The sequence below is a fragment of the Homo sapiens genome, chromosome X, assembly GCF_000001405.40.
Source record: "Homo sapiens chromosome X, GRCh38.p14 Primary Assembly".
Taxonomy (NCBI): domain Eukaryota; kingdom Metazoa; phylum Chordata; class Mammalia; order Primates; family Hominidae; genus Homo; species Homo sapiens.
In genome coordinates this window covers 147,451,175-147,595,353 of record NC_000023.11, presented here as the reverse complement: position 1 = coordinate 147,595,353, position 144,179 = coordinate 147,451,175, and the positions used below count along the sequence as shown (strand labels likewise).

Genomic DNA, 144,179 nt, shown 5'->3' with positions numbered 1-144,179 from the left:
ATTGGTGCAGCCAATATGGAAAACTGGAGCTTCCTCAAAAATTAAAAGTAGAACTACTATATAATCCAGCATTTCTAATTCTGGGTATATATCTAAACAATTGAAATCAGTATCCTAAAGAGATATCTGCACTCTCATGTTTATCGCAGCATCATTCACAATAGCCAAGACACGGAAGCAACCTAAAGTTCATAGACAAATGGATAAAGAAAATGTGGTATATACATACAGTGGAATATTGTAAATTCTTTAAAAAGGAGGAAATCCTGTCATTGTTGACAATTTGTATGAACCTGGAGGACATTATCCTATGTGAAATAAGCCAGATGCACAATAAATACTACACAATCTCACTTATATAGAAATCTAAAGTAGTCATAGAAACAGAGTAAAATTATGGTTTTTCAGGGGCTCGGAGGGAGGGGGGAAAATGGAGGTATCAGTCAAAGGGTACAAAATTTCAGTTCTGCAAAATGAAGCGGTCCTGGAGATCTATAGCACAGTGCCTATGGTTAACAATACTATACTGTATACCTGAAAGAAGGTGGATCTTATATTAAGTGTTCTTATCTCACACACACACACACACACGTGCACACCTACAAAATAATGGTAACAAATAGAGTCAGAAAACTTTTTGAGGCAATGAATATGTTTATAGCATAGTTTGTGATAATTTCATAGATGTACATTTATCTCCAAACTCATCAAACTGTATACATAAAATATAGCTTTTAAAAATGTCAATCATATATAATAATGTGTTTTAAAACACTTTTATGTGGTCAAGAAATGTCTTGAAAGAGTAGGGTAACTTCTCAGATACCACATCTTTATCTGCATTTACTCATCTCACTAGGACCTGACTTTTGTGAAAATACATATGCTTGTCAAGGTCAATATTCATTTGTGTCACCAAATTCAATACATACTGCATACAGTGAAATGTTCCATACCCCCTCTTAGATGTTTAAAAGATATCTCAATCTTAGTATATCCAAAATGGAACTCCAACCCCTAATTCCATACCTGTTATTTCCAATCTTTACTCCTCAAGTTTTATTCTGTCAGCATATTCATCACAAAACTATATATATTGAAAATATCTCATCTTTCTACTTTCTAACCCAATCATCTTTAGTTCAGTCTCCTACCTGCTCTCCCAGCTGCAACTGTTACCCATTCACCACTTAGCAGCCAGTGATTTGAAAATCATTTAAACATTTTCTCCATTTTCCTTTGGCTTAGAGTAGGGACTGAAAACTCATTTGCCTACCAAGGCCAAGAAGATAAACAGCAGAAGTAAACCAGGAATTTAAAAAAAAACAAAACTACCAGAGAATGAAATCAAACTTACTTTTATTTTCTCTGAATTATAGTGTAAACATGTAATATAATAACATATGTAATACTGTAGATTATATTTTGAAATTGTTAGACAAACCTGCAAGATTTAATTATCCAGCTTTTGTCGTCTTTTCTAGATTTGTGTACAGATTATCATCTCTACTATCTGAAAAACAGGTCAGCAGTGATGATAAATGGCAACACACCCTCAGGCTCAGAGTGGAGAATACAATAAGCAAGGCGCAAGGCACAATAGCTTAAGGAGCTTGCGTGCACATAGTAGCCATCTATGTATGTAGCCTTTTCATACTGTTGTTCTTCACTTAGCAATATGCATTTAGGGTTTATGTATTTTCATGACTTGATGGTTTTTAAAATTTTCATTGAGTAATATCCTGTTGTATGGATGTACCACAGTTCGTTTATCTATTCTCCTGTTGAAGGACATCTTGATTGTTTTCAGAATTTTTTGTGATAAAGCTGCTGTAAACTTTCTTGTGCAGGTTTTTGTGTGGAAACAAGTTTTGAACCCATTTGGGTAAATATCAAAGAGTGTGATTGCTGGATCATATGGTAAAACTGTGTTTGACTTTGTAAGAAACTGCAAAACAGTCTTCCAAAATGTCTGTACCCTTCATTTCCACCAGCAATGAATTGAGAATTTCTGTTGTTCCACATCCTTGTCAGCATTTGGTGTTGTCAGTGTTTTGGATTTTAGCCATTTTAATAGGTTCGTAATAGTACCACTTGTTGTTTTAATTTGCAGTTCCCTAATGACACATCATGAGCATTTTTTCGTATGCTTATTTGCCATCTGAATAACTTCTTTGCTGAGGTGTCTGTTTAGATCTTTTGCCGACTTTTTGTTTGCTTTCTTATTTTTGAGCTTTAGGAGTTTTAGTATATTTTGGATACAAGTCCTGTATCAAATATGTGTTGTGAATTTTTTTTCCTTTAGTCTATGGCTTGTCATTTACTTCTCGTTATGGTGTCATTTGTAGAATGGAAAATTTTTATTTTAATGAAGTCTCACCTATCCATCATTTCTCTAATGGATTATACTTTTAGTGCCATATCTGAATACTCAATGCCAAACCCCAGGTCATTTGGACTTTTTATGTGTTATTTTCTATGAATAGTATAGATTTGTGTTTTGAATTTAGGTTTAAGATTCATTTTTAGTTAATTTTGTGAAAGATATAAGATCTGTGTCTATATTAAACTATTTTTGCTTGTGGGCGTCTAGCTGGTCCAGCACCATTTGCTGAAAAGACTATCCTTTCTTCCATTGAATTACTTTTGCTTCTTAAAGATCATTGGACTATATTTGCATGTGTTTACTTTTGTGTTATCTATTCTGTTTTATCAATCTGATCTGTTCTATTGATCTATGTGTCAATTCTTTTGCCTCTATGACACTTTCTTGATTATTATAGCTTTGTGGTAAGTTTTGAAGTCAGGTAATGTCTTCTGGCTCTGTTTTTTTTTTTTCTAAAAAATTCTGTTGACTTCTCTGAGTCTTTTGCCTTTTCAGATAAACTTTAGAATCAGTTTCCTGGTATCCACAAAAACATTCTAGGATTTTGATTAAGATTGCATAAATTTATAGATCGATTGGGAAAACTGCTATTTTAAAAATATTGAGTCTTATCCATGAACATAGATTATCTTTCTATATATTTAGATCTTTTTTATTTATTTCATCAGAGTTTTGTAGTTTTCCTTATACAGATCTTGTTAGGGATATATGTAAGTAGTTCATAGTTTGGTGTCGATATTGATTCATTATTTGTAAAATAATATACCACATTAATGCAAGATGTTAATAATAAGGAAAACTGTGCAGGAGGAAATTATGTTTAGAGGGAAAGATGGTGAGAATAATTAATGAAGTTTCAGCTTACATTTTATAGAATTTTTAAAGGTTTAAGACCATAATATTTTACAATTTGCAGTGTGTCAAATAGATGATTTTATGTAATTGTCACGATTGCATTACAAGGTCAGTATGATGACCTTACAGTGCAGTTGTGTGTTCAATAAATAAGGGTAGACTTGCTACCTCATTTTTGAGGAGTACCTGCGGAGACTGTCACTTATAGCTGTTAAAACAACCCAAATAAAGAATAAACACTCTGAAAGAAAATTCATCTCAAGATGGCAGGGCGAGATGGTTATATGCTAAAGTTTAATGTTAAATTTTAAGCAACATTTATTAAAGGTAATAGTCACTATGAATGGAAGTGCTTTCTACTGAGTCAGATCATATTCCTGTTTGATGGACAGCCAATAAATGAAGCAGATAAGTCTTCCTCACTGAAAATGGAAGATGAAAATGATGTTTTCATTCAGAACAAGTGGGCAATATCTACTAAAAACATAAATGGCTACTCATTATTTCACAATATTCTCCTCTGTTCTATACTCTGTTTCTACAAACAAGGACATAAACCTGAATAAAACTTGATTAATATTTATTAAAACACTTGCTTTTACTATATATCGACTACCGAATTAATGTTTTTCCCTATTCTTTTATTCCACTATTCCTTTATTATCTGAGGTATGTATCTAAAATATGTTCACAGATATGTATAATTTATTCTTTTAAGGAAACAATGCCATTAGTATTGTACAATTTGGCCGATGGAATAAGTTACTTTGTTTCCATTCTTCAGCAAAAATTTCTTTGTACATTTTGCTTGTATAATATCAACATATTTTATTTACCGTAATAGAACCGAGGAAAATTTTGTAACTTTGCAAATATTTGGCTGTTAAACATAGGGCAATCTGTCTTTAAGTAGAGATAACTTACTCTAAAATGAATTCTAGGTAGTTTTCTCTTAATAACATATATCTTGCAATTTAAATGAGCATCTTAATTGAAATAAAGAAATGCATGTGTGGTAAATAGCAATACCTGGACTCGACATGTCTTGGGACATCAAATCTCAAGCTTATAGAATCTTAGATCTGAGAGCAGCATAAGGGATGGCCTAGTCCAATTTTCTTATTTTATACTGACAGGAAAAGAGAACTAGATAGAATACGGGGGTAGGGACCCCACACATCCAGTTAGTGCCAGCGTCAGAGTAAAAAGTCAGGCTCTCCTGGCTGAAATGGAGTTTGGAGTCATGGGAAGATCTTAACCTTTGAATTTAGATTGGCATGTATTACCAATTTTATGATCTTGAGTAAATCCCTCAACCTATTTGAGCATCATTTGAGCTCTGAATAAGAGATTAAAATACTAGAATTAATTAATCTCCCAGGCATAACAAAAACAAAGAGTGGCTTTAAGATCTAAAACTGGGGGGGTTTCGGTATTCTTTATTGATATAGTCGTACACATTTTGGGGATACATGTGATATTTTTATACATGTATATAATACATAATGATCAAATAATGATAATTTGATATCCATCAACTAAAATATATATCTTTGTGTTGGGTACATTGTAATTTTTTTCTTCTAGATATACAATAAATTATTAACTGCAATTTCCTTGCTGTATTATTGAATACTAGAACTTATTCCTTCTAGCGTATTTTATTTTTGTACCCATTAAATAAGTTCCCTTCATACTCCCTCCTTTTGCCCTTCCCAGTCTCTGGTAACCGCCATTCTATTCACTACCTCCACAAGACCCACATTTGTAGCCCCCACATTTGTCTCTCCGTTCTTGCTTTATTTCACTTAACATAATGACCTCCAGTCCATCCATGTTGTTGCAAATGGCAGGATTTAACTCTTTTTATGGCTGCATAGTATTCCATTGTGTGTGTGTGTGTGTGTGTGTGTGTGTGTGTGTGTGTGTGTGTATGTAATGTTTTCTTTATCCATTCATCCATTGATGGACACTTAGCTTGCTTCCACTTCTTGGTTATTGTGAGTAGTGCTGCAACAGACATGAGAGTGCCAATATCTCTTTAATATACTGATTACATTTCTTTTTGGCTATATATATCCAGTAGTGAGATTGCTGGATTGTATGGTAGTTCTATTTTTAGTTTTTTGAGGCATGTTCATACTGCTTTCCATAGTGGCTGTACTAATTTACATTCCCAGCAACAGTGTATGAGCATTTCCTTTTCTCTGCATCCTCACCAGCATTTTCTATTTTATATCTTTTTGATAATAGCCATTCTATCTGGAGTGAGATGATTTCTCATTGTGATTTTAATTTGCATTTCCCTGATAATTAGTTATGTTAAGCATGTTTTCATACATCTGTTGGCCATTTGTATGTTTTCTCTTGAGAATTGTCTATTCAGATCTTTTGCCCATTTTAAAATAAGATTATTACTTTTTATTTTCATTTAGTTTTTGCTATTGAGATGTTTGAGTTCCTTTTTTTTTTTTTGAGTCAGGATCTCACTCTGTCACCAATGCTGGAGTGTAGTAGTGTGATCATGGCTCATTGCAGCCTCGACCTGGGTTCAAGTAATTCTCCCACTTCAGCCTCCCGAGTAGCTGGGACTACAGGCACAAGCTTCAATGCCATGGTTTTCAGGTTGTTTTTTTTTTTAATAGAGATGAGGTCTCACTATGTTGTCCAGGCTGGTCTCAAACTCCTGGCATCAAGCAATCCTCCTGACTTGGATTCCCAAAGTGCTGGGATTACAGGTGTGAGCCACCACGCCTGGTCTGAGTTCCATATATACTATTGTTATTAATCCCTCGTTGGATGGATAGTTTGCAAGTATCTTCTTCCATTCTGAATTGTCTCTTCACTTTGTTTCCTTTGCTGTGCAACAGCTTTTTAGCTTGATTTAATCCCTTTAGTCTGTTTTTGCTTTGGTTGCCTATGCTTTTGAGGTCTTACCCAAAAAAGCTTTGCCCAGACCAATGTCCTATCGCATTTTCCTAATATTTATCTTCTAGTAGTTTTATAGTTTTGGGTATTAGATTTAAGTCTTTATTTCATTTTGATTCTTACATATAGTGAAAGATGAGGATCTAATTACATTCTTTTGCATATGGATATCCAGTTTTCCCAGCATCATATTTTAAATGCCATGTATTCTTGGCATCTCTGTTGAAAATGACTTAGCTGTAAGTGCATGAATTTATTTCTGAGTTCCCCATTCTGTTTGATAGTTCTATGTGTCTGTTTTTATGGAAGTACCACACTATTTTGGTTACTACAGCTTTGTAGTAGAATTTGAAGTCAGGTAACGTGATGCCTTCAGCATTGTTCTTTTTGCTCAGGATTGCTTTAGCTATTTGGAGTCTTCTGGTTCTATATGGTTCTGTATGGTTTTGTTTTTTCTATTTCTATGAAAACTGTCATTGGTATTTTGATAGGGAATGCATTGAATCTGTAGGTTGCTTTGGGTAGTATTGTCATTTTAATAATAATTTTTTCAAAGCATGAGCATGGAATAACTTTCTATTATTTAATGTCCTCTTCAGTAACTTTCATTGTTGTTTTATAGTTTTCCTTGTAGAGACAGTTTACTTCTTTGGTTAAATTTCTTCCTAGCTAATTGTAGCTATTGTGAATGGGATTGCTTCGTTTTTTTTTTTTTTTTCTTCAGATTGATCATTGTTAATGACATTGTTAGTATAGAGACAATACTGACATTTTAGGTTGATTTTTGTATCCTTTAACTTTACTAAATATGTTTGACAGTTCTAAGAGTTTTTTTTGTTGGAGCCTTTAGTTATTTTCTAAATGTAAGATCACATTGTCTGCAAGCAAGGGTAATTTGACTTTTTCTTTGTCACTTTGGATGCCCTTTCTTTCTCTCACTTGATTGCTGTGGCTAAACAAGTATGTCTCAGTGAGCTGTAAATTCTCTTACTACTAATGTCCTTTTCTTCCACACAAGATAGTTAAGGCAGTTTCATATAATCACAATCTACTTGAGAAAAATAGGATGAGGTACGTATTATTATATTAGAGTCAGAAAATTCATCCGAGATCAGAAAACTCATCTAAAATCAAGGCAAATGAGTAATAGAAACCAATGAAATAGATGGCCTTTTTCCATGGTTCTTATCCATGACTAGGGAATTTTTTCCATCTTTCTTTTCTCTTTTTCTTATTTTTAAAATACTGATGCCTGAACCTCACCACTGAATGTTCTGAATTAATGTTTGGGATATGGGGAAAGGACATCATTTTTCCAAAAAAGCTTGCTGTTGATTCTCTTATGTAGATGTTACGGAGATCCTGTGGACCAGATGGAACAGTGCGAGTATTCCATAGGCTGCATCAGTTGACTAGTTTTCCACGAGGTACATGGGTGGTTAGCATGAAGAGGCTGAAGATCTCAGCAAGGAAGGGTCCCTGAAGCCACTGCAGTTCCATTAATGTCTTCCTAAACTCAGCTGTGATCTTAACGAGCCCTGGTTGAGCCTCTTCATTTTTACTGCTTTTATATTTCATGCCTAAAAGCAGTTACAGTTGAGGAGAGGTAGCATGAAACTTGGAAAACAAAGTGTTTGTCAGGGTGAACATGGTGCCTGGCTGTTTTCCAGGTGTTTTCAGTTCGATTTTGAGAATAACCCCCTCAAGGGGATGTCCAAAAACATTATGAAAGTTGGAATCTCAGTGAGCCATAACTTTGTATCTTCTTTTTTAAATGTTTTCTTAGAAACAGTTTATCCTAGGATTAGCTTTGTTTTCTGTTTTAACTAATCCATGAAGAAAGTAGAGCTGGGGCAGGGTCATTGGAGCCCTGGTCTGGCTCCTTTTGCTTAGGGTTTACCATGTTATGCCCAGGAAATGTCTAATAGCAATATCGATGAAACTCTATTGATTGGAATGTTCTGAGTACTGAAGGAAAGGAAATAGAAGACAAGACCCATGCCTTGAACTATGAAGAACAGAATGAGGAAGACAAAGAGTGTTTTCGTTGTTGTTGTTGTTGTTTTTGAGATGGAGTCTTGCTCTGTTGCCAGGCTGGAATGCAGTGGCGCAATCTTGGCTCACAGCAACCTCCACCTCCCGGATTCAAGCGATTCTCCTGTCTCAGCCTCCCGAGTAGCTGGGACTACAGCCGCATGCCACCAAGCCCAGCTGATTTTTGGATTTTTAGTAGAGATGCAGTTACACCATGTTGGTCAGGATGGTCTCACTCTCTTGACCTCGTGATCCGCCTGCCTCAGACTCCCAAAATGTTGGGATTACAGGCATGAGCCCCCGCCCCGGACAAACAGAGTGTTTTATCAGGACACTTTATTATATTTGTAAAGTGTCAACCTTCCAGTGTCTCCTTTGTATTCACCAGTTCCCACACCACCATCACTGCAACACACACACCCAGATAAATGCACACACATACACACACGCACATGCATTCTGACTTCCTCGGTACCATTAAACCCATCAGAGTTCCTAATAAACCCTGACAAGAAAGGAGGTTATACATCTCAGAAGGCTCCATCTCCTCATCTTGTCCATCTATAAAGTCTCAGAATAAAGGTGGCTTCCCAAAACTAGGGGTAGGGATTCTGTCAGCAGTATGTTCTAGCTCTCCCTCTCTCAATTTCCTATATTTGCCTTTGCAGTCAAACATATCTGGGTCAGGGAACATGCTGAATCAAGCAACCCACCTTTTGTGAGTTGGTCTTACTTAGAGCTAATCTGATTCTTGACAGTTTCTTTCCTAAGGAATGGAATCTATCTTCCTCATACTTGCCTTCTAGCTGGAATACTGCTGTGTGTAGATAGGTCTCTAGATAATACTGCCTCTGCACTGTAGGATGTCTGAGGATAGAGTATTTCATGGATCCTTCACTTTTGTCCACACTCTCTGCTGCAGAATTGGGTAGTGCCTGCATTATGACTGAGCTTGCTGCAATCCATCATATACAGGAAGCAGCCCCTGGCTGCTTTGTGTCTTACTAATCTCTGTCTCTGCTTATTGTTTGTCTTTCCTCACTCTGCAAGCTGTATTGGTGCCATTGAGCCTGAGTCTTCCTGAGGTACCTGTATGATGCTGGGGAAAGATGAGATGATCTAGCTGACTTGGGATAACCAGTTATCCTGCACTCATAAGCTTACCACATCTTGAACTTGCTACACTCATTTGGCTCACTGGAAACCTCGTGTTATCATGTTTGAACATTTTAGGCCTTTGGTTTTCTATTGGATTTGGATCCCCTGAATTAACTTATAGTCCTAGGAAAGGCTCTGTTGTCCTAATCTCCCTACTACCCACAGGCCTGGACACTGAAGTGTTAGTATATCACCTTACAGAACAAAATGGAACCTATTTTATTTCTAGCAGCTACAAATAATTGCCAAATCAGTCTGTTTTTTCCTGGGTCTGGAATTTGGATGACATTATACATGAACATATATAAATCTCTCCTTGGTTATTTTCCCCCTTGATTCATGTGGTATTTATTCTTAAACTGTTTTCCTCAAAAAACCTATAGGTTATAATACATGTTTTTTATGTGCATTCATATTTTAGCGAAATACTAAAAGTGTCTTCGGCCTGTAGATACCATATAAGGAAAACATGCAATGTTATGACTACTTCATTTTCCTCCCCCTCTTTCTAAAGCTATTTTTCCTTTAGAAACTCACAGCAACAGTGGGCAGGTTGGAAAAGGAGGTTATCTGCTGCTAATAAAGAATATTCCCAAGATCTTTCTGATACTATTTGTTTCATTTAAAATAAATCTGCAAATCTGTTGCACTTATACCTAAGTGGCTACAGGACCACAATTTCATGTTTGATTGAGCTGTCTGCTAAACGCTGAGCCTGTTCTTTTCTTCTGTCCATGTAAACAGTTGGAAGTGATCCTTAGATGACTGCTGAAGAAGGGGGGGCACTTTAGAGGTTGGTATGTAGGAATGTTATTGCAAATGCATTCAGTTTATTTTTGAACCATGATAATTTTCTGTCCCCCATCCCCCAATAAAAAGGAAAAAAAAGGAAAGCAAGATGAACTAGTATTTGTTTTCTTCAGAAGAAAGGGTTAGGATGGTGATATCCAATGTAATTTTCTGTTATAATAGAAACAAACAGTATATCTGTGCTGTGCAATATGATAGCTATTAGCCATGCATGGGTACTAAGCACTTGAAATGTAGCTAGTGTAATTGAGGGACTACATTTTTAAATTTTTTTAAAAATTAATTTTAGTTTAAATAGCCACTTGTCGCTAGTGACTGTGGTACTGGACAGAAGAATTTCAGGACTGGATTCCAGAGTGAGTGGCTTTTTCATTGCGGTGTTGAGCATTTCACAGTCTTTTTGTATGCACACACTTCGTGAGGCTGGGGGGATTCACCATAATAAGCCTCCCTCATTGCTAGTGCTTCTGGGTTTATTAATCCATTTCCTTTGTTTGTCAATGCCTACTTACCGTATTTGTTCAACAAATCTGTCCTAATGCATAGGGTGTTTTGACATGTACTATTTTTGAAGATACGCAACTTTTATTCGGAATTATGTTTACATAGATTTGATTAAACATATTTAATTTCCTTCTACTAGGTAACTCATTTGGTATGAACAAGTAATTCCCATGTCACCGAGAATGCAAACTTGGGGAAGAGGTGTAAACAGAGGGGAAGAGGTAGAGAGGTATTTTTAATTTATCAAGTTCTAACTACCAGTATCGAAATTATTACATTTAAAAAATCACTCAGCCTGTAATCCCAGCACCTTGGGAGGCCCAGGCGGGTGAATCACCTGAGGTCAGGAGTTCGAGACCAGCCTGGCCAACATGGTGAAACCCCATCTCTACTAAAAATACAAAAGTTAGCCAGTCATGGTGGCAGGTGCCTATAATCCCAGCTGCTTGGGAGGCTGAGATGAGAATTGCTTGAACCCAGGAGGTGGAGGTTGCAGTGAGCTGAGGTCACAGCAACCATTGCACTCCAGCCTGGGCAACAGAGTGACACTCTGTCTCCAAAAAAAAAAAAAAAAAAAAAAAAACCAAAGCAAAAAAAAAAACCCTCAACAGATGAGATGGATCATAGAGGCCTGCAGTGGGTCATGGGAGCATCTAGTACAGCCTCCAATCAAATGCTGCTTTTCTTCTTGCCACCCTCTCTCCTCACTTCTTTCTCCACAGTTGACCCCTTACAGGAGTTTCAGTGACAGGAACATCTCTTTACTTTCTGGGGCTGCCCATGCCACTGTTGGGAGACTTACATCCTTAGAAAGTGCCTCCTTATGATGTGACAAAATGTGTTCAGCCATGGTTTCTACCTCTGGGATAAAATGGCACATGTAATTTTATTTTTGTATAGCAGTCCTCCAAATGTTTGAAGATACAACTCTCTTTTACGTTGGGGTTTCTGGGCTCATTTCCAGTTAATTTATTAATGGCAGACTTTAAAGTCTCCTCAACATCTTGTTCTGGTCATCTTGATCTGGGCATATGGTAGTTTGTTAGTGGTCCCCTTAACGTGGTGCTCAACACTAAATCATGTACTCCAGGTGATATTGATCAGTAACAGATTTGAACAGGATGTTCATTTCCTGAGTTCTTAATGCTACAGCTTTACTGATGGTAAGATTATTTTAGCTTTATTTTCCTTTTTTAAAAAAGCAGAGCCACACCATATTGATCTTACAGTCTGCTATAGACCCATAGCCTTTTAAGCAGGTGCTGTGTCTCTCCTGTGTTGGTACAGTTGTATTTGGGTGACTAGGTGCAGTACTTCATATGAACCCATGTTAAACTTTATCTTGATAACTTTGGTGCATGTGGTGGACACTGTATTGCATTGCCAGATCTCTCTTCAGCAATGAAGAATTTATTTCTTCTGCTGCTGAGAATGCTGTTGACAAAACCTTCAGCTCTCAGTAGGCTTTGGAAATTCCCTTCCCTGCAGAAAACTACGTTACGAAGGTCACACATTTAGGTGCAGCCTCCATCCACAGACTGATCAGCTAAAGAGATACCAAGCTCCCCGACCCTTGCCCAACCCTACTTTGGGACCACATTTCAGGGTCATCTCAGGTCCAGCACTCCCTGTGAGGAGTGACTTGAGCCTTTGTTAGGACTGCATCACATATCAATCTCTCCCTCTGCTTAGTCCTGGTTCCTTCCCCTCCCTTTCACAGGTGTTAATCCCAAAAGCCCTCCCTAACAAACCTCCTGCATGCTAATTTCCAACTCAGAGTTTGCTTCACAAAGAACCCGATTTGAAAATTACAAATTACTCCACTCTGAGTAGCACATTCATTTTGGACCCTGTATCTGTTGTCGAATGTATCAGCTATTCTAATTTTTGGATATAATTTCTTGAAGTCCAGAGCCTACTTAAGCTTTTTATGAGATACTTCTACCTCAGCGTGTCATGAGCATCTCTAATTCAACACATCCACAAATGAAATGCACTCATTATTCCTACCATCTTCCTCTCTATATCTACTCTTCTTAACTATATCAACTCAGTCACCCTTGCTAGAAATCTGGTAGTCATATCCCTCGACCTAAACACTCAGATCTTCCTTCTTTCCTTTCTCACTGTCATTTCCCTAATTCAAGCCCGTATCATCCACCATTTATACTACTCCAGTAGCCTCCTCCCAGGATTCTACATAACTAGTCTTTCCCTTTCTACCTTTCATCACATGATGACCAAAGAATATTTCCAAAACAGGTCTAGTCATATTATCCGCTGATTTAAAAACTTTAATGTTCTTTCCCCCACCCTCTTGCTTAAAGGATCAACTTAATACTTCATAGGCTGGCCTTAAGGCCTTTTACCCAATCTTTCTCTTTTTCCTGTTTTATCTACTGTGGCTATCTTCATATGTAGTCTATTCTCTACCCACGCTAGTCTCTGCATATAAACAATCTCTTCAATTCTTTAAATACTTTAAAGATGCTTTTCCCTTTTCCACTTCATGCCTGTTGAATAGCTTTTTGGAGGAATGGAGTATGTGTTTTCAGGCTTGCCCTCTAACACACAGTGCAGTGCCTGACACATTGTGGTTCCATGAGTCCCCAACATGACATACAGATATGGGCTATATGTCTCTTCCATAAGATTGAACATGGGATTGAAAACTAGAAGCTAAAAAGGGAAAGAAGGCTACAAAATTTATCATGAACAGGTAACCCACAAGTATGAATTTAAAGGCCTATTTTAAGTATATCTATTATAGTTTGATGTTACACTACATTACTACTAGGGAATCTGAGAAGTTTGAATATTTTATGTCTTCTTAAGGATTAAACTTGTATGCCCAGACTAAGAAGTCATGGTGGATTAGAAGTGCATTTCTGTAGAGAATATTGTTTTAGGATTCTTAGCATTGCTGAGAGGAGAAAGGAAAAACACTAAATTGAAAAGGTGGTTTTATGATATGTTAAACATATTTTTCTCTTATAAGAGACATGTATATCCATATTTTCCTCTGAGAAGGCAAATGCCAAATTTAACAATATTTCTGAGTGTTGGTGTTATCATGAGGTAAGAGCTCAAAGGTAGCACTAGTCTAGTAGTTATGGAACTACTGGAATGTATTGAGTAGAAGTTTAGAGTCTTCAACCTGGTCAACACATGAAAAAATCAAAATACTTCAATATGACCCAAATGGGAATGCTGGGCTGAAATCAGCAAGAGGAAACTTATAAAAGTAATTGTTTAACCCTGAATTTAATTTTAAAGATATCACAAGATAGAGGAGACATGACTTAGAAGTGGCTTATGTAAAAAAAAAAAAAAATTGTACTTTTTGTAAGTCAAGAAGTTTCATGTGGCTGGTAAAAACAGGATACAATCTTTCTACTACCAGAATTACAATGTCTAGATCAAAGAATAAATAATTGAATCAATGTTATATTTATTCAAACATGTCAGGAATATTGTATTCAAATTGAAAGGAAGCAATGCCAAATTAGGATACCTCCAAAAGAGAGTAAACTAGATGGGAACAACTCTGCTTTCAGCTAGGAAACGTTGAAACAGCATGACTAATACACTGGAGAACAGATGACTACCAGTTGAGGGGAACCTATCAATTGGCAAAATTAATGAGTCCAATTTATTTATTTTTTAATGATTTTAACTTTTATTTTAGATTCGGTGGGACATATGCAGGTTTACTGCCTGGGTATATTGCATTACGCTAAGGTTTGAGGTATGATTGACCCCACCACCTAGATACTGAGCGTACTACCCAACAGTTACATTTTCAGGCCTTGCCTCGCTCCCTCCCCCCATATAGTGGTCCCAGTGTCTATTGTTCCCATCTTTATGTCCATGAGTACCATTGTTCAGCTCCCACTTATAAGTGACAATATGTACATTAATTCATATAGGATAATGGTCTCTACCTGCATCCATGTTGCTACAAAGGTCATGATTTGATTCTTTTTTATGATTTCATAATATTCCATGGTGCATATGAACCACATTTTCTTGATCTAATCCACCACTGATGTGCACCTAGGTTGTTTCCATGTCTTCACTATTGTGAATAATGCTGCAGTGAACACTTGAGTGCATGTGGCTTTTTGGCAGAATGATTTATTTTCTTTTGAATACATAACCAGTAATGGGATTGCTGGGTCAATTGGTAGTTCTGTTTTAAGTCTCTTTAGAAATCCCCAAACTGCTTTCTACAGTGGCTGAACTAATTTGCATTCCCACCAACAGTGTATAAGTGTTCCTTCTATCTGACGCCTCACCAGCATCTGTTGTTTTTTGACAGTTTAATAATAGCTATTCTGACATGTGTGAGATGTTATCTCATTGTGGTTTTGATGTCCATTTCTCTGATGATTATTGATATTGAGCATTTTTTCATATCTTTGTTGGAAGCATGTATGTCTTCATTTGAGAAGTGTCTGTTCATGTCTTTTGCCCATTTTGAATTGTTTTTGTTTTTGCAATTATATAAGTTCCTTATAGATTCTTCATATTAGACCTTTGTCAGATGTGATATTTGTGAATATATTCTCCCATTCTGTAGGTTGTGTGTTTACTCTGTCAGTAGTTTCTTTCGCTGTGCAGAAGCTCTTTGGTTTAATTAGGTCCCACTGGTCAAGGTGTGTGTGTGTGTGTGTGTGTGTGTGTGTGTGTGTGTGTGTGTGTGTGAATTGCTTTTGAGGATTTAGTCCTAAATTATTTTCCAAGGCTAATGTCCAGAATGGTGTCTCCTAGGGTTTTTTCTGGGATTCTTACAGTTTGAGTTCTTAAATTTAAGTCTTTAATCCATCCTGAGTTAATTTTTTATATGGTAAAATGTAGGGATCCAATTTCATTCTTCTGCATACGGCTAGCCAGTTATTCTGGCACCATTTATTGAATAGGGAGTTGTTTCCCCATTGCTCATTTTTGTTGACTTCGTTGAAGATCAGATGGCTGTAGGTATATGGCTTTATTTCTGGGTTCTCTGTAGATGTGTTCCACTGGTCTACACATCTGTTTTTGCACCAGTACCATGCTATTTTGGTTGCTGTAGCCTTATAGTATAGTTTGAAATCAGATAACATTATGCCTATGGCTTCGTTCTTTTTACTTAGGATAGCTTTGGCTGTTCAGGCACTTTTTTGGTTCCATATGAATTTTAAAACAGATTTTTATAGTTGTGTAATAAATGATGTTGGTAGCTCTATAGGCTTGGTGATGAATCTGCAGATAGCTTTGGGCAGCATGGCCACTATAACACTATTGATTTTTCTAACCTATAAACATGGAATGTGTTTCCATTTGCTTGTGTCACCTATGCTTTCTTTTAGCAGCGCTTTGTAGTTCTTTCACCTCTTTGGTTAGATGAATTCCTAGTTTTTTTGTGGCTATTGTAAATGTGATTGCATTTTTAGTTTGTCTCTCAGCTTGCACAATATTGGTATACAGAAATGCTACTGATTTTTCTACATTAAATTTGTATCCTGAAACTTTACTGAAGTTATTTATAAGTTTCAGGAACTATTGGAAGAGTCTTTAGGGTTTTCTAGGTATAGAATCATATCATCAGCAAAGAGTTTAACTTTTCCTTTTCCTATTTGGATGCCTTTTATTTCTATTTCCTGATTGCTCTGGATAGAACTTCAAGTACTACCTTGAATAGGAGTGTTGAAAATGGTTATCCTTGTCTTGTTCCGGTTCCCAAGGGGAATGGTTCCAGCTTTTGCCTATTCCGTATTATGATGGATGTGGGTTTGTCATAGATGGTTATTATTATTTTGAGGTAGGTTCCCTTGATTTCTTGTTTCCTGAGGGATTTTATCATAAAGAGATAATGGATTTTATCAAAAGCTTTACTTGTATCTATTGGGATGATCATATGATTTTTGTTTTCAATTGTTTGTGGTGAATCACATTTATTAATCTGCATATTGTGAACCAACATTGCATCCCAGGAATAAAACCTATTTAATCATGGTGAATTAGCTTTTTGATGTGGTGCTGAATTTGATTCGTTAGTATTTCATTGAGGATTTTTGGAACAATATTCATCAGGGATATTGGCCTGTTGTTTTATTTTTTCATTGTGTCTTTGACAGATTTTGGGTGATGTTGGCTTTATAGAATGAGTTAGAGAGGAGTCCCTCCTCCTCAATTTTTGGATATAGTTTTAGTAGGATAGGTACCAGTTCTTCTTTTTACATTTGGTATAATTCAGCTGTGAATTCATGTGGTCTGGGGCATTTTTTGGTAGGTACATTTTTTTGTTAGTGGTTAAATTTTGGAACTCAATATTGGTTGGTTTAGGGTTTCTATTTCTTCTTTATTCAATCTTGGATAATTGTGTGTTTCAGGAATTTATCCATTTTCTCTAGATTTTTCTAGTTTTTGAGCACACAGATATAATAGTTTCTGAGGATCTTTTGTATGTCTGTTGAATTGGTTGCAATGTCACCTTTGTTTTTGATTGTGCTTATTTGAATCCACTTTCTTTGTTTTTAAAATTTTTTCTATTTTTAATTTTTGTTGGTATGTAATAGCTGTATATATTTATAAGAGATGTTTTGATACAGGCATGCAGTGAGTAATAGCCACATCATGGAAGATGGGGTATCTATCCCATCAGGCATTTTTCCTTTGTGTTACACAAAATCCAACTATTCTTCTTAGTGATTTTTTAATGTACAATTATTATTGACTATATTTACTCTGTTTTGCTACCAAATATTACGGCTTATTCATTCATTCTATTTTTCTATGCATTAACCACCCTGATTCCCTCCCCAACCCCCTAGTACTCGGTCAAGACTCTAGGCACCATCCATCTATATGCTTTCTCTCCATGGGTTCAATTGTTTTGGTTTTTTATCACAGAAATAAGTGAAAACATGAGATATTTGTCTTTCTGTGCCTGGCTTATTTCACTTAACATAATGACCTCCGGTTCCATCCATGTTGTTGCTCCCATTCACAATTGCTTCAAAGAGAATAAAATACCTAGGAATCCAACTTACAAGGGACATGAAGGACCTCTTCAAGGAGAACTACAAACCACTGCTCAATGAAATAAAAGAGGATACAAACAAATGGAAGAACATTCCATGCTCATGGGTAGGAAGAATCAATATCGTGAAAATGGCCATACTGCCCAAGGTAATTTATAGATTCAATGCCATGTTGTTGCAAATGACAGGGTCTCATTCTTGTTATGGTTGAATAATACTCCATTGTGTGTATGTACCATAGTTTCTTTGTCCATTCTTCTGTTAATGGAAACTTAGATTGCTTCCAAATCTTGGCTAATGTGAACAGAGCTGCCACAAACATGGGAGTGCAGATCTCTCTTCAATAAGTTGATTTCTTTTCTTTTAGGTATATACCCAGCAGTGAGATTTCTGAGTCATATGGTAGTGCTATTTTTAGTTCTTTGAGGAACTTCCAGACTGTTCTCCATATTGATTGCACTAATTTAGATTCCCACCAAGAGTGTACAAGAGTTCCCTTTCTCCACATCCTCACCAGCATTTGTTATTGCCTATCTTTTAGATCTAAGCCATTTTAACTGGGCTGAGATGACATATCGTTATAATTTTGATTTGCCTTTCTCTGATGATCAATGATATTGAGCAACTTTTCATATGCTTTTTTGTTTCCCATTCGTATGTCTTCTTTTGAGAAATGTCTGTGCAAATATTTGACCCATTTTAAAATCTGATTATTAGGGTTTTTTTCCTATAGAGTTGATCGAGCTCCTTTTATAATATGGTTATTAATCCCTTGTCAGATGGGTAGTTTGCAAATATTTTCTCCCATTCTGTGGGTTGTCTCTTCACATTGTTAATTGTTTCATTTGCTGTGCGGCAGCTTTTTAAACTTGATATGATCCCATTTGTCCATTTTTGCTTTGGTTGCCTGTGCTCCTAGATTTTCCAATTTATTGCCATACAGTGGCTCATTGTAGACACTAATGATCCTTCGAAATTCCACAGTATCAGTTGTAATCTCTCCTTTTTCGTCTTTGATTTTATTTATTTGGATCTTCTTTTTTTAGTCTGGGTGAAAGTTTGTCAATTATATTTAATTTTTCAAAAACCTAACTTTTTGTTTCACTGATCTTTTGTATTGTTTCTTTAATTTCAATTTCATTTATCTCTCTTTTGATCATTATTATTTATTTTCTTATACTAATTTTGGGTTTGGTTTGCTCTCACTTTTCTAGTTTTTAAAGACACATTGTTAGGTTTGGTGCTTTACTTATTTTTTATGTAGGCACTTATAGCTATAAACTTCTCTCTTAGTACTACTTTTGTTGTATCCCATAGATTTTGGTATGTTTCCATTTAATATTTCTTTCAATTTTTGAAATTTTATTTTTAATTCCTTCATTGACCCACTGGTCATTTAGTAGCATATTATTTAATTGTATGTGTTTGTATGATTTCCAAAATTCCTTTTTTTATGGATTTCTAGTTTTATTCCATTGTGGTCAGAAAAGATAATTGATATTATTTTAAATTTTTTGAATGCTTTAAGACTTGTTTTGTTACCTAACATATGGTCTATATTTGACAATGATCCATGTGCTGAGGATAAGAATGTGTATCTTGCAGCCATTGGATAAAATGTGCTGTAAGTATCTATTAGGTCCATTTAGTCTATAATGCAGATTAAGTCTGATGTTTCCTTGCTGATTTTCCGTGAGGAAGATATGTCCAATGTTGAAAGTGGGATGTTGAAGTCTCCAGCTATTTTATATCAGAGTCTATATCACTCTTTAGCCCTAGTAATACTTGTTTTATATATCTGCATGCTCCAACGTGGGATGCATATATATTTAAAATTATTATATCTTCTTACTGAGTTGACCCCTTATTATATAGTGGCATACTTTGTCTCTTCTCATAGATTTCATCTTAAAATATACTTTGTCTAATAGAAGTATAGTTACTCCTGCTCTTTTTTGGTTTCCATTGGCATGGAGTATCTTTTTTCACCCCTTTGTCTTCAGTCTGTGTGTCTTTATAGGTGAAGTGTATTTCTTATAGGCAACATATTAATGGGTCTTGCTTTATCAATTCAGCCAGTATATATCTTTTGATTGGAGAGTTTAATCCATTTACATTTGATATTATGATTGGTAGGTAAGGACATATTCCTGCTATTTTGTCCTTTGTTTTCTGTTTCTTGTGGGGGGTCTTTTCTTTCTTTTTTCTTTCCTTCTTGTCTTCCTCTAGTGAAGGTGATTTTCTCTGGTGATATGATTTAGTTTCTCGCTGTTTATTTTTTGTGTATTCATTGTATGTTTCTTGGATTCAGGTTACCATGAGGTTTGAAAATACTATCTTAGGACCCATTATTTTAAGTTGATAACAACTTAACTCTGCTTGCATAAACCAACAAACAAGCTAAAACTGATAGATTCTATACCTTAACATCATCCCCCCCCCCACTTTTTAACTTTTTATTGTTACTATTTATATCTTACTGTACTGTCTGTTTTGAAAAGTTGTCGTAGTTATTACTTTTGTTTCATCATTTAATGTTCCTAATTAGAATAACAGAAGTTTACATAACAGAGTTACAATGTTGTAATATTCTGTGTTTTTCTGTGTACTTACTATTATCAGTGAGTTTTGTAACTTCAGGTGATTACTTATTGCTCATTAATGTCCTTTTTCTGATTGAAGTACTCCCTTTAACATTTCTTGTAGCACGGGTCTGGTGTTGATGAAATCCCTCAGCTTTTGTTTGCCTGGGAAAGTATTTCTCATTCATGTTTGAAGGATAATTTCATCAGATATACTATTCTAGGCTAAAAGATTTTTTCCTTCAGCACTTAAAAAATATCATGCCACTCTCTCCTAGTATGTAGTTTTTCCACTAAAAAGTTTGCTACCAGGTTTATTGGAGCTCCATGGTATGTTATTTGTTTCTTTGCTCTTGCTGCTTTTTAGATTCTTTATTTATTCTTGACCTTTGGGAGGATGATTATTCAATGCTTTGAGGTTGCCTTTTTTGGGTTAAATCTGCTTGGTGTTCTATAGCCTTCTTTTACTTGGACATTGATATCTTTTTCTAGGTTTGGAAAGTTTGCAGTTACCCCTTCGAATAAACTTTCTACCCCTATCTTTTTCTCTCCCTCCCCTTTAAGGCCAGTAATTCTTAGATTTGCCCTTTTGAGGTTATTTTCTAGAGCCTGTACATACCCTTCACTGTTTCTTATTCTTTTTTCTTTTGTCTCCTCTGACCGTGTGTTTTCAAATAGCCCGTCTTCACGCTCACTAGTTCATTCTTCTGCTTGATCAATTCTGCTATTAAGATGCTCCAATGCATTCTTCAGTATGTGAATTGCATTTTTCATCTTAAGAATTTCTGCTTGATCCTAAGGTGCAATAAAAATTTCTGTTTACTTTTTCCTCTGCTTTTTTGAAGTGGAAGGAGTCTCACCGGCATGGTGAATTGGGGTCCCCTCCCAAAACAGGAGGCTTGCCTCTCACCCTGTAGCCACCACTGGTGGGAATGTGTCTTACCTGAGGCTGGCAATTCTCAGTGTCTCACACAAAGCCCTTGATGTATGACCTAAGCATTGCTGCTGCTTATTCAGGGCTCACTCAAGGGCTGGTCAGTTTGCAGGTGATAAATTCTTCCAGGACTGGGTCATTCCCTTCAATGAAACAGGTTCTCTACTGGGTCAGCGTGTCTATATATGTCCAGAGAATAGGACTTGAAAAGGGGGCCTCATGACTCTGACTAGTGTCCTATCCTACTGCGACTGAGCTGGTATCCACGATGCAAAACAAAGTCCTTTCCACTCTCTTGTCTCCTCTCCTCAAGTTTAAGAAAGGGGTCTCTTTTGGAGCTGTGAGCCGTGCAGCCTGCTATTAGGGGAGGTTTGATGCCAGCACTCCCTTAGCCACCCTGACTGGTGTCTTACGTACCCACCCAGTCCACTGTCACTGGGCCCAGTTCTGTCCTAGGACTCACCTAGGTGTTACAGTCTTTGTAGCCTGGACTGCCTTTTAAATTTATGTGGAGCCCCAAAGCACTCGAGCCTGTAGTGGCAAGGCTTGTAGGAACTCAAGTTCCAACTGCTAGGATCAGCGATTCCCCTGTGGCTAGAGCTGGTTTAAATGCACCCTCTGTGGGCAGACATCAGCTGAGTTTGGTTTTGCCTTCTGCTATAACAAGGGCAACATTGATTTCAAGGCCTCACAACTGATGGCTGTCCCTCTCCCCAGGGCACGGAAATGCTCTCTGCCTCACTCTACTGCTGCCAGGGGATTGGGGAAGGGTGGCATCAGTGATTTAAGACTGATTTTTTCTGTTTTTTTTTCTGTTCTTCTCTTAAAGATATGGAATTCAAACCAGGTACGGTGAGTGCTCATCTGATATTTGGTTCTTACAAAGGTGCTTTTTTTGTGTGTGTAGATAGCTATTAAATTGTTGTTCTTGTGGGGTTTGGGGGATAATCAGTGGAGACTTCTGCCCTGCCATCTTCTTCCGCCCTTCCTCTCTATTTTCTGTGTTAATCTCACTATCAGACTATGAAGCTTGTTTACCCTCGCAAAGTACCCATTTTTGGCTTTGTTGATTCTGCGTATGGATTTCTGGGTCTCAATTTCTTTCAGTCTGTCTCTAATTGTGGTTACTTTTTTTTCATTCTGCTATCATTGGGTTTAATTTGTTCTTGTTTTTCTAGTTCCTCTAGGTGTGATATTTGATCATTAATTTGATATCTTTCTAACTTTTTAAGGTAGGCATTTAGTGGTATACACTTTTTGCTTAACACTACTTTTGCTGCATTCCAAATATTTTGTTATGTTGTGTTTCCATTTTTGATTATTTCAATTTTTTTATTTCTTAATTTTGTTCTTTCCCCAAAAGTCATTCGGGAGCAAACTGTTTAACTTCCATGTGACTGCATGGCTTTGAGAGACCTTCCTGCTATTGATTTGCGTTGTTATTCCACTGTGGTCCAAAAGTATGGTTGGTACTATTTTTTTTTCAAATTTATTTAGATTTGCTTTATGGCTGAGCATGTGCTTGATCTTTCAGTGTGTTCCATATGCAGATGAGAAGAATGCATATTTTTTGGTTGATGAGTGGAGTATTCTATAGGTTTCTATTAGGTCCAATTGGTCAAGTGTTGAATTTAAGTTGAGTTTCTTTGAGAGTTTTCTGCCTTGATGATGTAACTGTATCAATTGGGTATTGAAGTCCCCCACTATTATTGTGTGGCTAATTCTTTTTGTAGGTCTAGAAGTACTTGTTTTATGTATTTCAGTGCTCTAATATTTGGTGTGTATATATTTAGGATAGTTAAGTTTTCCTGTTGAATTTAACCCTTTATCATTATGTAATACCCTTCTTTGTCCTTTTGTACTATTGTTGGTTTCAAGTCTATTTTTTATGATATAACAACAGTGATGCCTACTATTTTTTTGTGTTACATTTGCATGATAGATGTTTCTCCAACCCTTCACTTTGAGCCTGTGGGTATCATTACATGTAGATGGGTCTTTTTTTTTTTTTTTTTTTTTTTTTTTTTTGACAGCACTTGGGCGCGTCCTGCTTTTATATCCAACTTTCCCTCTGTGCCTTTTAAGTGGGGTGTTTAGAGCAGTTACATTCATAGTTAATATGGATGTGTGAGGTTTTGATCCTAGTGTGTAGTTGTTAGCTGATTGCTTTGTAATTTCTTTTATGTGGTTGCTTTATAGGGTCTGTGTGCTATGTACTTAAGTGTGTTTTGGTGGTAGCAGATACAGTTCTTTCATTTCCATATTTAGAACTTCATTAAAGATCTCTTGTAAGGTTGTTCTAGTGGAAATAAATTTCCTTAGGGTTTGTTTGTCTAGAAAAGATTTATTTTTCTTTCTCTTATGAAGCCTAGTTTGGTAGGATATGAAATTCTTGGTTGGAATTTCTTGTCTTTTAGAATGCTGATAATAGGCCCTCAATATATCCTGGCTCGTAAGATTTCTGCTGTGAATTCAGCTGTTAGTCTGATAGTTCTGGTAGATGATAGAACATCTGATAGCTGTTCCTTCTGTATGTGATCTCGCCTATTTCTCTAGCTGTCTTTGAGATTTTTTTCTTTAGAATTGACCTTAGATAGTCTGGTGACTATATGCTTTGGTGACATTTGTTTTGTATTGTATTGCACAGGTGTTCACTGGATTTCTTGTATCTGGATGTCTACTTCTTTAGTGAGATTAGGGAAATTTTCTTGAATTATTTTTATTAAATATGTTCTCAAGGTTTCTCAGGAATGCCAACAATTCATAGGTTTGGTTGCTTCAGATAGTCTCATATTTCTCCCAGACTTTGTTCATTTTTAAAAAGTTCTTTATTTTTGTGTGACTGGGTTAGTTTGAAAGACTTTCAGCTCTGAAATTATTTCTTCTACTTGATCTAGTCTTTTGATAAAGCTTTTGATTGCATTTTGAAATTCCTTAAGCGAGCTTTTTCAATTATAGAAGCTCTAATTGATTTGTTTTTAAGACGTTTATCTCTTCCTTCATTTTTCTGGATTGCTTTAGAAGTTTTTTTGTGTTGATATTCAACCTTGCCTTGGATCTCATTGAGCTTCCTTGCAATCCCTGCTTTGAATTTTTATCTGTCATTTCCTGAGTTTCCATTTTTGTTAGGGACCATTGGTGGAGAGCTAGTGTGATTCTTTGGTTGTGCCACTCTATTAAGATTTTTCATAGTGCCAAATTCTTGCACTGGTCCCTTCTTATCTGGAGATGCTGGCACTTCTAAGTTTTGTAATTATTTTTTGTAGGTAGGATTTTTTTCTTTGTCTCTCTTTTCTTCCAATGTTGCTTTTTTTCTTCTCTTTTTTCTTCCTCTACTCCCTAAGGGGTACAACTATAGGAACTGCTGAGTGGGGTCTTTTGGCTTTTCTTCTATAGCCTTCTGTACTTCTGTCAGCATGTTTTATATTGGGCTGTGCAATTTGACCTACAAACCAATAGATGGCACTTATAGGTAAGAGCTATATGTGGCCAACGCTGCTGAGTAGTTTAGTTGGTGAAGCTTTCTGTCTCCTCCATGGGCTAATTTGTGGGGTGCACAGTCCTCTTACCCCTCTACTCAGCCCCAGAGTGGCAGGGAGCAAGTTAGTAAGGGCCAGAAGAGGCAGATCCTGAGTACAATTTAAAAGCAGAACAATTTGGCCTCAAATAATGATTTACAGTGTAATACATCTCAAGATGTTCAAAAGTAAAATGTTCTGTCTTGTGAGCAAATTAATTTCATGTCAGGAAGGGGCAGGCAAGTTAAGGCTATATGGCATTAAGAAGGCTATTGGAAAAAAAAAAAAGAAGGCTATTGAAAATATCTGATGGGAGATAAGACTAGGTGACTACCAAGGATCCTTTGAGGTTTCAGTTTAAGATGGTATGAATTAACCTAATATCAGAATGCATCACTGTGTACTGAGGTGTTGTTCATGCAAACGCAAAGTCACAGGCCATTTTGGATTTTCAGCTAGTTTTTTCACTAAGGTGCTATTAAATTGCCTCATGTTATATCTCTTTTCTTTTTTATACATTAGATTTATGTTTTAAATAAGGTACACATAGAAAAGCAGATTATGAATAGCATATATTGTAGAAATTAAGAGAAGAATGTTTGGTCCTGTTCTGACTACACCACTTGCTTGCTGTGTGACACTTTGTTACTCTGAACATTAGCTGTTTTTTTTTTCATTGTTACGTAAGACTACTAATAGTGCCTAAACTGTAGGTGGTTGTGAGGATAAAATGAAATATGTAAAGCACTCAGGTCAGTGCCTAAGAAAATCATAAATATTCAGTAAATGGTTACTCTTGTATTGGTGGTGTTATCATTACTTGTTTTTCTTTAATAATTGGATGTTAAACCAAAAATGTTTCCTCTCTATTAAAATACTGCATACATTTTCTTTGCTCATAGCCTAGTAAGGTTCCCTTTGTGCTTGCATTTTGTAATTATTTGATAAGTTATCCGTATTAGGCCTATGGGCAGTTTCAAACTTTAATTCTTGTACCTTTATTTGCAACAAAAAAATAACAGAATTCATGAAGCAACAGATGAAAAATGTTATCACTTTTTGAATAATACATTTAGTTGAAAATTACATGATTTAAAATATAATTGCTTCTGGAAGTGACTGAGCAGTGGAAGGATTTATTGGAAGAATGAAAAATAAAGCATTTGCTCAAAGTGCAATTTGATCTCTTACTTTGGCTTCATGTGAAGGAGTCATTTACTGCCCTGTTTTGCAGAGTGTGGTCATTTTGATATTAGTAAACAGCAACGTTCTATTCTCCAGTTACATATTTTGAAGCGTGGTTACTGTATGTTTACGCTGGTAGAATTAGAACTCAAATGTAAATTATACATTTTTCTAAAATGAAAACACAATCTGACTCTGATCTTCTTAATGTGATCTTAGGTTACTATTAAGTAAAAATTTTCTCATCTGTAAAGTCACAGTTCTTTCTTCATAGGGTTATAGTGATATTAAAGAAAGGTTATATGACATAAAATGCTTTATAAACTGAGAATCTTTAGATTAAATACTTTTAAACATACTTCTTTACTTCAGGAGTACTTGAATCCTTAATACAATAATGTTCATTGGGAAACCCCAAAAGAGGAATACAGTATTCAGGATTTTCAAAATCTCTTGATTGTAGTGCCGTTTTCTTTTCCTAGATCATCTTGAGCCATTCTTTACAGGGGGAACTAGACTTTGTCAAGACCACATAGCAATTTAGTGGTAGGACTAGAACTAGCACTCAGGTATCTCCCATTCATAGTCTAGTGCTTTTTCCTCTCTAAAATGCTGAATCCCAAATCTACAAGGAACTTAAATTAACAAGCAAAAACCAAATAATCCAATTTAAAAATGGGCAAAGGACATGAATGGACACTTATCAAAAGAAGACATACAAGTGGCCGACAAGCATGAAAAAATGCTTAACATCAGTAATCATCAGAGAAATGCCAATCAAAAACAAAGTGATGTGTCATATCACACTAGTCAGAATGATGATTATTAGAAAGGCCAAAAAATAACAGATGCTGGCCGGGCATGGTGGCTCACGCCTGTAATCCTAGCACTTTGGGAGGCCAAGTTGGGCAGATCACCTGAGGTCAGGAGTTTGAGACCAGCCTGGCCAACATGGTAGAACCCTGTCTCTACTAAAAATACAAAAATTAGCTGGGCATGGTGGTGGGCACCTGTAATCCCAGCTACTCGGGAGGCTGAGGCAGGAAGAACTGCTTGAACCCAGGAGGCAGAGGTTGCAGTAAGCCAAGATTGCGCCACTGCACTCCAGTCTGGGTGACAGGGTGAGACTCTGTCTCAAAAATAAATAAATAAATAAATAAATAAATAAATAAATAAATAAATAAATAACAGGTGCTGCAGAGAAGAGAGAACATGTATACACTGTTCGTTGGAATGCAAATTACTTCAGCCACTGTGGAAAGCAGTTTGGAGATTTCTCAAAGAACTTAAAACAGAACTACCATTTGACCCAGCAATCTCATTACTGGCTATATATCCAAAGGAAAATAAATTATTCCATCATAAAGACACATGCACTTGTATGCTCACTGCAGCAATATTCATAATAGCAAAGACATAGAATCAACCCAAGTGCCCATCAATGGTAGACTGGATCAAGAAAATGTGGTACATGGGATAATATGCAACCTTTAAAAAGAATGACATCATGTTCTTTGTGGCAACATGGATATAGCTGGAGACCATTAACCTAGGCAAATTAATGCAGAAACATAAAACCAAATACCTCATATTCTCAATTACAATGGGGAGATAAATACTGAATACACATAGACATGAAGATAGGAACAGTAGATACTGGGGACTACTAGAGGGGGGAGGGAGGGAGGAGAACATGGGCTGAAAACTACCTATTGGGTACTATGATCACTACCTGGGTGATGGGACCATCTGCACCCCAAACCTCAGCATTATGTAATATACCCATGTAACAAAGCTATACATGTATCCACTGAATCCAAAATTTTAAAAAAGAATCTAAATATAAAATCCTCGATCCTTGATTTGATGGTTTTATTGGAAGCACCAATTAATTCCTCTTTATTTTAGCCAATGAAGGAAATGAGTTTTACTTTATATCATGATCTTAATCTGTAAAATAAGGGCAGTGGCTAAGGGGTCTGTTCTGAAGCATTAGTGACTAAAAATTTGGGGGTCGAAATGTCTCTTTAGTGAAGATTTTCCTTTCTTGTGCATTTTCTGCGGGTGTCCTTGGCCTTTCATTACTGACAAAAACAATTATCTAGTTCATTTTGACATTAATAACTATAATGACATATATTGATCTTAGGCATTTATATAGCTAGATAGAGAGATAATTTTACAAATTGCTATCATACCCTAATGGCTATTTTTCATAATAGGCATTAAATTCAGTTCTACTTAATTTAATAGAAGCAAAAAAGAAACAGTATAAATGAAGTAATCTTTAAACTTCAAACATTGCTTCTCCAAATTAAATATTAGGTCCTGCAACATCTATTGTAGGATAAGAAAAATGTTATTAAAAAAACAACAAGGCAACAAATAATTGGAATTCTTATTATTTAAATTCTGTTTCTGGTAGGCAGCCTCTAAAATAGCCCCAATGACATTATGTTTACATTGTCAAAGTTTGCATCATTTTAATTTTGTTCTGTAACCATATTTCTCTCAGATGTCTCATGTCAGAAGAGTGTTTCTACTGTCTCTTAATTGTGAGTCCCTTTTGTGATGGTTCTTGTGAACTCTGATGCTTTTTGTCATTCCAGAGGGTACAGTAAAAGTATACCTCTCAAAAACAAAAGATATGTGGATTTACTTTCAGGGATAAAAAGCAGCTATGTAACAGGGAAGAGCCTGCTCTGTTCTCTGTCTTGTCTTAGAGAACAGAAACCCACAGAACCACCTATGTGATAGCAATTCTGAATTGGAAGGCAGAGCAGGTAGTCTCTGGCACACCACAGCAAGTAGATGGGCACAGAGGGAAGTGGCATACTGATGGGTTTCAGAATGAGTATATGGTAGACTTGGGATTAGAATCAAGGTAGATTACTCTTCAGTGTAAGTCTGTGTGTTTAACCACCATTCTATTCTGCCTTGAGAGAGAATGAGAATGCAATAAATGGTGGTCAGCATTATTGCCATTACTGAGGCCCTCCAATGCAAGATGGGATTTGCTTTGGCTGAGCGTGAAGGCTTGATAGTAAAGGAAATGTATGGCCATTCCTTTCCATTCCAGGAAGTGTTGAAAGTATAGCTTGAGAACTAAGAATTGACTTGTTACGAGTGACAATTGCTGGAAAATAAATAAACCACTTGCTAAGAGTAAATCTACCAAGAGTTATCATTGTGAAGAAACCACCCTTTCATTGGTTCCTTTTCCACTCACACTTTCAACTACTACTTATCTTACTGTGGGTGATAAAGATTATATGATGCTAGACACTTCACAGGCTCACAGGGTGGCTGATACCCATTTCTTTCTTTGTTTTCCTTTCTGGGCTTTGGTGTCCTTGATTTCTCACTCTCATCCAGTACAAATGTTGCCTTGCATATTTAGACGAGTAACCACCTACTTATCTATGCTGCATTTAGCTCCTGGGGTCCAGTTTGACTCTTGAGTGCTGAGGGTAGATTTACCCACCTACTGCATCTTTCACAGGGTTTTAGGCTGCCAATGCTGGGCAAAGCCCTCCCAGTTTGAACTGTCTTGTGGACTTACTGATTACAAGTAGATGTCTAGCTTTAAATCACATTTAATTAATATCAATAAGGAATCTGGTCGGGATTTTTGTAATTTAGGAAAATGAAGCCATCTTGAACTCAATTGAAATTTGACCCATTTAAGATGAAAACAAAGAAACAGGCAACATACTGAGGTATTTAGTTCATGTAAGAGTTAGAGACTTTGGTCATTATGTGCCATGTGTAAAGCGGCAACATACAATAAACAAGATGTTTCTGATCAAAGTGGAAGTATATCACAATTTAAAGGACTGTGACACAGGACCTTTTTCTCAGCAAATTTCTACATTTTAAAGATTTATTCAATTTTTAAACTCTAGAGAAGATTTTTGTATATATTTGAATGTTGCTTTCTGCTTGCTTTTTTTCTGAGTCATTAATGACTCATTGAACATGAATCATAATAATCTGTTTCTTTTCTATTTATGGTAGCATTTAGTGTTTGTTTCTTACTCTCAGTGTTGCTTTTGAAATTGCTGGAATGCACTCATTAAAAATGAGCTGGATGTTTTTGATAGTTTCCTTTTTTATAATAATGGATACTAATCACTTACATTTGTATACTGCTGTAAAGAACATTCACGTGTGCTGTCTCCTTTGATAACTGCAAAATTTTGAGGCAAGTATGTCAAATATTCCCACTTTATAGATGACAAAATTGAGACTCTAAGAGATCACACGGTTCAGAAAACTTTTAGTTGCATATCTAACATACACTTACATCTGCTGTAATTAAATGTATTGGCCTAGGTATCTGGGAAGGATGGGCAGAGCTGTATGCCTCAGGATCTAGTGGATCCAGGGCCTTCCATGGCAATTGGACTATTTTACTCCTTGATGCTTTGCTTGTTCTGTCCCCAGGTCCTATTGCAAGACCTATCTGCATGTTGACTTATGTCTTTCAGATTTCTTCACTCAGCTGGGGACATGGTCGCTGGAAGTCACAGTGGTCACGTTCTTGCTTTTTTGAAATTCAGGGGAGAAGAGAAAGCCTCTCCCTGTCCCGTTTAATACCAACTCAGGATAGCAGATTCTGAGTGGCCTGGTTTGGATTATGCGCCATATCTTGGATCAAAACCTGCATCTAAAGGAGACGTAGCATTGTGATTGGCCTGGCCAAGGTCAGATAGACACCTATCTCTGCTCCCAGATAGGTCAGGGGAGCAGAGTTTCTAATTGGAAGAAGGAAAGAAGCTGAACTACAAAGACAAAACTGTGGAAATCACAGAGGTTAAATAGTGGTTCAAGGTATTCTAATTCTTGGTCTAGTCATTTTTTTCTACCACGCCATGCTGTGGTATACTGTTTTTGTTCTCTAGAATGTTTTCTTGTGAAAATAATTCTGTTCAGTACTATGCAAAGATCTCATTAACTTATTTTTTAAAGTTTAATTTTGAAATGGTTTTAGATTTTCAGGAAATTGCAAAAATAGTACATCGAAGCCCCATTACCTTTCATGCAGCCTCTGTCAATGTTAACATCTTATATAACTATAGTACAATATCAAAACCAAGACAATGACATTGGTATAGTCCAAATAGCTTATTTGGGTTTCACCAGTTATGGGGGTATAGCTCAGGGGCAGAACATTTGTCTGCACATTTCGTCAGTTTTATATGAATTCGTGTGTATGTGTGTGTGTGTGTGTGTGTGTGTAGTTTTATGCAGTTTTATGTATAGATTCATATAATCGCTGCAATCAAGATACAGAACTGTTCCATTAACACAAAGATTTCCCTTGTTTAGTTTACTATTTATTTTCACGTCCACACTACTCTCCCACATCACTAACTCTTGGAAACCACTGATATCTTTCCATCTCTATACTTTTGTCATTTAAAGAATAGTGTGTAAATAGAATTATGTATTATTTACCCCTTTGAAATTGGCTATTTGCACTCAGCATATATATGAGGCCCATCCACATTGGTAAGTGTGTCAATAATTTGTTCTACTTTTATGGCTCAGCAGTATTCCGTGGTATGGATGTACCACATTTTGTTTTAACCATTCACTTGCTAAGGGACATCTGGGCTTCGTTTCCAGTTTCTGTCCGTTACAAATAAATCTGCTAAACACTTTTTTGTACTTATTTTTATGTAAGCAGGAGATTTCATTTCTCAGGGTAAGTGACCAAGACTGTAATTACTAGGTCATACCGTAAGCACATCTTTAGTTGTGTAAGAGGACTGCTAAACTCATTTCCAGAGTGGCTGTACTGTTTTATATCCACCAGCCATGTATAAGTGATCTAGTTTCCTCACAATACGGCCAGCATTTGGTGTTGTCACTTTTTAAAAAAATTTAGGCATTCTAAAGGTGTACAGTAATATCTCATTTTGGTTTTGATTTAATTTCCCTAACAATTTTGAATATCTCTTCATGTGCATATTTGCCATCTGTATATCCCCTTCAGTGAAATGTCTGTTCCAGCCTTTAGCCATTTTCTACATGGAATTCATTTTCTGTTGAGTTTTCAGAGTTCTTTATATATACTAAGATACTTATACATTTATACCAGGATACTTATATCCTTATATACTTATATATATGTAAGGATCCTTATATATACTTACTTACATATATACTTATATATATATGTAAGTATATACATAATGTATTTCTATACTTATAAGGATCCTTACATATATACTTATATATATATATACACACACACATATATAAGGATCCTTATATATAAGTATACATTATATACATTACATACTTATATATACATTATATACTTATATATTTAATTAATATAATGAATCCTTATATATTTATATATATGTAAGGATCCTTACATATATACTTATATATTTAATGTATATAATGAATCCTTATATACTTATATATATGTAAGGATCCTTACATGTATACTTATATATATACTTACATATATATAAGTATACATGTAAGGATCCTTATATATGTATACTTATATATATACTTACATATATATAAGTATATATGTAAGGATCCTTACATATATATAAGTATATATGTAAGGATCCTTACATATATATAAGTATATAAGGATTCATTATATACATTAAATATATAAGTATATATATAAGGATCCTTACATACATATAAGTATATAAGGATTCATTATATACATTAAATTTATAAGTATATATGTATAAGTACATATATATAAGGATATATAAGGATATAAGGATATATAAGTATATATATAAGTATATAAGGATATAAGGATATATAAGTATATATATAAGTATATAAGGATATATATATAAGTATGTAAGGATTCATTATATACATCAAATATGTAAGTATATAGGTAAGGATCCTTACCTATATACTTACATATATGTAGGGATCCTTACCTATATACTTATAGATATGTAAGTATCTATATAAGTATACATGTAAGGATCCTTACATAATATAAGTATATAGGTAAGGATCCTTACATATATATAAGTATATAAGGATTCATTATATACATTAAATATATAAGTATATATGGATAAGTACATATATAAGTATATAAGGATATGTAAGTATACATATAAGTATATAAGGATATATATATAAGTATATAAGGATTCATTATATACATTAAATATATAAGTATACATGTAAGGATCCTTACATGTATACTTATATATATATGTGTGTGTGTGTATATATATGTAAGTATATATATAAGTATACATGTAAGGATCCTTACATATATATAAGTATATAAGGATTCATTATATTAATTAAATATATAAGTATATAATGTATATATAAGTATGTAATGTATATAATGTATACTTATATATAAGGATCCTTATATATGTGTGTGTGTGTATATATATATATATAAGTATATATGTAAGGATCCTTATAAGTATATGAGAATACATGTGTATATGCAAAGATCCTTATATATATAAGAATATAAGGATCCTTACATATATATAAGTATATATATACCCTAGTATATGTAATGTATATATATAAAATGTACTTTATTATATATAATTTAATATGTATAAGTATATATGATATATGTATATACAATATATTATATCACTTATATATACATATATAAGTATATACACTTATGTATAATACATATATATACACATATATATACACTTATACATATATTAAGATACGCGGTTGGTAAACTTTTTCCCCCGTCTATAGCTTGTATTTTCATCCACTTAATAGGGTTCTTTTCAGATAAAATGTTTTTAATTTTGATGAAGTCTGATTTATCTGTTTTTTCCTTTTATGGATCATACTTTGGTGGCATATTTAAGAACTTTTCATGTAGCTCAAGGTTCTGAAGATTTTTTCTTATGTCTTCTATTAATAGAAGTTTTATAGTTTTGCATTTTATGTTAGGTCTATGATCCATTTTGAGTTAATTTTGCATAGGGTGTGAGATTTGAATGGAGTCTTTTTTTCTCTGTGGGTTTCTGTTAACTTTAAATTCAAAGGGACTATATTAAAAAATGTTTATTTATACTCAATTTCTTAGAAATCATTTATGCAAACATAGTTCTTGATGATTTAAGTATCTTGGTGTTCATAAAATTCTGGGCTTATGGCTTAAGATAGGAGCTTAGCAAACAGTTGGTTATGGAGGCAGAAAGTCCTGGGTTCTAATCCTCCACTCACTGGGAGGACTTCAGGCAAGTCACTTAGACTGAACTTCCTCGTATAACAAATTGGATAACAATGCCTGCTTTGTCTGTCTGGAAGAAGATCAAACAAAATAATGTATATGAAAGTAGCTTTAAACAGTTAAATACTTTGTAAACTGTAAAGAACTTAAACACCTCTTGGAAAAGAATACATTTTATTAGTAAACGTAACAGAATGCTGTGGTAACCCAAATGTTTGTGGTTGCCGCCCTTATTTCCTTGATCTTCAGAGAGGCAGTTTTCTCTGGCCTACAGGAACAATCAGAAGGTTTGGTTTACTCTTTTCCTTTTCTTCCAAATGTTCCTTCTATCTTTTTCGTCTTTCTGAGGTGGCTGCTTGATAGTCACCACCTGTGATGGTTAATATTGAGTGTCAACTTGATTGGATTGAAGAATGCAAAGTATTGTTCCTGGGTGTGTCTGTAAGGGTGTTGTCAAAAGAGATTAACATTTGAGATAGTGAACTGGGAAAGGCAGATCCACCCTAAGTCTGGGTGGGCACAATCTAATCAGCTGCCAGTGCAGCCAGAATAAAAGCAGGGAGAAGAACATGAAAAAGATTAGACTGGCTGAGCCTCCCAGCCTACATCTTTCTCCTGTGCTGGATGCTTCCTTCCCTCGGACATCGGACTCCAAGTTCTTCAGCTTTGGGACTCAGACTGACGTCCTTGCTCCTCAGCTTGCAGACAACCTCTTGTGGGACTTTACCTTGTGCTCATGTGAGTCAATACTCCTTAATAAACACCTCTTTATAGATACATCTATCCTATTAGTTCTGTCCCTCTAGAGAACCCTGACTAGTACACCATCTGAAACTGCTCATCCACTCAACAAGTGGAGGCCTGTCCCACTGGAACCTGGAAGAAGTCATTTTCTTCCAGGACAATGGAACAGTCATTGAAATAGAAAATGGGACAGTCATTTTCTATTTTCCACAGTGCTTTTCTTCAATCTAACTCTAAGTTTAACATACCTGACTCTACAGATCTGGAAGTTTGAAATGCTAACAGAAATTTCACTAGCTCAACTAGTTCACCTGTTAGTTGAGGTACTCTTTCGTGATGTCCAGCAAAGTACAAATATCCTCCTCCATCTTCCATGCAGAGTCAATCTTGCCTGAGCATTTGGGAATTTCCTCCCTTTTCCCTTTCCCCATGATCCCCTGGTCTGTTTATAGCCCTTTGCCTTTCCCCAAGGGTCTTGGGGATTTGGGAGGCACCAAATCTTTGAAGTTGTGTAAGAGCTTCTGACTGTCAAATAGAACCTCCTTAGAAAGCTGTGACCAAATTTTTCAAGCAGTGTCCTGATACTTTCTATCCACTTATCCTGTTTTATTTGTCTAAAAACAGATCAGTATCTGATGAAATATCCATATTTGTTTTCTGTCCCCTACGAGTATATCAGTTTCATGAAAGGGAAGGATTTGGTATGTTTGGTTCACAGCCAAATACCCAGAAACTTGAACAGAGAATGTGCTAAATATTTCCAAATAAATAAACTCATTTTTCAGAGTGGATCCTCCACAAGGCAAATCAACATTTGACCATATTTTATACCATAACCACATCTCATAGTTTAACTAGTTTAACTTATATGATAAAGTTTCTGTGTTCTTTATCTATTCAAGGTCTCTCTTTCACTACAGGGTTTGTGGAGAAAAGAAAAGAAGGGATGAGGGGGAAGGAAAATCCTACCTTGTCAAAAGAGCCTCTTGGAGGAAATTAGTTTGGAAGGCAAGGGAATTGTAATCAGGAGACTCAGGTACGATAATGAGATAAAAGATTTCTATTCTTGCTGGGCAAGACAGCTGTGAACATAATAAGCACATATAAAACTGTGCAGCAGAAAATGATTGTAAGTAATTAGTGGTGAATGGTCTATTAGGGGAAAAGACAAATGAAAGAGAGGCTTGAGGGTATTGTCTGGGAAGTACAGACACCAAATCTGTAGCCTTTGTGGTCAGGCCTTAGAACCTGCCATAAAAGGAGGGTTGGGTTTATGAAAGGGAAATCTAGCTCCCCTCACAAGGATGCATTGCAATTTCTCATAAATGCCTTGTAATGCCACCAGTAACAATAATGATGACAAAAGATGATGCTGACTGAGGATTTTCTGTGTGCCAAGCACTATGCTAAGTGTAATAAGTGTACTATTTGGTTCGATCTTCACTACCACTCTATGAGAGAGGAACTATTACGATTTCTCTTAAAAGTTAGGAAACACAGGCAAAGTAACTTTCCAGAGATAATAAGCCTCCTTCCAGACAGTTAGATTCATTCTACTTTGTTTTGTTGGAAAGATGGAATGAATTTTATCTTTAAAAGGATGTGGTTATGACTTTAATGCATCAAAGAAAGTCATTCAAATCATCACAAATTCTGGAAGATGAAGACAATAGGGCAAATTTCCTCAGGATATAAAGGTCCCCCCTAGTGAGATAGGTAGACCTAGATAAGTATCAGCATTTTAAAGTCGTTACAAAACTTACTAGACTATAAGAAGTTTTCATACTTGCTTTGTTTTTTGGATACCTTGCCATTTCCAACACAGTATCCTCTATTCATTTCAAGGTGGGGTCACAAACAAAGCAGGCACAGTGATTGTGAGTCCAAGCTTTGCAATCAGACTTTGAGTTCTTCATTCGTGCAACAAATATTTATTGAGCCCTTACTTTGTGTTAGGGACTCTTCTAGGTGCTGGGGATACAACGGTGATCCAGAATGATGAGGCCTCACCTCTCATGGATCTTAGGTTTTAGAAAAAGGGTAAGTAGGCCAGGTGCGGTGATGGCTCACACCTGTAATCCCAGCAATTAGTGAGGCCAAGGCAGGCGGATCATGAGGTCAGGAGTTCAAGACCAGCCTGACCAACATGGCGAAACCCCGTCTCTACTAAAAATACAAAAATTAGTAGGCGTGTTGACGGGCGCCTGTAATCTCAGCTACTCGGGAGGCTGAGGCAGGAGAATTGCTTGAACCCAGGAGGCGGAGGTTGCAGTGAGCCGAGATCATGCCGTTGCACTCCAGCCTGGCGACAAGAGCAATACTCCATCTCAAAAAGGGAAAAAGAAGGGTAAGTAATGACTTTTCAGAGTCAATGATATTTCAGCTGATCCCTCAAGAAAGAGAAAGGAAAAAAGTTGGAGTGCTCCTGGAAGAGGAATGATCTCATACTACTGTTTTAAACATTGCAGTGGTGTCAACCCCAAAGAAAAAAGTCTAAATTCCTTATTATGGGATGCTGATGGATGTCTTCACAATCAGACTCTTGTTTGTCTATGTGTGCAGTCTTGTCTCCAACTAATTTCCCCTGCTGCATGATGTTCCACACCTCCTTGACATTGCAGAAGTTGTGCTCAGGGCCCCTAATTCCTTTCCCAGGTTTGTTTTAATTGCTGTTGACTTTTTGAAAGTCAGATAAAGGTGATGCTTCTCTTACTTCCTCAAGTGGAACTTACCCCATCCTTTCTTGTGACCATACTATATTTGGTAGCTAGAGCTACTTTAGCACATATCACACTCTAGTGTATTATGAAAAACATATCAGGCTTATGTTTAAAACCTGACTTTGCCACTTGACTTTTGTGATCATCAGTCTCCTTAGCAGTAAAGTCAAGTGGAATGGTATCTCGATAAATGGTAGTCACTATGATTATAACTAATATTTTTAATCTTTTATAGTCTCCAAGCTCTGCTTCATACATCCATAGAATGTTGGAACTGATCATGGCTTAGGTTCCTTCTATCATAAGCCAGAATTGAAGGGGCCTTGTTAATGGTTTTAAAATGTGCTTATAGAAGTTTTAGAAGTTTTAGAAGTCTCTCAGGGGAGCTTCTGGAGCTAAATTGGCAGGTATGTGGGCTACCACATTATTTCACCCAGAGCACCTGTTTATATGCTTTTAATCTCATCTATTAAGTGAGTTGTCATAAGATTCCATTTGCATTTTTGAAATTTTAACTGTTTTTCTTTTAAAGTTTGGTAGTCATTCGTATCATCCAATATGTCATTGTCATTGTATAGACAATGACAATGGAATTCTGTCATTGTACAGAATTCCAACTTTCTCAAGGGAAAAGAACTAGCTAGTGGCAGTACTAAAATCTAGGCCCACTGGCTCTTCATAAAGTCCTCAAGATGAGAGTAAAATCCCTGTTTATCAGATCCCAGGTCTTACTTTGTATTGAATAAGCAGGTCAAGTGTGGGTCCAGAATCCACTGGAACACTGAGACTCCAGGATTTTGTTTTGTCCTCAGAACTTGTAATTTCAGGTGTCTACTAACAAATTTCCTAACTTGCTTGGTATGTTTATTTCCATGAGTAAAGATATTTACACCACAGAAAAGGCCATTGTACCAGGAGGTAGATAATGCTAACTCATGGATACTCTCTGATGAGAATATAAAGAAAGTTGCCCCGAGCACACAAATCTGGTAGATGCTCTTACAGAAGGAGAGGGATTCTTCTTCCTGTACTGCTCACTGTATTGGGTGACATTTTGTGTGAGTTGGGTTTGAATGTGAAAGCATCACTTAATGTTGCTCACATTTGTAACCTTTCACCTTCCTCTTACCTTTTCTCGAGCTAGAGGTTATTTTTATTTCCAAGGGTGTTGGAAACCATGATTTTCTCAGTGTCAAGTTATACAGAGTCTATGTTTCAATTTCAGACTTCAATGATTAACCTCTAGTACCTTTTACATTAAAGTTCATACGTTTGCTCCAAATTGCATGCAGTGATTTATTGAGTCATTAAGACAACGGTTGCCTTATTATGGATTCAAGAAAGCTAAATGGAATGCTAGAATTTGAAAACTAACCACATTTATTTAGCTTTCACTGCACATGTGCATATATGTTTTTCAAGCAAATGATTCTGTAGTGCAAATTTGCAAATGGTATGAGACTGGAAGAGACTGCTAATGTTTTAGAGATAGCTAATGCATTGGGATACAAAAAGATTTTGACAGCTTGAAAGAATGGCCAATTCAAACAAAATCATAAAGGGGAAATGTCTGCCATGCCTCTGGCTTCACAAACAAACTTGACAAGAGGGATAGACTTTGAGAATTTTAATTGATCATAAATTTAATAAAAGTTAATCTTAGCGGCAATAACAGAAGTATGCAATCTAAAACAGAAGAAGTGGTAATACTAATATCTTCTGTGCAGATTGGATCTCTGCCTTCAGTCCTGTCTGCAACCAGGTCCAGTGGTGGCCATGTGTTACCATTTATTTTTTCCTCCTAAAATATTCATCACTGTCCGCATCCCCCTTTACCCATATTTTCCCTGTAATTTGTGTTTTGGTGACATGATATTTTCTCAGTCTTCCATAAAGTGTTATGCAAATACGGTATCTCTGATTGGAGCCTTTCATTTCAACTAGATCTCCCCCCAATAGCCCCATGTGTACAAATTCTGGAGCAACATATTGGGGGAATATAGCCAAATCTGAGCACATTCAAAGGAGGCTGTTCAATCCCTTGTCCAGTGAGGAGAAGTTTTGAGGATCTAGTAATGGTTAATTGGAGGAGAAATCATGTGTAGTGGGGGCCTTAGAGAGGAATAAATGTGGAGAGCCTCACTTAGGCAGGGCTGGCCCTGTTTGGGCACTGAGTTTATGTGCCTTTGTTACCTGACTAACCCCGAGAGGGCCCAGGACAGAGACTGATGAAGCCGCAGGTGCATCCAATTCTAGCATAAGAGCAGAGGATAATGATTTTACTTCAGGATAGTATATATCCTGCAATGTAAGGTAAAAGGTTTAGAAGTAACTAAAAGAATATACCTCTAATGGGAATTAATCTAACTCTGAGGAGGGTAGTACATCTTTCACAAACAGAACAATGTGGATTCCAGGCACTCCCACCTCCATCTTAAGGAGTTTACTTCAAATAAAATGATTCTACTGAAAAGGACACATAGTGGGGAAAAGTATATACTGGGGCCTTTAGGAGAATGGAGGGTGAGAGGAGAGGAGAAAATCAGGAAAAATAAGTAATGGGTACTAAGGTTATTACCTGGGTGATGAAATAATCTGTACAACAAACCCCCATGACACAAGTTTACCTATGTAACAAATCTGCACTTGTACTCCAAACTTAAAATAACAGTTAAAGAAAAGGACTGATAAGTATAAGAAACACCTAGCATAATTCTTGCCATGTCATATATGCTAAGCAAGTTGTAGTCATTGTTACTATTGTTATTAAGAGCCAACTTGTGTTTAAGGCATTATGAGCAACTTGAGTTGTGATCTTTATGTCTGGAAGTGCCCCCGTCAGCATCCTGACCTGGATTCTATTCCTTTATGGCCTTGTCTCTGACCCATAGCATCTATGTCTGCATCCTACCCAGGTCCAGCCAGACAGGTTAGTATCAATGTTGATACATTCTCAGTCTCTCTGTTTGAAGTTCTGTCCTTAAAGTATACAAGTCTCCTGCCTTCATTTCGCAGAGTTTGGTGATTGCATTTCTAGTACTCTCTTCTTGCCGCGTTTTATTCTTAATTGCAAGCACACACATCCATGCAATGCTTGCCTGCTGTGTTAACTCCCTTATGCTCTGGAATGCCTTCTGTGAATGTGGTAGGATGTCTACTGGTCTTGTTCTAGGTAAAGTTTTCTGGTCAGAACTTCCTGGTTCTAGGCAAGGAGGCTTTCTGGAACATGTTTACTCATTACTCTTTTTCTCTGGGTGCTTCCTGGCTATTGGGGCAAATATCCCCGAAGCAAATATAACATCCACATAACTGTTGGGCCCAGTATTTAACTGTTTCATGTCTCCCATGTGTACCTTACACCACAGTTATTTGTAAGTAATCTAAATTTTGTGGATTTATTATCTTTTTAGATAAATTGGATGCTTGCTTTTTGCCCTGACATAAAAATATCCAAGACAAGTACTATCTATCTATAAGCCAACAGCAGATTTTGTTAAAATGAACCAGGTCATAAAAACAAATGACCCTGTTACGTATGTTTCAGTAGGAACTACTTAACATTCACTTGGACCAATGAAATAATTTACGTCCTCAATTTTTTAAAAGTTTCGTGTCTACTTGTTCAGTTCCACTGCTGCATTTTGTTGCTATTTTATCCTACAGATGGAGTCAGAAGTCATTTTGTTTGCAACTAGGTTACCCTACAAGAACGTCATTGATTTTTTTTCTCTTAATAACATTGTTTTCTTTTAAAATCTTATCTTTATAGAAAATGTTAAAGTGCAGAAAAATGCCATAACTTTTTTATGGTTTATCAATTTAATATTCTATCGTGAACATTTCCCCCATGTCATTAATATAATTCTATAATGACATAATTTTAAATGATTGGATAATATTCCATATACATTTTTGTATAACAGTTTAACTCCCTTATAATAGTAAGACATGGAGATTGTTTCTAATTCATTACTCATATAAGTAATGTTATGAAGGAAAACCTAGGAAATTATACAGATAGACCTTCTATTTACTTAGCATAGATTCCTAGAAATACAGTTACTAGGTGAAATGGTATGACCATCTTCACATGTATTCCTTCAGTCAGCACACATTTATTGAGAATCTACTATATGCCAGGCTCCCTTGTAGGGGTTAGATATGTAGTAGTGAACAAAACAAATAATCCCTGTCCTGTACCCATGAAGCTGACAGTTTTGTGAGGAAAAATGGACAATTAAAAAATATATATATGACACGTCAGATGGTGATGTGTATTATGGAGGAAAATAATGCAGAGTAATGAGATTAGGAGCAACTATTTATGTAAGGTGGTCAGAGAAGCTCTCCCTACTAAGGTGATATTTGAAGGAAAACATAAAGGAGGGGATGAAGGGAGCCATTTATACATCCAGAGAGGAGCATCCCAGGCATAAGTAATTGCAAATATATATGAGCCAGGCACATGTATGGGATATTTGGGGAATCAAAAGGAAGTCAGTGTGGCTGGAGTGGAGTGAGTTGGGGAGAACAATAGGCTGTATGGCCAGAACAGTGGTGATTGAGCAGGGTTAGAGGATGACAGACCGTGTAGAATCCGTAGGCCTTTCTGAACGTTAGCTTTGACTCTGTGGGTAGGTCTTTGGAAAGTTTTGAGCAGAGGAGAGATAAGATCTGACTTATATATTAAAATATGGAAAAATTGACTTCCAATATACCTGCACTGTTTTTTATCCCCCGCTAGCAGTATATGATAGGACTTTAGACAGTCTTGGCTAACACCAGGTATTTTCATAAAAATGAAACCAAAACAAAATAGAATAGAAGAAAACTACATTCATTTATTCATTCATTTGACAAAAATTGAGTGCCTGCCTTGTGCCAGACACCATGCTACGAACTGGATGTATATGGTATTGGTAAATGAATCATATTCTTTACTTTTGTGGAAGTTGTAGACTAGTGGAGCAGAGAGACAACAAACAAATGTAGGTATTCTTAAGGTATGTGCTATGAAGGACACTGCATTGCAATCATGAAGAACAAGTGTGCCTGTTAGAGGTGTGTGTGGCTACTTCAATAAGACAGCCAGGGAAGTCCTCTCTGAAGAGGTGACATTCAAGCAGGGAGCTAAAAAATAAGAGAGATTCCTCTTGCAAATAACAATAGGAAAATACTTTTTTTAAAAAAAAGTAGCATTAGGAGATATACCTAATGCTAAATGACGAGTTAATGGGTGCAGCACACCAGCATGGCACATGTATACATATGTAACTAACCTGCACATTGTGCACATGTACCCTAAAACTTAAAGTATAATAATAATAAAATAAAAGAAAATAAGAAATCCTGATTTATAACCAAATCCATTTGTACAAAAAGAAAAAAAAAGTATAGACAAAGGTGTTTTGTTGATAATTTGTAAGGTTGAACACAGTGTTTTTCTCATATATATATGTGTGTGTGTATATGTGTGTGTGTGTGTGTGTGTGTGTGTGTGTGTGTGTATATATATATATATATATATATATATATATTTTTTTTTTTTTTTTTGAGACAGAGTCTCAGTCTGTTGCCCAGGCTGGAGTGCAGTGGCACTATCTCAGCTCACTGCAAGCTCCGCCTCCCGGGTTCACGCCATTCTTCTGCCTCAGCCTCCCGAGTAGCTGGGACTACAGGCGCCTGCCACCATGCCCGGCTAATTTTTTGTATTTTTCTTTTTAGTAGAGATAGAGTTTCATCATGTTAGCCAGGATGACCTTGTGATCCGCCCGCTTCGGCCTCCCAAAGTGCTGGGATTACAGGTGTGAGCCACTGCGCCCGCCACACAGTGTTATATATTTATTGGCCGTTGACATTTCATTTTTGGTGAAATTTTGATTTGTATCCTTTATTATTTCTCTTTGGGTAGTGTTTGCCCTTAATGGTTTGAAAAACAATAGTAAGGTCATTAACAGTGACTTGATGTGATGTATTTGTGGCAAATATTTGCCCACGTTTGTTTATTTAAGTTGGTCTTGGGGTTGGTGAAGTTTCTGCTATTTTCTCCACCATGTATGGTTAAATTTGGTTGCCAAATCTGGAAATCCTAAACTCATAGAGTTCATTTTAGGGTTCTACCTTCTGTTGTACTGGTCTGCTAGTACTTTAACAAATACCTGTCAAAATATACTCTCTTTTGGGAGGGCAGTTCTGGACTCAGCATTCCTCTTTCCAAAATTTTCTTAAATTACTCTCCAATATTCTTCTGAATTTTAACCTTTTGTAAAAACTTTAGTTCAATTTTATTGAGGGTTTAGCCTATGATTCTGTTCAACTTATGAATAATTAAGGGAAGAATGGACATTTTTGCTCTATTAATTCTTCCCTCCTAAGAATATGGCATATCTTTCCATTTATTCAAATCCTGTATGCTGCCAGCAAAATTTAATATTCTCTTTATATAGACGCCATGTTTTAATTTAGGCTACTGTGAGTGGAATCTTTCATTTTTATCAAATGTAAATCTGATCATATTACTTCCTGCATTATCATTGATAATATTCTGATATATTTTGCTTATCATTTTCCAGTGTTTTATTTAGAACTATGTATTTATGTAGCTTTGGTTATTTTCAGTTTACCATTATGAATAATACTATGAATAATGCTGTGATATAATGCTAAGAAATGTGTTTTCCTTGTATTTCTAACAGTTTAATATTAGTTTTTGTGATTTTTTCTTTTAATCAATGAAATATGACTCTCCTTTCCCAGTTTAATGCCTTTTGCTTTGAATTCTCTTTGTATGAATTTCGTATTGTCAAGACTACTTTAAATCTACTTGAATTTACTTGATGAATCTTTGCCCTTTCTTTTAACCTCTATCAATGTTTCTATACATAAATGGTAGCTTTTGGAATATAATTAAAAAAATAGACTGAAAAAGGTACACTATTAAAAACAATTATAATTTGTAAATACTTATTTGTATGAATTAGGACTTGTCTTCATACTATGAAATCACAACAATATAGAGAAATGAATTGGTTATTGAGGAAACATGAGAGGTTATTTAAAACCTTGATTTTGAATTACGTAAACCACAACACCTTCATGTGTAATGTGATCAATAAATACTTAAAACTTTGCTTCTACAAAATAAACAAGTTATAATAACTACTGCTTTTATCTGGTTTATATAGCAAAGTTCCATGTAATGATAGATTTGAAACAGGCTCCACTGCTTAAGTTTGAAAACCACTGTGTTTAGGGCTTGTTGCTTGTTTTTAATCCAGGCAAATGCTTAGTTTCAAACTAGCCCTGCAGATGGCGCCCCATCCTTCACTCAGAGCGAAATACCATTTCCCCCTGCCAAAGCCCCATAGGAGTAAGATGGTTTTTACCTTTATAAACTTATGTGATTGAAATAGGCTGAACTGTCCTGAAGTAAATCTCAGTAAGAGACCCAAGAAACACTCTAAAATTTTTGATCCCGTTTCCTTCTAAAACCATACCATAATCTTCTAGAGGATAAAAGAGAAGAATGTCTTTTTTTTAGCAGAGAAAGAGAGCAAGCTAAAGAAGCAACGGCATTATTTAAAATTTTAAAAAATCAAATTATTGCTAGAAAAGTGAACGAAAGGCCACAGGACTATCTAATAAGCAAAAATGTCTGCATCCAGACTCTTGTTTCATGGTCTTCTAGGCCTTCACTGTTCCTTTCAGCCTTGGATTATGAGTCTTCCTCCTTAGGGGCTATAACTTAGAGAATCTAGCTCTTCTGCCTTATACCCCTTTTCTCAGAAACTTCTGCTCCTTGGGAACTTATGCTCTTCCCCACATGATCTCTACCTACTTTTCAAATCTCATCTCATCCTCTATGATTTCCCTTCAAATTTCCTCTACTTCTGATTATAAGCTGCTTGTCATTTCCCCAAACAGTGGGCACCCCGCAGGCGTATCATGACCTATACTCATGAAGTTCTCTCAGCCACCACTTTTCCCTCCTTGTCTACAAATAAAAATGCTCTTATTCTTTTCATGCCCAACCAAAGTAACAACAGCTCCACTACAAAGTAGCCCTAGGAATAATTAATCACCTCCTTCAAACTTTTAGCCAATATTTAGAAAGCACTCGTTTTGCAAGAGACAGTACAGCATAGTGATTAATTACGAACAGAGTCGAAAACCAGACTGCCTGGGTTCAAATCCTGATTGTGTCTCTTGCTAGCCCTGTGATCTTGGGCATATTGTTTGGTCTATTTGTTTCTGTTACCTCTTTTTCTTTAAAAATGGAAAACATAAAAGTAGTTAATTTGTATTTGTCTCTGGAAAGTATATTACCTATCTTGGTTACAGTTTATCTGTCAAATGTGAACAATATCTAAAATAGAGATGTTATCAGGTTTGTTAAATTATGTATAGCTACCAGTACATTGTACAAGACTGAGTACATAGTTGTCCTTCACTAAATAGTTATTTTCAGAGCCTCTTGTATGCCAAATATGAGTCAGCAAAGTGGTACTGGTTTGGAAAAGATAGCACATTTCTGAGGAGTATTTAAATGTGCATATCATATAAAACTTGTAAATAAATTTTTTTGGTAGTTCTCTAGAAAAAAAGAGCAATATATTGGAAATTTGCTATTTTTTTGTGGCAGAAACTCATAAAATGTTGTTACTAAAACTCCCAAAGCACCAAGTTCAGAGGCAGACTAAAGGAAACAAATGAGCAGCCTGTTCAAGGTATGGAGAGGATGGACTATCTGTGGGATGGTCAGGAAGGCCTTCCTGGGGAGGGGACGCTGAAGGTGAGGTCAGAAGACAGGTGGCCAGCCTCACAGAAAGCTATAATAGCTATAATATTAATATAATGTTAAAGAACTTGGAATCAGATCTTGGTTCTAGTCCCAGATTCTCCTCTCAATAGTTGTGTGACCTTGAGCTAGTTACTACCCTTCTCTGGTTTTTGTTTACCTATCTCTAAAATTCAGAGTTGGACTTGGTGATCTAATGGTACTTACAGACAAAATCCCTGATTCTAGGAAAGATGAAATACAATTACTACTTTCTGCTATAGACAGCAATATACCAGCCATATTGATATGTAGCAGTACTCAGAAATGATCAATAAGCTTGAAATCATTTATCTTTCTGCCTCTATTCACTCAAAACAAAATTAATTACCTCACCTCAAATATTCCTCCTTCTATAAATTTTTTTTTATACTTTAAGTTCTAGGGTACATGTGCACAATGTGCAGGTTTGTTACATATGTATACATGTGCCATGCTGGTGTGCTGCACCCATTAACTCATCATTTGCATTAGGTATATCTCCTAATGCTATCCCTCCCCCTCCCCCCACCGGGGGGGGACAGGCCCCGGTGTGTGATGTTCCCTTTCCTGTGTCCAGGTGTTCTCATTGTTCAATTCCCACCTATGAGTGAGAACATGTGGTGTTTGGTTTTTTTGTCCTTGCGATAGTTTGCTGAGAATGATGGTTTCCAGTTTCATCCATGTCCCTACAAAGGACATGAATTCATCCTTTTTTATGGCTGCATAGTATTCCATGGTGTATATGTGCCACATTTTCTTAATCCAGTCTATGATTAATGGACATTTGGGTTGGTTCCAATTCTTTGCTGTTGTGAATAGTGCCGCAATAAACATACGTGTGCATGTGTCTATAGCAGCATGATTTATAATCCTTTGGGTATATACCCAGTAATGGAATGACTGGGTCAGATGGTATTTCTTTATCTCAGTAAATGATACCACCTGTTCACCCAAGTCTGAAAACTGGGAGTTACTACTGACTCTGACGTGACCCATATCCTCTATATTCATTTAACCACCTGACCCATATCCTCTATGTTCATTTAATCACCATACCTTGTTAATTCTTTCTTTTTCTTTTGCATTTTAGAGATGAGGTCTTGCTCTATTGCCCAGGGCTCTATCATTGCTCACTGCAGCCTCCTGGGCTCAAGTGGTCCTCCTGCCTCAGCCTCCCAATTAGCTAGGACTACAGGAGAACATCACCGTGTCTAGATAATTCTATCATTTTAACATATCATTTGGATTAATTTCTTCTTATTCAGTCTCATCAGCAACACCACAGTTTAGGCACTCATTTGAGAATGATGTAGCCAATACCTGTGTGGCCACCCATTGTACCTTTATCAAATCTTTAGTATTTTGCCTCTTTTTGCTTCAGATTTACTATTGTTTTTTTAGAAAGAAAACATTACTAGACATCTAGTTCCACTCTACTCCAGAAACAAACATTTTTCAGGGTTTGATGTTTTTCTTTCTTATGCATGTCTTTGTTTTAAAATAATATGCACAAATTAGAAATAATGTATCTTATTATGGTTTTAAACATTTTTATATATCTATTCAGGTAATATACTCTACATATTTTTCAGCTTGTTACATTCACTTAACCTTATGTTCTTGAGATTTTCCTGGGTTGATATGTATCGCTCTTATTTATTAATTTTCATTATATGTAATTCTATGCTACAATTTATTCTCCTGTTGAAATACATTAGTGTTCTTTCCCAATTTTTTGTGATACTGTGTTGACAAAAATTGTCTATGACTCAAGAAAATATTCATGTATATATCTTTTTGTGCCCACATATTAGATTTTCTTCTAGACAGTGTACTTAGAAGTTAACCTATTGACTTGATGCGTACAAATCTTTACTGCATATTTGCTAATTTGGTTTTTAAAGTGGTTACATCAGTTTATACTTCTATCAGAAAACATGAGAATTTCAATTGCTCTGCTTTTTTGCCAAAACTAGAAATTGACATAACAAATATTTTTCTCAAATGGTATCACGTTGTAGTTTTAATTTTCATTTTCTCATTACTCGTGGTATTAAGCACCTTTTCATGTGTTTATTGGTCATTTTCCCTATTATGCTCAGTGTTTGCTAATGTTCTTTGCTTATTTTTTTAAACATTTTGGTTGCTTGCCATATTTCTTATTTAGAGCAGACAGTATCTATTCTGAATGCCAAGCCCTTGTTGGTATTCAATTCAATGTATTGTAGACAGTCTCGCCTATTCTGTGCCTTTTTATACTCTTATAAATTATATCTTTTGTCACAGACTTTTTATTGTTGCATTAATAATCTTTTTAAAATTATGTGTACATTCTGTATCTTGTTCAGAAAATCTTTTCATACACTAAGGTTTAGTAATTTCTTATAGACGTTTTAAAACTTTGCTTTCTTGTTTAGATTTCTAATCCACTTGGGATTGAATTTTGCCTGTGGTATGAGGGAGGGAACCCAATTTCTTTATTTCTGAATGGATAACCAATTTTCCAGGACCATTTTTCCATTGGTCCATCCTTTCCCCATTCACTTGTAATGTTCCATTTAGTGCAACAAACATTTATTGCACATTACTATAAGTTAAACACCATGTTAAGTATGGTGGAATAAAGTTCATTCCTGCTCTAGTAAGCTTGCATTCTAATGAAGGTATTATACCTCTAAAATGAGGAAATAAAAATTCTCTGATGGTTCTTCATGACCTAAGAGATAACATCTTTAACTTTACAAATGAAATTACAAATGAGTTGCTAGTGAACACTAGCCTCATCCCATGGCACTTAATGCTTCAGCCACAGGGTCCTACTGTACATTCCCTCTTTCTTTGGTTCACAGTGTAGTTTAAGGCAGTGGTTCTCAAGTCTTATTTTTCCTAACAATCACTTAAGACACTTTTAGAAATTCAGATTCTTGAACTCCGTCTTCAGAGATTCTGGTACAGAAGGCAGTTCTGATGAAAGTGGCCTGGGGATCACACTTAGAAAATTATATTTTAAGCCTTCTGGCAGAGTATACCTCTGTCTTATCAAAATAGTTGAGTGAATTATTTGTCGCTAGTCTGCATATTAAAAACTTAACTCTTTCTCTGGACCTTAATGTTTACTTTATAAATTGAAAACCAAAAAATCCAGAGGCAATAAAGATTTAAGAACTCTAGCAATGAAATCATTGAAAATAACTTTTTAAATCTACATCAGCCCTGAGAAGAGCAATCCAAAAAGTCTATCAGGGTTTCTGGAATTGATGTGTTTGCATAATTGGAAACTTCTCTGAGTGTGTGACACAATTTCTATTTATAGAAAAGAACATTAAACATGTTAGCCAAAACTTTAGGACAGATTGTCCTCAAATAGAAGATGCATTTGATGAAAAGGGGCATTAGATTAATCTGATTGAGGTGGCAAAGTGTAGATTTATGATATTGCAGAGAGGAAAGTATGGTTGATAGTTTAAAAATCCAAATGATATTATGTAAGATGCACAGACTTGACTTCTTTGGAATTGGTAGGCCATTGTAAGGGAAGCCAATGGAGGATTCAAAGCAGGATTCAAACCTTGATGTGAACTACAATGAGATTTGGGGACTATAGTAGCCCAGGTCACTTCCTTCTCATTTCCCTTCTTCCCAAGTCAGATGAGAGCAGACTACTAGGCAACTTTTATCTTTCTGCTTTTTCCTCAGGATCCCCTGCAGCTTACTGACATTGTAGAGACTTTACACAGTTAGGATGTCTGTTATCTTTTATTTCCATGCAGTCTAAGGAATACTTCCCCTTTTTGCTTCCTTGTACAGTTTTTCTTCTACCCTTCAAGTTGTTCATTCTCCAGGTCCCTTTTCATCTTTCTGATCTCTAAACTTTGAAATACTCAGAGGTATCCTTCTCTATCTACTCTCTTAAGATAATCTCAGCTATATTCATGACATCTTATACACTTATATGTAGGTGATTCACATGAGAGGAAAATAGGAGAGAGGGAAGGGAAGAGAGTAGTTAAACAACATTTGAATAATACCTAATAATAATGATTATTGAACAGCCACATTGTGGCAGGTACAGTGTAAGAGCTTTCACCATGTTATCTAATTAAATCGTCACGGTTGTCCTATACTATGCCATACTATACTATACTATTTTGTATTATACTTGGCCTTCTTTTTTGTTGCCCTTCCATTGAGATTAGATCCTAATCCCTCTACAAAGACATTGTATAAGCAATTCATAACCATTATTTAACCAATTTTGATGCAATGGATCATGTCTAATACAAACTTCCTGTGATTTCTTCAACGGTAAGAATCAACTCTCTCTCTACACATCTTTTTCACTACCACCTCACTTCTTTGCTCTCTTTCATCAAACCTCTAAAAAAGAGTAAAACTGTTTTTGCTATTTCTAATTGCTCATCTCTCTTTCTCTCTTGAACCCATTCCAATCAAGCTTTCATCCCACTATTTTGCTAAAATTGTTCTTTTCAGATCAGCAAGGAAATCTACATTGCTAAATGCAATGAACAGTTATAAGCCCTCATATGACTTGACTATAAGTAGTAATTGATAAAGCTGATCACTCGTTCTTTGTTGTAACAGTTCCTTGACTTGGATTTCAGTATTTCTCTGGTTTTTCTTCCATCTCCCTGACTGGTCCATCTCAATCTCCTTTGCTGATACTCTTATTCTTCATGAACTCTAAAGGTTGTAGTGATCCAGGGTTCAGTTTAGTTCTTGCACATCTTTTTGCATCCACACTTACTCATTAGGTTGATACATTAGTTTGTTATTGTAACAAAGTACTTCAGTTCTGGAGGCTGAAAATCTGTGATCAAGGTTTTAACATGACAGGGTTGGTTCCTTCTCAGGGCTGTGAGGGAAGGTCTACTCCAAGCCTCTCTCTTTGGCTTATAGATGGGTGTCTTCATGTTGATGTCTTCATGTTGACAGGGTATTCTGTGTGTCTGTGTGTGTGCGTCCAAATTTCTCCTATCCATAAGGTCACAGTTTGTATTGGAATAGGGCCAACCTAATACCTAATTTTAATTCAATCTGTGTAAAGACACTTTCTTTAAATTAGGTCACATTTTGAGGTACTAGAGATTAAGACTTCAACATATAAATGTTGAAGAGAGCACAATTCAACTGATAACATTTGATTTTATTAAATATCTTGGCTTTAAATGCCATCCATCTGCTGATGAGTACCCTAATGGTGTCTCCAGCCTTGGCCCCTGCCGTCAATCCAGCCACCCATTCTACGACTTCTCGCAGATGTCTACTAGACATCTTAGGTTTAATATGTCCATACCGAACTCCTAATCTCTGCACCTCACCCACCAAACACATTCTTGCTCCTCCAAAGCCTTCCTCATTTTAGTAAATGGAAACTTCATGCTTCCAGTTTCTTAAGCCAAAAATCTTTGGATCATCCTTAATGCTTCTCTTTTTCTCATATTCAACATCTAATCTGTTAGAAAACACTGTCTATTCCATATTCAAAGTTTATCCAGAATTTTCCCACTCCCCACTATATCCTCTGTTACCAACCTAATCTGAGTTACCATTCTCTTTCACCTAAATTATTAAAGATGGTCTCTTCATAGGTCACCCTGCTTCATCCCTCGCCCCCATGGCATATTCTAATCACAGAAACCAGAGTGATTTTTTTTAAACATAAGTCACATCATGTCAGTTTCCTGCTTTGAATCTTCCATTGGCTTCCCTTACAATGGCCTACCAATTCCTTCATTATATTGGACCTAAGTTAGTTTTCTAACCCTATGTCCTACTACACTGCCGCCTCCCCACCCTCTTCTCTCCTCTAGTTACATAGGCCTTTTTGTTGTTTTTCAAACAGGCAGGCTCTGACATTAAGGCATTTGAGTGAGTCCTTGCCTCTGCCTGGAATGCTCTTCTCCTGAGTGACAGTATAGCTTATTAGCTTAGTCTGTTACCATCTTCAAATCTTTGCTCAAATAGCACTTTCACAATGCCTTGCCTGATCTCTCTGCTTGAAATTCCAAACCCCCTTCAGCCTCCCAAGCACTCTCTGTACCCTTGCACTGCTTTTGTTCCCACAGCATTTATCACCGTCTGCTAAACTATGTATTCACTTTTTTGTTAGTTTCTATACACAGATCATCACATGTCTCTTAGTTTACAGATTTATATGTGAAAAACTCAAACTTGATTTGAAGAAACATTAGTCGACTCCTTCACTTTTTCTTCAACCACCAGTCATTGCATACCTTCTTTTCCGTGCCAGACCTTGTGCTGAACAGTAGAGACACAAAGATGAGTACATCAAGATCTTTGTCCTTGCCCTTGAGGAAATCACAGTCAAATCAGGGAGAAAGACAGGAGTCCCAGTTTTCTCAGACGGGGAGTGACACATGGCCCTGTGAGTGAAAAACACCATTGATCTAGAGGGACTGTGCATAACAAACCGAGAATTAACCACTTACCAAGTCAAACTCGAATGTGCCCTTCCCCAAGGCTACTCTGGCTTTGCAGTTTTTCTGTATTTATAAAAATAAGGAATGCTCATCTTCATAGCCTCTCTAATTTATATGCTTATGAAGTCATGACTATGATTATGTATGCAAATGAAATTAATTTCAAACTTAATCAGAGTCTTTCTTTAGTGTTTGGGGGACTAGGACTCTGCACTACTACTGGGGCACCTCATGTTCCATAGGAGTAAGGTCTAATTTCAAATGCAGGAGGAGAGCTGCTATTTAAGGAACCCTGCTGTGAGTTCCTTTTTAAAGCAGCCTTTTTATTTCAAAGTGAATAATCTCCCCCAATTTATCTTCTTTGTATGATTTGAAAAAAGTCTGATGCATGCACTTCTAATACATGGGAATTTGAGTTTGTGCATGATACAGTTGAAAGAACCTTGGATTGAGTCTTTGAGCATTGCAGCTGATTGATTCTTTGACTTCAGACAAAGCTTTTTTTTTTTCCTTTTAACTTTTCTGGTATCTCAAATTCCCCCTTTATTAAGCAAAGGACTGCACTTCCTGTTCCCTAAATTTACTTGCCATTGATAGGACTCATGATTCTATTAGTCTATAGTGTCCTTGCTTCTTCCACCTACTTGATTGGCCTCTTCATACAGCCTTGGTTAACAGTGAACTCTGATGGAACCCTATGAATACTGAATCTAATTTCTGCCCTATGAAAGCTATACACCGAATATTCAAGTAGAGCCAGATTTTACTTTCATTCCATTTAGTTGCCTATCCTATCCGGATTTTAGGACCTGTTCATTTGAATGGGGCTTTGTTATTCTTAAAGAATATTGGGAATATTCTTTTAAAAGAGTAGTAGGAATTTTTTTAAATAATATTTTTAAGGACGATTAGGAATATAATGAATGGTAATACACAATTAGACACACTTAATGCATTTATATCTACCCTCATAAAACCCATGGGAAGTAGATAGCTTCCAGTTTTACAAAATACAATCTACTTCCCATGAGTTTTATATATATTTACTCAACAGACGCTTATAAAGCACTTCTTATGCTCCTAGCACAACTCTAAGGGTTTACAAATATTAACTTATTTAATCCTCATTTTACCCCATGAGGACATGATGGCAGGAGGATTGAAGCAGCTTGCTCAAGGTTATAGATCTCTTAATTGGCAAAGCTGGGACTTAGACCTAGGGAAGGTAGCTGAAGATCTCTCACTCTACATACTAAAGTAAGCAGAGTACCTCCTGAATTCACACAGCAGCTCCTTTGGGAGCCTGAATTTCTACACTTTCTTCATGTAAGGCTCTGTCAACGTGCATATCTAAGTGAATCCATGTCCATATCATGTTCCCAGACTATGAGGACACTGTACGTAAGATTTTCTGTGTCACCAAATGGCATGATCTCTCTGCCTTTGTCAGTTCCTAATGAGAAGGTAAATTCTGCCTCTTGGCGATAGCCTTGTGAATTTATATTGTCTTGGTTAGTGTTTTGTTAGATGCTGCTAGTTCTGATGGACTGTCTTGGATAGTTCTCTTTGATTTTCTCATCTATAAAATAGTAGGGATGAGCAAAATCAATTGGTGAAGTTCATATAAACTGTGAACATATTTAGAAACCTTTTGAGTTTCTAGATAATTCTGCTTTATAGATAATAGCTAGCCATCACTGGGAAAATGCACCAATATATATATGTTAGATGTATACCATAGAATACTATCCAATTGCCACAAGAAATGAACTAGATGTATATATGGCAACATGGATGGATTCTGAAAAAAGTCGAGTATTAAATGGAAAATAGTAACAATGTGTGATCTATAGAGTAATATTTATGTAGATAGCACACAAAATGTCAGAATGTACTTTCACAAATATACATATATATCCAAGAACATATATAAAATACTGAAGTGGACGCCTATGATGAGAGTAAGTCTAGGAAGTGAAGGGCAAAACTAGAAATAAAGTAGCACAAAGGAGATTACTTTGCAGGAACTCTTGACAGTGAGCCAGGCGGTATGCTGTTAAGGTGGGAAGAACACTGGCTTTGAATCTAAGTCTTGCACCCGTTGGTTTTATGTCTTGGGCAGGATTATTAATGTCACCAAGTCTTAGTCTCCCGAAAATGTAAAGTGCTTCTTACAAGGATTAAATAAGGAGATAGATATATACACAGGTAGAGATATAGATGTACTGAAGGAAAGCACCTGTCCAGCCCCAGTTCGTCATCTTGGAAATTAATTCTTGGCTTCTTTTCAATAACCCGTGGCTGCTTGCTCCTATGGGAGCCGTAGCTCTGATGCTCTCTGTATGTTATTGATTCCACTCGCTGACCTTCCAAACCACATGCACGTCTGACAAGCTGCTTGCTTAAATCATTCCCAACAATTCTGTGTATTTCTAAACTATTCCTTTAAAGTTTTAATTTCATTATCAATGGAATGTTTTTTTTTTTCAGGGAGGTATTTTAAAACAAACATTTATGTAGCAATTTGTGCTTTACAAGGCATTTTCACATCTATCGTTTCATTGAATCCATGTATTAATCTTCAAAGTAGGTGCCTGTGTTCTCATTTTAGTGATAAAAAGACTGACACTCGTAGAGACTAAGTAGCATAAATAACAATACGTGATTTGTAAGTGGCAGGCCCAGAATGGGAATCTTTGTCCCCCTACTTTGAATCCCAGGCTTTTCCCATAATAGTATGCTACATCTCTTTCAAATGACCTTCACTGTTTATTAACCCAGAATATAGTCCCTTTGATTTCACCAATCACAATAAGATCATGCTAAGATGATAAGCTAATATGATCAATTTTGCTCATGACTCCGGACGCATGATTATGAAATTCAAGTTATCTTTTCAGGGTCCTGTACAGACCTCATCACTTTAATTAAACGTTAGCAGAGCTGCTTCTGCTTAAAGATATGTTAGTACTGACAACCCATGTGGCATCTCTGAATCCTCTGGTTTCTGACCTGCAGAATGAGGAAGATGGACTAGATGATCTGTAAGGAACTTTTTAACTTGGTTCTTCTTTGGTTACTCAGATCCAGAAATGTTACAAAAGGGAATGTAAAATAAATTAAGGAGTTGGGAGCTGAGGCTGTTATTTTGCTATATTCTAAGGAAGTGATTATATGCAAGTGGGTACTTGTGGAATAATTTATATTGGAAGCACACTTAGAGTTAATGCAATCCTATTAAAAGCTATTAATGGAATTATTGTTCTGACAATAAGCTGTTATTAGATTCTTAGTATAATGATAGTTATTGCAGCATAAGATTAATGTGGTACTAAAATTTAAGCTCTGACTTTAAGGGCAATAAGGGCAATTTCAGTACGATAAGAATGCTATGATTAAGAAGAACAAGGCAAGAATTTTCTTTTTCTTTTTTTTTTTTTTTTTTAGAATTAGAGGAAAGCATGCTTCTGTGTGGTTTTTAAAACATTGACAAAAAATTGTCCTCTGTTTTGACCGAAAACTTTTAATCAGCAATCTAAACTCACTCAGTGAAATCTAGACTCATTCAAACTAGGATCTGGGCTTTTGTAATAGGTTACTTGGTTAAACCAATTGAATTATAATTAGTTATTTCTACAACTTGTTTGTTTCTTGTCGTCTTCTTTCTTTACCACTGTTTTACCATTTTCAGCCTAAGTACCAATTTTTAGGTGTGATATTCTTTTATTAAAACTCTCATATCCTATTTTTATTAATGCCTCAAATGTTCGCTGGCACATCCCAAACATCCTTTCACTGTTGGCCATTGCTACCTTGGCTATTCTTGGCAACCCCACTCAGTCACACATGACTTTTATCAAAGCACTGTGTCATTGAATGTGGCATTCGTTGAAAGCCTAGTATTTGGGGTGATTTGGCGAGGGCAGGGGGAGGTGAATATTTGTGTTTTAGAGATCACACCATTGCTTCATCACCTGTTTGATTAGGATGGGAACATTTCATTTATTTCTGTACCTCAACAATTATTTATTTAGTTATAAATACCATTGTACTTAAATGTTTTTGCAATACCATTTAACTATGAGATGTTTCATATTTTATAGAGGGGTTTAATATACTTTATCTCATTGGATTTTCATGAGAGCTCCACAAAATACAAAGGGGAAATATTACTTGCCCCATTCTACAGATGTAGAAACTAAGCCTCAGAACAAAGAACACACTGCTAGAAAATGACAGAGTCCCAGTTTGCCTGCTGCAAGACCCATGCTCTTTCCACTGTACTACACTGCCTCACCATAAGCAGAGGGCAATTGTGAATTTGAGGAATGATCATTCATTAATGTGTTTCTTAACAATATTGAAATTACTGACTCAAAGTTTTTCCAAATAGGTTTACTTTGCATTTAGCTCACTCTTTAACAATGCTCACAAGGTTATTTTTATTTTATTTTATTTTGAGATGGAGTCTCACCCTTGTCACCCAGGCTGGAGTTCAATGGCATGATCTCAGCTCACTGTAACTTCCACCTCCCGGGTTCAAGCAATTCTCCTGCCGCAACCTCCCGAGTAGCTGGGATTACAGGTACCCACCACCAGACCTGGCTAATTTTTGTATTTTTAGTAGAGACGAAGTTTCACCATGTTCCAACTCATGACCTCAGGTGATCCACCCACCTCGGCCTCTCAAAGTGCCGGGATTATAGGCGTAAGCCATTGCACCTGGCCTCACTTTTTAATTTTGCATGGCCTTTTAGATTTATAAGAATGGCTTCAATCTCATTTAAAGACTCCTAAGCCAGTTCATAGACAAATTACTAGCCATGGATGTTCTCTCTGAGCTGAAAGTCTTCCCAGTATGATGAATGTTCATCTCTACTAGGTTGAATGGATTCTAAATGAAGTGATTAATTAAAAAAATCAATTAGTGAGGAGGGCAAATATTTTACTCACAACAACCTCCTGTTTAGAATACCCTCCTTCATACAGAGGTGGTTATGTGGCAGTCCAAGTGAACAGGGAAGTACCTACGTTGGGAAAACAATCCTTGAAGCGTACTGACTGTTCTTTGCCCAGGAGTGGGAGGGAATTTTCTCTGAGCCAACATCTTTTCTTTCCCTGGCCCGCTGAGTAATGAATGCCCTTGACTTGTTCCTTCAGTGTGCTCATGATCTGATTCTCAGATGAAGCATGTATTACATTAAGCACTTCCCGTCTTGTTCTCCCTTTCTAAGTTAGAGGATCAGAAAGTAATATATCATCAACAGAAACACACTTATCTCTAAGCTAAGACTTGTTCAAATTTCTGAACTTAAGCTCTGTTAGCCTCAGGACATTTTAGAAATGAACACAATGTCAAAGTTAATGACATGGAGGTAATTAACTTGGCCTTATTTTCTTCCGACCTTAACTCATATTTTTACAAGCTAATTGATAGCTATGGTTAAATTAACCAAACAGCTCTAGTGGAACTAGTGAATCTTGCGTTAACTGACTTGGTTGATGGCAATGGGGTATACCTTTGCTCTCCATTTCTAGGGGGACCACAGGTCCTGATTTACACTGTACAGTCCTATTTTGATGTTTGCTGCCAATCCAGTCTATTTACTAATAATGTCCCTTTTTATCCTCAAAATTGCCCTGGTTTATGTAGTAAATTATATGGTTACCCTATTTGTTACTTCTGTTTTATGTGACTATAACTTGAAATAGACAGGGGTATTCTTATTTCCTAAATGGGCTGTAATTATTTTTATATTTCCTATCTTCTGATATGCTGACCAAAAAGAGATGTATATATGCATTCAGCTTTATTATAAGTAAACATTGTATTCGTTTGCTAGAACTGCCTAACAAAATACCACAAAATAATACAGACTGGATAGCTTAAATAACAGAAATATATTGTGTCATAGTTTTGGAGGGTACGCATTTCAAACAATGTGTGGAAGCTGGCTTGGTCTATTTCTAAGAGCTGTAAGGAAAGGATCTGCTTCAAGCCTCTCTCCTTGGCTTCTAGATGGCTGTCTTCTACCTGTGTGTTTACATGGCATTCTCCCTGTTTCCAAATTCCCTCTTTTTATAAGGATGCCAATCAAGTTGTGTTAAGGACACCCCGATGACTTTATTTTCAATTGATTGTCTCTATAAAGACCAAAATGTACCCCATAAATGTATACTCTCACAAGGTATCCACACAATTTTTTGAAAGACCAAACTAGATCTCTACATCTCCAAATAAGGTTACATTCTGAGGTACCAGGGATTAGGAATGAATTTGAATGGGAGTCAGTTCAAACCATAACAATTATTAATTATTTACAAAATATACAGCATGTAGCAGAAACATGTTTTACAAGAACCATACCATTTACATTTAGGAATACACTTATAAGTAGGTGCTATCACATCCTCAGTGTACAGATGAGGGAACTACAGCTCACTGAAGGTCATTCACCCAAAGACACACAGCTACCCTAGTTGGGGCACCTGACTCTGCCCTACTAGCCCTGCCACATATAGAGGTAGAAGAGGCTGCTGTGCAGTGGTGTAATTCTGGGCTTGGGTAAGGAATTTAAAAATCTCAAATATTTCCTTTATCTGGGATTTTACTTTTTATGGAATACAAAGTCTTCCATCTCCCCGATCAAGAGGAGCCAGCACTTAAGTTACACATTAAATTAAATATGCACTAATGTTTAAGGAGAGAGTAGGGGGAAATTGGGATCTTTGAAGTTCGGGGTGGGGTAGTAAGAGGAAATAGACCCCTAAATGTGGAAACAATACAGAAAGAGGGCTGCACATACTTCTTATTTTAAAAGTGTTTCTGGGGCCTACTGTTGACCATTGCTGTTTACACTGTTCCCTAGTGTGAACACATTGTTACAGATTGAGTGGACAATGGGGACCTAAAGTTCTTACTTTTTGGCGTATGGGCTGAAAGTGAGAGTGAAGAGGATAGGATCAGACTAGTACGTCTCTTCAGTGGTCTGGGCAGTTTGCCAGTTATCAAACCTGTCACTTTCATTCCTGTGTGGAATGTAGAAATATATGTAAATTGAAACAGCTTTCTCTTGTGGTTTAGGATAGTTTTGTTGCTGTTATCAGGGTACTCTGAGGATGCTCTCTCTTGCATGCTTATTTTCTTCATAATGTCATCTCATTCCTGTGGAAACAAGTCCCTTCTCTAGCACTGAGAGACACTGTTCAATGGTGAAAAGTCTTTATTTGGGCTGGCAGACTTCAGCGATATAGGGAAGAAAGAGAAATGTAAAATACGGAAATTGTTATGGTTTTGTACTGACAGGAGTACCTGAGGAAGATCACAAGATTCTGGCTGAGAGACAGATGATTTGACATCTGTTGCCATGTTTCTGCGGCGCTTTTCTGACTTACACAGTGCTGGTTTTCTTCTCCTTTTCCAGTTGCCACCAACATTTCATAAATTGGGGAAATGTGTATAAGTTAGGAAAGTGAGCACCGCTATGGTGACCTTTTCAAAACTCTGCCTTTTGATTATTCAGGTTCTTCTTCTCCTTGATGGAGAGGCAGAGCATGCAGACATCTTTCAGTGGAGTCTGAGCAAACATGTTTATACAGTCTTTCATAAAACTATGTGCTAATCTTGAGGGGAAGGGGAAAAGACAGAGCAGGTAAATCTTTTCTTGAAAGATAAAACAGACAAGGGAGGTCCAAAAAAAAAATGATAAAATTCACAATCCTCCAAGGATACAGCTTCTCTTTGAAGGAACTGGAAAGGAAAATGCCTTTCCAGTTTGTAACTGTTTGTAAACCTTGAGATGAAGTACTAACATTTGACTACATCTTTGCAATTTTCAAAGCATCTTCCTATATATTGTTTCATTTGATGCTTCATAAAAGTCTTGTGGCGTAGGAAGAGCAAATGCTGTCATTATTTGCTTTGGGGGATAAGGTATGTTAGAATCTCAGCAACACTGAGTGGCAAGGAAGGAGAGGAAGTCAGTATGAATTGGAATATAGTCTAGCAAGGTAGTGGATGTAACTAATTCATATAGTGTTGCCCCCAGTCATGGCTACCTTGGGATATTGTCAGTGTCTAAACCTAGTACTGATGCTTGTCATGGGAACCCTATCTAGTTAATAGGCCATAGCGGTAGAGGTTCTAGGTGATAGGAAGAATCCAGAGTCAATATGGTCCTGAGTTATCAGCAAGGATGCTTAGATAAATATGGCAAAGAGGGTTAGTTTGGGAGGGGATATGGACAGGGCCATGGCATACCAGGCAGACTCACAGTGCCAACATCACAGTAGGTTGCTTGACAGGCAAAATGAGATAGAAGCCTGCTCATAAAAATTGAATCATCCAGTGCTTAAAATTTATCTCTGGTTCACTGAACCTTGAATGAATACAGGGGTTACTTTCCAAGCTCCACCAGTAGACAGGTCTGAGGCTATCCACGCACATGGGCTTGACCTACATTAGGTCAAGAATTGATGTGGTTTTTAAACCTGTATGTTGGGTTCAACTACAACTCTACTTATAAAAGGGGCTGTGGAAGGAAAATTTAGGGAAAATGAGGGAATACGTGGCAGCCATTATTCTCCCTATTTTATAGAAACAGAGATATATAAGAATTACAATCACAGAATAAGAGGGACAAGTTGGACTAAGAACAAATCTGTGGTGACTCCCGAACCAGTGTTCCTTCTTCTACATGCTATGGAAGGGCCCAAGGGAGAGCAGAAATGTTGTATTGGTATTTTACACATTAAGTAGCAGGAACAGTTCCAGCATTAGAACGTCAGGCTCAGTGGTGAAGTAGAAGATTGAAACTGAAAGAAAACTGAAATAAAGTGTGCCACAGAAACAGGACAGCCAGTGGCATGCTAAGAGCTGAGAAGCTTTGTGTGTAGTGAAAACCTTTGTCCCAGTTGATTGTTTCAATGAAATGACTTGACATAGGCACCTGTTTCCAATTTTCCAGTCATTTGCCTTAGCTTAGCACACTGCTGCTAAGATTGATGACATATATGATCCTTTCGTTCTCTATGTAGATTTTTTCATTGTATATATTAGATCACTGTCATAGATTTATTGCATACATATAAATTATTTGTACAAAGTAGAGAAGATCTAATATACCCTTCTCAAGAACTGGAAATCTTCATAGTTAAGAATTAAAGAGTGTTGATGGGATAGGGAATCAGTGATGTGAGAATAAATCCTGAGAATGTGCCTCATGTGTTGTGGGCAGAGATGTGATGGGTGGATGTGCACTCAGTGTCATTATGAACATTTTATATTGGATTCTCATGCATTTTTAGATGAAGAATATCATGAGACAATTATGACTGTTAAAAACCAATGAAAAATTCTGTGTGCTCAAGAATAGGCAACATGGTAGAATCCAAGGCATGCAATGTCTTCAGGTAATCAGAATGCCTGTGCTCCCATAGCTTCTGTGATTTTTTTATGCCTTACATTGGTTCTTTATGTGTCTGCTTTCTTCACTGGAGTAAAAGCTTATCAAAGATAGGGATTGGGTCTCATTTTTTTTTTTCCCTGTTATATGAAGCACACAGCACAGTATTCTGAATGTGATGGAGGCTAAACAAATGTGTGTATTTAGAATTAAGGTAAGCTGGAGAAATGGAAATAGCTACTATAGTCCTTTAATTTCACAGATGGTTGTATTCCAATCTTAAAAGTAGACCTATTCTAATCTTAAAAGAGAGTATTCAAAATTAGATGCTCAGAAAGAAGGAATATAATTGAATATGTGGTAGAGAAAAAAGATGACTAAATTGGTAGTCAGAACACTATGGATCTTGTTCTAAATCTGACAATTTACTATATGATTCTGAGTGAAAGCCTTCTCTGTTATGGGCCTCTCTTATCCTTGTATTCAAAATGAGCCCATTTAGTTGATGGTCCTGTTGGATCTATCCTACTCAACATTTTGAATCCAAAATAGAAAGCACTGTAGAAAGGGCACCAAGCTGTTGAGATTCTATAAGTTCTATTGGGGATGTATGGGAGCAGGCAGAAAGACAGGTTGCAAGTTTAGAATTATTTTCTGATAATTAAGCAATACAAGTTCATTTCAGCAAATAAAGTATAAAATAAAGAATATGAAATTCAGTAATAATTCTATCCAGGGATAATCACAATGGGCATCTTTAGGTATTTCGCTGTAACTACTGCTCTGTGTGGTGGTGGGTGGGGGGCAGTGGGCAGTGTAGAGGAAGGGAGAATGGGAAGAGAGAGGAAGAAAGATTTACATTTATGGTATTGTGCTCCATAAACTGCTTGGAATCATGCATGAACCACTTAGCATTAAATTTTGAACACTTTATGTCATTAAATATAATAAGAAAAATGATTTTTAGTAGCTGAATTACATTTCATTGGTATGCATCATAAATTATTTCACCAATCTCCTGTTATTGTAATCTGATGCACATCTTTTAACATAGATCTTATAAGTCTTGGCCTATATTTTAAGATAAATGTGTAGCACATGTACATTTTAAAGACTTGATATTTATTGCCAAGTTGCTCTGTAAGAAGTGGTACAATTTATGCTGCTACCAGTTGCACACGAGAAAATCCATCTCAATATACTGCCTGCATGGAGGTTATCCTTATTTTCTTCATAACTTTGAATATTTGGTAAGTACAAATGTTTTATTATTTTAATTTAATTATTTTCCTGAATTAGTGCTGAGATATATTATTTTCTATGTTTATGATCACTTTGCCTGTTTGGGGGGAGTTAATTTTTTTCTTGTTGATTTGTGTAATTAAAGATAATTCTTTGTATGTCATATATTGCAAATATTTTTCCATTTTATCATTTGCCCGCTGTTTTTTAATGCTTTCTTTTTGTCATGCAGGAGCTTTACATTTTCAGGTAGTAATATCTAGTCGTCTTTTTGTTTAAGTTTTCTACTTTGGTTTCTACTTGGAAATGTCTCTCTCATTCCAAGATTATATGGAAATGCAGCTGTTGTCTTCTCCTTTGGTGCAGGGGGTGTGGGAGGAAGAGATGAGATACCCATGCTTACTTTGTTACTGTGGAAGTGTTTATGTAAAAACATGTTTTATTGTGTTTAATCAAGTAATCATTTTCTTTATTGCCCTTGTTTTATAAACACAGTTTGCAAGATGGAACATCTTAAAAGTGTTTTAATAAAAAATGTGTAAGCCTATTTGATTCTAGTTCAGTATAATCCCTCAGGCATTTTATTTTTCTTCAACACTTAACTATTTTCTCTTCTTTTCCATAAAACGTTTCAATGTGGAACTTATGCTGAATTTCTTTAAATTCAATTTGTCTCATATAAGATTTTAAATACAGATAACTTCTCTTTTCTCTTGCATTCCTGACCCCAACTTTTAAATGGCTCCTGAGCCTGTCCACTTAGATGCCTTGTAGGCATCTTAGAATCAAAAGACGAAAAAGTGAATTATCCTCTATAAAAAACGAAACAATTATCTTGCTTTTTCTATGTTTTCTGAATTTGTTAATAGCTTCATCGTTGGCATAGCAGTACAAGGCCACAATTTTAGCGTCAGCTCCAAAGCCTTCCTCTTTTTCTGCCATCATTGTAAATGATTTACTGAGTTCAATTGAGTTTTATTCTTTATGAGACTTCAAAATAATATGTCACCTATCTATTCCACTTTTGACATAATTTTAGACTTTTTCTCTTCCCTTGGAAGATGGCCACCACGACCTAACTGGTCTCCTCTGCTTCTAGTCTCTTACCTTTGTAATGGATCTTTGAGCATCATTTCTCTCAAAGTGAATTGTGATCACGGCCCAAAGTTATTGCTGGCTGGGGCTTGTCTGTGGTGGGAGTTATGGAGTTCTGTAATGGGGAGGAGGATGATTCCTTTCAGGAGATTCTCCTAAAGTGGTGTTTTTGGTAGCTAGTTGATGAGGTATAAGTAAAAGATTTGAGAGATGACAGTGGAAAAGCCAGATGATAGCACACATGGAGAAGGTAGACAAAGGCTGTGTGCTGGCTCCCTCACCTACTAATCACACATCCTGCTTCATGTACTGGTCAAATCCCTTCATGATTGTAGAATCACAAATTAAAAAAAAAAAACAAAAACCTAGTGAAACCCCCGTCTCTACTGAAAATACAAAAATAAGTTGGGTGTGGTGGCACACGCCTGTAATCCCAGGTACTCAGGAGGCTGAGGCAGGAGAATTGCTTGAACCTGGGAGGCGGAGGTTGCAGTGAGTCGAGATTGCACCACTGCACTCATCCTGGGTGACAGAGCGAGACTCTATCTCAAAAAAACAAAAAACAAAAAACAAAACACAAAAAAACAGATTCTACTTCTTATAATATTGCCAGAGACAGAATAACAATAACAAAAAACAACATGATGAAATATATGAAGGAAACGGGCATGCCGTTCAGGTATGAAAGATATTGTAATTGGTATATATCTTTCCATGGTGACTGTGACTTGGTAATACCTATCAAAATAAAAAGAAATTCACCAATCCTTTGAACTGGCAGCATTTCTTCCAGGGATTTATCTTATATATATATTTGCATACACGTGTAAATAACTTTGGGATGTTTAGTGCAGCATGATTTTTAGCTTAATAAAAAGGAAAATTTGTTTTCTCATTATAGGAGGCCAGGCAAATGAATTATGACATAGCCACACTTTGGAATATTATACAGTTGATACACAACTTTCATGCAGTTGATACACGAGCATTATACAGTTGATACACACACACATATATATATATATATATATACACACACACACACGTAGGAAATAGTGTCTAAGATATGCTGTTGAATAAAGGAGATTGAAGAAAAAATACATATACACGCATATTTATGCTTTTCCCTACTTCTTTTTACCCTGTCACACTTTCTCCCATTCAGCCAAAAGCTAAGGCATTTTACATTTCTTAGGTGAAGGAAATAATAGTGCAGGAGACAAAAATAATCAGTTTCCTGGCCATTGAGTTTGAAAAGCCTAGGTCCTCGTAGGGAAACAGGGCAAATATAGGTGTATGAACAAATCCATAGCATTGTGTAACTTCAGATGATCTAAGAGTGGGGCTTCTAACCAACTCAAGATACTGTTTCCTGGACTAGGCTGGTGGGAAGGAGGGTAGAAGGGGAAACTCAGAAAAAAAAAGATATTGCAAGTTCCTTGCGAGTTTCTGTAATATGGTTAATGGGAGTTAAAAACTGATAGAGGATGTGTACGTAATTTCTAAATTAGAACTTACAGAAGATGCAAAAAAGTAGAATAGAAGAAACTATGAGGTATGTTTATAACAAGTTAAAAACTTAAATTCCTACAGGTAGCAGGCTAGGAATGTAAATGAATGCAATGGGCCTTTGATAGAAAATCCAACTGGAAAATTCATGCTGTGATTACCTACATCAGCCAATTTTTGCCAAGTGAGAACATAGACCCAGTGTTGCCAGATCTTTGGATTTTGTAAGAGAAGCTAGAAATCTACACTTCATGTGAAACTTCCTGATGTTCACATGTTGCCAACTAGTTTACATTTAAAGTAAACAAGCAACAGACAAACAAGAACATTTTATATAGCCACATGAAATACACTTGCAGGTCACCTCTTTATAATTCTGGCATAGGCTGTTGGGCCTGAGCTGGCCTCATGGTCTTTTCCCTGGATTATAGGAGGGTGGCAAGAGATAGTATTTCATTGTTCCTTGCACAGAAAGGAACAATGAAATTTTGCAGCACAGAAATGGCAAAAATCCTGCGCCTCTGAATTTCCTGAAGACTTAGCAAGGTTCAGAAGCATCCATCTTCTGATGGGGGGGGAGGAGGAGGGAGGGGTAGGGGGAGAGAAGGAGAGAGGGGGAGGGGGGAGGGAGAGGGGGAGAAGGGAGAGGGGGAGGGGGGAGAGAGAATGAATATGAATATCTGGGATCAGAAGTAAAGAACAGCAAACCGGCACCAGCAGGAGCAGGAAGAGAGGACTGAAGATGAGATGGCCTTGAAGAATTTTTGGTGACTACTGGAGTTGATAGATAATAACACAGACCAAATCCCCCCATTGTCCTCTTTCTTGAAAGGTTGAGACCAAGTAAATTTAAATCCCTGGAACTTGGATGCCATATTAGTCCATTCTCACACTGCTAAGAAAGACGTACCCAAGACAGGGTAATTGATAAAGTAAAGAGATTTCATTGACTCACAGATCTGCATGACTGGGAGGGTCTCAGGAAACTTACAATCATGGCAGAAGAGGAAGCAAACACATCCTTCTTCACATGGCGGCAGGAGAGAAAAGTGCAGAGTGAAGAGGTGAAAAGCCCCCTTATAAGACCATCAGATCTCGTGAGAACAGCATGCGGGAACTGCCTCCGTGATCTAATCACCTCCCATGAGGTCCCCCCACAACAGTTGGGGATTACAATTTGGACTACAATTCAAGATGAGGTTTGGGTGGGGACACAGAGCCAGACCATATCAGATGCTATCTACAAAGACTCTGTGTGTGTACCTGTGTTGTCTATGTGTATGTTAGGAAACTGTTAATTTAGGTGAGACCAGATTGCCTCTACCTGATGGAGTGGAGGTTAACATGAAAATTAAGTACCGCTACTACAATTTGGTAATTTGAAGAACTGTCTCTAGACAGGGATTTGGATCCACTAAGTGTATATGCATGAAATAGCTGTGGAAACAAACAATATACCAGAAAGCATCAACAGTGATTTGGAGACTAGAAATTAGGAATTGAGCGCTTTTTTTTTAACGGACGTTTAAATGGTGTGATTTTTAACCCACCATATAAACCTAATATTTTTTTTAAAAAAGTAAACCTACTTCTTTTAGACCAATCTTTTCTAGCTATGTAAATCTACCCTGTGTTTCACCTTATTAAATTACTCCCTTTTTTCTCCCCATCTCATTTTCTTCTTTACATGCTTTTGCTTTTCCAACCTCTACCTCCCACATATTAAATATCATTCTACCCTTAGCCTGGCAATTCTGACTTACCTTCCAGAGTGCAGATCAGCAATCACCTCCTTTTTGGAATTTTCCCTAACTTCTCTCAGTATCCAAAGTATTTGCTCTCTAGAATGTATACCATTTGGTTTATACTGTAAATTATATATGTACCAAATCACCATATGGTTACTGGAATGCGTGCCTGTCTCTTTTGCTGGTCTGTGAATTTTCTGAGCATTAAGACATTACTACACCTTTAATTCAATAAGAGAGATGATAAAAATCTTGGTTCTAAAGTCTACTGTGGTGTTCTAGGCCAATGGTTCCTAAATGGCTACCCATTATAGTCCTCTAGGCTGCTTTAAGAAATTCTGATGCCCAGGCTGTTGCCCAGGGCAGTCAAGTTAGGATCGCTAGAAGTAGAAAACCAGGCATCAGAATTTTTCTTAGAACTCCACAGTGATTCTAATGTGCAGGCAAATTTGAAAATCAGTATTCCACAGATTTTAAAATCTGGACACCACAAAGCATTTTGGAGAACATGCTTCGATTCCTGTTGCTTTTGTGCACTTTCTTGCTTCATTTATTTGCCTTTAAGGCTCTTTGGAGCCTTGAACTAGCCAACAACTCTGAGCCCAGTTTCTATCTAAAAACTGGAGCTAATACTTGTTTTGCTTTACAGGGACGTCCTGAGGATTCAATGAGATGATACAGGACAAAATGCTTTGTGAACCAGACCCATACTTTCTTTCTGTACATATTTTATTTCTCTCTTGTAAATAACTTGGCTTCCAAAGAATATAAAATTTATTTCCAGGACTACTTAAAACTGTCCTGTTTTTTTCAGTTGACTTTGTTTTGTTCCTCTTCCTCTTGAACATCTATAGCTACTGCTTCTACTTTCTTAATGAACTTTGCATTGATCCAAAATACAAACTATTTAAACACTCTTTTTTTACAAATTGTAAGAAAAATCTTTTGTAGGTATTAAGATCATTCATATAACCTCAAAAGAACTTTCAGGGTTTTGTGCGTGTGTGTGTGTGTGTGTGTGTGTGTGTGCATGCATGCGCAACAGTTTTTCTTTGCCTTTGAAAAATTGCTGTGATGTCTGATGAGATACCATCTTTGCTAAGTTCCCCATCAATTTGCATGACAGATACTTCATAGAATAATTTCAGCCCAGTGCTGATCACTGAGTCATTGTCAGTTTGATTTGGTATCTTTCTTTTGACATATATACACTCGAGTGACATTTAAAATGGAACGACCGCTATTCTGGGCAAGGGAACCAAGCAATACATTTCTCATGCCTTTGCAACTTTCAGCTTTCTCAAGGTAGCATACCCTCAAATTCAAACGTATGGACAGTATAATTTTATATTCTCCAACAATGTATTTTTTATACTCACATCTTTAAATTTTTTTTTGTGGGGGGTGGATTTCAGAGGAAACATAAGTATAGTAGAGGGCTCTCTAGTCCTCCAAGTCATATGTATAGTAAATATTTGTAGTCACTGTCTTGAGCCAATTTTTAAAGCTAAACTGGTTAGGTATAAATTGCCATGAGAGTGCAATGTCCTTTGTGAAATAAGCATGGTAGTTCCAGAAGGTACATTATAATACTGACGATGCTCGCAGCAAGGCTCCCAGAGGTAGGAGACCAGGGATAGACACAAACTCTGCCATGCTTGCTTCACAGATTGAGTTAAGTTAAAACTTTCCATGCCTCAGATTTTTCATCTATAAAAGGGTATTACTACCAGATGTCCAAATCACACTGAATGGTTTTATGAAGAAAATTAAATCTCTTGAAAATGACATTGTAATATAGTAATACATGTTTGAATAGAACTTTTCAGGCTATGGACAGAGTGCTTAAAGACAACTTTATATCTTGATTCTCACTATGATCTAGTGAGTCAGGGATGAACACTATGAGCAAACTGAAGGCCAGAAAGATCATATGGATAGTCATTGACACAGCCAGAATTTGAGCCTCGTCCTAACGAAGGCCCTTTTACTTAATACTATACCTTGTTGCAGGAGAGTATATGAGAGTGTGTGTGCATGTACGCACATGAAAGCATGTGAGCATATGTATCTGTGCATGTACCTATCAGTACATGTATGTGTTAGTGTGCATGCACACATGTCTACCTGGGCACTGCATGTCTTTGTGCATGAGGAATGTGTGTAGATGGCCACCTATAAGCTTGTTTATGTGAGTATACTCGTGTGTGCCTGTGTGTGTGTGTGTGTGTGTGTGTGTGTGTCTTTGGTGGAGGTGGGAAGAGGGAGAAAATAAATGATTCCAAGTTAGTACTACTCTTTAATAAATTTTTCTGTGTATCTTATGATTTGAACATTAAAATGGTATCAATGAGCAAAAGTTAGGAAAATGTTTCATAGACTCAGTGGATGACTTCTTTGGCACTAGGTGTTCCATTTTTAAAAAATCTGTTCAGAAGTTATAAAGTCAAATACCAAGCTTGGGCAGCACAACAAGACCCCATCTCTACAAAAAATTAAAAAAAATTAGCCAAGTGTCGTGTCATGTACCTGTGGTTCTAGCTACCTGGGAGGCTGAAGTGGGAGGATCGCCTGAGCCCAGGACTTCAAGGCTGCAATGAGGTACGATGGTGTCACTGCACTCCAGCCTGGGCAACAAAGTAAAACCCTGTCTCAAAATAAAGTTGAATACCAGATCTGGAAGAAAAATTGGAGATCTTGTTGACAAGTACACCAGAATTGCCTGAGAATCTTGTTAAAACTAAAAAACCTGGGCTTCTCTCCAGCCTGACTAAATAGTGATCTCTGGGAGTGGAACCCACAGGTATGTATTTTAGGAAAGCTCCAGAGAAGAAAGTGATGCACACTCATGAGTTGAATCTTTTATGGAGAATATTTGTTATTAAAAATAGTAATGGTGTCTCTAACATACTCACCTTCTTCGGAACCAACTGAAAGCAAAAAGAACGGAAAGCCATGAAAGAAAATTGTAAAAGTTATTTAAGAGCTGTTCTTTATAAAGCACTAGGCTCAGAAAGATTCACTGATGAATTTTCCTAAATATTTAAGGAACAAATAACTCCATTTACATTTAAAACTTTTTGGAACATAGAAATAAAATTTCTCAATTTTTTATGAAGCCACTATATTTTCAATATAAAAACTCAACAAAGAGCATAAACTATAGACCAATCAAACTTATAAATTTCAATGTAAACACACTAAGCAAATGTTATCAAGTAGAATTCATCAGTGTGCTGAAAGAAAAATAGAAGATAGTCATGCGAGAAATAAAGGTTTCATATTAGGGAATTTATAATTTACTATGCTAATAGATTGAAAGAGAAAATCTACTTAGACATTTTCATGAATACAGAAAACTCACTTTGTAAACATCAGTGTCTACTCATTATAAAAATCTTACTAAAATTGAAATTAAGATGGCTAGTTAAATAAATGAACATACAAACACGCACACCCCTTTACCAAACACCATCTACACACCCGTTACAATGCATCATGATTAATAGTAACATGCTAGAAATATTTTCATTAATGTCACAAATAAGATAAGGATACCCACAGTCACTCTGATAATTTTTTTTTTTTTGAAATACCCAGGTAATACTGTTAGGAAAGAGGCACAATGACCAGAAAACAAAAGACAAAGTTATAACATACAAAGGGCCACCAAAATACGAAAAAAGGCTCAACATCAATAACTGGAAATGCAAATTAAAAGCAGAGGGAGGCGTCATCTCACACCAGTCGAAAGATCTCATTTTAACTTTTAGGTTCAGGAGTACATGTGCAGGTATTTTATGCAGGTAAAGTCATTTCACAGGATTTGATGTACAGATTATTTTGTCATCCAGTTGCTAAGCCTAGAACCCAATGACTATTTTTTCTGTTCCTCTCCCTCCTTCCAATCTCCACCCTCTAGTAGGCCCATGTGTCTGTTGTTCCCCTCTTTGTGTCCATGTGTTCTCATCATTTAGCTCCCACGTATAAGAGAACATGCTGTATTTGGTTTTCTGTTGTTGCGTTAGTTTGCTAAGGATAATGGCTTCCAACTCCATGTTCCTGCAAAGGACATTATCTCAATGGTTTTAATGGCTGAATAGTGTTCTGTGGTGTATATACACCACATTTTATCCATTCTTCCATTGATGAGCATTTAGGTTGATTCCATGTCTTTGCTATTGTGAATAGTGCTACAGTGAACATATGTGTGCATGTGTCTCTGTAACAGATTGATTTCTGTTTCTTTGGGTATATGCCCAGTGATGGGATTTCTGGGTCAAATGGTACTGCTGTTTTTAGCTCTTGGAGGAATTGCCACACTGCTTTCCATAATGGTTGAACTAATTTGCATTCCAACCAACAGCGTATAACTGTTCTCTTTCCTCTGCAACCTTGCCAGCATCTGTTATTTTTTTTTTTTACTTTTTAACAATAACTATTCTGACTAGTGTGGCGTGATTTGCATTTCTCTAATGATCATTGACATTGAGCTTTTTTCACATGCTTGTTGGTGACATATATGTCATCTTTTGAAAATTGTGCATGTTCTTTGCCCACTTTTTAATGGGGCTGTTTGGTTTTTGCTTGTAAATTTTTAAGTTCCTTTTAGATGCTGGATGCTAGACTTTTGTTGGATGCATAGTTTGCAAATATGTTCTGCCATTCCATAGGTTGTGTGTTTACTCTATTGATAGTTTATTTTGCTTTGCAGAAACTGTTTAGTTTAATTATATCCCATTTGTCAATTTTTTCTTTTGTTGCGATTGCTTTTAGTGCCTTTGTCATAAAATCTTTGCCAGTTCCTATGTCCAGAGTGGTATTGTCTAGATTGTCTTCCAGGGTTTTCAAAGTTTGAGGATTTAGGCCTTTAATACATTTTGAGTTGATTTTTTTGTATGGTGTAAGGAAGTGGTCCAGTTTCAATCTTCTGCATGTGGCTAGCCAGTTATCCCAGCACCATTTATTGAATAGTGAGTCTTTTCCCCATTGCTTGTTTTTGTCAGCTTGGTCAAATATCAGATGGTCATAAGTGTGTGGCCTTATTTCTGGGCGCTCTATTCTGTTCCATTGGTCTATATGTGTGTTTTTGTACCAATATCATGTTGTTTTTATTATTGTACTATAATTTGAAGTCAGGTAGTGTGATGCCTCCTACTTCGTTCTTTTTGCTTAGGATTGCCTTGGCTATTCAGGCTCTTTTCGGGTTCCATACAAATTTTAAAATATTTGTATCTAGTTCTGTGAAGAATGTCATTGGTAGATTGATAGGAATAGCATTGAATCTGTAAATTGCCTTGGGCAGTATGGCCATTTTAATCATATTGATTATTCCTATTAATGAGCATGGAATATTTTTACATTTGTTTGTGTCATCTCTGATTTCCTTGAGCAGTGTTTTGTAATTCTCATTGTAGAGATCTTTCACCCCTCAGGTTAGCTATATTCCTAGATATTTTATTCTTTTTGTGGCAATTGTGAATGGGATTGTGTTTCTAATTTGGCTCTTGGCTTGTCTGTTGTTGGCATTTAGGAATGCTATTGATTTTTGTACATTTATTTTGTGTCTTAAAACTTTGCTGCAGTTGTTTATCAGCTGAAGGAGCTTTCGAGCCAAGACAATGAGGTTTTCTAGATATAGAATCATGTCATCTAGAAACAGAGATAGTTTGACTTACTTTATTCCTATTTGGATGTCCTTTATTTCTTTCTCTTGCCTGATTGCTCAGGCCAGGACTTCCAATACTACGTTAAATACGAGTGGTGACAGGAGGGCATCCTTAACTTGGGCTGGTTTTCAAGGGGAGTGCTTCCAACATGTTTCTATTCAGTATGATAACCACTGTGGGTTTGTCATAGATAGCTCTTATTATTTTGAGGTATGTTCCTTCAACACATAGTTTGTTGAGAGTTTTTTGCATGAAGGGATGTTGAATTTTATCAAAAGACTTTTCTGCATCTACTGAGATGATCATGTGGTTTGTGCATTTAGTTCTGTTTATGTGATGAATGACATTTATTGATTTGTATATGTTGAAACAACCTTGCGTCCCAGGTATAATGCCTACTTGATTGCAGTCGATTAGCTTTTTAAGGTGCTGCTGAATTCAGTTTGCTAGTATTTATTTAAGGATGTTTGCATCAATGTTTATCAATGATATTGGCCTGAAGCTTTTTGTTTCTGCTGTTTCTCTGCCAAGTTTTGGTATTAGGATAATGCTAGCCTCAGAATAATTTGAGAAGAAGTTCATTCTCCTAAATTTTTTGGAATAGTTTCCGTAGGAATGGTACCAATTCCTCTCTGTACATCTGGTAGAATTTGGTTGTGAATGTGTCTGGTCCAGGGCTTTTTTTTTTGGTTAGTAGGCTATATATTACTGATTCAATCTCAGAGCTTGTTATTGGTCTGTTCAGGGATTCAATTTCTTCTTCGTTCAGTCTTGGGAGGGTGTATGTGTCCAAGAATTTATTCATTTCTTCTGGATTTCCTAGTTTGTGTGGATATAGGTGCTTTATAATAGTCTCTGATGGTTATTTGTACTTATGTGGTGTCATTGGTAATATCCCCTTTGTAATCTCTGATTGTATTTCTATGGATCTTCTCTCTTTTCTTCATTAGTCTAGCTAGCAGTCTCTATTTTTTTAAATTTTTTGAAAAAATTAGCTCCTTTTTTATTTTTTGGATTTTTTCCTTTTCTCAATTTCTGGTTTGGCTCTGATTTTGGTTATTTCCTGTCTTCTGCTTATTTTGTGGTTCATTTGCTCTTGCTTCTCTAGTTCTTTTAGTTGTGATGTTAGATTGTTAATTTGAGATTTTTCTAACTTTTTGATGTGGGCATTCAGTGCTATAAATCTCCCTCTTAACACTGACTTAACTGTGTCCCAGATATTCTGTTATGTTGTATCTTTGTTTTGATTAATTTCAAAGAACTACTTGATTTCTGCCTTAATTTTATTATTTACTCAGAAGTCATTCAGAAGCAGATTGTTTAATTTTCATGTAATTGTATGGTTTTGAGCAATTTTCTTAGTCTTGAATTCTATGTCTATTGTGCTGTGGTCCAAGATAGTGTTGGTATAATTTCAATTCTTTTGCATTTGCTAGTGAGAGTTTTATGTCTTATTGTGTGGTCAATTTTAGAGTACGTGCCCTGTGCAGATGAGAAGAATGTATATTCTGTTGTTTTTTTGGTGGAGAGTTCTGTAGATGCCTATGAAATCCATTTGGTCCAGTGTTGAGTTCAGGTCCAGAATATCTTTGTTAATTTTCTGCCTCTGTGTTCTGTCTAATACTGTCAGTGGTATTTGAATTCTCCCACTATTGTCATGTGGGAGTATAACTCTCTTTAAAGGTCAGTAAGAACTTGATTTATGAATCTGTGTGCTCCTGTTTTTGGTGCATATATATTTAGATAGTTAGGATTTCTTCTTGAATTGAATCCTTTACCATTTGGTTATTTATTTGTTTTCTTTGATCTTTGTTGGTTTGAAATCTGTTTTGTCTAAAATTAGGATTGCAACCCCTGCTTTTTTCTGTTTTCCCATCTACTTGATAGATTTTTCTCCATCCCTTTAATTTGAGCCTGTGGGCGTCGCGGCATGTGTGATGGGTCTCTTGAAGAAAGTATAACATAGGGGCTGGATGCGGTGGCTCACGCCTGTAATCTCAGCACTTTGGGAAGCCGAGGTGGGTGGATCACCTGAGGTCAGGAGTTCGAGACCAGCCTGACCAACGTGGGGAAACCCCGTCTCTATGAAAATACAAAAATTAGCCGGGCATGGTGGCATGTGACTGTAATCCCAGCCACTTGGGAGGCTGAGGCATGAGAGAATCACTTGAGCCCCACAGGCAGAGGTTGCAGTGAGCTGAGATCACGCCACTGCCGTCCATCCTGGACGATGGAGCCAGACTCCATCTCCGAAAAAAAAGAAAAAAAAAAAGTATAACATTGGGTCTGGGTTCCTTATCGAGCTTGCCACTCTGTGCCTTTTAATTGGGGCATTTAGCCCATTTACATTCAAGGTTAGTATTGACATGTATGGATTTTATCCTGTCATTGTGTTGTTAGCTGTTTATTATGCTGACTTTTTTGCATGATTGCTTTATAGTATCACCAGTGTGTTTTTCTAGTGGCTGATAATGGTCTTGCCTTTCCATATTTAGTGCTTCTCTCAGGAGCTATGCCTGGAGGTAAGAAATTCTCTTAAAATTTGCTTGTCTCAAAGGATCTTATTTCTCCCTCCCTTATGAAGCTTAGTTTGGCCAGATAGGAAATTATTGGTTGGATTTTTTTTCTCTGAGAATGTTGAATGTAGGCCCCAAATCTCATATGGCTTGTAGGGTTTCTGGTGAAAGGTCCTCTGCGAGTCTGATGGGCTTCCTTTTGTAGTTGACAGAACAGTTTTATTAAAAGGTTTAAAAAATACAGGGGCTGGCAAGGCTGTAGAGAAAAGGGAATGCTTATATGTAGTTGGGAGGAATGCAAATTAGTTCAACCACTGTGGGAAACAGTTTGGAAGTTTCTCAAAGAACTGAAAACAGAACTACCATTCAACAAAGCAATCGCATTATTGGGTATATACTCAAAAGAAAATAAATTATTCTACTGAAAAAAGACATGCACTCACATGTTAACCACAGCACTATTCACAGTAACAAAGATATGGTATTGACCTAGATTCCCATCAATGGTGGAATAAAGAAAATGGTGAGTACACACACAGGTATATTTATTGTGGCACTGTTCACAATAGCAAAGACTTGGAACCAACTCAAATGTCCATCAATGATAGACTGGATAAAGAAAAGTGGCACATACACACCATGGAATACTATGCAGCCTTAAAAAAGGATGAGTTCATGTCCTTTGCAGGGACATGGATAAAACTGGAAACCATCATTCTCAGCAAACTAACACAAGAACAGAAAACCAGATACCACATGTTCTCACTCATAAGTGGGAGTTGAACAATGAGAACACATGGACACAGGGAGGGGAACATCACACACTGGGGCCTCTTGGGGTGGAGGGCTAGGGGAGGGATAGCATTAGGAGAAATACCTAATGTAGATGACGAGTTGTTGGGTGCAGCAAACCTCCATGGCACATGTATACCTATGTAACAAACCTGCATGTTCTGCCCATGTACCCCAGAACTTAAAGTATAATAATAAAAAAGGAAATGGTGAATAAAGAAAATGTGGTACATATATACTTAAGAATACTATGCAGCCATAAAACAAGAACCAGATAATGTCCTTTGCAGGGAGATGGATGGAGCAGGAGGCCATTTTCCTAAGCAAATTAATGCAGAAAAATAAAACCAAATACCACATGTTCTCACTTATATATGTGAGTTAAACATTGGGTATTCATGGACATAGAGATGACAAAAGTAGACACTGGGGACTACTAGAGGGGTTATGGAAGGGTTTGGATATGGGTGAAAAACTAACTTTTGGTTACTATGCTCAGCACCAGGGTGACAGGATCAATCATACTCTAATCCTCAGCATCACACAGTATATCAAAACTGCATATGTACCCCCTGAATCTGAAATATAATGTGAAATGATTTTTAAAAATCTAATCAAAATCAGTCAAAGTCCCGAATATAAGAGCTTAAACTATAAAACTCTTAGTTGACACATAAACCTAAACCTTTTTTTTTTTTGAGACGGAGTCTCCCTCTGTCGCCCAAGCTGGAGGGCAGTGGCGCGATCTAGGCTCACTGCAAGCTCTGCCTCCCAGGTTCACACCATTCTCCTGTCTCAGCCTCCCAAGTAGCTGGGACTACAGGCGCTCACCACCATGCCTGGCTAATTTTTTCGTGTTTTTATATAGACGGGGTTTTGCCGTGTTAGCCAGGATGGTCTCGATCTCCTGACCTCGTGATCTGCCCACCTCAGCCTCCCAAAGTGCTGGGATTACAGGCGTGAGCCACCACGCTCAGCAAACCTGAATCTTTATGACTTAGATTAGGCATTGTTTTCTTAGATGAGACACCAAAAGCACAAGCAGCAAAATAAAAATAATTACACTTAATTTTAATAATGATTTTACAATCCTAAAATTCATAGGAAACCATAAAAACCCCTGAGTACCTAAGGCAATTTTTAGCAAAAGGAACAAAGCTATATGCATCACATGAACTGATTTCAAACTATATTATAAAACTACAATAATATGAGCAAAATGGCACTGGTGCTAAAATAGATAACCAATGGAACAGAATAGAGAACCCAGAAACACACCCATTCATTTACAGCCAACTGATTTTTGATGAAGCTGTCAAGAACACATGATGGGAAAAAGACAGTCTCAATAAAAGATGTTGTGAGAACTGGTTATAGACATGCCTAAGAATGAATTGAGACTCTTATTTCACACTATATGTGAAAATCCTTAATGAATGGATTAAAGACTTAAACATGAGACCTAAAACTGTGAAACTACTAGAAGAAATCCTAGGAAAAAAGCTATGCAACATTGGTCTGGGCAATAAGTTTAAGTTTTTTTATTAGACCCCAAAAGCTTAGGCAAAAAAAGTATTCTTTAGTTTGGTATAAACCCACAAAGCAAGATTCCACAGAACAAACAAACCATTTAATGGAGTGAAGAGCCAACCTACAGAATGGAAGAAAATGAATTGTCAGCCACACATCTGATAAGTGGTGAGTATCCAAAATATATAAAGAATTCAATGCAATAGCAAGGAAACAAATAACATGATTAAAAAATGGGCAAAGGACCTGAAAACACATTTTTCAACAGATGTGAAAAGGAATGGTAATCATCCATGAAAAGGAATGATGCAACCACATGAATGAATCCTGATAACATGTTAAGTGAAAGAACTGAGATACAAAACATTGCCTATCATATAATTAAACGTTAATGAAATTTTCACAAGAACCAAATCTATAGGAATAAAGTAAAAAGTATACTTGTGCTTGCCAGCATCTGAGGGAAGTTGGCAATGGAGAATGACTGCAAATAAGTATTGGCTATATTTTGGGGGTGAAGAAAATGTTCTCAGATAGTGGTGATATTTGCACTACCATGTGAATGTTGTAAAAAACATTCAATTATGTACTTTAAGTGAGTGAATTTTATGAAATGTAAATTATGTCTCCATAAAAATAAAACACATGAGGAGATAATTGACAGGGAGAGCAGTTTATAAACGTGAAATGATACTAAGCGCTATGCATAATAAAAATGTGAATTAAAAAAGACCATTTCTACCTATCAGTATAGAACAATACAAATAAGCTCAACATTTCACAGTATTGTTGGAGGTGTAGGAAATATGACATTATTATTTCTTCCTGGTGAAAACGTATATTGATGCAACCACTTTGGAGGGCAATTTGTCAGTATCTATCAAAATTTTACTGCGTATACATTTGCATATATGTACAAAGCAGTATGTTCAATGTTATTTACTAAAATGGTTACTTAATAAGGAAAGAGAAGGGAATACCTTGTTGGTAGGAAATTGAACGATAATAAATTGACTAAATGTTAGTCTGTTTTTATTAGCATCACATACATCTAATTTTAAATTATGCCAGTGTTAAAACACCACCTGTCAAGGTTTCCTCATTCTTCCCACTGTCCCATCTTATGTTTGGTATGCTACTACACTGTAGCATTGTTTATAATAGCAAAAGAGTAGAAGCAACTTAATTGTCCACAGAGTACATTAAAAGGGGACATGTCAAACGACAATATATCCCATATAATGTAATATGCAGCCATTAATATGAGTCTAGTGATTTATAATATGGAGATACATTTTAAATGATAAAATTCAAGGTAAAAAAATATGTGTATAGCAGGCTTCAGCATAGGATTAGTTTGCATAGAAAATTCCTGGAAGGTGCGGAAGAAACTTATTAGTTGCCCCTGTGGAGCCGAATTAGGAGAGTTAGTGTGGAGGGTAGGAAGAAGACTGAGCTTTTACTGTACACCCTTTACAAATTATTTGGGTTGTATATCATGTTCATGTATTAAGCAGGCTTTTAAAAATCATGTGCGTATTTGGATTTTTTTAAAAATTAAAATGTGCATGTTTAGGAAAAACTCTTGTCCTGGATGATGTCTTTCTATTACTATAGTGATTGTATTTGGCTGAATATAGGAAACACCCACCCCTACCCCCAAAACAAACATCATGGCACTTAAGAGCTTTATTTCTTCACATAATAAAGAATATGGAGGTAGGCACTCCAGGCCTGTTGCAGCTTTTCTGGAAACCATGTTGCTTCTGTCTTTGTTCTCTGCTGTCTCTAACAAATGGATATGGGAATGGTTCAAAAAGGAAAAATATATTAGATTTTAGAAAATATGATTACGTAGCTTACCATCCAGACTGATTGGTGGAAAGCATGAGGGTTTCTTATTAATCTTCCTACTGGGAGAAATATAGTAAGCATTTTGAAATGAATAGGTAATATATAATTTATAGTAATTTATAATTTATTTATAAATAAATACAAGTTATAACTTATAATTTATAATTTATAAATAAATACAAGTTATAGCATATAATTTATAATTATGTATAATTATAAATTGTATACAATTTATAATTTATAAATAAATACAAGTTATAGCTTATAATTTATAATTTATGAATGAATCTTTCATACAGTTTCATCCATCATTTTACAGAGATTTCAATTTCACAATTGAAACCAACATTCCAGTGAAGGCATTCATGTATCAGTTTTCTGTTTGATCTTCAATTATGACCAGAAGAGGAACCTGGGGCCTTCTTTTTCCTGGTAGCCACCTTTTCAGGCTGGATAGTAAGAGTATATGGCAAACTCGCTACTTTTAAATGGTCCCACCAAAGCCTTAGGGTTGCAAGTGTATCACCAGAGAGAGGCCTGACAAGTCACCACCACAGTCCTTTCTGGAGATCACAATAACAAGTTCTGTAAGTCAAAGGATATGGAGCAATAAATAGATACACTCTTCTTTTTCTTACCTGGGTTGAGCATTTTACCTTTTCTATATGCTCAACATTGTACCTAACCAATAGGTAGACACTTCATTTAGCAACACATACTGTATTGGAGAAATCTCTCTAAAGAGAAGTGTATATTAAAATAATCATCACTGATTTTAATTGAAAAAGCAATCTCCATGCTGAAAATGCCTATGTTTATTTGATCATAACAACTTGGCTAAGTGTTGGGAATCAGTTGGCAAAGCTCTTTTAAACAGATTTTCTGTTACTATAAGGAAGAATGGATATAAAGTGAGTATTGAAAACAGTGGCAATGCATACATCTCTCCTAGTCGCTTTACAATTTAACAAGGTAACACATATTTACAGCCCATACCATGATACAAATTCCTCAAAATAAAGAAAAATACACAAACAAGAAATCATTGGAATATAAATTTAACAGATTATTTGGTGAAAAGCTCTGTGATGGCAGAAATGAATCTCTTTTTTAATACTCTATCCTTGCTATCTGGCCTAGTGACTGGCATATGGCAGTTAGGGTTCAATAAATAAGTATTAGCTGAATGAATAACCCAAACTTGGTAGGTGAAAACATGAGATCTTTTTTTTTTTTTTTTTTTTTTTTTTTTTTGAGACGGAGTCTCGCTCTGTCGCCCAGGCTGGAGTGCAGTGGCGCGATCTCGGCTCACTGCAAGCTCCGCCTCCCGGGTTCACGCCATTCTCCTGCCTCAGCCTCCCGAGTAGCTGGGACTACAGGCGCCCGCTACCACGCCCGGCTAATTTTTTGTATTTTTAGTAGAGACGGGGTTTCACCTTGTTAGCCAGGATGGTCTCGATCTCCTGACCTCGTGATCCGCCCGCCTCGGCCTCCCAAAGTGCTGGGATTACAGGCGTGAGCCACCGCGCCCGGCCAAAACATGAGATCTTACTGCCATAGTGTATATGTTGACTTCGATATAAAGAGCAAATCATGTTTATCATCAATAAACAACTGATTGTGTCTTAGTTCTTGATTCATGTACTTGTCTTAGGAGAGGAACACTCTTTATTGCACCTCAAACATTCTACAAGACAATCCAAGACATTTTTCACTTTATTTCTTTTCTTTTTTTAAGTGACACGTAATCATTGTACATATTTATGGGTCACAGTGTGACATTTCCAAACCTGTGTAATGTAATACAATGTGTATTGTATTACATTGTGTAATTGTGTATTACAATGTGTATTGTATTACATTGTAGTGTATTAATTGCAATACATTGTATTGTAATACAAAATTACAATTACAAAATTGTAATTATAATTAATTACAATTACAATTACAAAATTGTAATTGTAATTAATTACAATTACAAAAAATTACAATTACGATGTAATACAAAAATTACATTGTAATAATTGTAATACATTGTATTGTATTAATTGTAATACAGTACACATTGTATTACATTGTATTGTATTACAATGTGTATTGTATTGCAATGTGTAATACAATGTGTATTGTACTGCAATGTGTAATACAATGTGTATTGTACTGCAATGTGTAATACAATGTGTATTGTATTGCAATGTGTATTACAATGTGTAATACATTTCCAAACCTGTGTAATGTAATACAATTTGTAATGATCAAATCAGATAATTAGCATATCTATCACCTCTAACAAGTAATATTTATTTTTTCATGTTGAGAACATTCAAAATCCTCTCTTCTAGCTATTTGAAAATATAGAGTAAATTTTTGTTAACTATAATCACCCTACAGGGCTATAGAATGCCAGAAATTATTCCTCCTATTTACCTATAATTTTGTAGCTATGAACCTCTTCTTCCCCTTCCCTTCCTTCTACCCTTCCCAGCCTAGAGTACCCACTATTCTACTATCTACTTCTATGCGATCAACTTTTTGGCTTCCACATATGAATGGAAACTTAACATATTATATTTCTGTGCCTGACTTATTTCACTTAGCATAATGTCCTCCAGGCTCATCCATGTTGCTGCAGATGACAGGATCCTATTCTTTTTGTGGCAAAATAGTATTCCATTGTGTGTATACACCATGTTTTATTTATCCATGTGTCTGCTGATGGACACTTATGTTGATTCCATATCTTGACTATTCTGAATAGTGCCACAATAAACATGGGGGTGCAGTTATCCCTTCGATGACTGATTTCCTTTCTTTTGAATAAATACCCTGTAGTGAGATTGCAGGATTGTATAGTTGATATATTTCTAGTGTTTTTAAGAAACCTGTATACTGTTTTCCATAATGGCTGTTTCGTTTCTTCATTTTCTGTATTTAACAAATCACTGAGTCTTCCAATTGCACTTTACAAAAATCTTTATTGCATAAAACCTTCTGTCCATCCTGTTTGCCACTGTCTTAGTCCAGACCATGATAATTTCACACCTAAATATATTTTTGAAATTATAAATAAGTGAATAAACAGCATTCTAGACAGTTCCTCTGCCTCCAGGCTCTCTCTCTCTCTCTCTCTCTCTCTCTCTCTCTCTATATATATATATATATATATATATATATATATATATATATATGTATATATTCTTTTTTGAGATGGAGTTTCACTCTTGTTGCCTAGGCTGGAGTGCAGTGGCATGATCTCGCCTCACTGCAACCTCCGCCTCCTGGGTTCAAGCGATTCTCTTGCCTCAGCCTCCCGAGTAGCTGGGATTACAGGCATGTGCCACCATGCCTGGCTAATTTTGTATTTTTAGTAGAGATGGAGTTTCTCCATGTTGGTCAGGCTGGTCTCAAACTCCTGACCTCAGGTGATCTGCCGGCCTTGGCCTCCCAAAGTGTTGGGATTATAGGAGTGAGCCAATGTGCCCGGTCCAGGCTCTCTTTATTCTAATTTATCACCAATGCAGCAGATTATCATGTTGATGTTTGAATAAATTATTTTCAATAGATGCAGAGTTTTCCTAAATAAAATTCTAATATGTTACTGTTAGTAATCATTTTCCAATAGTCTTGCTCTAAATTTCCTTTCTAATGACGGTTCTTGTTCTTTCTTTCTAGTCTTCTTTCTTGTCTTTGAATATGTCATCCTCTTTGCTGCCTAGAGTCATGACACATGCTATTTCATCTTTTTTTTTTTTTTTTTTGAGATGGAGTCTTTTTCTGTCACCCAGGCTAGAGGACAGTAGCGAGATCTCGGCTCACTGCAATCTCCACCTTCTGGGTTCAAGCCATTCTCCTGCCTCAGTCTCCCAAGTGGCTGGGATTTCAGGCGCCTGCCACCATGCCCAGCTAATTTTTGTATTTTTAGTAGGACAGGGTTTCCTCATGTTGGCCGGGCTGGTTTGAACTCCTGACCTCAGACCTCAGGTGATCCTCCTGCCGTGGTATTTCATCTTCTTTATTCATTCTTCTCCAGACTTCACCTTGCTATTACTTACTATTAAGGCCTCAGCTTTAAAAAATAATTATTCTGTTAAGTCTTCTTTTAAGCCTCCTAGAGTAGATCAGACCATCCTGCTATGTAATCACATAATTCCCTGTACTTCTCCTTCTTAATACTTATAACTATTTTAATAACTTATTCAATGTCTGTCTTCTTTGATCAATTATAAGGGCTGAGGCTATATCTGTCTTGTTCATCTCATGTTGCCCCATGCAAAATGTGATTGTTATATAGTAGGTACTCAAAAATATTTGTTGAATGAAAGACTGTTAACTGATATATTAATACATGATGCATTGTCATGAATTGATACGTTTTTATAAGTTATCCATTCCACCTATAACATCATTCCCCATTCTCCACTGAAATTTGTAATCTTATGAATAGTCATTGTGCCCTATAATGGGCCAGTAACTGTGCTATATTGTAGGGATATAAAGACATGTGAGACGTAGATTCTCATATGAAGAAGCACAAGGTCCAATTAAGAGATACAGGCAGATAAATGAATAATATAATACTTTGTTATTACTGTATTGGCAGGATTTTCTAATTTTCTACAAAACATAATGGCAGCACAAAAGGATTCTGTAATTATGAACTACACTGGTTGGGGTGGAGTGAAAGAGAAAATTCAAGGAAAGGGTAACAGAAGAAGTTATGCTTGTTTTGATTCTTAGGGGATCATTAGGTATTCACCAGGAGGATAGGTCAAAGAGCAGTCTGTCTCAAAGAAATAACAGGTGTGATGGTGTCACAGGTTGGGTTTTCTTGGAAGCAGACTCTGAGTTGGAGTTCAGTGTGCAGGTTACTTATTAAGGAGTTCAATACTTGGGTTCAATATTTATGGAAGGAAGGAGAAAGAAGAACTACTCAGAGGAAGAAACCCAGTGGTGATACACATCTAGAAGTATATACAAGGAGCTCTGAAGATGGAATAGCCTTGCAGAGTTGTAAGTTGACACTCGTGGGTCGAAGTGTCCAGATATTTATGTGCCTGCATTGGTCATTAGATGTGAGTTTCATCTAGGAAGGGATGTGAACTTTGAACAGATCAGCTGTCTACAGCTGAGGCAGTCCTTGAAGGGGCTGCCAGTTGAGGATTGTCCACTCATAGAATTCCTAGCAGCTGGGGAAGAAAGTCCTTCCTTGAACAGTATCTGGCTGGTGCATCATAGATGGCAAGGAAGAGTAGAATAGCTTTCCAAGGCCGGGCATGGTGGCTCACGCCTGTAATCCCAGCACTTTGGGAGGCCGAGGCGTGTGGATCACCTGAGGCCAGGAGTTCGAGACCAGCCTGGCCAACATGGCGAAACCCTGTTTCTACTGAAAATACAAAAATTAGCTGGGCATGATGGTGGGTGCCTGTAATCCCACAGCTACTCGGGAGGCTGAGGCAGAATAATCACTTGAACCTGGGAGGCAGATGTTGCAGTGAGCCGAGATTGTGCCACTGCACTCCAGCCTGGGTGACAGAGCAAGACTCTGCCTCAGAAAAGAAAACAGCTTTCCAAATTTAGAAACAAGCACATTATATATATATATGCACACACATATATATGCGCATATATATATGCACATATATATGCGCATATATATATGCGCATATATATATATGCACATATATATACACATATGCACAGACACATGTGTATATGTATGTATGTGTATTCACATATATATATATATATATTTTGGATCATAAGGTGCTGGTATTAGGCTAAAGGCAAGAGATAATGCTAGTGAGACAAGTAGAAAAACAGTCACTAGTGATATTTTTTGCAGTTTGGACAAGTAGAGAGACAAGCAAGTGTAAATCTCCAAAATAGGATTGAGTTTCTCATTTGTTAGGGAAAGTAAGGGAATTTCAGAAAAAGATGATCACATTAGACCGGTGGCAATGGGGATGGAGGAGGAGAAGGAATGGAATAGAGACATAGTAAGTGGGTAGAAATGAAGGAATATGGTGAATTGAATACGTGCGTATTGGGGGGCTTGATAACGAGAAAGGAGTGAATGAACATGATGCATGGTTTATAACTAGGAATATAAGGTAGATGGCGGAAAAAAGAACAAATCTGAGTAGGGAATGAAGGAGATAATGAGCTTAGTTTTGGACAGGTGTACTTGGAGTTACCTGTGGGACATCCAGGGTAAATACATGGGAAGTTATAAAAGCTACTAGTATGGATATAAATCCTACATGTGTGTATATTTATGTGCTTTTTGTAATTAATGCAAACAGTACATCCAGGGAAGTCATTCAGTAGGCAGATAAATATGAGGCCTAGAAACTTAGAAGATCTGAAGAAACAAATTTGGGATCCTTAGCACGTAGATGATAACTGATGCTGTGGTTGCTATGGTACTGTAAGAGAAAGAAGATTTTAGAGTTGAGGACTTTAAGAGAAGAACCCCAACTTCACAGACAATGGCAAGGACTAAACTTGTTACTGTGGTTGCCTTGGCCTACTTAGTTGCCTATGTGACTAGACACAGAAACAGCTTAGTATCAAGAGACCGATAAGCCTTGCTGTTTGACATTGTCAGCAAGAACTTGGAAGGATGCTCAGCGCCCGTGGAGGACTGCCTCTTCCTAAAAGAATGTGATTTCATTTGACCTCCCAAACACAAGCAGGTAGTCAGAATATGAATATCTGTCCCATTTTACAAAATAAGAAGTTACTCCTGATTAAGGAAAACTTTTCCTTCTCTAGCATATGAAAAAAAAAAAAACAACACTGACATCTTGTTCTTCTGACTTTTGTATATGATTTTATTGGTACTTTTGAAGATAAACATAATTCACAATTAGAAATTCAGAGATATATCCAAGTTTGGAGCAACCTGAAGTATGTCAGACCTAAATGGCAATGATCTTGCATGATTTTTCTATAGTTTGGAATTCACTCCAGTGGAATTTCCCGGCAAGTGATGCTCTCAAGGCTGCTTTAAAATCCTGTGGGGACAATGCCCAAGGTCAACAAGAGGTGAAACAAAAACATTGTACTTTGCTAACTTGTATATACTTGCCCTTCCAATTTCTCAGCATTTTCTCTGCTGTGATTTCCAGTAATTGTGGAAAGAAACACCACATAGTTTCACACTGAATGCAATTAATGATTTAATGAAACTTGGATTCATTAACTTTAGTAGAGTTTTACAAAATCACCTTGCTGAAGCCTGCAGAGTGCGCCCTAATGACCCATGAACAAGCTACACATACAGTCTTAAAATTCTACAATGAGCTTTTAAAACAAACTCGGTAGTAAATGCAGTGGCTGAGCTAAAATATGTCATCTCGCTCTCTTTTAAAAGCTACTTAATTTTTTAATGGAAAGTGCAATTTAGTTGATAGTCACCCCTTTGCTATTGCACTGGAATAAACTAAATTTAAAGGCATAGAGTAGAATGAACTAAGAAAAGCATGCAGAAAAGTATAAAATATAAAATATAAGGAACGCACAGAATTGAAGACTTGATTCTGAATACTGGTGGAGATGTTCGGTTATTGACATTTTTTCATTACTGTTACTGGATGTTGGTAAAAAAGGAGAAAAGGAATTAAGTAGGAAAAGCAGCTCAGGGAAAATGGAAGTATCTTAATTGAAAAAGACATCATAAAGAGATCTATAAAGACCAAATGAGGTCACACAAACTTTTCTATGTTGGAAGTGATACGTGATTGGTATTAGAAAAATGAGTAAGGACAGGGGCTAAATTCTGTAAGCCAAACTGATCTATTGATGCAGACTAAAGGAGACACCAAAACAGCCCATAGCAAAAGTTTTGGAAAATAGGCTGAATGTCAGAAGAGTCAGGCATTAAAACTCAGGAAGGCGAGTGTCAATATCAAGCTGGTGCCACGAGGGGGGCAGGTGGTACGGGGCTGTGTTACAAAAAGATACAAACTCATTATAAGAGCCAGCATGCAAGGCTGCAGTGGGGGTAATTATTAATTTTAAGGCTTACTCGATGTTTAGCTTGTAAGTGATATTTGATAATTGATATTTAGCTGGTAGCTTATATACCCTAAGTAGGAATGATTTGAGGGTGGAGAACAAGTGTTCCTCTGTCTGGGAACTGGAAGGACTTAGCCAGAGCTGACAGTCATATTCCAAGTCGTTTTCTAACATGGCCTCACAGCAGCATTTGCAACTGTGGACCATTACTTCATTCTTAAAATGTCCCCTTTATTAGTCTTTACTACACCATACTATGTTGTTTGTCCCTTTACCGTTATAGCTGCTCCTTCTCCACCTCCTTCACTGTTTCAGTTCTGAATGTTAGCAGCCCTCAAGCTTCAGTAATAGGCTTTTTCTTGTTCTATACTTATCCTCAGCGCTAGCCTCATGGCTTTAATATGATCAACAAATATTTGTTTTCCAAATAGCTCTATCATTATCAATGTGTCTTCAATTTAAATCTGTCTTGAACTTTAACCTAATATTTCTGGCATTTGTTTTGTTAACTTGAGTAATGTTTCAATTCTTTCTAGAGGAAAAAATTCATATAGATGCCCAAGTGCTATAACTCTTATTTTTTGTATATGATACTTATAAGATACTTTAAAAAATCAATCCTATATGTATGTATATTTATGTGCTTTTTGTAATTAATGCAAACAAAAAATTCCAATTAAATATAATGAAGACTACAAAGTCACAGCATGATGCAACAGATAATTAAAAAAAACAAAATAAAACTCGGTTTCTTCACTATGGATATGGTGCTGACCGCTAAAGGCCAGATTTTTTTGAGTTCATCTTGCCTATACTGCGTGCCCTATGATGGCTCCATTCCACTATGTTTCTCTTTTTAAATCATGATGAAACTTTTTGTATATACATAATGAACTGCCACGACATCACTTGGCTTTCACTTGGCTTGAATGTATCATTTATTATTTAATTACTTTCACTAAATGATCTCAAAAATGCTTATTTCTATAATTTGCCATCACAGTAAAAACAGAATTAAAAAACTAAAAGATCTCTGCAAATGTCCGTGGATGCCGTTTTGCATACAGTACTTCACCTTGATGTTCTACGGTCAACTAAAACTGGGAGTGTCTAAACTAAACTCACCACTTTCTTCAACCTCAACAATCTGCTTTTTCTGTATTGTGTATCTGAGCAGTTAGTACCATCTGATCTATTTGGTTATGCAAGTAAGAAAACTGGGATTCATCCTTGACCTCTTCCTTGTCTCTGTGATCTTATTTTTTAATTAATTATTTTTATTATTATTTTGAGACAGAGTCTCACTATGTTACCCAGGCTGGAGTGCAGTGGCATGATCTTGGCTCATTATAACCTCCACCTCCCCAGTTCAAGCAATTCTCCTGCCTCAGCCTCCTGAGTAGCTGGGACTACAGGCACATGCCACCATGCCAGGCTAATTTTTGTATATTTGTAGAGATGGGGTTTTGGCATGTTGGCCAGGCTGGTCTCGAACTCCTGACCTCAAGTGATGCACGCACTTAGGCCTCCCAAAGTGCTAGGATTACAGGCATGAGCCGCTGCACCCAGCCCTCTGTGATCTATAATCAGTAAAGTATCAAGGTTTGCTGACTTTGCATTCCAAATATCTCTAAAAATTATCTGACTGATACTGCCTCATTTCATGCCATCAATATCTTTAACCTTACAATAACTACCTTCTGCCTTGTTTCCTTGTTTGTAGAAAAACTGTCGTGGGAAGTTTGGGTCCTGAACTCAGATCTTCATCAAAATTGATAGACTAGTTGGGGAACTTACTTTTAAAACATATTTTTAGTTCACGCAATTGTTGTACATATTTATAGGGTACAAAGTGATATTCCCATACATGTAAACAATGTGTAATGATCAAATCAGTGTAATTAGCATATTCATCACCTCAAACAATTATTTATTTCTTCATGCTGAAAACATTCAAAATCCTCTCATCTAGCTATTAAAAATATACAATTAATTATTATTAACTATGGTCACCCTCTAGTGCTGTAGAACACTGTAACTTATTCATTCCATCTAACTCTATTTTTTATCTTTTAACCAACCTTTCCTTATACCTGTTGTATTAGCCTGTTTTAATGCTGCTGATAAAGACATACCAGAGGCTGGACAATTTACAAAAGAAAGAGGTTTAATGGACTTACAGTTCCACGTGGTTGGGAGGCCTCAGGATCATGGCAGAAGGCAAGGAGAAGCAAGTCACATTTTACATGGATGGCAGCAGACAGAGAGAGCTTATGCAGGGGAACTCCTTTTTATAAAACCATCAGATCTTGTGATACTTATTCACTATCTGAGAACAGCACAGGAAAGATTTGCCCCCATGATTCAATTACCTCCCACAACTCGTGGGAATTCAAGATGAGATTTGGGTGGGGACACAGCCAAACCGTTTCATCTGCCTCCTCCCTACCTTTCCCATTCTGTAGTATCCATTATTGTATTCTCTACAAGCATACTTCAGAGATATTGCAGGTTTTGTTCCAGACCACTGCAATAAAGTGCGTCACTCAAACTTTTTGGTTTTCCAGTAAATGTGAAAGTTATATTTATACTATACTGTAGTCTATTAAGTGTGCAATAACATTTCTAAGAAGTGTACTTTATTGCTATAAAATGGTAATAATAATCTAAGCTCTCAGCGAGTTGTAATATTTTGGCTGATGGAGGGTCTTGCCTTGATATTGGTGGCTAATGACTGATTGGTGTAGCAGTTGATGAAGGTTGGGGTGGCTGTGGCAATTTCTTAAAATAAGACAACAATGAAGTTTGTCACATTGACGGACTCTTTCTTTCATAAAAGATTTCTCCATAGAATGCAATGGTGTTTGATAGCATTTTACCTACAGTAGAACATTTTTTCAAAATTAGAGTCAATCCTCTCAAACCCTGCCACTGCTTTATCAACTCAGTTAATGGAATATTCTAAATCCTTTTTTTTTTTTTTTTGCCATTACAACAATCTTTACAGAATCCTCAAAAGGAACAGATTTCATTTCAAGAAACCAACTTCTTTGCTCATCCATAGAAGCAACACACTATCCATTCAAGTTTTATCATGAAACTACAGCAATTCAGTCACATCCTCAGGCTCCACTTCTAATTCTAGTTCTCTTGATATTTCCACCACATCTGCAATTACTTCCTCCATGGAAGTCTTGACTCTCCCAAAGTCATTCCCAAGGATTGAAATCAACTTCTTTCCAATTCTGGTCAGTGTTGATATTTCGACCTCTTCCCATGAATCACAAGTGTTCTTAATGACATTGAGAATTGTGAATACTTTCCAGAAGATTTTCAATTTGTTTTGCTCAGATCCATTAAAGGAATTACTATCTATGGCAGCTAGAACCTTTTGAAACATGTTTTCTAAAGATGATTTGAAAGTCATAATTGCTCCTTGATCCACGGGCTGCAGAATAAATGTAATGTTAGCAGGCATGAAAACAACATTCATCCCCATCAGAACTCTTAAGTGACTAGATTCCTTGTCAATGAGCAGTAATATTTTGAAAGGAATCTTTTTTTTCTGAGGAGGAGGTCTTGACTATGGGCTTAAAATATTAAGTAAACCATGGTATAAACAGATATGCTGTTATCCAGGCTTCGCTATTTCATTTATAGGGCATAGTCAGGCTGTATTAGTCGGGATGTATTTAGCATAATTCTTAAGGACTCCAGGATTTTCAGAATGGTAAACGAGCATTGACTTCAACTTAAAATCACAAATGCATTAGCCCCTAACAAGAGAGTAAGTCTATCTTTTGAAACATTAATGCCAGTCATTGACTTCTCTTTAGCTATGAAAGTCCCAGATGGCATCTTCTTCCAATAGAAGGCTGTTTTGTCTCCATTGAGAATCTGTCGTATAATGTAGCCACCCTCATCAATTGCCTTAACTGTATCTTCTGAATAACTTGCTGCATTTTCTACATCAGCACATGCTGCTTCACCTTGCACTTTTCTTGTTTTCTTTTTGCGACTGAGTCTCTCTCTGTCACCAGGCTGGAGTGCAATAGCACGATCTCGGCTCACTGCAACCTCCGATTCCCTGGTTCAAGCGATTCTCCTGCCTCAGCCTCCGGACTAGCTGGGATTACAGGCACGTGCCACTACGCCCAGCTAACTTTTGTATTTTTAGTAGAGACAGGGTTTCACCATGTTGGCCAGAATAGTCTCGGTCTCCTGACTTTGTGATCCACCCGCCTTGGCCTCCCAAAGTGCTGGGATTACAGGCGTGAGCCACCGTGCCCGGCCCACCTTGCACTTTTATGTTATAAAGACAGCTTCTTTGTTTCAGCCTCAAGAACCAACCTTTGCTAGCTTTAAACTTTTCTTCTGCAGCTTTCTCATCTCTCTCATTCTTCATAGAATTGAAGAGAATTAGGGTCTTGCTCTGGAATAGGCTTCAGCTTAAGGGAATGTTATATCTGGTTAGGTCTATCCAGATCACTAAAGCTTGCCCCACATCAGCAATACGGCTGTTTTGCTTACTTATCATTCCTGTGTTCACTGGAGTAGCACTTTTAATTTTCTTCAAGAACTTTTCCTTTGCATTCAGAACTTGGTTGTTTGGTGCAAGTAGCCTAGTTTTCAGCCTATCCTGGCTTTTGACATGCTTTCCTCACTAAACTTAATTATTTCTACCTTTTGATTTAAAATGACAGGTATGTAACTCTTTATTTCACTTGAATACTTAGGCCATTGTAGGGTTATGAATTGGCCTAATTACAATGTTGCTGAATCTCAGAAAATAGGAACACTTGAGCAGAGAGAGATGAAGGACCAGCTGGTTAGTAGAGCAGTCAGAGCACACATAACATTTATTAAGTTCACCAACTTATATGGGCACAATTCATGGTGCCCCCAAACAATTACAATAGTGACATTAAAGATTCCTGATTATAGATCACCATAACAGATATAATAATAAAAATGTTTGAAATATTGTGAGAATTACCAAAATGTTACACAGAAACATGGAATGAGCACACGCTGATAGAAAAATGGTGCTGATAGACTTGGTCTATGCAGAGTTGCCACAAACCTTCAGTTTGTTAAAAAAAAAAAAAATCCACAAAATGCAATAAAGCAAAGATGAATAAAACAAGGTATTCCTGTATTTCTATGAGATCAGCTTGTTTGGCTTCCACATATGAGTGAGGAAACATGGTATTTATCTTTCTGGGCCTGTCTTATTTCACTTAACGTAATATCCTCTGGGCTCATCCACATTGCCACAAATTACGGAATTTCATTCTTTTTTAATTGCTGGATAGTATTCCATGGCATATATGCACCACATTTTCTTTATCCATTCACCCATTGATGTGTACTTAGATTGATTTTTGGTTATTGTGAATAGTGTTGCAATAAACATGGAGGTACAGGTATCTCTTTGAATTTCTGATTTTCTTTCCTTCAGGTAATATACTCAATAGTGAGATTGCTGGATTATATGGTAGTATCGTTTTTAGTTTTCTGAGGAAACTTCATACCATTTTTCATGACTGTAGGAATTTACATTCCCACAAAAAGTATATAAGAGTTCCCTTTTCTTCACTTTCTTGGCAGCATTTGTTATTTTTTGTCCATTTGATAATAGCCATTCTAACTGGGGTGAAATGATATCTTAATGTGGTTTTGATTTGCATTTTCCTGATATTTAGATATCTTGAGCATTTTCTTGTATTTTTTGGCCACTTATATATTTTCTTTTGAGAAATGTCTACTTGGGTCATTCACCTATTCGTAAATTGAATTATTATTATTATAATTATTATTTTGGTGTTGAGATGTTTGAGCTCTTTGTATATTCTGGATATTAATCCCCTTTTGAACTAATGTATTGCAAATATTTTCTCCCATTCTGCAGTTGTCTTTTCACTCTGTTGATTGTCTCTTTGGCTTTGCAGATGCTTTTTATTTTGATGTAATCCTGTTTGTCTATTTCTGCTTTTGTTCCCTGTGCTTCTGAGGTAATATCTGAAAATGTCATTGCCCAAAACAATGTCACGGAGCTTTTTTTCTGTTTTCTTCTAGGAGTTTCATAGTTTCATGTTTTAGATTTAAGTACTTAATCCATTTTAAGTTGATATTTGTATGTGTTGAGAGATAAGGGTATAGTTTCATTCTTCTGCATATGGATATTCAGTTTCCTCACCACCAATTATTGAAGAAGGTGTTATTTCTCTAATGTATGTTCTTGGCACCTTTTTTGAAAATCAAATCGCTGTAAGTATGTGGATTTGTCTCTGTATTCTCTGTTCTTTTCCATTGGTCTATATGTCTTTTTTTTTTTTTTAAACCACTGTCATGCTGTTTTTGCTTTTCTAGCTTTGTAGTGTATTTTGACGTGAGATAGTTTGATGACACCAGGTTTATTTTTTTCACTTATGATTGCACTGGCTATTAAAGATCTTTTGTGATTCCATAGAAATTTTAGAATTTTTTTTCTATTTCTGTGAAGAATGTCATTGGTATTTTGATAAGAATTGCACTGAGTGGGTAGATTGCTTTGTGTAATATGTCACTTTAACAATATCCTTTTAATCTGTGAACATGGGATGTCTTTCCATTTTTGTGTCTTCTTCAATTTATTTCATCAGTGTTTCATATTTAACTGTTCCTGTTTACTTATGACATGTTATATATATATAGAAACCTAAAGTCTCTCCCTGAAAATTTCTAGAACTGATAAATTCAACAAAGTTGCAGGAGAGGAAAATCAACGCAGAAAAATCAGTACTGTTGCAATATAGCAATTGCCAACTAGTTGATAAGACATCAAGAAAGCAATCTCGTTTGTAATAGATACAAAAAATCTAAAAATTTATAGGGATATGTTAAACCAAGGAGCTGAATGTTTTTAACAGTTGACACTTTTTAGTCTTGCATTTCATTTTCTAAATAGGCCAAGTAATGTACATTGAATAGTCTTTGCAAGCCAATGAATTTCTTGAGTGATTTTTGATTGCCTTTTAGTGCCTTTGTTCACTCTAATGAACAAAGTAATGAGGAAACTACCATAGATTATCTAATAGTAATATTTGGATTACTTGCTTCATTGTTGGAAATCTTTGGGCAAATGTGCTTGTTTAAGTAGTAAAGATTACTCCTATAATGGAAATAATATGATGGTACTAATTTTCTAGGTCCTGTAGTACATAAAGGTTATAATATTTTTCTTCTACATCTTCAGATGTAATCTCTTGGTTTGAAGAAGTTGGGGATTGGTAGAGGGAGAATAGAAGAAGACTTGAGAGAATGGTTTAGGAAATCCGCTGGATTGGATCTTAGAATCTCCATGCTTTTTTCAAGCTGTTTGTCCCTTCATGTGACAGTACCTAGAATACAGAGACACTCAATATTTGTTGAATAAATGAATTTGCCATCTATATAGTTGGCTATTCATGACCTCACTGGCCCAGAAATCTGGTAAATGACAAAATCATAAAGTCATAAAATACTGAAGATGGCAGAGGCTTTCAAGAACATTCAGTTCAGGAATTTTTACACTGTGGTCTATTGACTTCGTGGTTGACTAGGCAGAGGGGTCTGGGCCCTCAGGCCTTTACTTCAACCAGAGCAGAAATTCCCCAATTTATGTTATATACTTCGGTCTGTAGATTTGGAAGGAACACCTCATATTCTCACTCATAAGTGGGAGTTGAGCAATGAGAACACATGGACACAAGGTGGGGAACAACACACACCGGGGCCTGTTGGGGTAGGGGGCAAGGGGAGGGAGAGCATTAGGAAAAATACCTAATTCATGCAGGTCTTAAAACTTGGATGAGTGGTTGATAGGTGCAGCAAACCACCATGGCACATATATACCTATGTAACAAACCTGCACATTCTGCACATGTATCCAGGAACTTAAAGTTAAAAAAAAAAAGAAAAGGAATTTGTTCTAATTTTCCCAAAAGGGCTACATAAGAAAGCTGCAGCATTAGTCAAGGAAGATGTTTCTGAGGAGGTGGCATTTGAAACTTGACTTCAAAGATGAAAAGGAGTCCATGTGAGCATTTGCATTTGAAGTAGAAAGAATGGCAAGAATGTGTCTGGCGGTCTTTTAGCTGAGAGTGTGTATGGTGTGTTTGAGGAATAAGAAAACAGACTAGTGTGTCTAGAATAGAATACATGGAGTAGAGAGGAAGAAGAGATGAAGGTAGTGAAGTAATGAGGGCCAGAGTGGTAAAACATTCCAAGCCATTATAAATATTTTGGCTTTTCCTTTGAGTTGGATAAGATGTTATTGGAGAGTCATCATAGCTTTTCTGGTTGAAACACCTACCACCAGTAGTGTGCTGCTAACTGTTTCACAACTCACTATCTGGTTGCAGATTTCTATGATGTAAATACTCCCATTGTGGGCAATGTTACATTACTGAATGTGGAGTAGAGAGTAGACGTTAACAGTCGGCATTAGGTAGTGTGAGCAAGTTGCAGCAACTCATTTTGCAGATAGGATACCTGCAGAGATCAATAATGGTCAGATCAAGGAGGACCTAGTTTACCAGGCTAACAAGTCTCGTCTTCATCTTGTATGCATCAGGAAGCCACTGGTGGATTTTAAGCAGAGATAACATGGTTAAATTTGTGTTTTACAAAGTGTTAGATGTAAATTGAAGGTAGTAAATGTGTTATATTCATCTTATAAATTACAAAATGAGCATAGGGCTGTTAAATATCTTATTCTAGCAAGGGGATCTGAAGAGAAAAATTGGCAAAACCAAAACCCATGAGTTCGTGGCAAAATTAAAATTTGAACTCAGGGTATTCAAATACCACATTTGATAAAGCATCACTAAAAGGGAAATAGCTGAGGTATGCTTACTTCATCTGAGATTTTTAATAGAATAACAGTAAAAGAGCATATGGGAGGGCTGCATTGGCAACAAAAAAGTGTGTCTTGTCAATAGTCCAATACAAATGTCACTGTTGAAAATTGGTGACTCTAAAAAGCTGAAACATCTCCAAGAATTTTGAAACAGTAGAAAAGTTAGAATTAAAACAGAATTTACTAATCACACCTTTTTGTCTCCTTCCTAAAGGATAAACAAATGGCTGAAGATTGCTACTCATAATACAGATCCATTAATAAATTATTTAACTTCAACACTAAAATAGTCCTTAATTGTGTAAGTTTTAATAGTGTGTAATCAACCTGACAGAGAAAATAGAGGTAAACTTTAGTAATAAACCAATTATTTGAAATAAATCAAGGATAAAAGTCAGACCCTAGTCAACTTATTGAAATATTAGTATACTATTTCCAAATTATTTGACTACTTCTGTATTTAATTATGTTAACAGTGAAATACCAGCGTTCCAAGTTGTGTGCAGCTAAATGCTGACAATGGCTAGAGGAATGCTTTCATAAAATGTTGGTTTCTTCTCATGGGGAAAAATAGATGAGTTTAAAATTATATATGGTTGTTTTCGGTTGGCTGAAGCCAGTATCAAGAGGCATCTTAAACAAAGTGAAATTTGTCATTTCTCTTGGAATACAACCAAGGAGAACTAATTAGCAGGAAAAGTTTTCCCCTGCAGGCTGCAAAATTAGTCTTGAGGTCAAAATAAATGATAATGAGAAAGTTGGGTTATTAAGTCTAAGCACAGTTTCCAAAGGATAAATATAAAAGGTCATCAAACAGAATATTATCATAGAGAAGATTTCAAGCTTGCAGATTGAGATTTAGTTAATACAAGTTGCTGAATTTTTAGCAATTTGCATCATATACATTTCCTTCATCTCTACTGAATCATTAAATTAGAAAATATAAGCTCCCAAGACATTTTAATGTGAGTGTTGAATTCACAATGTTCTGGTGTCTTAATTTTTCAATAGCAAAGTGGGTTTAATTGTCAAGAAACCATATCCTGATTAAACAGAATTGGAGCACTTTGTATAATTTTTAACAGTGAGTAGGAAATTTATAATCCTTTTAACCTTCTACTTGTCTTTCATTCACAAACATTTATTGAACATTGTTTCAGTCCATTTTCTGTTGCTCTAACTGAATGCCAGGGACTGGGTAATTTATAAAGAAAGGAAAGTTATGTCTTATTGTTCTGGAGACATGGAAGTCCAAGATTGAGAGGCCAGCATCTGGTGAAGGCCTTCTTGCTACAGCATAACAGGGTAGAAGGCATCAAATGGTGAGAAGGCATCAAATGGTGAGCTGACAAATGTGTCAGCTCAGGTCTCTCTTTCTCTTCTTATAAAGCAACCAATCCCATCGTGGCATCCTCAACCTGATAACCTTACCTAATCCTAACTGCATTCTAAGGTCCTCATCTCCAAACAAAATCAATATATGAATTTAAGGATTAAATTTCTAACACATGAAATTTGGGGGACAGATTTAAGCCATAGAAACATCTATTTTGTGCAGGGGACTGTGATAGGTGCTGTGTTCAATGCAGCAATGAATCCATTAAGGATCCTAAATTCATTAAGGATGTAGCTTAGTAGGGGAAATATAACACATTGTTCAATTTGCATAACACAATAATAAATGTTACAAGTATCATGTGAGAAGTACAAATAAAATATTCTAGGGGGCCTGAGGAGGAAGATGTTACTTCTACTTGGGACAAAAGAGAAGGCTATTAGGTAAAGATAAGAAAACATGGAAAGGAGTGGGGGGAGGGCATTCCAGGTGGAAGAAAAGTTTGAACAAAGGCTTGAAGCTGGAAAGGTATAGAATGTGTATGAGCAGAATGTAATTCAGTGAGGCTGAACTCTGGGCTGTGTATCAAGAAGAGTAATGGTGAATGGGATAGAAATGTAGGTTTGTTAACTAATCCATTAATCAACAGCTATATAGCAGGTACCACCTATGTGCCAGGGACTGGTCTAGATAGTAGGGAAGGAATAATGGACGACACAGTCTGAAATCTTATGTAATGTTGAGAAATTCCTTAGATGTTAAATATGGAGTTTTGATAATCTATAGGCAGGAGAATCATCAAAAATATGACAGCTACATGATCATAACTATTCAGAAACAACATGTTATTAGTAGTAGCAACTTGAACTACTAGAAAACCTGTACTATTACCAGTTATCATTTGTAGAAATCAAAATAATCGGCATAACATCTGTGTATAAGTTCACATTGTAAAGAATTATTTTCACATCTATTATCTCATTTGTTCCTTCTGTCAACTCCATGAGGACAAGAATTATAATTTCCATTTTATATATGACTCTTAGAGACTAAGCGACTTGCTGATGGGCACATAGCTTTAAATAGCTGAGCCAGGTTTTGATCCTAACTTTGTTGGCACTTCAAATCCTCTGGTATTTTTCTACAATTTTCAGCCTCTATAGAATCAAAGACTTGAAAAACGATCTCCCTGTGCATATTTTTCCTACCTGATTATTACAACACTAGATGCAATGGAACACTAAAGAGATGATTGTGGCATAAATTTCAGAAAATCTTTTCAACTTTCAGTTTTGATTTAAATGAAAAATAATATGGAAGTTATATGAACATGTCTCAAAGCTGCATCTCAAATGCATTATAAATGCTGGTTCTTTGACTTCTGGGGGGTTATCTGTATAATGTTTTACAACATTTCTGGATTGCTCTGTGTGAGTCTGACAAAATCCATTGTTGGTATTCTTTTTTCTCATCCCAATGCTCCCCCGTGTTGATTTAGTAGATCTTTCATAAAGGTAATTTCTTTCAATGGCTACAGCAGCATTTGTCTTTCATGGACTGCTAGAGCAGCATTTCCCTCGAGAGGAGTGCTATTGATTATTTATTATAGTTTTATCCCAGTGTTGCTGAGGTAGTAAGAGACTACAAAGGGAGAATGAGGATTTAGATACCCATTTGCAAGGTTTGGGAGATAGCAGTAACATACTCATGAATTCTTCTTGCTGACACAACAGCCTCATTAAATAGCACTGAGACGTCTAGGCAATTGCATGCCAATTTCATCGAAGAGGTCGTTCAGCAACATACAGAGCAAACCATCTGTAACAAATATTATCAACTTGGTTCCCACCACAACTATGGGGAGCCACTCCACACCACTCAAATACATGACCTTGTTGAATTCTCATAACCATTTTATGAGAGAACTGGTATTACACTTCTGTAATGTAGATGTGTGACTCTTGGTAAACAGACCCTGTGCTTTTTTAGGAGGTGGTTTCTATATGTCCGGACATAACCCTACTCTCTGAAGCTTTCCGTTATTACACTCTTTCCACAACGTGAAGGGCTAGTATTGTGCTGGCCCTGTGCTAGGCATTTGGGATACAATAGAGCAGTGAAGAAGTGAGACAAGGGTCCTGCCCTGAGATATTTTTCTAATGAGGAGATAGAGACAATAAAACAAAGAATGTAATAATTTTCAATTGTTCTGTGTGCCATGAAGTGAAGAAAACAGAGTTCTGTGGTACAGAATATGAAGCAGGTGGTGAGTGTGTGATCAGGAAGGTTTCCCCCACGCCAACACCTCTCTACCTTTCACTTTCATTGTTCCATTCACTGTACTCTACTGGACCTGTTGGTTTCCTTGCCTTCTCTTCCTAATAGCCTGTAGACTTCTTGGCCAAATACATCCTGTTTTCTTTTGCTGAATCCACTGGTGCAGAGGAAGCACTTCAAAAATGTTTGTTCCACTAACTTGAGGAAACTTAGCTCTGGACAATTAAGTGACTTGCCTAAAGTCATACCTCTAGAAAAGGTATAGATCAGGGTTTGAACCTGGCCTTTCTGGTAGCAGGTGTAGTATTCTTTCCCCTATATTACAACTTCCTTTCTATGTCCTTTTCATGACCCCCTAGAGCCTACATAATATGCACCACTACCACCCTCATCCCCCACCTCTAACTTCATCTCCTACTCTCCATACCTCAGCTCCAGCCCACTGGCTTCCTTGCTGTTCCTTGAGCAGGCCAGGCATGCTCCCCACTCAGGATCTGACTCTACCTGTTTTCTCTGCCAGGAATGCCCTTTCCCCAGTGCTCTCTCCCACATAGCTCCTTGGTCAACTCCCTTGTCTCCTTCATGTCCTCTCTCATATATATATCATATTCTCAGTGAGAGCTACCCTGCCCTTCTTATTTAAAGCTCTAACCTCCCCCCTCGTTACTACTGATTCCCCTTAACCAGTCTGAATACCCACCTCCATGGCACTTATCATCTACATTACTAGGTAGCTGCCTTATTCCTTATGTATATTTATTGTTTATTGTCTTTCTTCCAAGCTAAATGAAGAGCATGATCTTGTTCTACTTTGTTTATCATTATATCTTAAGGTCCTAGAACATGGCCTGGGTCATAATAGTCACCCAATAACTATTAGTTGGATAAAATTTATGTTTAATCAGATATGCCTCATATATGATTGAAGAACAGTCTCTTGACATCAAAATTGAATGCAGGCAGCAAGGAAAGTTCATTCTGTATTACCACAGGATGCTTGGATGCTGTTCTTTTGATACCAACTATAGCATAGTGCTGGGACTTGAGTGGATAACAGAAAACATGACACATCCTTCAGGGTAAAACACTGTATCATTTATATTTGTTGGATGTCTTTGTACTTGATCATCAGGACAGAGGTCATGTCTTAGCCTACTTCTATGTACTCTGCTCCTAGCACTGTGCTAGGCACAATGGAAAGAGGTTTTCAGAAATGTTTGGTGAATGGTCTTATACATATCAGCAACTGGCCATTTGTTATGTTCTCTTTTAATACCTCCCAAGGTGTTTCCTCCAAAAGAATAGCAGTACATAGGGCTCCAACTGGCTCATGGGTTTGTTCTGGGCTACTTTCCACGAGACATGGGGAGATAATGGGAATGATGGAATCTTTATAAAATGATCCTTTCTATGCCTATTTTGCTATTCTATTTATCTGTGGAAGTCCTGCATCTGATAGCAAAGCAGCTACCAAGATAGACTCTCTCAAACTTGGCAAGCATAGCCATCTTCCTTAGCCAAATTGTATTTAGATAAATAGATCCTGACTTCTTAGCTGTTTGCTCATCATACTTCATTTGTTTCGCAGGGTGCTTTTAGAGGGCATCAAAATTTTATTTAAATGCTGCTGCAGCATAAACAATACTAAAAAATAAAATTTTGAAACATGAGGCATTTTCAAGTATGAGTTTTGGGTGGATATATTCTGAAATCTTCATTTACTTTTGAGAATTTGTCCTAGAACCAAGGGCTTTAAGGACATGGTCATTGAATTCAAATTAGGTACAACAGAATCTCATTGCTATGAAAGTTTAGAATCTGAAGCCCCATTTGCTCATTGTTATCACCCTGCCTAGTGTTGCCTCTCCTCACCTGCCATTTCCACACAACTACTTCATGGCAGCATACCTAACCATCTCACATAATTCCACAAAAGTGTAGTTCCCTTGCATGAGACTCATATCCATATAGAAGGCCTTATAAATACACAGCCATACTAAATCTCATTCCCAGATTCATAAATCTCAGATACATAACTATACAAGAGACTTCTCAGACACATGGCCATGCTACAGTATGATACATGTGTGAGTATAATAAACATACCCACACACCCACATATTCATGCTACACATACTGCAGCCCAGCCCAATTTTCCCCACACTCAAATACAAACTCAAATTCAAATACAAACTCACTAGTACTTGAATGTTTTCTCTTTGCTTTTTAGGAGTCTTATCCGTGGTAAAAGGTGCAAGCCATTTTTCAGATCAACAGTGGAGGAAATGATGGACATAAGAAAAATGAGTAGAGCATTTTAGAGAAATGCCAAAATAATATAAGAATAAATTATGTGTTTACTAGACTAATATCTACAGCATAATAATTACCATTAAAATACTCAGAATCTGAGCAGTTAAGCATTTACTTTGTTTACTACATGTATTTATGGGATAACAGTATTTGGTTTTTTAAAAAGGAATTTAATTTTTCTGAAGTAGTAATCAAAACTCTCTTCAGCGGCAAGTGTCTTTAAGGCATATGCCACATTTATATAGCAGTAAAGAAATAACAGTAACGATTATTCTCAGATCTACACAGAGATATAACTCTAGAGTTCTGTGGAGAGTCTTCCTTGAGTATTCAATGTAGTACTGATAAGCACTTGTGTGTGAAATTACCTGAGTCCAGGAAAAGAACCATCCAATGGCATGAGATATAATTGTTCCTGAACCTCAAGTGGGCTGTTAATAGTGCCTGTTCTCATCATCCAGACAAGAAAATCTTAAGATTCACAGGCCATTGGGTAGCATACTCAGAAGGGTTTTGCCTGAATAATGGGGAATGATTAGCCATAAACACTTCTCTTTTCCTGCTTACCAAATCTTAAGAAAGACCTGAAAAGATGAAACTGTTTCCAAGTAAATTAACGGCATCTGAGAACAATCTCAAAAATATTTATAGGAATACAAACATATCTAAAACCAAACAAGGTACAATTCACAATGACTGGCAACCAATAAAAACTTTTCAGGCATACAAAAAAGCGGGAAAGTATAACCTGTAATAAAGAGAGCTGATAGATGTTAGGATTAACAGAAAAGGGTATTAAAAGGGTTACTCTAACTGTACTGAATATGTGAAAAAATAAAGTAGTAACATGAGAAATATAAAACGGACCAAATTTGAACTAATAAAGATGAAAATGTCTGAAATAGAAAATAGACCAGATGGGATTAACAAAAAAATAGAGAGCACAGAAGAAAAGATTGATGAACTTGAAATTAGCAACATTGTGGAAGACAGTGCGGTGATTCCTCAAGGATCTAGAACCTAGAAATACCATTTGACCCAGTGATCCCATTACTGGGTATATACCCAAAGGATCATACATCATGCTGCTCTAAAGACACATGCATACATATGTTTATTGCAGCACTATTCACAATAGCAAAGACTTGGAACCAACCCAGATGCCCATCAATGATAGACTGGATTAAGAAAATGTGGCACATATACACCATGGAATACTATGCAGCCATAAAAAAGGATGAGTTCATGTCCTTTGCAGGGACATGGTTGAAGCTGGAAACCACCATTCTCAGCAAACTATCACAAGGACAGAAAAGCAAACACTACATGTTCTCACTCATAGGTGGCAATTGAACAATGAGAACACTTGGACACAGGACAGGGAACATCACACACCAGTGCCTGTTGTGGGGTGGGGGTTGGTGGAGGGATAGCATTAAGAGAAATACCTAATGTACATGACGAGTTGATGGGTGCATCAAACCAACATGGCACATGTATACCTATGTAACAAAACTGCACATTGTGCACATGTACCCTAGAACTTAAAGTATAATAATAATAAACTAGCAACAATCTATCTAAAGTGAAAAAATAGAAGCAGCAGCACTTAAAAAGAAAATAAAAGAGCATGTAGTGAATTATAGGACAACTTCAAGCAGCCTGATATACATACAATTGGAGTCCCTGGTTGGGGGGTGCAATCCAGAGAATATTTGAAGTAGTGATAGCCAAACATTTTCTAAATTTGATAAAAGTTAGAAACTCATAGATCCAAGAGTTTTAATGAACTCTACGCAGAAGAAAGAAGAAAATGAACCCCAGGCAAATTACAATTAAATTGCTCAAAACCAGTGATAAAGAAAATCTTAAAATCAGCTGGATGAAGGATGACCCATTCCGTATAGTAGATCATAGATAATAATGACAACAGGTTTCACACTGGAAACAATGCAAGCAAGAAAACGATGGAGCATACAGGAATCTATTATCCAACAAAAATACTTTTAAAAGCTGAAGTCCAAATACAGACTTTTCCAGGTATATAAAACGTGAAATAGTTTAGCATCAACATACTTGCACTACAAGAAATGTTAAAGGAAGTTTTTCAGAAAGAAGAAAAATACGTACTTAACCAAAGGAAGCAAGAGCAACAAAAAAAATGTTAACTACATGGACTTCTGCTTCCTGATGTTTGTCTGAAACCTGTTATAGGCTATAGGCTAGAATTTGTCTCAGCAAGGAAACTCAGACTCAGACTGGATTAGAAAGGAATATACCAGGTACTTTATTGATATTTCAAAGAACAGATCCTTGGCTTCTGAGCTAACATCTCTTAGACACATTTCAGCTTGTATTTAAGTGGACTGGGTAAGGATTTCCAGGACACTTTGTAGTCCCCAAGCAGACATACTTTATTAAAGCAGGCTGTTGACCCAAGATGTAGAGAATTACATGGGAGGGACCGAATAAAGTCAGAAGGGACATTAATTTGTGGTTGTTTGGATTATAGTTGGTATTATTTTTAATGCTATTTTATGAGTATATAAGGAAGCTCTTTAAAAAAAAACTCTTCTAACCACAATTAATTGACATGAATCATTTTTAAACAGTAGCTGTTATTGACCCCTCAGGATTCAGAAACAATTACATTTACTGAGTCTTTTTACATTTCATGGCAATATCATTATTTGCATTGGTTCATTAAGAATATGTTCTCCTTTTTACCAGGTTATGATTGGCCCACTTAATTGTGCTATCAAGGTCCTTAGGGTTTTCCAGAGAAACAGAACCAACAGGTTTTATATATATGTATTCCTCTCTCTCTCTCTCTCTCTCTATATGTGTGTGTGTGTGTGTGTGTGTGTATGTGTATATATGTATATATGTGTGTGTATATATGTATATGTGTGTGTATATATGTATATGTGTGTATACATGTATATATATGTATATATGCACGTATACACACATATACATATATACACATATACACACATATATACATATATACACACATATTACATATATACACATACACAGATATACATATATACACATATACACACATATACATATATACACATATGCGCATATATACACACCTGTGTATATATGTATGTATGTGTATATATACATGTACACATATATACACATATGTATACATATGTACACATATATACACATATGTATACATATGTACACATATATACACATATGTATACATATGTATACGTGCGTACACATATATACACATATGTATACGTGTGTACACATAAGTACACATATACGCATATGTATACGTATGTACACATATGTATACATATGTACACATTTATATACATATAAGCTTCAGATCTAAGCTTCTTAGAATCTACAGCAAACAATGAAACATTCATCGTGATGTTATCCTTGTTTTAGTTTATATATACACATATATGTGTATATATGTACATATGTGTGTGTATATATATACACACATATGTGTGTGTGTGTATTCATTCCTCAATAGATTGGATAATGTCCACTCATACTGGTGAATGTGATCTTAGTGTGTTAACTCAAACACTGACTTCTTCTTAAAAGACTCTCATGGACACACCCAGAAATAATGTTTTGACAGCTATCTATCTAGGTATCCTTTAGCCCAGTCAAATTGATGCATAAAATTAACCATTATATCTGCAGTGATATATTTGAGAATGATCATCTTTTAATCAGATGTGAAAAACTCAGTATTAAGAAATATATATGGGCTTAATGCCTACAAAGTCTTTCCAGGAAAGTGCTCTTGTACCTGCCTATAGAATGCCAGTCTCACTGGTAATAATGATGGTCGCTTCCTGACAGGACAGGGACATTATCAATATTGGAGGACCTCAACAAGAGAGTATTTCACCTAAGTGTATAGGGGCTGTTCATGAAATCTGGTGGAGCATGTATCTTGGGCTTGGTTTCCTAGCCTTGGCTGGGAGAACAACAATAAGCATTATAAGTCCAATTTGAGGTTTCTTATATAAACTTGTGGACAGAAGTTAATTGTGGCCTTACTAGTTGCTCAATATTGTATGGTATTACACTTGCAGACAAAACTCAAGAAGGCCTATGTGATTAATTAGCATTCTTATTGCGCTTGTAGAAATAAACAGGCCAAAGCTTATGAGGTAAACCTTTTAAAAATAGACTTTGGAGATTGATTATAACAAGAGTGGGTACTGTCAGATAAAAAAATTTCTGAGACTTGGAAATAAGACACATCTTTTCAGTATCAGATGGGAACAAAGACCGCTCATCTTAGTGATTCTCTCATTAATTATTTGATTAAGGTCTTTTTCATATGTTAAAAAGAAAGAAAACAAAAGGAAAAGAAAAAGAAAAGAGGATTAAACCAGGTGACTTCTATAATCCCTTATCAGCTCGTATCAGTTTGGAATTCTGTATCTGGAGTATACTATTGAGAGTCTATCATTTACTTCGGGGAATCCCAGAAGAAATTAAAAGATGAAGGCAGAGGTAGGCTTTTCTCTTTGTTGCCTCTCAGGATGCCGGTTCCTATCACCTTCCTGTTTGGTGTGAGGTATATACAGAGAACAGTGAAGCCTACATTAACATTACATATTCTCAAACTTTGACACTAAAGAATAATGTGAAAATTACTTGCATATATAAGTTGCCATGTTTCTGACAAATACACTAATTTCTTCTGCTCTTTATAATTTATTTTTAGAATGCTTTGGAAAAAATATTTTGGAGAATGTGTTTATATATTCCTGAGAAAGCAACAGAAAAGGGACTGGTTGTAGAGGAAGATGGTACTAATTATTTAAAAAGTAGTATTTAAATTAAGTACATGCTTATGTTGGATGTCTATCTCACATAACTGCCAAGAGAATGATTAGGCAGCTACGGGTGTCCCAGGTCACTGCTCTGGAGAATTTCCTCGGGTTTAAAGTGAATTCTAAACAGAAAATAAATACTCAGAAAGATTTGCTCTACCTGGGAATGTTTCTTATTTCTTGGTGAAAATCACCATTAGTTCCTCACTGTCCAAGTCAAGTATCCCAAGGTGGGTAGGAGGAAAAAAGAATATGCACTAGGGAAGTAGAGAGTTAGATGCATGAATAAAAGTGTCTTGTTTCACCTTTTGCTTCCGCTGGTTAGTGAGAAGTATCTAGATACTTTTCACTTGGTCACTATTTTAATTGTATGAGTTCTACCCAACCCATACTGCTCCCAGCTTGTTAACCGGATCGACGAACTCAAAGCCTTCTATTGATAGGCCTAGGTTATTTCAAACAAATGAAAGTAACATGGAACATAAAGGTTTGAAATTATTAGGGAAAACTTTTTTTTTCCTGAAAACAGTGTGTTGAGAAGAATTGAATGAGAAGGGCAAATATATGAATATGCAATATGTGCATCTCAAAAATATACAAGGCAACATACATAGAGGTATGGATTTTCCAAGAAAAAAATACCTTAATGTTGGATAAAATACACCAAGTGGCAGAGGGAAGAGAATATATTATAGTATAAGAAATGTTTTCTGAGGACAGCTATTATGAAATTGAGATCTAAGCTTCTTAGAATCTACAGCAAACAATGAAACATTCATCATGATGTTATCCTTGTTTTAGTTTAAGTATATAAATTCATTAGGTAAAATACGCATTTTTTCCCACAAACTTTAAGGTAAATCTGTTAAGAGGAGCTCTAAGAGGAATATTAGCAGTGATATCTTTAAAGACATTCTACATGTGCGGTAACAGACATGGTGCTTAGAAAATTCAAGGGCAAGGTGTTTTGTAGTTCCTACAAGGGTGACTTTTTAGGTACCAGAGGGATGTAACCCAGGTATGGAGTTTTCTTGTCACCTGGCTAAGTATGCAAACAAAATATATGCCTTTCTAAAGAATTATGTGCTTCTAAGGGATTGCATCATTTTTTCATAGCAGTCAATGAATGAACAAACAATTTTATCAATCAAACATGCTAAACAGGGCTGAGATTAGGGCATCACTAGCTGCTATAACAAATATACACTCAAGTGGAAAAGAGCTAAAATGGTTCACAAGATGCAGCCTGCAAGAGCTTCTTACACTGAGAGTTCTACCCAACCCAAGACTGGCATACTCTGAGCCAGAGACCCTCAAGACTGGCATACTCTGAGCAAATCTTCAGAAGGAAGGAATTCGGAGTGGATGAAGGAAGTACACAAAGCCTGGGCTAAAGTAGGAAGAAGCTGGGAACCTGCACAGGGTTTCCGAGCTCCAGGACTCATTCCTGGCTCCAAGTGGTTCCTGAGGAAGGGATGAGTAAAAGAGGCATGGTGTAGCTCACGCCCATCACAGACCTCTGGAATCCTAGCTGCAGGAGCCCCTGTGTATGATCCACATGGACATTTAAGCTGGCAGGGAGAGCTACATGGAGAGTTGGCAGGGACAGGACTCCAGCCTGCATGGAGTCCAGAGGGTTTGGTGTGGGAATGGCTGCAGTGGAGCACAACCAAGGTTACCCATTCCTCAAGACTTACCATGTTCCTGTAGGTGACTGTGGCCTTTGCTAACTGTTGGACCTGGACAAAGCAGAGCTGTCTTGCTTGTGGGATGGGGCCGGTCTAATCTGAGCACCAACCCCCACCCCCCACCCCCACTGCATCTGCTGGCTTCTTCCAGGATCCCTGCCTGGCAGCACCCACTTGCAATGCAGCCTCAGGTACCCAACTTGGGCACTTGCAATTGGCCACCACCATAGCTCCTTTGCCAGCAGCACCTGCCTGACTGTCAGAGAGCTTCTGCAGACAGGCATTTGCCAGCATGCACCCACCTGTTGCATTCAACCACAGCTTTGCTGGTGTGCAGTTAATTGCGGCCTCCCCTCACTGCTTTGCTGATGCATGTATGTGGACATTGCAGACACTCCACCCCCACCGGTGCACAGGTGCAGACCCCACTGTCCTGCTGCCATCAGCACATATGAATGAATGCAGACCCCACAGCCAGCACCTCCCATCAGAGTGTTGTTACCAGTGGACTGGTAACACCTTGGGCCCCCCAGCATAGCAGGTACTTAACTACAGGGGCTACAGAACAAAGCCATGGACCTGGTCCCAGCCCCCTAGTTAGAGCATGCAACCAAGGAGTGCTAAGCTGAGCACTGGGCCACTGAAATCATCCAGAATTGAAGCTAGTTAACTGAACACATAATATGCCACAGTCAAAGCCTCAAGGACATTAAAGAATATGAAAGCAAAAAGCCCCATCCAAAGGACAGCAACTTCAAACATTAAGGAATATCAGCCCACACAGATGAGAAAGAGCCAGTGCAAAAAATCTGGCATATCTAAAAGCCCTATTGCCTTTTTACCTCAAAATGATAGCACTAGCTCCCCAGCAATGGTTCTTAACCAGACTAAAAGGCTGAAATGACAAAAATAAAATTGACAATCTGGATGGCAATGACTTCATAGAGTTTCAGGAGAAAGTTGGAACCAAATCCAAGGAATCTAATGAATCAAAACCATAAAATAGCTAAAAGACAAAATTGCCATGTTAAGAAAGAACCAAACTGATCTGATAGAGCTGAAATACTACAAGTATTTCATAATACAAATGAAAGTATTAACAGCAGAATAGACCAAACTGAATGAAGAATCTGTGTTCAAAGACTGATTCTTTGAATTACCTGTCTGAAAAAAATTTTAAAAAAAGCAAGCGTGAACAAAACCTCTGAGTGATATGGGATTATGTAAAGAGACTAAACCTATTACTCACTGGCATCCCTGAAAGACAGGGAGAGAGAGCGAGCAAGCAAATTGGAAAACATATTTGAGGATATTGTCCACAAAAATTGTCTCGACCTCACTGGAGAGGTTGACATTCAAATTCAGGAAATTCAGAGAACCCCTGTATGAGATGCTATACAAGATGATCATCCCCAAGACATGTAGTCATCAGGTTCTCCAAGGTCAATGTGAAATAAAACATTTAAGGCAGCTAGAGGGAAGAGGCAGGTCGCCTATAAAGGGAACCCCATCAGGCTAACAGTGGGCTTTTCAGCAGAAACCCTACGAGCCGGAAGAGATTGGGGGCCTGTATTAAGCATTAATAAAAGAAAATTCAACCAAGAATTTTATATCTAGCCAAACTAAGTTCATAACTAAAAAAGAAATAAAATCATTTTCAAACAAGCAAATGCCAAGGGCATTTGCTACAACCTGACCTACCTTACAAGAGGTCCTTAAGGGAGTGCTAAACATGGAAACAAAAGATTGTTACTGGCCATCAAAATAACCCACTTATGTACATAGACCATTGGCAACACAAAGCAAGTGCATAATAAAGTCGACATAACAACAAGCTAACAACATGATGACAGGATCGAATCCTCACATACCAATATTAACCTTGAGTGTATATGAGCTAAATGTCCCCGTTAAAAGGCACAAAGGGGCAAGTTTGATAAGCAAAACCCAACAGTACACTGTCTTTAAGAGACACATTTTACATGGAATGACACCCATAGGCTCAAGGTAATGGAATGGGGGAAGATTTATCAAGCAAATGGAAAACAAAAAATAGCAGGGGTTGCTATTTTTATTTTAGCCAAAGCAGACTTTAAACAACAACAATCAAAAGGACAGAGAAAGGCATTACGTAATAATAAAGGCTTCAATTCAACAAGAATACTTAATTATCCTAAATATATATGCACTCAACACTGGAGCACCAAGATTCATGAAACAAGTTCTTAGAGACCTACAAAGATAATTAGATAACTACACAGTAATAGTGGGAGACTTCAACACCCCGCTGAGAGTATTAGATCATCCATGCAGAAAACTAACAAAGACATTTGGGACCCAAACTCGACACTTGAGCAAATAGACCTAACCGACACCTAACAGAACACTCCACCCAAAAATAACAGAATATATATTCTTCATATTTTCACATTACATACTCAAAAATCAACCACAAGCTCAGCCATAAAGGAATTCTCAACAAATTAAAAAAAAATCATACCAAACACACACTTGGACCACAGCACAATGAGAATGTAAATCACTACCAAGAAGATCTCTCAAAACCATATGATTACATGCAAATTAAACAGTCGGCTTCCAGATGACCTTTGGGTAAACAATGTAGTTAAGGCAGAAATCAAGAAATTCTTTGAAAATAATGAAAACAAAGATAAAACATACCAGAATCTCTGGGACACAGGTAAAGCATTGTTAAGAGGAAAGTTTATAGCACTAAAGGCCCACATCAAAAAGTTAGAACGATCTGAGGTTAACAACCTAACACCGTATCTAGAGGAACTAGGAAAACAAGAGCAAACCAACTGCAAAGCTAGCAGAAGAAAAGAAATAACCAAAGCAGAGATGAACTGAAAGAAATTGAGATGTGAAAAGTCATACAAACGATCAACAAAAACAAAAGTTTGTTCTCAGAAAAAATAAATAAGATTGACAGACCAGTGATAGACTAATAAAGGAGAGAAGATCCAAATAAACACAATCAGAAATAACAGAGGTACTTTACCATTGACCCCACAGAAATACAAAAAACACTCAGAGACTATTACAAATACTTCTATGAGCAAAACTAGAAAACCTAGAAGAAATGGATTAATTACTGGAAACTTTTACAACCTCCCAAGATTTAACCAGGAAGAAGATGAAACTCTGAACAGACCAATAACAAGTTCTGAAATTGAATCAGTAAATAAAAGACCTACCAACCAGAAAAAGCCTTGGACAAGACAGATTCACAGACAATATCTACCAGATGTATAATGCAGATCTGTTCCCAATTCTATTGAAACTATTCCAAAATGAATGTAAGAGGAAGGACTCCTCCCTAACTCATTCTATGAAGCCAGCATCATTTTGATACCAAAACGTAGCAGAGAAACAACACAAAAGAAAAAACTCAGGCCAATATCCCTGATGAATATAGAAGCAAAAATCCTCAACAAAATACAAACAAAATCTAGCAGTACATCAAAAAGATAATTCATCACGATCAAGTAGGCTTTATTCCTGGGATGCAAGGTTGATACAACATACACAAATTAAGAAATGTGATTCATCTCATAAACAGAACTCAAAACCATATGATCATCTCAATAGGTACAGAAAAGGCTTTCAACATTGCTTCATGTTAAAAACCCTCAACATTTTGGCATCGAAGGAACAACCTCAAAGTATTAAAAGCCATCTATGTCAAACCCACTATCAACATCACACTGAATGCGAAAAAGCTGGAAACATTCCCCTTGAGAACAGAACAACATAAAGATGCCCACACTTGCCACTCCTACTTAACATAGTACTGGAAATGATACCCAGAGCAATCAGGCAAGAAAAAAAAAAAATAAAAGGCATCCAAATAGGAAGAGAGGAAGGTCAAACAATCTCTCTTTACAGATTATATGATTTTATACCTAGAAAACCCCATAGTCTCTGCCCAAAGACTCCTAGATTTAATGAACGACTTCAGCAAAGTTTCAGAAAACAAAACTAATGTACAAAATCAAGCAGCATTACTATACACCAAAAACGTCCAAGCTGAGAGCCAAATCGAGAATGCAATCCCATTCACAATTGCCACAAAAACAATAAAATTCCTGGGAATCCAGTTAACCAGGGAGTTACATTTCATGCTCCTTGATGGGTAGAATCAATATTTTTTTAAACGGCCATACTACCCAAAGCAATTTGAACACTATTCCTATCCAACTGGCAACAATATTTTTTACAGAATTAGAAAAATGTATTCTAAAATTCATTTGGAACCTAAAAAGAGCCTGAATGGCCAAAGCTATCCTAAGCAAAAAGAACAAAGCCAGAGGCATCATACTACCTAACTTCAAACTATAATACGGGGCTAAATTAACCAAAACAGCTGGTACAAAAACACACATAGACCAATGGAACTGCTTAGAAAACCCCAAAATAAAACCACACACCTAAAACCATCTGACTTTTGACAAAGTAGATAATAACAAGCAATAGGAAAGGATTCCCTATGCAATATATGGTGCTTGAATAACTGGCTAGCCTATGCAGAAGAATGAAACTGGATCCCTTCCTTTCACCGTACACAAAAATCAACTCAAGATGGATTAAATACTTAAAGGCAAAACCTAAAACTATAAAAACCTAGGAAACACCATTCTGGATATCAGCCTTGGGAAATAATTTATCACCAAGTCCTCAAAAGCAATGGTAAGAATAACAAAAATTGATGCCTGACACCTTATTAAATTAAAGAGCTTCTGCACAGCAAAAGAAACTATCAACAGAGTAAGCAGACAACCTACAGAATAGGAGCAAATAATCACAATCTGTACATATACAAAGGTCTAACTTCAGAATCCATAAGGAACTTAAACAACTTAACAAATAACCCCATTAAAAAATGGGCAACTGACACGAACAGATACTTCTCAAAAGAAGATATACAAGTGGCAAACAGACATATTAAAAAACGCTCGACATCACTAATCATTAGAGAAATGCACATCAAAACCACAATGAGATACCATCTTATACCAGTCAGAATGGCTATTATTAAAAAGTCAAAAAATAACAGATGCTGACGAGGTTGTGGAGAAAAGGGAGTGCTTATGCATTACTGGTGTGAATGTAAACTAGTTCAGTCATTGTGGAAAACAGTTTGACCGTTTATCAAAGAACTTAGAACTACCATTCAACCCAGCAATCCCATTACTGGGTATATACCCGAAGGAATATAAATTGTTCTACCATAAAGACACATGAACATGTATGTTTATTACAATACTGTTCATAATAGTAAAGACAATCAACCTGGATGCCCATCAGCGGCATACTGGATAAAGAAAATGTGGCACATATACATGATGGAATACTACACAGCCAAAAAAAAGGCTGAAATCATGTCCTACAGCAATATGGATACAGCTGAAGGCCATCACCCTAAGTGAATTAAAGCAGGAATAGAAAACCAAATATTGCATGTCGTCACTTATTAGTGGAAGCAAATCATTGAGTACTCATGGATACAAAAAAGGGAACAACAGACATCTAGGCCTACTTGAGGGTGGAGAGTGGGAAGAGGGTAACGATGCAAAAACCACCTATCAGGTGCTATGTTTATTGTCTGGGTGAGAACATAATGTGTACACTAAACCATTGTGACATACAGTTTACACATATCACAAACCTGCGCATGTACCATTGAACCTATAATAAAATTTGGAAGAAAACAACAACAAGAATACCCAAATATTACACTCAAATGTATAATGGCTTAGTCAGAATATAGATTTATTTCTTGCTCATTTAAAAATGAAAGATGGATGTTTCTGGTTGGGGAAGTTGGTTCTCCTCCACACAATCATTCAGTGGCCCAGGCTGCCAAAGGCTTGCCATCTTTATACTTGACCTCCTTGGTCTCTCCATAGTAATTTCCATCCAAATAAGCTAGAAGGGGGAAAGAACATAAATATGCTTGAGAGATCCTAATGGATCTGCGGTGTATTTGGCACACTGCATTTCTTCTCACATTTTGTTGGCTAGATCTCATTCTTATAACCACACAAGGCAAGTGAAGCTGGGAAATGCAGTCTACCATTATGTGAATTGTTCGTAGTTTCTGCCATGTTTTCCCTTCTGGTTAAAATATTCTTTCATTTTTTTCTGATATGTAACACACATTTGACATCTCTTTGAATGAGATACCCCAAAATCTCATGCAGTCGTTGAATCCAGCTCAGTCAGCTCTTGATATGGTTCCTTAGGTTCTGGCTACTCATGACTTCAAATGACAAGCTGAATTATCAGTACCTCCTCCCCAGAATACCCAATGTACCATGATGGAGTAGGGCAGGTTGATCACATTGAAAAAAAGAAATCCCATTTACAAAGGGAGACCTAGGATACATGTAGCAGTCACTGATCCAGAGCAATGGTGGAATTCTGCTGGACAGGCATTGTGAGATTTCTTTGCCATGGCAGTGAGAAAAGTTCTATGATTAGCTCCTGATTCTTCTGTTTTGGTGGAAGTCCTTTGTCCATTACTCTCAGTGGCCCCTGGCTACACATTCTGGGATATTCTTCACTGTTCATTGTCTCCATTGCCACATCTGAAGCGGGTGAGAAAGAAACCGCACTGACAGCTGACAGCTGGTAGCAAGCCTGGTAACTAAAATTAGGCCTAGTGCTCACTTGCTAAATAGCTAGTCCATGGTGTTCCCTGCTGAAATAAACAATTCTACACAATATCAACAACATTTGAAAAGGGATCACTCCATGACTTTGATGAAACAAGACAAAAACAAGACCACTGAGTAATCATGACTAAACACAGACACAAAGCAAGAACACCATGCACAAAAATATAATTAAATATCTTCCATTCCTGGTAAAATGACTACCAATGGTAACTCTGGCCCCACTTCGTTTATTCTACCACCTAAATAAAACTTAAAATACTAAATACATAAGGACGTCTCTTTCCTGACAGAATTCAATCCGGAACAGAGCCCCACGTCTTCAAAGGCATGAACCCAAACATTCCCATCAGTTATGGAATGAGTATTTGTCTCATCCCAAATTAATTTGTTGTGGTAATCCCTGGTACCTAGTCCTAACCTACAGTACCTCAGAATGTAACTGTATTTGGATATAAAGTCTTTATAAGAGTGATTAAGTAAAAATGAGGTGTTTTGTGTAGGCCCTAATCAATATGACTGGTGTCCTTATAAAAAGAGGAGATCTCAGGCACTTGGACACAGAAGAAAGTCCATGTAAGGACACAGAAAGAAGGTGGCTATCTGCAAGCCAAGGAGAGAAAGTACAGAAGAAACCAGCCCTGCTGACACCTTGAAATGAGTGAATACACTGCTGTTGTTTAAATCACCCAGTCTGTGGTATTTGTTATTGCAGCATGAGAAGGCTGCTATCCTAACTTCCTCTTCCTGAGACATCCTATGGTTCTTCATGGTGTGCAGTCTTCCTTGTTGCAACAAATTTAAAACCTAATTTATTATAGGAGTTTCTCTGGTGGTCTTTGGTACTTGGCTTTATCATGGATGTAGGGGGAACATTCTCTTTCATGGGAGATGCCCAGGTTTTGCAATACGCTTTTTGCTGGTGCCAATTTAGGACCCAATAGTTTTTCATAGATGAATACAAATAAGTAATTTTTGGAAAATTCGCAATTCTTTTCTGAGCTCATAATTTTCTTGTAATGCCTAACTAAACCTATCAAGTTACTATCACCTTGCCAAACACAAGAAGCAGCCATGCATACAGACTAATGCTTTTAAAGCCATTTTTCTCCAAGAGCTACCAGTTTAATAGGTACATGTTGCGTCTTACAAGTTATCATAGGCAATAGTTTTGCTCAGTATCTTGTTCTGGAATGATACACCACTCCAATTTGTTTAGCTTCTTTTTTTTTTTTTTTTTTATTATACTCTAAGTTTTAGGGTACATGTGCACATTGTGCAGGTTAGTTACATATGTATACATGTGCCATGCTGGTGTTGTTTAGCTTCTTATGTCTATTTCCTCATCACCTGCTGCCTGTCGTTTACCCTCTAAACCAATGCCAAATATTTTAAGATTTTGTTATAGTATGACCCTACTTCAAAGTACTCAATTTTCTATTAGGTTAACAGTAGTTACTGTAACAGCAGGTAAAGCTTGTAAGAAATAACGGTTTAACAAATCAAACTGGTTCTTCCAATTCTTGTATGGTTTAAGAAAGTAACTCTATTTGGAAAGTTATGAGTGTATGTGAAGTCAAATAGAGAGGGGCATACACACCGTCTACCGAATCGATCTGCGGCTCACCTCTTTTCCCACTATCTCTCTCCCTTTTCTAGCTCACAGTGGTCTTGGGCCAGGCCTTTTTACAGCTATTACAGAACCCATTTTCACATTGTTCGGTTGAGCGTTTATCTTTTTGATTCTGTATTTACTCTTCTGTTCAAAAGCCCGGGGCAACCGAACAAAAGGATAATGCTTCGTATCACATTTAAGAGTAGAAATTACAGTTCAACTATCAGAAATGCTCTGGGATGGAGCTGCCCCCGTGGGACCTGGGCTGCACTGTTTCCATCCTCCCAGGAAGAACCTTGGGAACCTATTCACCCGCTTTGGTTTTGGCAAACTCACTAGCCTGAGGCTATGCAGTGAAGATGAAGTTAGTTGAAATATAGTTGTTTACATCTGTTTTCATAAGGATGATTAAGACACCTTTTCTCATGGGGGCTACAGCAGCTAACATCTTTTAAAAAGGCTTTAGCTTCTGCAAAAGCATTGTTCTAGGTATACACCCTGTGTCTCTTTCATTTTTATTTTTTCAATTGGCTCCAGTTTAGTGTCCATAAAGTTAGAAAGGATGGTGTGTGTGTGTGTGCTCGCACAGTTTCTAGAGTAAAAGCCTTTCATCTTAGAGAAATGTGACACTTAGTAAATACATTTTTTCCTATGTGTTAATAGCCTTTGTTTGCCTTCGATTAGTCTCCTCTGCCTCTGGCTTGCTTTTGTTATCCTTTGTCCTAGAGTTGACAGATAAAGAGGGAATGGGGTCTTCCAGCAGCAGTGCTTGGAGATGGACGTGCACTCAGTGAGTGCTCACCCTAAAAGGATCATAAACATACTGGGTTAAATCAACCTAATTATCCCTAAGCTGCCTTGGGTTTTGTGTTTGCTCTTGTTTTGTTGTGTTTTGTTTTAGCTGCACCACGTGTGATTCCTTGTGCCATTTTCTTTTATCTATTATTTTTCTTGATGACCCTGAGCTATGGCTTCCTCCTCAGTTCCAACACTATTCAGCCTTCGTTGTTTGCCTCATTTTGCCAATGTAGGCCTCAAAGAAGAAATGGCAGAAGAGCACAAGGTACATGAGTGAGGACCAGAAGATGTTCTGAAAGTGAGAGTAACACATATTTTCTATATTTTTGTGAATTCCAAAAGGAAATCGCAGGGGCTCTTCCTGATGTTGGGCGAACACTGTGTTTCTGCATCATCTACGTTTGCTGCCCAAGCGATGTAGAGGTGTTTAAAGTGCCCTCTGCTGGCTGAGTGGCAATATTATAACAAACTTCATGACGAGTTCAGCTGAAAACAGTTGACAGCAAAGGGCCCCTTATACACTTATCCCTCAAATTTTAAGGGAAATGAAATACTTGTCATATCTTTGGCCAAATCAGAAGATATTCGTCCTGCTTCTAGTCAGCTTAAGAAATTTTTAAAAAGTGACCGTCGCTCTGGAACTCAATCAATTTATTAAGAACCTTTTTTTTTTTAAAAAAAAAAAGCTGGATAATATTATCTGTAATATTTCAGTCCTTTACAAGCCAAATACATGTGTCAATGTTCCTAGTATTTCAAAGAGCAATTATGTAAGCTTGTTCAATGTGACATAATAGTATTATAATTGGTTAAGTAGCTTAATGATGAGGCGAACTAGATGAAAAGATTAGGGGTTTCTACACTGCATAGATCACACACACATAGCCGCACAAACATGCACACAGATGTGGGGTACACTGAACTTCAAAGCCCAAATTAAAAGAAACACATTTTCTGGCTAGCAGAGAAAAAACAAAACTGTTGTTTCTCTTTCTTGCTTTGAGTGTATACAGTAAAAGGGATTTATTTAATTATTTTTATATTATTTTAGCTTTAATTGTGCTGTCGTTCATGAAACAGAGCTGCTCTGCTTTTCTGTCAGAGATGGCAAGGACTTTTTCAGCATCTTGTTTGTGTTGAATTTAAAAAGAAGAAAGTTTTACTCCACTAAAAAAAAAATGAAACTCTGGAGTCTTAACATGTTCAGAACTGATCTCAACAACTCTTACCCTCACCTGTTCTTCATCTAGTATTACCTATCTCAGTAAATGAATCTATCATCTATCAAGTTCCCCAGTCCAGAAACCTTGCTCTCTCACTTCTAAACCATACACAAAGCCCTGAATAACTTGCTGATCTAGCCCTCCTTGTCAGCTATACACTCACTAGACTGGATCACTTATAAACATCTAAGAGATCTTTCATTCTTTTACTCTTAGAATTAATTCTACACACAGAACTTCAATACTAGACTTAAAATGTAAATAATATGCCACTTTCTGCTATAGTCTCAATATTTATCTCCTGCAAATTCATATGTGGAAATTCTTTTTTTTTTTTTTTTTTGAGACGGAGTCTCACTCTGTCGCCCAAGTGGATTGTGGGGCGCGATCTCAGCTCACTAAAATCTCCACCTCCTGGGTTTTAAGCAGTTCTCTCTGCCTCAGCCTCCAGAGTAGCTGGGATTACAGGCGCTCACCACCACACCCGGCTAATTTTTGTATTGTTAGTAGAGACAAGGTTTCGCCATGTTGGCCAGGCTGGTCTTGAACTCCTGACCTCAGGTGATCCACTCGCCTCAGCCTCATATGTTGAAATTGTATCCTCCAAGATGATGGTATTAGGAGGTGGGTCCTTTGGGAGCCATGATTAGGTAATGAGAGTGGAGCCCTCATGAATGGGATTAATTCCCTTATAAAAGAGGCCCAAGAAGGAGCTCTTTTGCTCCTTTCGCCATGCAAGGACATAGCAAGAAGGTGCCATCTATGAACCAGAATGTGGGTCCTCACCAGACACTAAATCTAATAGCACCTTGATCTTGGACTTCTCAGCCTCCAGACTGTGAGAAATAAATTTCTATTGTTTAAAAGCCACCTAGTTTGTGGTATTTGTTAGACAAGACTGAATGAACTTAGACACCTTCTTCTCCAAAATCCAATGACTTCCTGTCACCATTATACTACAACTCAAACTCTACTGTGGCCTACAGGAATTTAACCATCTGGGCCCTACCCACCCCTCTGACTTTATGTCCTCTAACTCTTCCCATGACCTTCCCATGAGCCACAAAGACCTGTTCATTTCTCAGTATGGAGGCCATGTCCACTCTCATGTGTCAGCCTTAGCACATGATGACTTTTCCACTTAGAATTTCCCTTTCCTTTAACCTCTTTCTTGTTCTGGACTACCAGCCATCTTTTGGGCCTTAATTTCAATAACTCTCTTTATCTTAATCTAATGTACCCATAAAAATTCTGAGTTAGATCTCCCCCTTATGTGTTCCCATATTACTTGAATTCTACCATTTTAGCACGTATTAGCCCTCCAAAATATTTGTAAAGCTATAAAGATAAGAGTGATGATAATAATAACAGCAGTAATAGTAATATCAATTGACATTTATTGAATACTTATACCATATGAGGTACTATACTATATTCTCAGAATATAATTGTGAGCAAAATAGATATGGCCTTTGTTTTAATAGAGACAAAGGGCGACAAAAACAAGTAAACACATGCATAAAAGTATATTGAGTTCAAAATATATTAGGGTGAATCAGGTGAAATTACTGACATTTGACCAATAAAAATGTCAATTTCACATAGTTGGCCTAATATTCATAAATTTTGATAACTGCTAAGTCACAATAGAACACATGAAAAGCACAGGAGGGATGGACTGACTTATTTCGTGGTGGATGATCAAAGAAAATCTCTTAAGGAATTAATATATGAGCTGAGCATAATGAAGTAGACCCAGCTGCATTAAGGTTGGGGGATAAAAAATTTTCTAGACATACAAAGTGCTCATTGTGCTGTTCGATAATTACCTGTTTTAATTATTTCCACTAAATTGTAAGCATTGCAATGCCAGGGGTTGAGACTGTTTGATTCCTTTCTTTGAAATAGGAGGTATGCAATTAAAAGCTTATTTAATGAATAAAGGAATATAGGAAAAAATGAATGAATGGATCTGGACTCCTAGCACATCTCCAATATTGTATCTCATTCCTTTTTTCTTTCTCAAGCTATATCATCCTGTGGTTCTAAGAGGCTTTTTTCCTGTAATCAAAATATTCATTCCTACTTTTCTGCTTTTTCCCACTGAAGCTCCTTTTGCCTGGAAAGGTCTCATTTACCTGGCTAATTTTTATTCACCCTTCAATATTCGTATTACGTGTCCCTTCCTGTAGGAAGAGTTCTCAAACCACTTTTCTTTCACCAAATCCATCACAAAACCCAAGAGACTTCTCTGTGTTCTAACATCTCCAACTTCCCATTATCACGGCAAGTACCACATTTAAAAAAAAAATGAATCAACATACACATTTCTCTTCCCTATAAGATTGTAAAATACTCTGGAGCAGGTCCCAGGTTTTTTTTTTCAGTATTTTTACACATAGTAAGTGCTCAAAAAGGATTGTTGATTGTTGCACAGAGAATACAATATTAACAGTATAGAGAGAACTGAATATATACTCAATAATGCATTTATTTTCAATAAAAGCTGACAAACTTTTTGTATATAGAGATGAACCTAGGGAAAACCTCCTCAGATAGTATGGTTTTTGAAATTGGTTTTTGAAATATGACCGGGCCTGATGGCTCATGCCTGCAATCCCAGCACTTTGGGAGGCCAAGGCAGGCGGATTGCTTGAGCTCAGGAGTTCAAGACCAGCCTGGCCAACATGGCAAAACCCTATCTGTATTTAAAAAAAAAAAAAAGAAAAAAAAAGAAAAATGTCAGGCTACATTCAAATAAGTCATAGTATTTCAGTATTTCAGATGTCATTTTATTTCATTTATCTGCCTTAACTCTAGAAAAATACATATATTTTGAATATAATCATGATAACCTTGAATGAACAGTTATGAGTTGGAGGGTATAGAAGACGGCTAATGTAAATAATTCAGAAATACCAACTTTATTATCTTGAACATGACTAGCCAGCATTTTCACTGGAGAAAGTTTCAGACTGAATTGATACTGGGCATTTTTGTGTGCCCATCCAAGAAAGTGAGAACCCAAAGCAAAGCTACAGTTCACATCCAGGCAGGTGATGGCATATAAATATAAAAATAGCGCTAAGAGAGTACATAGGAGCCAGTTAATTCTCATACCATTATTACTGCATCTTGCTCCAAGGAGAACATTTCAAGGCCTTGGTCTGGTTCCTGGGTCATGCCCTTGTGTTTGTTAAGATTACAAGACTCTGAGCTAACCCTGGGTTAGTGCCAGATACTTTGGACTATACGCACAATAAACTTGGTGTTTACGGATGAGGTTAATCTCATTCTGCTATTGAAGTGATGGCAAGGATGAACACTGCCATCATATTTTCTTGGTCTTTTGTGTATTGTTCCTGAATGTATTCCCCATCAGGATTGACACTGATTTCTTTAGATTCTGTCAGGCACTATTTTTCCTTTTTAAAGTTTGTTTGTATTTTGCTTTTAAGTTAGCTATCATGGCCTTCACTAATCTGCCCTTTTACGTGATTCCTTTTTAGATAACTATGGTGATAATAGCCACTTATTTTTGAGGACTTACTGCATGCCAAGTTCTCTATAAGATATTTATAAGATATTATTAAATATTTGAAAGGCAGGCTTGCTTGCTAGTTAGGAACACAAGCTCTAGAGTCAAACTGCTTGGGTCAGCATCCTAGATCCATCACTTACAAACTTTGTGGACTCTGTGCCTCAGTTTCCAAACACTGTAGAGGCACTGGGATTAACAAGATGCATAAGACATGATCATTGACCTTATGACTAGGAGTGCTCAGTCTAGTACAGGGATTGGCAAACTATGGGCCCATGGGCCAAGTTCCTCCCATCACCTGTTTTTGTAAATAAGTTTTTATTGGCATACAGCCATATACATTCATTTACATATTGTTGGTGTTTGTTTTCAAGCAATAGGGACAGAGTTGAGTAGTTTACAGACAACTGTATGGCCCGAAAGGCCCAAAACATTTATTATCTGACCCTTTATAGAAAATGCCAACCCCTGCTCCTGTGCAATGGCTTCAGGTAGTTAAAATCCAAGGCATACTGGTGAAGAATATGGTCTTTCGTGTCAGATTTGGGTTCAAATGCTAGCTCACTAACTTACTGACCTGTGTGATCTTGAACTAGTTAGTCCCTGTACTACAATGTCCTCATCTGCAAAATGAAGATGATGATAATACCTATCACACTGGGCCGTGTAAGTATGTGAGGATTAAATGAGGTAGTCCTTGTAAAGAGTTTAGTACAATGCCAGACACATAGTAAGTGCTCATTTATTTTATCTGTTTTTTTTTTTTGTTTTGATGGTGATGGTGCTAAGCTCCTTAATTGGAGCCCCACTGGCTTTGCTGGAGCAGAAACCTGTGTATGGGGTATAATAGAGGATAAGGATGGAAAAGAAGTGGTTGTGGAATCCTCAGTGTGGGACAGACAAAGAAGCCACTGACAGACTAAGAGGTTCCATTTAAACGTATGGAGAATGGGGAGATATTGAAGGCTGATAAATAGGGGAAGGGGAAACATAGCATGATGAAAAATGTTACTGAGGAAAGATCATATGTGTTTTCCTCTTTTTCTTTTTTCTCTATAGCACTTATAACACAATATGATTTATTATTTATTATGTGTATTTTTATTATCTATCTCCTACTGCTAGAATGTCAGTTCCATGGGGTTAGGAAACTTTGTTTTGATCATTAATGGATCCCAAGCACATAGGATGTATGCAAGCTGCTCAACGTCTATTAAATGATTTTGGCCAGAAATGTGCATGATAGACTACATGCAGGAAAACCACTTTGGAGATCACTGAACTCACCAAGATGTGTAAGGGTGTGTGTGCTGGTTTAGGGTGAAGGCAATGCTTATAGAAAGATAAGGAAAATAATGTTGCTTTGATTTGTTTCAAAATAATTTTCAGGACTTAGTAACTAGTGAACAAGAGAAGTCAAGGAAAAGATTGTCAAAGTAAAGTGTTTTTCTTTCTGAAAAATTATACACAGAAGTATTACACCTGGTTGGATCCTTAGACCAATTAACAGGCTTAATTTGGCAGTGAGGAAGTACATTCATGAGAAATATTTTTGTGGCAAACAACTCCTACTGTTTTTGATAAAATGAACTACTTGGTGTCTTGTCCTACCAACATTTAGAGGTGAACTGTTTCTAACCTCTTATTTCCATGATAAGTGCTGGGATTTCTGTTACAACCTGGACAATTTTAATATTTCAGTATAATTTCACATGTGTATTGCAGTCTTGATGCCTTGCCTTGTTTTAACATGACTTTCTCTTTTTTGAAGTCTAAACACCTCAATATTTGTAAATATACATTAAATTGCTAATATAGAAAACTGCTAAAGGTGGCATTTAACTGCTTAAAATTTGCTGATGGAAATGTTTGTTTTGAAAGAGTTATTTCAGATCCTAGGGCAAATGAATGTGCTGTCTCGAATGGCCAGTTTCTGCATCAGTAATTGCTTTATGTCTTCTGTAATTCTAGTTCAATGGTAGATCAACAAGCCTGTCTGCTTCTTGTTACAAACGTGAAATAGACTGTCCCTTAAGCTCATATTTAGTGACCCCTTTTTATCTTATTTCCCTGAGGAAAACAGTTGCATTCAATTCAGCACACTACAGCTTCCTGAATGAATACATTCCTGTCATTTGAAAATACCATGGTCATTTTAAAGCATCTCTCTGTTTGCTTTACCTTGCTATAGGACAAAGAACAAAAGTGATTTTGGTGTAAAATGTAATACATTGTTTTCAGAACCTCAATTGAGAACCAAGGGGAAATTAGGAAAAAACAAGACAAAGAGGCAGAATGGTCAGAAGGCCTATAGTAAGAAGAAAAAAACACCACAGGACACATTTTTGAAGAAAATGGAAGGTGTTTGTTGATCTTTAGACAAATTTTCAACTAGTAGCACCATGTACTCACTGAACATAGATTTACCCTGATTCTGAAGAATTAGTCCACTGAAGTTCTCTTCACCAATCTGGTACCTATTAGGCTCCTCCAGCCTTTCACCTTTGCAGCAACATGGATGTAGCTGGTGGCCCTCATTTTAAGTGAATTAATGCAGGAATAAAAGCCAAATACCTCATGGTCTCACTTTTAAGTGGGAGCTAAACTTTGGGTACACTTAGATATAAAGATGCCAACAATAGAAACTGGTGACTACTAGAAATGGGAGGATGGCAGAGGAGCAAGGGTTAAAAAAACTAATTATTGGGTACTATGCTCAGTACCTGGGTAACAGGATCAGTTGTCCGCCAAACTTCAGCATCATGCAATTTACCCAGAAAACAAACCTGCACATGTACCTGTGTAATCTAAAGGCTGAAAATCTGAAAAAAAAAAAAAATCCTTGCATTTGCATGTATATTGGTGTACAAATATATTTATTATAGCATTGTTATGATGGAAAATTCGAAATAATTGTCATCATTTACTGAGCATTTACTATGAGCCAGAATCTGTGCTAAGAATTAATTCATTTGCTCCTTCTCATGGTCTTTAATGCTTTTCATCAAATATTTCCTGCTGTCCATCTTTCAGAAACAGATACATTGCATTTCCTGGTTTCCGTCTGGTAAGATGAGATCACGTGACTGGTTCTGGATAATGAGTTGGGAGTCAAACTGATGTGTGCTACTTATAGGCTGGATTATTTATGTGCCATTTTGAGTCCTTTTCGGGATTCCATCTTCCTTCCATCTGCATCACAGATGGAGAAATTAAAGATGTTGGTTTCTCCATTCACTGGAAACCCTGAGTTCCTAAGAGGAACATAGATCCACTCTTGATCTGTGATGGGCATGAAGTATGAGCAAGACAGATTGTCGTTTTAATCCTTTAAACTGGGGATGATTTATCACTGAAGAATAATCCAATCTATCCTGATTTTCAATCCTCATGAAATTCCTATGAAAGAGATACTATTTTAATCATACTTTTACAAATGAGGAAGTTGAGGCATAGTGAGTTTAAGTAATTTTTCTAAAATTACAGTTAGGAGACAGGAGAGCCATAATTTACACCTAGGTAGTTTGGCTCCAGATACAACATTCTTATCTGCTATATATACTACCACTCACAGATCTATGTCTATGACTAGGGCAATTTATTTTTTTAATTAGGTTATATCTAGACTATGAAATGCTGTGCATCTATTAAGAATAATGAGGTACCCTATAGGGATTAATATTAAAAAGCTCTCCAGAGCTTATCTTTTAGTTAGAAAAAGTAGCAGAAGTATATAGGTAAAAAGCCATTTATGTAAAAAAATATTATGCAATGATCCATTTGAGTTAAAAAGTGATACACAGTTGGCCCTTTGTGTCTGCAGGTTCTACATCTGCAAATTCAACCAACCACAGATCAAAAGTGTAGTTAGGCCTATGATGGTTACATTTGTGGTGAACGTGTATTTGTTTTTTCTTGTCATTATTCCCTAGACATTAAAGTATAACAACTATTTATGTAGCATTTTCATTGTATTAGGTATTGTAAGTAATCTAGAGATGAATTAAAGTATACAGGAGGGTGTACGTAGATTGTACTATGCCATTTTCTATTAAGACCTTGAGCATCCATAGAATTTGGTGTCTGAGGAGGGTCCTGGAATCTATCTGTATATACTAAGGGATAACTGTATATTAACATATACAAATGTACATATGAAAACATGTATGTGCATATTGTGTATAAATGCATACATACACACATACATATGTATGTATTGTGTAGTACATATGCCAGTATGTATGTGATAAAATGATTAAACATATCGAAACCATGTGAAATAATGTCATCCATCTCTTCTTCCCTTGCCAAGAGACCACATACATATTCCAGATGAAGTGAATACCAAATAGTGGAAGGCCATCTAACCTACATCAGATTAGCGTGAATGAGAGAAAATAAATTTTTATGGTGTTAAACCTGTGGCATTTCAGTGATTGTTGGAGGAACTCACATGGATTATCCTATCCAACATAGAACTTCCATTAAAAAATTCTCCTGGTGATTGAGATGATGTAAGTTAAAAACAAGATTTACCTGGTTGGATATACTAGCTTAACCCTACTCATATATATTTGTTGTGCTTCTATATTTTAGAGTATGTATCATAGTCCTCAAATATGGCTTTCATCAATTTCTTCCCTACCTATATGTGTGTACCGCTTTTCACACCTAAAGTTCGACTCTCTTTTCCCTTGTATTAAATCTGAGCTACCCTCTAACTTACTTTGACTAACAGAGTACAGCAGAAATAATGATGTGCCTGTTACAGGCCTAACATTTAACCAAAGGGGTAGCTTTTGTTCTTGGGGACTGGTCACCATGTGATGGTTGCTAAACCTGGATATGAAACCCAAGCTAACTACATGGAGAGATGCTTGACCAATCCCCAGCTGTTCTAATAATTCTAGATGAGGCATCTGTCATGAGTTAGAAAGCCATGTATCTTAATCGATTAGTGCTGCTATAACAAAATACCTGGGACTTGGTAACTTATAAAAATTAGACATTTATTTCTAGTAGTTCTGAAGGCTGAGAAGTCCAAGATCAAGGCAGGGGCAGGACTGATATCTGGTGAGGGCTGTTCTCTGTTTCCAAGATGGTGCTTTGTTGCTGCATCCTCTAGAGGAGAGAAATGCTGTGTTCTCACATGGCAGAAACTGAAAGGGCAAAAGGACCAAACACTGCATTGAAGCATCTTCTAAAAGAGCCTTAATCCCATGAGAGAGATGGACCTTATGGTCTAATCACCTTTTAAAGCTCACACCTCTCAATACTGTTGCCTTGGGGATTAAGTTCCAACATTAAGTTTGGAGGGAACACCGTCATTTCAACCGTAGCACCATCTTTGACATTCCAGACCTAGGAGACAACATTGAAGCGAAAGAATTGTCCAGCTAATTCTGCCCAGATTGAAGAATTCTTATAAATAATAAATTGTGACTAGCCAGAAGGTTTGGAGTGATTTGTTAATCAGAAATTGATAACCGAAACCATGTGTAAATTTCAACTGTCAAACATGCGAAAGGTAAAGCTATAATAAATGGTTCTTAATTGATACATCATAATTGTACATACTTATAGGGTACAGTGTGATGTTTTGATACATGTGTACATTGTGTAAAGATGCAATCACGGTAATTAGCATACCCACCACCTCAAACACTTGTCATTTCTTTGGGATATCATTTGAAATTCTACCTTCTGCTATTTTTAAGTACACGATACATTATTGTTGATTATCGTCACTCTAGTATGCAATAGAACACCAGAACTTATTCCTCCTACCTAACTGTAACTTTGTCCTCATTGAGAAACCTCTCCTGGTTTCTGCCCTCCTCCAACCCTTCCCATTCCCTGATAACCAACATTCTACTCTCCACTTCTACGATTCAACTTTCTTAGATTCCACATATGCGTGAAATCATGCAATATTTGTCCTTCTGTGCGTGGCTTATTTCACTTAACATAATGTCTTCCGGGTTCATCTATGTTGCCACAAACAATAACATTTCATTTTTTTTCTGGCTGAATAGCACTTCATTGTGTGTGTGTGTGTGTGTGTGTGTGGTGTGTGTATCACATTTTCAATGTCTTGTCTGTTGTGAATATTGCTGCAATAAACATGCAAGTATGGCTATCTCTTTGATATACTGATTTAATTTCTTGTGTGTGTGTCTGTGTGTGTATCCAGTAGTGGTACTGTTAGATCATATGGTAGTTCTATTTTTAATTTACTGAGGAACATTCATACTGTTGTCTATAATGGCTGCACTAATTTACGTTCCCACAACCAGTGTATAAGTGTTGCCCTTTCTCTCTATCTTTACCAGCATTTGTTATTTTTTGACTTTATTCTAATAGCCATTCTGACTGAGGTGAAGTGATTTCTCACTGTGGCTTTGATTTGCATTTCCCTGATGATTGGTGATGTTGAGCATTTTGTCATATACCCATTGGCCATTTGTATGTCTTCTTTCGAGAAATGTCTATTAGGATCATTTGCCTGTCTTTAAATTGGATTATTATTATTTGCTATTTAGTTATTTGAGTTACTTATGTATTCTGGATATTAACCCTTGTCAGATACATATTGTGCAAATATTTTCTCCCATTCTGTAACCTGTCTCTTCACTCGGTTGATTGTTTTACTTGCTGTGTAGAAGCTTTTCTGTTTGATACAATCCTATTTGTCTATTCTTCTTTTTGTTACCTATGCTTTTGAGGTCTTATCCAAAAAATCCTGAAAAAGAAATCAAGAAAACAATCCCATTACAATAGCTACAAAAATATTAAAATACCTAAGAATAAGTTATATAAGGAGGCGAAAGATCTCTGGAATGAAAACTGTAAAACATTGATGAAAGAAATTGAAGACAACACAAATAAAGGAAAAGAAATCCCATGCTTGTGCATTGGAAGAATTAATATTGTTAAAATGTTCATACTATCCAAAGCAATCTACAGATTTAAGGCACTCTCTATCAAGGCATCAGTTACATTTTTCAGAGAAACAGAAAAAAAATCCTAAAATTCATATACAACCATGAAAGATCCTGAAAAGCCAAAGCACTCCAGAGTAAATCAGAAAAAACAAACAAAAAAGTAGAAACATCACACTACCTGACTACCTGACTTCAAAATGTACCGTGGAGCAATAGCAACCAAAACAGCATGGTACTGGTGTAAAAATAGACACATACACCAATGCAACACAATAGAGACCCAAATATATATCCATGCGTTTATAGCCAACTAATTTTCAACAAAGGTGCCAAGGACAGACACTCAGGGAAATAAAATCTCTTCGGTAAATGGGGCTGGGAAAACTGAATGTCCACATGCAGAAGAATGGAACTAAATCCCTGTCTCTCCCCATGTATCAAAATCAACTCAAACTACATTAAAGACTTAATTTTAAGACTCAAAACTATGAAAGTACCAAGAGAAAACGTAGGAGAAACACTTCATCACATTGGTTTGAGCAAGCTATTGTACCTTTAAAATCTAGAATCCCCACAGTTTCTTTTTTATAGTTTCTTTTCCTCTGTTGTGAGTCCTAATTGTTAACTCATTGTTAGCACATTACCCTCTAGATATTTCAACGTGTTTTTCTTCAGTTCTTAAACATATTCATGATGGCTGTTTCAAAGTTATTGCTAAATTAAGTATCTAGGTACAGTTAATTAATGTTGACTGTTTTTTCTCCTGAATGAGTTGCACTTTCCTTTTTGTTTGCATGTTTAGCAATTTTTGGTTGAAAACGGGTTATTTTACATAATATAGTACAGCTTTTCTGGTTTCTGTTGTGTATTTTTCAATTTTTTAAACAATTGGTTTTTAAATTTTTGTTTTAGTAACTTGTCTGGACTATTGCGGAGTCTCTTTCCTGCATCTGCGCAGCTCCTGATGTCTCAGGTAACTTTTTTTTCTTTTTTAAAGGTATTACATACATTTTTTAGTCTTACTTCCTGGGGATTGCTCCTGTGTCTGCATAGTCAGTCTCTAAATTGGAAACAGTTTGTGGTCATACACCTTGAGGCCATTAGGCCTCCACCCTTTTGCGGATTGAGATGTGTCATTTCAGGAACATTCAAAGTTGCATCCAGTTCTCATCTCTTTTTGCTTTTATTGTTTATAATTGTGTATATTTAAAGTACAGGACAATGTTTTGATATACGTAATAAAATGGTTACTACAGTTACGCCACTGAAATTGATCATCTTATATAGTCACCACGTTTTTTGTGGTAAGAGCACTTAAAATATACACTTTTAGAAAACTTCCAGTATACAGTACAATATTATTATTAACTGTAGTCTTCATGTTGTACTTTAGATCTCTAGATTTTTTGATGGACACTTCTGTGTCTCTTCAGTGCACACGTGGGTTGGCAGTCATCCAGGGTTGTGTGAGTTGGTCTCAGCCCTTCCATGGCTCTCTAATTTTCAGGAGTACCCCCTTAATTTTTGTCTTGTCTCCTATTCACCCTGAATCATTTCAACATGGCTGGGCTAACAAGGCCTTGGGCATTTCCTCTCTGCTCTGAAATGAGTCTGTCACTCTTAAGCCAGCAAAGCATTCAGTTTTCTGCATACATCCTCCACTGCAATTAGAGTTCAGGACCACTGGCTGTAAAGGTGCTGTTTTTGGTGTCAGTCTCAAATCACTAAAGCTACAGCTCTGACAGCTGAGTGGAGGGTGTTTGGATGGAAGCAACCCAAGAAAAGAAGTTTATAGATTCACAAGAGTTTCTTGGTGCCATTCCCACCTAATGTTGTTAGAGTTTTTAAAACTAAATGATTAGTTATTCTCCATGTGTCTTTGTCTTTTATTTTCTGTGCCCTCAAATAGTGTGAAGGGTTTTTTTTCTTGAGTTGTATACTTGTTTTCTGCAAGGGAGCATCATTTTACCTCCTCACATTGCTATTGCCATAAGCCCTATTTCCTGTGGTTGATTTTTAATTTTAAATTTACTTTATTTTCTAAATATAAAGGTTATGTATTTTTTATTAAGTGAGCTTCAACAGTATTATATTTATCTTTCATAGACTTTGTTTCATCTGGGTTGTCAAAATTATTGACATGAAGTTGTTTTTAATGTTCTCATCTTTTTAATTTTATTTATTTTATTTTTATTTATTTATTTATTTATTTGAGACAGAGTCTTGCTCTTGTTGCCCAGGCTGTTGTGCAATGGCACGACCTTGGCTCATCGCAACCTCTGCCTCCAGGGTTCAAGCGATTCTCCTGCCTCAGCCTCCCAAGTAGCTGGGATTACAGGCATGTGCCACCACGCCTGGCTAATTTTGTATTTTTTGTAGAGATGGGGTTTCTCCATGTTGGCCAGGCTGGTCTCAAACTCCTGACCCCAGGTGATCCACCCACCTCAGCCTCCCAAAGTGCTGGGATTACAGGTGTGAGACACCGCACCCAGCCTCCTTATCTTTTTTTTTAGGTAACCATAGTTATTCATTTTAAACAGCCTCATTGAGGTATAATTGACATAAAATGTACACTACATGTTTAAATGCACATTGTATCCATCCCCATTAAGGGTTTTCTTGTGCCCCTTAGTAATCCCTCCCTGCTGTTGCCCCACGGTCATACCATTTGCAGACAATGACTTATGGGCTTTCCATGAATATAGATTAATTTGAATTTTCTAGAATTGTGCAAAAATTAAATCACATATACCCTTTTATCTCTGGCTTCTTCTAGAGAACATAGTTATCTTCAGATGTATCACCGGTAGTACCCATATCCATAGTTAATTTCTCTTATATTTTGAGTAGTATTGTATAGATACAGAACAGTGTGATTATACAATCACTTGTTGATGGACATTTGGGTTGTTTTTATATATTTTTTTACCATTACAAATAAGGCTGCTATGAATATTTTACTGTGGTTTTAACGTGCATGTCCTTAATGACTAATGATGCTGAACATCTTTCGATATGCTTATTTCCCATCCCTATATCCTCTCTGCTGACATACCTATTCAAATCTTTTGCTCATTTTTTTCATAGGGCTGTTGGTTTTCTTACTGATAAGTTTTGGGGATTCTTTCTATGTTTCAAATGTAAGTTCCTTATTAGATATATGTTTTGTAAATATTTTCCTCTCAGCCTATTGTTTATCTTTGAATTCACTTAGCAATATATTTTGAAGTACATAAGTTTTTAGTTTTGAATACGTTCAACTGACAATTTTTAAACTGAACTTTCCTTTTGATGTCATAACTAAAAAATATTTGCCTAAGCCAAGGTCATACTTATTTTCTCCTAGATATTCTATAGTTTTAAGTTTTGCATTTAGGTCTATAATTCATTCTGAATTAAATTTTATGTAGGATGTATAATATAAATCTAAATTATTTCTTTCATTTTTATGTATATCTAATTATTTGAGCACTGTTTGCTTAATAAACTATCTTTTCTCTACTGAATTGTCTTTGTGCCTCTGCTGAAAATCATTTGGTCATCTATGCGTGGGTCTATTTTTGAATTTTCTCTTCTGGTCCATTGTAATATTAGTCTACCTATATACCAGTAACATACTGTGTTGATTACTGTAGCTTAAGAATAAGCTTTGAAATAAATGTCTTCTTTTGAGAAGTGTCTGTTCATATCCTTCGCCCACTTGTTGATGGGGTCGTTTTTTTCTTGTAAATTTGTTGGAGTTCATTGTAGATTCTGGATATTAGCCCTTTGTCAGATGAGTAGATTGCAAAAATTTTCTCCCATTCTGTAGGTTGCCTGTTCACTCTGATGGTAGTTTCTTTTGCTGTGCAGAAGCTCTTTAGTTTAATTAGATCCCATTTGTCAATTTTGGCTTTTGTTGCCATTGCTTTTGGTGTTTTAGGCATGAAGTCCTTGCCCGTGCCTATGTCCTGAATGGTATTGCCTAGGTTTTCTTCTAAGGTTTTTATGGTTTTAGGTCTAACGTTTAAGTCTGTAATCCATCTTGAATTAATTTATGCAGCCAACAGACACATGAAAAAATGCTCATCATCACTGGCCATCAGAGAAATGCAAATCAAAACCACAATGAGATACCATCTCATGCCAGTTAGAATGGCAATCATTAAAAAGTCAGGAAACAACAGGTGCTGGAGAGGATGTGGAGAAATAGGAACACTTTTACACTGTTGGTGGGACTGTAAACTAGTTCAACCATTGTGGAAGCTAGTGCGGCGATTCCTCAGGGATCTAGAACTAGAAATACCATTTGACCCAGCCATCCCATTACTGGGTATATACCCAAAGGATTATAAATCATGCTGCTATAAAGACACATGCACACGTATGTTTATTGTGGCACTATTCACAATAGCAAAGACTTGGAACCAACCCAAATATCCAACAATGATAGACTGGATTGAGAAAATGTGGCACATATACACCATGGAATACTATACAGCCATAGAAAAGGGTGAGTTCATGTCCTTTGTGGGGACATGGATGAAGCTGGAAACCATCATTCTCAGCAAACTATTACAAGGACAAAAAACCAAACACTGCATGTTCTCACTCATAGATGGGAATTGAACAATGAGAACACTTGGACACAGGAAGGGGAACATCACACACTGGGGCCTGTTGTGGGGTGGGGGGATAGGGGAGGGATAGCATTAGGAGATATACCTAATGTTAAATGATGAGTTAATGGGTGCAGCACACCAGCATGGCACATGTATACCTATGTAACAAACCTGCACATTGTGCACATGTACCCTAGAACTTAAAGTGTAATAAAAATATATTTAAAAAAAGGAATAAGCTTTGAAATAAAGTAGGGTAAGTCCTAAAACCTTATTCTTTTTCAGAATTATTTTGGTTATTTGAGTTCCTTTGCATTTCCATACACATTTTAGATATGTTTATCAATTTTTCACAAAACAAATCCCTGCTGAAATTTTGATTGAGTTTACATTGAATCTATAGATCAGTATGTGGGAAACTGACAGCTAAACATTATTGAGTTTTCTGACGCATAAACATATATGTCTCCATTTATTTAGATAATTAGTTTCTCTGAACAAATTTTACACTTTTCAGTGTATAGATATTGTACATATTTCATTAAATTTAAGTATTTGATTTTTTTATTGTATCGTAAATGGCATTCAAACATTTCAGTTTTGATTGTTGCCCATATATGAAAATACAATTTATCTGGTATATTGATTTGTATCTTACAGCCTTGTTAACCTCAAGTTTTAGTTCTAGTAGCATTTCTGTACATTTCATCAGTTTCTACACGGGTAATCATGTTGACTGTGAATAAAGACTACTTCACTTCTTCCTTTCTAATCATAATTTCCTTTACTTATTTTTCTTGTGTTAATGTACTGAGTAGCACCGCCAGTTCAGAGTTGAATAGTGATAGTGAAAACTGTTCTTTTCATATCCTGGATATACAGGAAGTCATTCAGTCCTTGGCTAAGTAATATAATAGCTGTGGGTTTTTTAGAGATATGCTTTATCAGGTTAGGAACTTCTATTATTATTTTGCTGAGATTTTTCTTTAACTGAAAAAGATGTTGAATTTTTTTCAAATGTGTCTGTATCTACTAAGACGTTTATGTGGTTATTCTTCTTGGGTTTGTTAATGTAAACCTCCCTTGGTCATGATCTATTATGCTTTTATATAATGTGGAATTTTATTTGCTAACATCTTGCTTAAATTTTCATGTAAGTCCAAGTACATTTGTCTGTATCTTTTTCTTGTAATATATTTGCTTTTGGTATCAAGATAGTGTAGGTCTTATAATTAGTTTGGAACTATTTTTTTCTTTTCAATTTTCTGCAAGAGTTTACATAGAATTGGTATGGTTTCTTACTTAAATGTTTGTTAAAATTCATCACTGTGCTATCTATGCCAGGAGTTTTCATTGCAAGAATTATTTTTACTAAAATAATTTAATAGATATGGAACTATTCAGATTATCTATTTCTTCTTAGGTAATTTTTGTTAATTTGTCTCTTTCAAATAACTTGATAATTTTACTTATGTTGTCAGATTTCTTGTCATTAATTTGTTCATAATGTTCCCTTTTGTATTTCTTAATATCTGTGGAATCTGTAGTTATATCTACTCTCTCATTTATGATAAACAGTGATTTTTTTTTCCAAATCAATCTGGCTAAGGTATGTTAACTTCATGGATTTTTTTAAAAAAGCTAGTTTTTTATTTCATTGTTTATCAGATTTTCTGTTTTCTCTTACATTTATTTCCACTGCTGTCTTTATTGTTTCCTTTTTTTGCTTATTTTATTTTTAATTTACTCTTCTTTTTATATTTTCTCAGCTGAAAGTTGAAGTCCTCAACGTGAAACCTTTCTTATTTTGTTTTTTTTTTAAATTAATTTGAAGGAAGCAATAAGTGTAACTTGCCATAGAGGTATTATTAATAATGCATATATACATATAATGCTTATAAACATAATTTTAAATTTTATTATATATATGATGCCTATATATATGCTTATATATAATTATATATATATATAAAATTTCAACTTTTATTTTAGATTCAGGGGGTACATCTGCAAATTTGTTACATGGGAATATTGTGTGATGCTTAGCTTTGGGATACAAATGATCCTGTCACCCAGATAGTGAGCATAGGACGCAATGGGCAGTTTTTCAGCCCTTACCCTTCTCCCTGTCTCCCCTCTTTAGTAATCCCCAAGGTTTATTTTTCTCATCTTTATGTTCATATGTACTCAGAGTTTAGCTCCTATTTGTGAGAACATGCAGTATTTGGTTTTCTTTTCCTGCACTAATTCACTTAGAATAATGGCCTCCAGGTAAATCAGTGTTCCTACAAAAACCATAATTTTGTTCTTTTATATGGCTATGTAGTATTCCATGATGTATATGTACCACATTTTCTTTATTCAGTCCTCTGTTGATGGGCATCTAGGTTGACTCCATATCTTCGCTATTGTGAATAGTGCTGCAATAAACATATGAGTGCATGTGTCTTTTTGGTAGAGCAATATATTTTCCTTTGGGTATTTATTCAATAATGGGATTGTTGAGTTGAATGGTACTTCTGTTTTTAGCCCTTTGAGAAATCTCCAAACTGCTTTCCATAGTGGCTGAATTTATTTACATTCCCCCCAACAGTTTTAAGCATTCCTTTTTTTTTTCTGCAGCTTTGCCAGCATTTATTTATTTAGTTATTTAATTTTACTTTCCAACAGTAGCCATTTTGACTGGTGTGAGATGATATCTGTCTGTGGTTTTGATTTGCATTTGTCTGACGATTAGTTATGGGGAGCATTTTCGCGTGTGTTTGTTTGCCAGTTATATTTCTTCTTTTGAGAAACGTCTGTTCATGTTCTTTGCCCATTTTTTAATGGGGTTATTTGTTTTTTTTTGCCTGCTGAGTTGTTTAATTTCCTTACAGATTCTGGATATTAAATCTTTGTCAGATGTATAGCTTGCAAATATTTTCTTGAATTCTGTAGGTTCTCTGTTTACTTTGTTGATGGTTTCTGTTGCTGTACAGAAGCACTTTTGTTTAAGTACCACATATCAATTTGTGTTATATTGAAATTGCTTTTGAGGACTTAGCCATAAATTCTTTGCCAAGGCTGATGCTGATAAGGATATTTCCTAGAGTTTCTTGTAGTATTTTTTAGTTTGAGGTCTTACGTTTAAATATTTAATCCATCTTGAGCTAATTTTTGTATATAGCAAAATGCAGGGGTCCAGTTTCATTCTTCTGCATATGGCTTCCCAGTTATCCAAGCACCATTTTTTCTTTTACATTAATGTACATTTAGAACTATGAATTTACCCAACATATTGCTTTAACAACGTCCCACAAATTTTGATTGACTGTGTTTTTATTTTGATTAACTTTAAAATAACTTTTGATTTTTTCTGTTACTTCTTTGTCCTACAGATTATTTAAATGTTTGTTTTCAAAATGTTTGGAAGATTTTCCAAAAATCTTTACATTATTGATATCTAGTTTTTTTGCATTGGATCAAAAAATATACTATATATGACTTGAGTCTGTTTTAATCTCTTAAGGCTTGGTTTATGACCCAGAAGCTGGTGTATGTTGATGGATATCTTTTGTGCACTTGAGAAGATTGTAAATTCTCCTGTTGGGTTAACTGTTCTATAAATATCAGCTAGACCAGTTGGATGACTGTGCCACTCAAATTTTCTATATTCTTATTTTTCTTTCTGTTTACTTTCTGTGTAATTTGATCTTTTTCTAATTTCTCAGTGTGAAAGATTAAATAACTGATTTTAAAACTTTCTTTTTTTGGTAAAGATTTACTGCTCTACATTTTTATCTAAGCACTGCCTTAGCAGACTAAAACAAATTTTGCGTTATTTTGTTCTCATTTTCATTAGTTCAATATAACTTGTAGTTTTTCTTGTGGTTTGTTATTTGGGCTATGGGTTATTTTGTGGTATATTGTTTAATTTTAAAATACTTGCTTATTTTCTAGGTTTCTTTTTTTCTAATTTAATTTCATTTTGGACAAAAACATATTAATGCTACATGTCATTTCTTTCCATTTTTTTAACCTCATTAATCACCACATAAATTAATGAGGTTGATAATCATTCCAATCTTCTGTATCATTACTAATATTCTGTTCGTTTATTCTCTCAACTCTTACAAGAAGGGTCTTGCAGTTTTCAACTAGAATTGTGGTTTGTCCTTTCTTCCCAGTTCTCAAAGTTTTTGCTTCTATTTATTCCAAAGATCTTTTAATCAGTGCATATACATTTTGGGTTGTTATAGCATCTTTTTAAATTTAATCTTTTATCTTTATTAAATTAGTCTCTTTAGATTTGGAACTAACCCAAATGCCATCAATGATAGACTGGATAAAGAAAATGTGGCATATATACACCATGGAACACTATGCAGCCATGAAAAAGAATGAGTTCATGTCATTTGCAGGGGCATGGATGAAGCTGGAAGCCATCATTCTCAGCAAACTAACACAGGAACAGAAAACCAAACACCATATGTTCTCACTCATAAGTGGGAGTTGAACAATGAAAACACGTGGACACAGGGAAGGAAATGTTGCATACTGGGGCCTGTCATTCGGTGTGGGGCAAGGTGAGGGAGAGCGTTAGGAGAAATATCTGATGCATGTGGGGCTTAAAACCTAGATGACAGGTTGATGGGTGCAGCAAACCACCATGGGACATATATACTGATGTGACAAACCTGCACGTTCTGCACATGTATCCCAGAACTTAAAGTAAAATTAAAAAAAAAAAAAAAGTATTTTTAGTCATTGGTAATGTACCTTGCTGAAATCCACTTTGATGCATTATAGTTTTTTCAGCTTTCCTTAGAATAGTGTTTGCATATATAATTTTTTCTTCATTTTACTTTTACTCTATTATCTTTTTATTTAAAATAAGCTTTTTCGTCAGCATATAATTGAGTCTTGCTTTTAAATATTATAATCTTTGCCTTTTATTTATAGTGATATGCCATTTAAATTTAATGTGACTATTGCTGGGCACGGTGGCTCACGCATGTAATCCCAGCACTTTGGCAGGCTGAGGCGGGCGGATCACTAGAGGTCAGGAGTTCGAGAGCAGCCTGGCCACATGGTGGAACACCGTCCCTACCAAAAATACAAAAATTAGCCGGGTGTGGTGGCGGGTGCACGTAATCCCTGCTACTCAGGAGGCCGAGGCAGGATAATTGCTTGACCCAGGCAGGTGGAGTTTGGGGTGAGCTGAGATCGCGCCATTGCACTCTAGCCTGGGCAGCAAAGTGAGACTCTGTATCAAAAATTAATTAATTAATTAATGTGACTACCAATATAATTTCTATTTGTTTTCTATGTGTCCCGCCTACTTTTTTCCCTCCCCGTTTTACTTTTCTCTGCTTTGTTTTATGTTGAATATTGGTATTAGTGAATATTCTCTTCTTTATTGGCTAGTAAGCTCTACCTCTTTTTAAAGTGTGTACTTGAGAATTTGCAATGTATCTCTTTAATTTATGAAATTCTGTCTTCAATTAATATTCCACTTCTCAAATAGTAAATAAAAACTTATATACTTTATTTCCCTTCTCTTAGCCTTTGTGCGACTGTTATCATGCATTTTATTTTCCCATGTGTTATAATTCCACAGTATATTATAACTAAATTAATAATCAAAACACCATGTTAATGACTGATATTAATTTTGTGGAAAAGAGATAGTAAGAGGAAATTTTGCAAAGATCACCCTTCCTTAATTATTAAGGTTCAAAAGAGAAAATGTGTGATGTTTTGACAGTCAGGAAAGATCTAATTTCTCCCAAAGGAAAATCTAATTCTCGTTGAAAAGGAAATCTTCAAGAATGAAGTTTTGCAAGAAAATCTTTCTTAACTGGCAAAACATGAAAGACCATTCAACTGTTAGGAGCATAATATAATTTAACAATGGATCAATAATCTCATATTTAAAAAGAAAAGAATAAAAAATGAAAGTATGTATCACCGAAGGAAATGAAATGCACTTTGCCTATTCATACAATAGGAATAGTCTTGAGGGATGGTAAGCAAAGAAGACAGGGCTCATTGTAAGATTAGCCCATTTCTCCTCATGTGTTTTTATGTCTTGGCTCATTTTCTTTCTTTCTTTTGTTTTGTTTTGTTTTGTTTTGTTTTGAGACGGACTCTTGCTCTGTCGCCCAGGCTGGAGTGCAGTGGCGCCATCTCAGCTCACTGCAAACTTGGCCTCCCAGGTTCAAGCAACTCTCCTGCCTCAGCTATAGGCACGGGCCACCATGCCTCGCTAATTTTGGTAATTTTAGTAGAGACAGGTTTTACTATGTTGGCCAGGCTCGTCTCCAACTCCTGACCTCAAGTTATCCACCCACCTTGGCCTCCCAAAGTGCTGGGATTACAGGCGTGAGTCACTGGGCCCGGCTGCTTTTCTTTTTGAAAAAATAAACTAAATTATTCTCTATGGTTAAAAAAAGTATAGTGCAAGATTCCATGTTGTTATGTCATAAACAGAAAATGCTAGGATAGTACTTTCAGTAACGTAAAACAAATTATATCACAGTGGAGGTTAGGACAAAGCATCCAATATGTGTATTGATTTGATTACCAGGCTATTGTTCAATTGTTAGCAAAATGATGTTATAATTGCGACTTTAAGTAAATTCATTTGCAACAGAGTTACTTTGCCTCTTCTTGCATCAATAGTTTTAATTAAACTTGTTGTTATTAAGGGTAATTAAAGCCAATATATTTCCACTTTAACTTACAAATACAAGTTTAAAATGAAGGTAAATGAGGGAAGATACAGAGAAACAGAATGTATGTTTTCTTTATGAAATACTACAGCTCATTTAGTATCCTAAATTTCTCCAGCAGGCAATAAAATCCCACACTTAGCTTTGTCCCAAAGCAAAAATTGCATCATTAATCAGAAATTACTGCATCACTTATGGTTCTCAGGTATGTAATACCAATACTGTTGTTTGCATTTCTGAAGTTGTTTCAAAATAAAATAATACTTTTTCTCTGTCAAGTAAGACCTCATTTAAAAATAATGAAATTATTTTTATTGAGGAGAAACGTGTATTTAGACCATGCTTCAGAAACAGTGGTAATGCATTTAGGATGAGGAGAAAACATACTATTACAGTAATGATCTTCTAGATCATTTAATTAGTTATTTTATAATTATTTCATGAGAATTCATTTTGGTATATTGAGTGAGGCAGGGTCATAATTTTATTTTTCATTTTTATTTAATCAATTTTCCAAGAACCATTTTGTTGAATAAATATCTCCCTATGCATATGGAATGCTTAATTTATTATACCATAAGTGTTTGCATTTATCTTAGTGTGATCCTGTGTTTTATATTCTATTGACTTATTTTTTTCAGTATCAAACTGTTCAATTGAGTTTTGAGTTCTATAATTTAGTTTCATTCAGTGTTTTTGTTTGTTACAACCACTTTTTAAAATTTTCATATTCATATTTATTTTCAACTTGTATTTGAGCTTTTAGTTTGTTGAATTAATTAAAAGGTGATTTACTTTTAAAATCTATATTTATCTTACTACTAAAAAGTTGTATGTTTTCTCATATTTTATTGTGCACTTAGAATTTAATGATTGTGAATAGCCTATATTCATGCTGTAATATTTTTTCTGTTGGTCTTTCCTTATGTCCTTTTTCTTTCTTTGTCTTTTTATGGGTAGTTAATTTAATTGAGGTATAACTTACTGTATTAGGGTTCTCCAGATGGACAGAACCAGTATGATACATTTATATACGAAAGGGAGTTTATTAGGGAGAATTGACAAACAGGATTACAAGGCAAAGTACCAGGATAGGCCTCCTGCAAGCTGGGGAAGAGAGAAGCTGGTAGAAGTCCAAGTCCAAAAGCCTCAAAACCAGGGAAGCTGAGAGAGTGCAGCCTTCAGTCTGTGGTTGAAGGCCCAAGAGCCCCCAGCAAGCCACTGGTACAAGTCCCAGAGTCCAAAGGCCAAAGATGTCCACGGGCAGGAGAAGCAGAAGCATCCAGCCTGGGAAAAAGAAGGAAGAAGACCCAGCAAGCGAGGTTATCCGGCTGCCTTCTTCCTGCTTTGTTCTAGTCAGCTGGCAGCCAGTTGCATGGTGCTCACCGACATGGAGGATGAGTCTTCCTCTACCAGTCCACTGACTCAAATGTCGATCTCCTCTGGCAACACCCTCACAGACACACCCAGAAACAATACTTTACCAGCCATCTAACGTCCTTCAATCCAATCAAGTTAATACCTAATATTAATCATCACACTTATCTTCACTACAAGTTGGCCTTTTTGTGAACAGTACTATTTGTTTTGACAAATGCATGCAATCTTGTAACTACTACATAAACCAAGATATAGAACCAATGTGTCACCCTCCAAATTTCCTTTTGTACCCACTTTATAGTTTAATTTCTCCCCACCCCCATCTCAACTGCTGGCAATCACTGATCTGTTCTCTATATTTTTGTCTTTTTGAGATGTTCTAGTATGAAATGTTACAGTGGTCTTTTGAATATGGCTTCCTTATCTCAGCATAATGCATTTGAAATTTATTCATGTTGTTATATGTATCTCTAAATCTTCAGCAGTACTTGTTATCATCTGTCTTTAGGTTACAGCAACCCAGGTAGGATAACATCTGGTCTTGATTTGCATTTCCCTAATGTAATAATGTTGAGTATCTTTTCATCAGCTTGTTGGCCACTTGTATATCTTTCCTTAGAGAAATGTCTATTTAAAGCTTTTGTCTATTTTTAAAATTGTTTTTATTGGCCCAGCTTAGCATCATAAATATTTATTTGTTTCTTCTAAGAGTTTTTCTAGATTTTGCTCTTTAATTTAGGTGGATGATCCATATTGAGTTAATTTCTGTGTGAGGTGTATGTTTTGAGTCCAAATTCATCATTTTGCATATAGATAGCCAATTCTTCCAGCACCAGTTTTTTGAAAAGACTACCCTTTTTCCATTTAATTGCTTTGGCACCTTTGCATTACCATATGAATTTTACAATCAGCTTTGTTATAAATTTCAGCCAAAAAAATGCAGTTGAAATTTTTAATAGCGATATCATTAAATATGTAGATCAATTTGGGGAGTATTATAGTAACAATATTAAGCCATTTTTCTTCAGTGGGAAAAATGTACTGTTTAGCATTTCTTATAGGT

General features: G+C 36.4%; 1 annotated feature.

Moving 5' to 3' along the window:
• Nucleotides 29,838-31,037: an enhancer, noted in NCBI's record as "P300/CBP strongly-dependent group 1 enhancer chrX:146645835-146647034 (GRCh37/hg19 assembly coordinates)". NCBI's record gives its function as "activates an origin of replication core promoter dependent on BRD2, BRD4, P300/CBP, MED14 and CDK7 cofactors, with strong dependence on P300/CBP, by STARR-seq in HCT116 cells {active_cell/tissue: HCT116}" and the evidence as "EXISTENCE:reporter gene assay evidence [ECO:0000049][PMID:35650434]".